Source organism: Anomaloglossus baeobatrachus, chromosome 1 (assembly GCF_048569485.1).
Source record: "Anomaloglossus baeobatrachus isolate aAnoBae1 chromosome 1, aAnoBae1.hap1, whole genome shotgun sequence".
Lineage (NCBI taxonomy): Eukaryota > Metazoa > Chordata > Amphibia > Anura > Aromobatidae > Anomaloglossus > Anomaloglossus baeobatrachus.
Genome location: NC_134353.1, coordinates 224,498,805 through 224,620,700, shown reverse-complemented (window position 1 = coordinate 224,620,700; position 121,896 = coordinate 224,498,805). Strand labels below are relative to the sequence as shown.

At 45.4% G+C, this 121,896-nt stretch overlaps 1 protein-coding gene across 2 annotated transcripts; it reads right to left on the bottom strand.

Annotated features, from left to right (window-relative positions):
- Positions 1–13,052: 13,052 nt before the first annotated feature.
- Positions 13,053–111,573, bottom strand: TBC1D9 (TBC1 domain family member 9). 2 transcript variants are annotated; one of them, XM_075348352.1, is made up of 21 exons: positions 111,070–111,573; positions 97,000–97,110; positions 82,398–82,516; positions 80,140–80,368; positions 78,323–78,584; positions 76,539–76,746; positions 72,631–72,837; positions 70,585–70,755; positions 68,582–68,732; positions 68,285–68,499; positions 58,454–58,571; positions 55,975–56,260; positions 52,379–52,508; positions 52,106–52,204; positions 40,252–40,320; positions 28,572–28,812; positions 25,753–25,818; positions 25,470–25,553; positions 18,614–18,688; positions 18,395–18,492; positions 13,053–14,698 (listed from the first exon to the last, which is right to left on the bottom strand). In XM_075348352.1, exons 1-21 carry the CDS (start codon positions 111,188–111,190, stop codon positions 13,994–13,996), a joined length of 3,765 nt encoding a protein of 1,254 aa, XP_075204467.1. In that variant the 5' UTR covers positions 111,191–111,573; the 3' UTR covers positions 13,053–13,993. The 2 variants fall into 2 exon arrangements, with proteins under 2 accessions (XP_075204467.1, XP_075204475.1); XM_075348360.1 differs by lacking the exon at positions 18,614–18,688 and having other exon boundaries at positions 111,070–111,571.
- Positions 111,574–121,896: the final 10,323 nt, after the last annotated feature.

Here is a 121,896-nt window from a genome sequence, read left to right as displayed (position 1 = left end):
TGCCATCCATCCCTACCCCATCACCGGGCCCCAGGACTACCAACCCCCCCTACCCACGGAGGGGAGAACTAACATCCAGGCTGCTCCCTGTCATCGCTCCCGGGATCCTCGTTCAGAGCAGCGGTGGTATCACCAAACTCACCACAACCGTGGGTGGCGTCACGGACAATAACCAAATCCCCACAATCAATCCCCAGCCTTTTCACTCACGGGCGAGGAGCGCCGCTCAAGTCCCCGGGATCCGGCCCACTGCTCGAGCCACCACCGAGCAGCAGCAGCCGCAGCAGCGGGACCCGAGCAGTGGGAGAGCGCAGCGTCCCCTCCTCCGCCCGCGACACATGTATAATGCAAGCCCCCCCCATGCTCCATGTATAATTCTGGCAGCCCCCCATGCCTTTATGTATAATGCAGCCAGCCCCCCATGCCTTTATGTATAATGCTGGCAGCTCCCCCATGCTCCCTGTATACTGCTGGCAGCTCCCCCATGCTCCCTGGATACTGCTGGCAGCTCCCCCATGCTCCCTGGATACTGATGGCAGCTCCCCCATGCTCCCTGTATACTGCTGGCAGCTCTCCCATGCTCCCTGTATACTGCTGGCAGCTCCCCCATGCTCTCCCGGCCCCCCAAGTATGCACTGATTTAAAAACAAAAAAACAAACACATTTTTACCGCTCTCCTCGTTCCTCCGCTGCTGTCCTCACGTGTCCTCGTGAGTTTGGTATTGTCCGTGACACCACCCACCGTTGTGGTGAGATTGGTGACACCACCGCTGCTCTGGACGGGGGATCCTGGGAGCGATGACAGGTAGCAGCCTGGATGTTAGTTATTCCCTCTGTGGGTAGGGGGTTGGTTGTCCCGGGGCCCGGTGATGGGGTAGGGATGGATGGCAGGCGGGTTACGGGGCCTGGTGAGGTGCAGGGTCGCGCTGTGCCATACGGCACTCAGCCAATGATGTACACAGAGTCTCCGGTAAAACAAACGGCTGGATGGACGGGTCCCACAGACGGCTGCGGTGTTTCTCCTCCCGGCAGGTTGATGGTGACTGCCTTTCCCTGCACCTGTGTAACGTGTACGGTTCCAATGGGTTCCCACCGGTAACCCGCTCCCCAGCTTGGATGGGTGCTGAAGGAGCCCCTTTTGCCCGCAGGCTCTGCTCCTGGGAACTTTAGCCTTGGCGGTGACTGTGTTTCCCTCTCTCGGTTGGACTGTTGCCTTCTGTCGGGACTTGGCTGCTGGGAAACCCAGGAGGTTCCCTTCGCTAACGGATTTGGCAAATTCACGGCGACTCCTAGCTTTGACGGGGTCCGTAAGCCCCTGCCGGATGGTGCTGGCTTCTCTTTGCGTACCGGTCCGGTACCGCTGGGCCACCGCCCTTCCACGGTCCTTACGGCAAGCTCCAATAGGCCACTCCTGCAGACGGTCACCACCGTCTGCCAACCTTGCTGATCCGTCCGGGCCAGACACCCGGACCAACTTCTGTCTGCTCAACTGCTACTTCCCTCCTTCCACTTTCACTTCCAAAACTCAACTCCTTCTTTTCCCACCTCCAGGACTGTGAACTCCTCGGTGGGTGGGGCCAACCACCTGGCCCACCCCCTGGTGTGGACATCAGCCCCTGGAGGAAGGCAACAAGGGTTTTTGTCTGACTTAGGTGTGCCTGACCGGGAGTGTGGGGTGTGTTAGTGTTGTTCTGTGACGACCTGGCTTGTCCAGGGCGCCACACATGGAGCGTGGGGGGGCTTGCATTATATATGGAGCATGGGCGGCTGGCTGCATTATACATGGAACATGGGGGGCTGGCTGCATCATACATGGAGGCCTGCGGTGAATTATAATATATGGAGGACTATGGGGCGCAGTATAATATATGGAGTACTATGGGGTGAATTATAATACATGGAGAACTATGGGAAATGCATTAATACATAGAGGACTGTGGTGCATTATAATACATGGAGGACTGTGGTGCAGTATAATATATGGAGGATTATGGGGTGAATTGTAGATGTACATGTAGAACTATGGGTAATGCATTATAATATATGGTGGACTATGGAGCTGGATTCTAATATATGAAGGGTTATGTGGGATCCTTTATACTATATGGAAGGTTATGTGGGGGCCATTATAGTATTTGGAGACCTTTATACAACAGGGGACAAAGATACAAGCATGGGATGGGAACGTTTTGTGCTGAGGGAAAAGGGCTCTTTCCCTCAGCATCCAGCTTTCCCATGCTCTGATGTGCATATAGCAGAGCATGGTGAAGCTGGGTGCCGATGACACGATGTATATCAGAACATAGGGAAGCTGGGTGCTGATGGAAAGAGCCAAGTGTCAGCATCATTATCCCATACTCCAAGTGTCGGTGTACGTAGAAGGGGGGGGCAGGTCCGATCTTTGCACCGGGGCCTATCAAACTCTAGTTACGCCACTGCATATAGGTCTTTTAGAAATCACTGCCAGACAACATTACCATCTATGTACTGTTTGCTGTGGATTATTAACATTGTAACTAAAGGGAGAAGTTTTGGAACTTATTTTTCATACAAGAAAATTGATAATTAAATATTGATGGTGAAATCTGCAAAACTAGCCAAACACTTGTGAAATTCTGATCAAAAATACTGAAGAACATCAGACCATGTTTTTAGTCTAGCAGAAAAATCACTGTCTGAACGAGGCCTTGTACAAAGGGGGCAGTTGAGGGAAAGGACGGACAACCTGCAGTGAAGTCTTCAGTGATAGCAGGTCCTTTGGTGCAGCTGAAGAGTTCACATTTGCAATACTATTCTATCATTGGGCGTAGGGAATATACAGATGACAAACAAGGAGCAAAGTCTGCAGAATCTGGATTGAACCAGCTCTTACGCTGGATAAAATCAGTATAATCATCAACTTGCTGCTATATGGCTTGTAATATAGGAAGAGCAGATTACATCATAGTAACAGTCACAAAACATATTTTCTTTATTGGGGAGATCTGTTCCAACTTGTGCCATTCTTGCTGCATAAATCGTGGGTGAAATAAGAATTGAATTTGCCACCAATTGTCTAAGTAAATCTAATATATAAATATATAAAGATGTGTGTGTGTGTATGTATGTATGTGCGTGTGTGTGTAGTTATGTATGTGCGTGTGTGCGTATGTGCGTGTATGTATGTATGTATGTATGTATGTATGTATGTATGTGCGTGCGTGCGTGTGTCTCTAAGGGATTGGCATCTGCATCGTCGCAGCTACAGCCACAAAATTTTGCACACTCACACGTCTGGAAACCCGAGAGTGTCATAGGCTATGTTGTGAAGCGAAATTTTAACCCCGTGCATTCCAATTTATCAATTACCCCTATCTACATAATGGGGAAAAAGTGAAACGAAAAGTGTATCCGCACCGTCGCATTTACAATCACAAAATTTTGCACAGACACCTCATGTGACCCAGGGAACATCGTAGACTATGTTTTGACAGGAAAATTTAACCCCGCGCTTTTCAGTTACTCTCCAAAAAACATGCCTTCATTAAAGTAAATGGAGCCTGGAACTACAGGTTATTAGTAGGAGCTGTGAGTGGTTGCTATAGGAACAAAAGACATTCATAGTATAAGAAGCTTATAGGAGCTGGGAAAGAGGCAGACGGGGAAAGAGGCAGACGAGGAAAGACAGATCTGGAAAGAGACAGAGCACATTACTTGGCCAATTTAGTTAAATCTGTGTGGAATATCTGTGGTGATGAAATATATGTTGTGAAATGCTTCTATTAGCTTAGTTTTTGCCTTTTAATAATTACATTTCTATTTGTTTTGTGTTTTTTGTGTGCAGAATACAATTTTGTTAATACATTCTATTTTGTTAACAGCAGTTATAAACCCGGGCGAAGACGGGTAGTACAGCTAGTATATTTCTAACGATGGTCTCATACTGACTTATAATAAATTGGCCCCATGCTCACCCAGAAAAGTTGGATGAGTGAAATCCGTTTGATATCCCTAATGTCATGCGAGTGTGCGATTTTTTCTCTTTTAGCATCTGTAGGTAATGCGTTTTTTTCTCAGCAGTTATTCTACAATCATTTACAGAACCATTTACAGTGTGCAGAAGGTAATGTATCTGTAGAAAATGGACGTCACATGGACATCCCTGTGGCATCCATTTTTTTTTCCCCGCACACATTGACAAGTCGTGCCCAGACTTGTGCCCAGATCGTCAGTTCGATCTGAGTGGAAGAAAAACCCACAGATCTGCTCTGCCTCATTGACCCGAGATCAATTAGGCGGGCTTTGCACGCTGCGACATCGGTAACAATGTGTTACCGATGCTGCAGCGATAGTCCCGCCCCCGTCGCACGTTCGATATATAGTGAAAGCTGCCGTAGCGATTATTATCGCTACGGCAGCTTTACACGCACATACCTGCCGTGCGACGTCCATCTGGCCGGCGTCCCGCCTCCTTCCTTAGGGGGCGGGTCGTGTGGCGTCACAGTGACGTCACACGGCAGGCGGCCAATTGAAGTGGAGGGGCGGAGATGAGCAGGATGTAAACATCCCGCCCACCTCCGTCCTTCTCATTGCAGCCGGGAGGCAGGTAAGGTGAAGTTCCTCGCTCCTGCGGCTTCACACACAGCGATGTGTGCGGCCGCAGGAACGAGGAACTACATCGTACCTGTCGCTCCCCCGGCATTATGGAAATGTCGGAGGCTGCAGCGATGATACGATGACGACGATTTTGCGCTCGTTCATCGTATCATCTAGGATTTACACACTACGACATCGCAAGTGACGCCGGATGTGCGTCACTTTCGATTTGACCCCACCGACATCGCACCTGCGATGTCGTAGTGTGCAAAGCCCGCCTTAGAGTGTTTCTCTTACATTGCACTTGTCCATTTTATACACCAGTATGACAGAACCCTAAAAGGTGCTAGTGACATGAATTTCTCACCAGATGTCAGTAACAACCAATCCAGACCACACGGGCAAAGTAAATCAAACCCCAGATGGCCATAAATTTACTGATGTGTAATAATGAGAAATGACACAGGGAAAAAGTTTTGAACACACTTACTGATATGTATTTAATACTTTGTAGAAAAGCCTTTGTTGGTGATCACAGCTTCAAGACATCTCCTGTATGGAGAAACTATTCACACGCATTGCTCAGGGGTAGAGGTGAGCGAACCAGAGGTTCGGTGTTCTAACGAAACACAGACTTTAGACAAAAAAAAGTTCAAGTACTTGTATGAACACAACTTGCGTGAACATCACTGTGCTTGGGTATGTCCGGTGCTCAGCCCAGTGCGAGCCCCTTGCAGTGGCTGAATGGCTCTCACTGGGGGTAACAACAGCGTGATCGGATGTAATGTGCACAAAAAAAATCCCACGCGCCTCCGGAAGTGATCTGTTCTTGGCTGGCTGCATGCAGGCAGAGGTCTGAATTGCCCAATTAAGACTTCCATTGGGGTTCAGATCACGTACGGGTCCCAAACGAACTTTATGTAAAGTCCGGCTGACCCACCAAACCAAACTTCCACAGGTCTGCTCATCTCTACTCAGGTGTGATTTTGGCCCATTCTTCCACTTCAAATCTTAAAGGTCCTGTGGACTCCTATAAATTATGAATTTTAGTTTCTTCCACACATTTTCTATTGGATGGGCCAATCTAGCATCTTTATTTTCTTTCTATGAACAAAAACACACACTGCTTAAAATATAAGGGCCCCTTTGCACATCACATTATAATCCCAAATCAATTAAAATTAGGAAGCAGAAGCAATTGTGAATCAATTTTACCTGCATTGATGCGAATGAAAGTCAGGACAGGTGCACTGGAGAGGCAATAGAAAGGCAACCAACAAATAGAAAATGGTTTTGCAGCTAGTGAAAATAATGTCTCTCCTTATCTTTCCCGACTGATTGTTCTCTAGTTTTGTCTTTTGCTGGTTTCTTTATCTCTACTGGTAGCAACATGAGGCACAATCAGGTCGCACAGGTCTTCCATCTAAATGTTTCATCACAAGAAGATTTTCTGTGTCTCTTTGCACAATCTAATGAGCACAAATCAAATCAAAACACATGGGACATTACACGAGAAAAAACAGAGGGCATCAGGAGATCAGCAGGGCCAGCATCATGCAAATGGACTAGCATTTGCCAGAGAACACGGATTTTCAAGTTCACCATTGGTGTCCTGTTATTTTCACAGATGAGAGCAGGATCACACTGAGCACATGTAACAGACATGGAATAGTCTAGAGATGCCATGGAGAAAGTGCCTACAACGTCATCAAGGGTGAGTGATGGTTTCAGCAGTAATATATTTGGAGGATCACACAAACTTGTATGTGATAGCCAACATTAACCTGTCCGTAAATCTTCAGAGACATTATTAAGCCTTATGCAGGTGGCACTGGTTTCCTTCTTGTGCTGCACATTACCTGACCTCATGTGGCCAGAGTGTATAGTCAGTTCCAGGATGATGGAGACATTGATGCCATTGACAGGCCATCACAATCCCTATGCTTAAAACCAATTGAGAACCTTTGGGACATTATGAATCAGTGCGGCCATCAAGTAGCACCACAGCCTGTCCAGAAACGCACTGGTGCCCTGAACTAGGTCTACAAGAAGATTCCCCAAGGCAGCATCTACCGCCTTAACAAAAGCATTCCTAGCAATTTTCGTGATTACATACAGACACGTGGAAGCCATATTTACATATGTAAACAAATTGGATCCTCATATGATTTAAATTTTATTTTGATTCTCAGGGTGATTTGGATCTAGTCCTTAGTTGGTAAATGATTTTGGTTTCCGATGACACCTTATTCTCAAATGATATAAATTGTATCAGTAATGATTTTCAACTCAAGTCTTTTGTTCACTATTCGGTCAGAGCAGAAATCTGCTCAACAAAGAAAACTTGAAGGCTGCAGCCGATCAGCAGCTGCTGATTACCTGCAGCAGTCACGTGATTGCCGGGGGACGCAGCAATGGCATCGGAAGAATAGCAGTTTAGGAGAACGCCAAGCATTTTTTTATTTTATGATTAATCTTAGTGTGATTCTAAAGAGTTGTGTTACTCATGTTTCGATGTAATCTTCCTTTTTTTTAAAAAAAAACCAATATTTATAACGTGCAAGAGGCCTTGTAAACGAGATTATTAAATGTATTATTGGATCTTTCCAAGACCTTTCAATAGGTCAATATCCTTAAAATAAAACTTTTCAAGTATCCTAGTAGATAGAAAAAAGTTGTTTGATAAAGTTTGAATACAGTAGATTGTGACACCCCGGCGTTGGCCTCACACATCTATATTTTACGTTTCTTGATGGGTTGCGATTTCCAGACTGACCACTGCTGACTTGACGTACCCTCCTCACAGGCATGTAAGAAGTGGCTTGTTTGGGTTAGCGCACACCTTTGAGTTCGGTAATTGTGGTCTGTACATGAAGTGTGAAATGCGGCCATGTGAAGCCAGACAAACACATTATTGCTTACCACTGTAGATCTATGAAATGAGGATGAAACATATTATATGGTTTTAATCTCATTGTGAGGGCCCACGTAGCTCTGCATGGTTGTCAAACTGATTGTGTCCATCATTTTTGGCCACATTATGGCATCTCTATTGGATCTCAACTTTACTTGGTTGTTCAAAATTTGCACATGACAAACATACCCTATTGGCATACAGTGGGTTCAGCTATAGAGTTCACTATTATTCATGCCCAAAATAATTGAATCTGTGAAAAATTCTTCACAGTCTCCAACACCTGTAAAAACTTCCATTACCATAACCCTTAATGAATTACCCTCCCTTCCTATGCACATGGCAGCATTAGAGATCAATTTTATTCCTGTTATTAGGCTCCTATAGAAACATATTGGGACCCTTTACTGTACCAATTTTAGGTCTACACCACTTACGTAGTAAAAGTTAGAGGTCGAGATAGACAAACATTTCCTATGCAATTCAAATAGCTGCCATAATGCTTGCATCATTTCACCTTAAGCGAAGTCCGATGAACTCTGATAATGAGTACAGAGACCACGATTTACGTAAAAGCATTCCTATAGAAACTTTTATTCAGTGATACAAAAATAAATTTAGGTGTTCAAGAATTTAATGTATTAGTTCGGCAGTTACAGTTTTGCTTCAGATTTTTGTACTCTAAGACTAAAAATTCTATTAAAATTCCATACATTAAATTTAGTTTTGTGTGTCAAACATTTTAGAATGTATAATATTTATTATTGATCCTGTGCAGGGAAGAAAATTGCAGCATAATTTCAATGGAAGAAATTGGTTTGGGAAAACTATGGCCGAAGACCGTAGAAAAACAAATTCTCTATCATTTTTCCAAAGCCTATCAACTGTAAGACTAGGACTATATCTATAAACCATGATCTTAAAAATCGGACCAATTTACGTCTAAATGGAGTGATGATCAAGCATGTGCACTAACATGCTACTATAGGACGGCAAAAAAACAGTAGTGCCTGGGATTTGTGGGAGCCACAGATTGAGTCCCCAATCATCAGCAAGTTATCACCTAGATTATGGTTACATAATAACTATCTATATTGGTACAAATAGTTTAAGAAGAACCTGTCAGGTTCACTGAACACTAATACAGCAGTATGGGTGCAGATTTATTGTAATAAAGGTGATTTATGTTCTTATTAATGCCATAGTGTTTGAAGTGTATTTTTGCGGAGTCACATGTGTTAATGAAGCAGGCTGTACAAACCAAAGATCGTTGTCCTGCTGCTACATCACTGCGTAATACAATTGAATGAGTTACCCCCTAGGGTACCACAACAAAAACTCAGCAAAAATCTGAGAGTCCAACTTAACGTGTCTTGGTCACTTATGGGTTGTGGCAATGTGACACTAATCACCTGCATTAATGCTCCGATGCAGCAGTGTCACGTAGCAATCTTTGGCCGTATGTTCTATGACGTGGTATAAGCCAAGTGCCTCATCCAGTTTAACTATGTAACATTTCTACAGTAAATCATTCAATGTTCATCACAAAAGATTAACACTTGTAAATTTTAACTCTAATATAGAGGCAACATTTCCACTTCAGTCCATCTGTATGTGGTTACTGCAACAAGGTCATATTTATTCAGTGAAATTTAACTTTTTATTTCTAAATCTATCAATTGTGCAAGTAGGTTATGTGGTCTTAATCTCCGCTTAAGAGACAAAAGTTCACAGTTGTCAAACTGATTATTGCCATGCAATACCTGACACAGCCTACGGGCAAAAGTAGCACTGTTTCTGGAAGAAAAAAAAAAAAGCCAATTTTTCTACTACCATATATCTTTTTTGTGCTGAAGTATATGCAGATGCATAGTATGGAAATCAGTTATGCTAATCAAAATCCACCATGTTTCCCTGAAAAAAAGACCTACTGCAGGATTTTTGCAGTAGGCTTGAAATATAACCCATATATAAAATTTGCGCTGAACCACAACAATGTATTGAGGAATAGTATTTTATTTTGTTTTATTCTCCACTCACACAAAAAAAAAATATATATAATATTATTATTATAATATAATATTATATATATAATATAATTTATAATTTATAATTTAATTTATTATATTATAATATAATTTAAACTCTACTAAAACATCACATACCATTTAAGCATATGAAGCCTCGGCCGACGGCTATCATATGCTGATGGTCAAAAAGGACAAAAATACAAGTACTTGATTATAATTTTAAACTTGCTTAGCATGACTGAATATAAATCTCAAGAAAGGGTTTTATAAACACACAATCCGGCTGTTCCGCCGTAAGAAGAAAATAGGTGCAATGAGCTTGATCCGACGCGCGTTTCAGGGGTGTAAGGGTATGTGCGCACGTTGCTTTTTACCTGCTTTTTTGCTGCTTTTTCTTCTGCGCTGTTTAATGCCAAAATGGATGTGTTCTTCTATTCAAGCAAAGTCTATGGGAATTTGGGTTTCTTGTTCACACTATGTTGTTCAAAATGCTGCCTTTTTGTGGCAGAACTTTGGTCAAAAACTCAGCTTTTCAAAGAAGCAACATGTCAATTGTTTTTGCCATTTGGGTTTTGCAATGCAAAGCTGAGTTTTTGACCAAAGTTCTGCCACAAAAAGGCAGCATTTTGAACAACATAGTGTGAACAAGAAACCCAAATTCCCATAGACTTTGCTTGAATAGAAGAACACATCCATTTTGGCATTAAAACAGCGCAGAAGAAAAAGCAGGTAAAAAGCAGGTAAAAAGCAGGTAAAAAGCAACATGCGCACATACCCTTACCGGTCCCCTTCCTCAAGGATCCGCTAGATGTGTTAATATTTAACCCTATAAAGACAACTGCAGCTTATGTGGAGTACTTGACTTAAAGTGACATTTGAGGTCTCTGTGGTATAGTAACACAAAAAATTATTCATCTATAATTCGGGGTTTTTGTGCACTTTGTAAAGATTTTTATAAAACCCTTTCTTGAGATTTATAATTAGTCATTCTAAGCAAGTTTAAAATTATAATCAAGTACTTGTATTTTTGTCCTTTTGACCATCAGCATATGATAGCCGTCGGCTGAGGCTTCATATGCTTAAATATGTGATGTTTTACCGTGTTTTTCCAAAAATAAGACACTTATATTTTTTTTGAACCCCAAAAAAGCGCTAGGGCTTATTTTTGGAGGAGGTGTTATTCTTGGAGAAACACGGTTGGGGGTAAGTTTACCCCCAAAAAAGCAGACCCCCCCCCCCACTTCCCAGGAGACTCATACTCACCAGACCAGGACGTCTGCGTGGTTCCCAGGTCCTCCTGTGATCTCCGGTCGGTGCTGCACGCCGTCCTACCCTGCTGCTAGCTGACACACACAGAAGATCCCAGACACACACAGCAGATCGCTCACACAGCAGATCACTCACACAGCAGATCACTCACACAGCAGATCACACACACACACACACACACACACACACACGAGATCACAGATATACACCGCAGATCACACACAGCCGATCACAGGCACACACAGCCGATCACAGGCACACACAGCCGATCACAGGCACACACAGCCGATCACAGGCGCACACAGCCGATCACAGGCGCACACAGCCGATCACAGGCGCACACAGCCGATCACAGGCGCACACAGCCGATCACAGGCACACACAGCCGATCACAGGCACACACATCAGATCGCAGACACACACACAGCCGATTGCAGACACACACAGCAGATCACTCACATCACATCACATCACATCCAGCACTTACGGCAGCAGGGAATGAGAGCAAGTCACGTGTCCAGCCGCAGGTCCTGTTCGTCGCGCTGCACCGCACTGCCTCTCAGGATTCTCCCGGCGAGAAGAGATGGGTGTCAATGGATGAGTTCAGTGTGTATGCGATCCGATGTGTGTGCGATCCGATGTTTGTGTGTGTGTGTGTGTGTGTGTGTGTGTGAGATTTGATGTTTGCGTGTGATCCGATGTTTGTGTGCGCGATCTGACTGTGTGTGATCCGATGTTTGTGTGTGAGATCTGGTGACTGTGTGTGTGTGTGTGTGTGTGAGCTGATGTGTGCGATCACTGCAGGTCCTGCTGCTCGGCGTCTGGTGAGTGCGATTGCCGGGTGCCGCTGTGTATAATGAAGTGTCCTGCAGTATCTAACTTTTTTAGCTGCACGGACACTTTATTATTGATCCAGGACTAGGGCTTATTTTCGGGGGAGGGCTTATATTTAAGCCTTTCTCCGAAAATGCTGAAAATCCCTGCTAGTGCTTATTTTTGGGGGAGGTCTTATTTTTGGAAAAACACGGTAGTAGAGTTTATATTATATATATTTTTTTGGTGTGAGTGGAGAATAAAACAAAATAAAATACTATTCCTCAATACATTGTTGTGGTTCAGCGCAAATTTTATATATAGGTATCTCTATATATTGTACATATGAATTTATTTGATCTTAGGCATTAAAGGGTTTTTTGCCTAGAAAAATTAGCTGCAGAACCATTGAAACATTGGGTTTAGCGCTAACCCTTATTTTATTGTTATTGAAATATAACCCTAGTCAAAAAATAAGCCCTAGTTACAGTCAGGGTCAGCGTTGGGGGGGGGGCGTGTGGAGTCAAACTGCACAAATTCTCAGGGCCCCTTAGGTACTCCAGCAGTTGTATTGCAAGGTTAAGATTGTTTAAGGACCTTTGATGACTTCACACAGTCATGTGACATGATGTAATCAAAGGTCGCCTAATTGCGGGAGTCTAAAAGAACTGAACAGGAGAGAGGCTGGTTTGCAGGACTGGTGTTAGGAGGGAGTGAGGTCAAACTTGGCAATTTCACAGGGCCCCCCATTTATATCCCTATGATAAAACAGATTTAGGACCTTTGTGACATCACATGTGACAAGGTTGTCACCAAAAGGTCTCCTAATTGCAGGAATCTAAAGCTGGAGAGGAGACAGGCTGGGGCGTATTATGTGCAGTGTGTGTGTGTGAGTATTATATATATATATATTATTTATATATACTTTTATTATATTATATATATTTATTATATTATATATTATATATATTTATTATAATATATATATATATACATATATATATATATATATATATACACATATATGTATAATATATATATACACATATATGTATAATATATATATATATATATATATATATATATATATATATATATATATATATATATATATATATATATATATATATATATATATATATATATATATATATATATATATATATATATATATATATACACACATATACATATACATACATATACATACACACACACATACATACATCCACACACACACATATACATATATATATTACACACAGTGGATTGAAATAAGCCCTAGTCCACCTTTTGGAGCAAGTAATAATGCAAGACCCTGTCTTATTTTCATGGAAACCGGGTAGTAAATGAGCAGAAGTCTCCTTTATCAGTAGTTCAGATTAATAAAACAACAGGAATTTTGTGAATGACAAATGATTCCACAAGGTGCATGAATGAAAAGAACGCAGTTTCTCAATGAACCCTTTTATTTCTTGTAAACAGCAGAACAAAACAGCAGCATTGGTTTATCGTTACATTTTCTTAACATCTATGGGGTTCAATATATATATATATATTACAATAATTACCTGAAATTAAAAATAGCTTTAAAAAAATAAGACTTTCCAAATTAAAAAAAAATATATATACACACATAAAATGCATTGATACACGTTACAAAATGAGGTCATAAGTGGAAAACCTTGTGCACTCCACATCCTTCTACAATGAAACAACCTAGAGTCCAACACAGATTTGCAGATTTTTATTTATATATAGTCATATCACCAAATGCACTTGTTCCTGGAGACGTACTATGTTGTTACTAGGAGAGCAAAAAATAATTAAAAATTGCTGTATGAAAGACGTATTGATGAACAGGCAATTCATTGTATGAAGAAGCAGGAATTCAAAGTGCAGGTGCTCAAAAGACAGCAAAAACTAGCATAAAAGGGATGGGATACCGTATAATAAAGTGTCAATGCATTCCAACTGACTAAATATCTCCAAGATCACATAACTTATTTACAGGATTCTTAAAAGACACGGGATGTAATATTCACCCAAAGAGGATATTGTGGAGTTTTACCATGTATCGTCTTATCTACAGTACAATATAGTCTTGTTCTATTGGGACAAAACATAAAATCCTATTTTCAGGTTAGGTTTATATGTAATTATGTAGTCTAAAAACCTTAATTTGTTATTTAAAATTGTATGTACACATGCCTATGTAACGGATGCATCCCAAGGGAAACGCTAGGTTAAAATCCATAAATCTTCAGATGGTCATTTTAAAATTGTGCATTTTTGGACTAAAATATTAAAACAGATGTTGCTCTTGTAATAGGATTGATGGGATCCAGACTTCACTATGGTAAAATAGTATTTACAACTACCCTAGTGTTCTTCAACCAGAGATGGTAGCAATCTCATAGTCACTTGTAGAAGGGAAAGCTTTCCCCATCAGTCTGACATTTTTAGCATTAGTTATCCTCGCCATCATGGACACTGGTTTGTCAAAGTATCTAACAATAGCTGGCTCTGTCAAGAGAGAAGCAAGGAACTGCTCAAATGTAACAGCCCAGTCTTGGTCCAGACTAGTACTCACTGGCAAAGAAGCTGGGTGACGACTTCGTACAAGGATGGTATCATCACCAATATCTTCACACTGCAGTTTATCATCTTCATGTGACCCAGCACTCAGCACAGAGTAAGAGGACATGGAACTATCGTCTTTTGTCTCATCATCTGATATGAGCATAGATGAGCAGGCCCCGGTGTCTCTCGGAGAAGAGTCCTCAAGCTTCACCTCCTCCATTTGATCAGAGTGGATTTCTTCTGTATTATCATTGGAAACCAGGCTGCTGGAGAAGGCTCCTGATTGCACATACTGATAGGTTTGGATTGGCTTTTTTCCGAGAACTTTACTTGGCGTTTCTGTGCTGCAGTGACTTGGAGTTTCTTCTGCAGATTGCAAGGACAAGAGTTTGCCCACCTCACCAATCTCAAGCAGTAAGCTGGTGACCGCTGCCGTTGCATGGTAGAGTTCCTGCTCACTTGGATCCTCGCTAAACATATTGTACATGGTCTTACACAATTCAATAAACTGTCCCTAGAAGTAAACAATCAAGAGGAGACAAAATGAAGAACTGCTTAGTGTGATAGAATTTACTCAAACATGGATTGCAGAAGATAAACTTTGTTTATATCTAATATTTCTCCCATTTGTGTTAAACTGTGATCTGCATTAAACGACACAAAAAGGCTACTAGCGGATTTCCATTTTTCCCACTTGGGGTCTTTCTTGTATGGGCAGATGTACTCTGGATTGCTTATACATCTAGATCCACAGTTCACTTTGACAGTGATCATAAGTACCTGCTCTTACTCCCTGGAACGCTCAATTCACGATAATCTTGCAGTCTAAACCGTCGGCCAATCACCAGACAAACAAGCCAATGCTGACTTGTAGGGTGAAATGATCTTTTGGTTTGCACAAATGCTCATAACTCTTGGCAGTGCATGGTCTTGTGTAAACAGGACTTGTGCTGCCAAGAACAATGACAGTCTGTGCACTAATTGATTTATTACAGATTGCTCAGTGAATATCTAAAAAGAGAACTGCCTGTAAACGGGAAATGAAACAATCGCTGACCAATAAAGCATTTTGGTGGTCATCATTTAACACACAGTGTACATAAGCCTTTAGGCTGGACACTTACATCAGATAGCTGTTTGGCCAACATCCCATCTCTCCGAAGAGATGGGAGGCGCACTAGGCTTATCTGCATTATTAGTAATAAAGGGGTAGAAAAATGGAAGAACAGACATTAATGGGGGCATAGCCATAAACAAATAAAACTCCTTTCTGGTCAGGGTGGCGAAAATTGGCCCCATTATGGAGGGTCATTTTGTATCTATGGGTCCTCAGTATGTACTTCTCTGATTCCCAGTTAATATGCATTTCACTTTATCTTTTCAGTTAATGAGTTAAAAATTCTTTTAATTTTTACTTATATCTGTTTCTGACAAAGGTGTCCATTGAACTAAAGCTTGACCGACATCCCTTTCAACCAACTTCCAACACCCAGTGGAACGCTTGGCCGAGCACTAAGGTGTTCACTATGAGAGACCCGACGCCAAAACTCGTCTGATTTTGGCTTCTGTGAATGATCAAAAGGACTGGCTGTTGAAATTCAACAGACTATTCTCCCCCTCCCCCGACAACATGTGTTGAGGAGAGTCGGGAGGACCCCATGCTCATTAGATCGGTGGCTGATTTACCTGATGTGTATGGAGGCCTTTCGCTACAAGCAATATAAATATTGCTGTGAGTAATAATACGAGCAATATAACTACCGCTAGAAGCCTCACAAGGATTACAAAGCATGATTGAAGAGAAAAAAAAAAAAAAGACATATGTCTATTGAATATCTGTTTTCCTAAATCTATATAGCAAGGCAGTGTGTGCAACTAAGATAGTTATCAATAAGTAACCAAATATTTTTTACATTTAGGCTCAAAAGAAAGCGGATTGTAATAACCTGTCACAAAAAGAAAATAAAAAAACCCAAGGATATAACAAGGTGTTGGCCACTTTATCTTTAGCTGATGTGTTGGGGACATTTGTTTAGTGGCATGAACTGATGTATCAGTATTACAGGTTCTCTGTGTATCCAAACAAGAAGCCTCATGGTTAAACCTTATGGTCTCTAGAGGGTCATACTGGTAAAGGGTATAATTTAACGCACCAGAATGTCCCAGAGACTGCACACTCCAAAGAACTATTGAAGAAACAAGAAAAACGGAGTATTTGCGTGCAAATATATTAGTTTTAGTTCCCTCTGACTGGTCCCCCTGAACCACCTATATACTGGTAAGCTCTTCTGCTGGCCTTGTTTATTTTGGTCCTTATGGAGCTGATTTTTTTTACTATAAAACTTCACCTCTTTGCACATTATTCCATATGTGACCATGCACTTATCTAGGACCCTTTGGGTAGGTGTAGATCCATTTACTAAAAATAGGTGGCTATTATAATACATTGTACATTACATTTCTTTATATAGCCTCCCTATCCTCTGTGGACTAGGCCACACTATTTATAGCCGCAGTTAGCTGCCATATCACCTGTATACTGGAATTTCTCTCCTGATCATGTTCATTTTTGATATGTTTGGAGGTTCTCTGTGTAGTCTGAGGAAAGTGGTACCAAAAAGTGCAGAAGAAGAAATGCAAGACTGTGTGACCACGTAGAGTATTTTTAATGCTGTGTATTTTCGCGGTTTCAAAAATGCAGCGTCTTACAGTTCCAACAAAGTATGCCGCGAATAGAAAGCACAGATAGATTGTCATATCTTACCAGATAAGACCCTAACAGGTAAATGTACTCACTTAAAGGAGTTGTGCCAGCCAAATGAAATGGCGTCTGCTGCATCCCCTGAAAAACGTATTGCAGATATAGGAGGAAGAAACCGGGATATGCCGCGCTGACACCAAACGTCAAGTGGTTGATTATATTTTCTTTTATTCAGTCAGGTCTACGCGTTTCAGAGGACGCAGTCTCCTTCCTCAAGACAATTTTACAGAAAAAAAAAAAATCAGTTTGTTGATTTTTTTCTGTAAAATTGTCCTGAGGAAGGAGGCTGCGTCCTCAAACGCGTAGACCTGATTGAATAAAAGAAAATATAATCAACCACTTGACGTTTGGCGTCAGCGCCGCATATCTTTGTTTCTTCCTCCTACATCTATAGTTCCAACAGAGTGGATGGGAGTTTAAGAAATCTCCTGCTCACTGTGCTTTTTATTCAGTGTAAACTGACCTGCGGTGTGGGTTTCAAATCCCAAAGTTAATTTCTCTTGTGGGTATGCTGAGTTTTATGTGCAGCTTTTTCCCCTTGTATTAAATGCCATAAATTTTCAAGTAGAAAACACATGTATTTTGAGTACGAATCCGTTGCGGAAAAACATCAAAAACATAGGCAAATACCATGAAGTTTCAAACAGGCTTGAAGCACCTTTGTTTAAAAAATAACATACTGAAAAACGCATGTAAAAAAATATGTAACCTAATTTTACACACTAGGTGCAGAAATATCAAAAACTCACCAAAAGCTTATCGTGAGAACATAGCCTAAAAGGTGCGTGCCCATGATCAGTTTTCACAGTGTTTTGGACGCAGCATGCGTCAGCTGCGTCCAAAATGCTGCGATATACAGTATAAGCATAGTGGATGGGATTTCTAGAAATCTCGTGCCCACTGTGCTTGTTTTTTCCGCAGCAAACACTGACCTGTGGTGTGACTTTCCAGACCGCAGCATGTCAATTGTTTGCTGCGGAGTCGCAAGCGTCCTCCGTAGGGAGAAGAAAAGAGAGAGACCGCAACAGCCCGAGCGTGTATCGTGGGCACGAGCAGCTGTGGTCTTCTCCATTCTCTGGTGGAGGAAACTCATGGCCCCGCAGGTCAGGATGCACCGGGTCCTGATCGTGGGCACATACCCGAATAATTATATTTTACTAAGCGCCATAAAATAGTGACCCCAAAATATCTGTTAAAATAAAGATAAAATGGCCAATCCCTTTACATAAACTTAATTGTGAGTTGTAGCTTGGCTAGCTTCTTCACTAAAATTGCCTTATGCCAGGTACTGGGATACAGAAATAGCGCAGCAAAGCGGGCATCTCACCTGGCACCCAGAACATGCCCTGCCAACAGGTCTCTAGATATTCACCCGGCTTGTAATGAATTATATTGAGCTGCTGACAAGTAGCATAAGACTAGCACACAAATGTGACATCAAGCAAATACCTGGTTTAACTTGGGTAATTCTGCAACTTTTTGCTTAGATCGATTTTCTTGTGCCCAAATCCGAAGATAATTTCGGTTTTCGTGTCTTGTTTTCCTGACTAATAAATGCATAAAGAATTGTTTATATACTCAGGAACATGAAAGTACAATTCACAATAATCACAATGTTACTGTCTCTACTACAAGCACATCACAGACATTGTGACCACTAAGTGTTACCTTTAGCCGTTTTAAGACTCACTGCAACAAAGCCTTCTTCAGTCCTTTTCTTGCTTCTCAACTCAATTGCAGCCACTTAATGATAACACAGGAAATGAAGAAACATCTCTTAGATGTTTTTCTGCAGCAAATCGCAAATGATCGCTCACTACCATCGCAAATACCCAGCAACTGTACTGAAACTGCAAGCGGTGTCCGTGTAGATACATGTGTAATACAGTTATGTATGAATCAGTGGCATACGTATCACAGGGGCAGATCACACAACTGCTAGTGAGCCCATAACAGGAGGCCTAGCAGCGGACAGCATAAAACTGCCATGATACTGAGCTGCAGCCACCACAGAAGAGCTAGGGCATACACCCCAACTTTTAAGAGGCACATGGAGCAGCAAGTACAGTGTGCAAAAGCAATTCTAATTTATGCCAAGTCACTTCCCTAATCTCAATCAGTAACTGTCCCTCATAAAATAAATGCCCCCAAGCATGATGCTCCCATACAGTAGGATGCCCCAACACAGCATGTCCCAACAACCCCCCCACACACACAGTACGGAGCCACCACACAGTTCCCCTACACACAGTATGAAGCGCCCACAGCCACGCACACAGTATGATGCTCCCACAGCTCTCAACACATAGAATGATGGCCCTACAGTGCATTTCCCTACAACGCCCTCACACAAACGGAGCCACCACACAGTCCCCAACACACAGTATGACACCCCCACAGCCACGCACACAGTATGATGCCCACACAGCCATCCACATGGCAGGATGCCTCTGACAATACTTTTCCCCCACAGAGTATGATCCCATTACAGAGTATGGTGCCCCCAAACCACCACATACAAGTAGAATTACCCGGCACAATATGGTGCCCAACTTACAGTCCTCCTCACACATAGTGCGATACCCACAATGTCTTCCATGCATGATATGATGCCCCCATAGCTTCCCACAGTTTGACATTCCCAAAGTGTCTCCACACCCAACCATACACCGTACAATATCTGCACTTGTGTGTCATGCCCCCTGCTGCGAATAAGAGGTCCTTCAGTCTCTACACAGACTGAAATATGGAGCAGGGATCTGATCATTAACTAGTCCACCATTGCGTTCAACTATATCGGAGTAGGGACATTCTCCCGACCTATCAGGGCAGCTCCCCAAATTCTGGACTGTGTTGCTGTCCAGGATGGTTGGGAGGCATGGCTCAGGGCATTATGCTGTGTACAGCTCACACTGCATGTAATACTAGCTGTACTCGTATAAAACTTAGATATAACTCTGTTGAACTAAAAACTAGGATTTACCAATATGTAGGATTTTACAGTGGTTGGTTTTCTACAATAGAGCCATGCACATTCCATTTGTCATCATTTTTTATATCCTGAAAGAAGTATTTTTTTTATTTGGGGGAGATTTTAGAAAAAAATCAGCAATTATGCTAATGTGTTTTAATTTGGGATTTTATCTTACAGTGTTTACTGTGTGGTAAAAGTGACCTTTATTCAATGGGTCAGTGCAACTCCAAGATTATTTATGGCTACTTTTTTGCAATAAAATACATACAAATTTGCTTTTGTGTTGCCATAATCTGATCGCTACAACTTCTTTTTCCATTGACAGGGCCATAGGAGAATGTTTTCATGGATACTGTTTTGAGATTTGTGGAGCACTTTTTACTCCGTTATTTTGGGAGGCGAATGAATGAAAAACATTTTTTCACCTAAACACTGGATGACGTGGAAATAAAGTAGGCCAGAATTAATATGCCATTTTTAAATCTGGAGTGGTTACGAACATGCAGATACCAATTGTTTTTTTTTTTTTTTTTTTTGTTAACTACTTCCAGTCCGCCGATTGACTTCTGGGTGGTCCACGTTCTATTCCGCAGTGATGTTCTTAATCATAACTGCCTAGTATAGCAACTACACGAGATCATGCAGATGAGGGGATTCAACTGTTAGACATAGCCAAACTACCTATAGAGAAAGAAGGCAGAGAGGGTCTTTGCCTTAATGTCTTTGCCTTCCTGGCCACTGTATAGAGAATATGTGTGGCACCCCAGGGTTCAAATGTGGCACCCCAGGGTTCAGTTGCCACAAATATACCTGTTTCTGGGCAGGGAAGGATCTCCACATCAGTTAATCCCACATACATTTCCACTCCAAGCCTGGAGGGGGAGCTCTACAAGTCGAGTTCAGGTGAGGTCCCCTTTAAATCCAGGTTTGGAGGCGGAGTCAGAGAGACAGTTGACAGTTGGAGAAAAGGAGACTGTGCGAGCAGAGAGTGAGGGAAGACATCAAAATGGAGAGGGCAGTGCTTAGCCCGCACAAGTAACTGTGTGACCGCCTGAGGGATCAGAAGTGAGGCAAAAGAGGAGTGACCGGGGAGGTGGAGCCAGACCGGTTCATCCCCAAGGAACAGCGCTGATTATCGGACACCGGCATCCGAGATTGTGAGGGATCTAATCTGCCCAGCAATAAAGACCGGGGGCCAGGGAGACTGCAGATCTCCTGGCCGCAGCAGCACCTGAAGGCAAAGCCACTACACAGAGCTTAGGGACCGCAATGAGTACAGCAGTGCCCCTTAGAGAAGCTCCCGCCGCCTGTCATACAGGTGAAGACAGTGAGAGAGGGACAAGGTATAGCTACAGGCAGCCTAGTACCAAGGAGAAACATAGCGCAGCAGGGAGGCCACACAACTGACCTGTTGCAGAGATCCTGAACTGTTCCCAGATTACCCAAAAACTGTAACATCAGAAACTGAACCCCATTTTAACACCTGCAAGTAAAACCTGGTCAGATTTAATGAATTGGTGTGACGCACTTTATTTCTTCATCTGAGGAGCCATAGGCTGCTGCACTGAAGTGACAGTTGAAAAGGCTGTGAAGAAAAACCGCCATATCTGTGTACTACTAAAACTGCCCTGGGGATCCTGCTTCACCTACGGGAAGCGTAAACAACTGGCTGCCTAACCATCACCCCAGAGGTCTGACCTGCAGCCCCAGTAACCATACTGGAACCATAGGTGGCATCACGAAATACATTTATTTATTATTTTTTTTTCTTTATTATTTTTTAATTTTATTTTTATTTTTTTTATTATTTATTGACTTTTAGCGACCACCAGGGCCACGGAACTGGGCACAGGCCCCCGTGACAAAATCCCATTAACCAACACCCGGAACCGAGTACCCCACGGCCCTGGGGCGGGTCAGCTTTTGGCGTCACGAACAGGATCAACCAGGTATTACAGTCTGTCCATTGATTTCTTCTGGAGTTAAGGAAAGGGACGCCACCTCTGAGGGAGAGGTGATGGCTTGCCGCGGTTGAGGTGCGGGGTCTGTAGTCACAGGGACTCGCAGTGCTCTAATGGCCCGGTTCTTCAGAGTTACAAAGTCTAGACTCGGATGCTCCATGACCCATAGACGCAGCTGTGTTTGATGAATTGGTAAATGTAACCCCTCAAGAAACTGTTCAATTAACATTTTATCTTCCTCTCGTGCACTTTCAGGGTCTACCTGCTTTACAGCCTGCAGCGCCTCCTGAAGGTTCAATGCATAATCCCGTATGCTATCCTGCGGTCTTTGTTTGCACTTGTAAAACCTCATTCTTAGCTCAGCTACAGTACGAGTTTCAAAAGCAGCTTTTAAATTAGCAAATATCTGGGTTATTGTCCTTTTATCTGTATTCAGCCAGGATTTAACCTCTCGCTCTGCTGCACTCGTCAGTTGCCCCAGCAAAACAGACACTTTTTGCTTGTCAGTCATAGAGTATATATCCAGGAAATTGCACATCTTTTCTCTAAATTCAGCTAGGGTATTGGGCTCCCCAGCATATTGCGGTAACCATGCCGCCCCTGGGACATACGGCAGAGCAAGCGGCATGATCGGGGCTACAGCTTCAGGTGCTGCAGCTGCTCCAGCGGCATCAGCATCGCCTTGCATCTCCATCCTCACTGTGGCGCAGTTAGTTTTTGAAATGCTCAAAATGGCGGCAAAGTTCAGTTATTATTAAACAGTTTTCAAGGCACACGTTACCCAGGGTTACTGGGCCTTGTCCAGATCCTGTTCGTGACGCCAAAAGCTGACCCGCCCCAGGGCCGTGGGGTACTCGGTTCCGGGTGTTGGTTAATGGGATTATGTCACGGGGGCCTGTGCCCATTCCCATGGCCCTGGTGGTCGCTGAAAGTCAATAAATAATAAAAATTTTAAAAAAATAAAAAAAAAATAATAATAAAGAAAAAAAAAAAATAAATAAAAGTATTTTGTGACGCCACCTACGGTTCCAGTATGGTTACTGGGGCTGCAGGTCAGACCTCTGGGGTGATGGTTAGGCAGCCAGTTGTTTATGCTTCCCGTAGGTGAAGCAGGATCCCCAGGGCAGTTTTAGTAGTACACAGATATGGCGGTTTTTCTTCACAGCCTTTTCAACTGTCACTTTAGTGCAGCAGCCTATGGCTCCTCAGATGAAGAAATAAAGTGCGTCACACCAATTCATTAACTCTGACCAGGTTTTACTTGCAGGTGTTAAAAATGGGTTCAGTTTCTGATGTTACAGTTTTTGGGTAATCTGGGAACAGTTCAGGATCTCTGCAACAGGTCAGTTGTGTGGCCTCCCTGCTGCGCTATGTTTCTCCTTGGTACTAGGCTGCCTGTAGCTATACCTTGTCCCTCTCTCACTGTCTTCACCTGTATGACAGGTGGCGGGAGCTTCTCTAAGGGGCACTGCTGTACTCATTGCGGTCTCTAAGCTCTGTGTAACGGCTTTGCCTTCAGGTGCTGCTGCGGCCAGGAGATCTGCAGTCTCCCTGGCCCCCGGTCTTTATTGCTGGGCAGATTAGATCCCTCACAATCTCGGATGCCGTTGTCCGGTAATCAGCGCTGTTCCTTGGGGATGAACCGGTCGGGCTCCACCTCCCCGGTCACTCCTCTTTTGCCTCACTTCTGATCCCTCAGGCGGTCACACAGTTACTTGTGCAGGCTAAGCACTGCCCTCTCCATTTTGATGTCTTCCCTCACTCTCTGCTCGCACAGTCTCCTTTTCTCCAACTGTCAACTGTCTCTCTGACTCCGCCTCCAAACCTGGCTTTAAAGGGGACTTCACCTGAACTCGACTTGTAGAGCTCCCCCTCCAGGCTTGGAGTGGAAATCTTGTATGTGGGATTACCTAATGTGGAGATCCTTCCCTGCCCAGGTACAGGTATATTTGTGGCAACTGAACCCTGGGGTGCCACATAGGCAGCATTGACAGTGCTTCCTCCTCTGGACCCAGTGATCATGTGAATTCTAGGTGTAGGGAGGGAGCAGGAGCTGCTCAATATTAACAGGCCCAGATTGGCTCTGCTAGGCTGCAGGAGGCTGAATTTGCCCTGTAACTGGGGCTAATATACCAGCACTAGTTACATAGAAAATTAGATTAAAAAAAATAAATAAAAAATTAGGAGTACTATGATGACAGTCATGGGGCTCATTGATGGGGACCCCCAGTACCATGATAACATGGCCAACCCCACCTTTGGAGACAATGTGCTGACAGTGGGAGCCCCTTCCCTTTGTCCAAACACTTTGATGTGGTTGTTGCTATTGACAGTTATATCTAGGGGGTTAAATGGCAGCTATGGTGTCCACACTAATGGCAGAAGTTTCAGTAGGAGCCTGCCTATGTATGTCAAAGCCTTAGGGCCCAATTGATCAGTGTTTTTTTGCCAGAATTCTGATGTAAAATACCTAAAAATGGTCACAACATTTTTTGTACAACTTGAAATTGGGCAAATATATTGTAACTTTTGATGGTTACAGCACTCCAGGCCAGCGCCAACACATTTCAGAGACGTGGGAAGAGCTGTGGCAGGACAAGGTCCTCCTGACTAATTCATGATAATTTACGCCACAAAGATGGAATAGAAATGTACACCCTGACTGGCGTAACATCCCCAGCTGTAGCGCACATCAGTTAAAAGATGAGCCAAACTCAATAAGCGCCACACACCTGATGATGAATTTGCTGAATTGTACTGCAGCGCACAGCTCATCAAGGCTGGTGCACAAAACGGAAGTCTAGAAGCCTCAGGGGCGAAATGTTTATTGCAAACGAAGTACAAACTAAGTATTCTCAAGTGTAAAACTAACCAGACAATCATGGCCAAACGTTTGTAGACTGAAGCTCTAAACTTTGTGAAAGTCAAAATTTATGCCAGTGTTTATAGATCTTTGAGTCAGATATCGGAATGGTTACTGAAGTACAATTATCAGCATTTCATATTGTGTTAAATTTTATTGACAAATACACCAAATTTATGCAACTTTTGTCATAACTATAAATACTAGCGAAACGAGCATCGATACTCCTCAGGATTGTACCACTTTACCTTAAAGGGGTTGTCCACTACTTGGACCACCACTTCTGAATTTCAACGTTTCTACACAGTAAACCATCAAACAGCACCTATACTCATCTCCAAAGTGGGGACAGTGAGAGCGCTTGGTGAGAAGCTGCAGATCTCACTTCCTCCTATGTCTAATTTGTCCAAAGGAGGAGAGCTATGCCAACACTGGTTGGCCACAGAGATCACATGACAGAACAATGTCATGCGATCCCCGGGAGAACCAGTGTTGAGGGATTGGTTGTGTTTCTCCATTTAACAACACGCGTGAGGGACTAGGACAACCAACAAGCAAATCAATGATTAAGGTTTAGCATAGAGCAGTTACAAAGTTAGTAAATATAAACTGACATATTTGCAATTGTTAAAAGGTTACAAATTAGCTAATACAGCCTAGTGGCTTGGTCATCGTCAACCTCAGGTTGTAATAGCAGCAAACCTGCTTTCATAGATGTTGGCATACCTTGGCTACACTCAGGTGCGATGTCTTCAAAGTACTGTGCGGCCTCAAAAGCCGAATCTGGTTCTTCTTGGTCTGGAGACAGGTCTGAAAGGGTCAATAATGTATCATCACTATATAGGTTAACGGTCTGTGGACTGAACATTTGAAACAGGTTAACAATCCCTATACAGAAAGAATTAATGTACGTAAGTTGTAAACCTTGATCTTATCGGCAGTAATTTCTATCCACGTATACCAGAAGTGCGAGGACTGATGTAATGCTCAGCAGCTCCGAAGAACTCACCAGGCACGATGTGCATTCTGTACAACAGCTTCAGTTTTTCTGTAAGGTCACCATGGCAGGCTGCACCTGAGGACACAAATACCCTATTACCACAATAAGCCGGGATGTTATGACTAAATCTGGTATCGGATCAGAGTTGCCCAAATCTCTACTGTCCCTTCCTACTAGTTCCGTATACGAGTAGCTGTAGCAGCGTGGACAGGCCACTAGACACTGTGGGCATCACAATAACTCTGCATTTCACAATGTATGCTTGTTGAATGCTACTAATTAACATATCACATATACTAATAGGCTCGTATTCAGCTGACTTAGGGATAAAGAGCTTCCACTTAGCCTTACTCGGGCCAGTAAACATTGGTTTACTTATTTGGTGTAAGGAATTGCAGTCTGCTGTGCGACTGGATGCCATAAAAAAGTAAAATTAAAAAATACAAGATAACGATAAAGTGTCTTAGGCATACCTGACCAGCACTTTCTACCTATAGCATCCCTCCCCATTTCCTTATAGATTGTAAGCAGGGGCCTTTCTCCTCCTGTAACAGTTGAATTACGTTACTTCGTAATATCTTTATTTTTTGTACAAGTCCCCGCACAATTGTAAAGTGTTGAGGAATATGTTGGCGCTATAGAAATAAAATTATTATTATTAGTAAAAGGTTATAGCGCACAGTATGTTTTTGCCATGTGCAGTACCTATGGGCATAGATAATATATAAACAGCGGGTAAAATAAGTATTACTCAGGTCACCAATTTAAGGAAATATTTTTCTAAAGGTGCTATTGACATGAATTTCTCAACAGATGTCGGCAACAACCCATCCAATCTACACAGGCAAAGAAATCAAACTATAAATGACCATACAATTTAGTGAGTGGTGTATATAATTAGAAATGACACACAGAAAAAGTATTAAACACGAAGAAAGAGGTGAGAAACCCATGGAAAGTCAGGACATCAGCCGAAATTTTTCAGTAATAGGAAAGCAAACCTACAACTTACTGAAAAATAATATCAGCTAGTTCATCTGATGGCCTATAAAAAGGTGTTTCATTACCAAGGTGCCACACAAGAAACATCTCATGATGGGTAAAACAAGTGCAACCTTATTACAAAACATACTGATGGCATTGATTACAGAAGAATTCCTAAACTACTGAAGCTTCCAGTGAGCACTGTTTGGGCCATAATCCGGAAGTGGAAATGACAATTTCACCATAAACTGGCCACGACCAGGTGCTCCCCGCAAGATTTCAGACAGACAGAGGAGTTAAAAAATTATCAAAAGAGTTGTCCAAGAGCCAAGGATCACCTGTAGAGAGCTACAAAAAGACTTGGAATCAGCAGGTGCAATTGGTTCAAAGAAAACAATAATACACGCAACCTCCATGGCCTGTATGTACACTCACCGCACAAAGCTTCATTGCTGAACAAAATGCATGTCCAAGAGCGTTTAAAGTTTGCTCAACAAAATTTAGACAAACCTGTGAATACTAGGAGAATATAGTCTGCTCAGATGAGACCAAAATTGAACTCTTTGGATGTCATAGTACACGTTTGAAAGCCAAAAGGCACTGCATATCAAAATACCATACCAACAGTGGAGCTGTTTTTTAGCATACGGCACAGGCAAATGTCTTATAATTGAAGGATGAATGCACATATGTACTGAGACATTTTTGAGAAAAATCAACTGCCATCTACCAGGATTTTTAATATGAGATGAGGGTGGACATTTCAGCAAGACAATGATCCCAAACACACAGCCAAGGACAAGCTCAACTGATTTAAGAGAAAGAAAATAAAGCTGCTAGAATGGCCCAGGGAATCACCTGACCTGAATCCAATAGAAAATTTATGAAAGGAGGTAAAGTTCAGAGTTCATAGAAGGAGCCCACAGAACATTGAGGATTTGAAGAGTGTTTGTGTAGAAGAATGGCCCAAATTCAACCCTGAGCAATGCATGCGGCTAGTTTCTCCATACAGGAGGCATCTTGAAGCGGTCAGCACCAACAAAGGCTTTTTGTATGAAGCATTAAATAAATTTCAGTAATCGTGTTTAATACTTTTTTCCTGGGTCACTTCTCATTATTACACATCACTTAATTTATGAATATCTATGGTTTGTTTTCTTTGCCTGTGTAGATTGGATGGGTTGTTACCGACATCTGTTGAAAATTTTTGTCAACAGAACCTTTACAAATAGATTTACTTAGAACATTGCTAATGTGTTCAACACTTATTTCGCCTGATGTATATACCCACACCCACATATACTATACACACTCAGCTATTTTGGATGTATTACACCAAAAACTGCCACCTCCCAATGTTGGGCTGGAAAGTAGAGGAGCAGTATGTGACGCTTGAATGGTAAAGTGATGGTGGCCTCATCTGGTTTTTGTTCATTTGTCCTGCAGTGATGATACAGTGTAGGTATTGTGTACACTGGTCTCAGTGGCCACGTATGTCAGCAGTGCTAAAGGCAGTAATTGGCTGCAATGGTCACTTAGATGTACAGCAAGGACACCAAACACCAAAACCAGTAGGGACTGGCAGAGCACTGGTGCTGGAGCAGCACTGAGGTTGACGTGTGAGTTATGGTTCGTTTGTTATTTTATAACATTTCCTGCATGTATTTTCATTGTCTATATTGTCAGACAGTAGACAGCCCATTTCAGTTGAACTGGGATAGGAAATTCTTACTTTAGCCACTAGGTGTCACCATTCTTTTACCTTTGTATTGCATAGACTGATTAATTTTTGTGTAAACGACACATTGATGTATAATAAAATCCAACAAAAAAAACAAACTCACTTAGCCCCGAAACAAACTCTCGAAAGTTGATTAAACCATCGCCATTTCCATCCAGAAGCTTAAAGATGCGAAAAGCCATGATATCCATGTGTGTACCACACGCCCAAGGAAAGAGTAAGACAAACAAGCTCTTGAACTGTTGGAAGTCTATTCGGTATTGCTCAAGATAGGGCAAGGATGGGTCATGGCGCTCTATGGAACTGCTGGTACCTCCCCAGTAGCAGCTCGTCAGGTGCTCTGCCTGAAACAATAAGAATTGAAGGGGTCATAAATAAGTCATTACATATAATACTAACTAGACTTATTGATTAAGGAAGCATGCACCAGAGCTATTCAGGTATATGTCACAAACCACCGGGGGGGTCACTCAGAAATCCCCCGCGCTGGCTACCAGTACGTCACAATCGGGGGGTAACAAGTGGGGGTCACCCCTACTTTATACCTCCCGACCGACAGACAGAGCACGTGACGCGCTCTCTAGCGCCCCTCTTATAGTCAGGCCAATTATGGAATTGCCCGACAATAAGCAAGGAGGCCGCTATACTACTTATGCCGATTATTGAAGGGTCCCCGGTGAGAGTAAGGTATATATTCCTCCGACCTCCGCGGGCGGAATATATAATATCTTCCCGAATCTCACTGGCCTCCCCACAATAATCCTTGGCACAACTCGCTGCCACCAACCGCTTCACGGTAACTATTAGCCGAACACACAGACGTGGGATTCAAGATCGAGATAACAGAACAGCCCAAGATTAATTATATAATTTAATCGCCTAAAGCACACTAGAAACTACAATATATACAATAGGGAATCTACAGAATATACAGTTATGTCAGAGTACAGTTACAATCAAAGCATGGGTTACAAACAGGCATACACAGTTCCAGCAGTTACCTTGTTGCGTCTGGCCACAGGGGGGCGCTGTAGACCAGGTTTCCAGGAACTCCCACAGATGTTTCCTACACGTGCCCCCAGCGAGAAGAACCCTGGAAAATGGCCGAAGTAGGGTTATCAACCTGGCCAAATCCAGGTCCCCTCCTACCTTCGTGACCTCACAGGGAGCACTGCTCCACCCCTGGCTTGAGTTATGGACAATATCCCAACATGGAATATGGGCCATAACTTTGCCTGGGAGCGTCGTAGGTGGACGCCAATGCTCTCATTGTGACAGTTATGAATTTAGCTACAGAACGAGGGGACTCATGACCTGTCTGCCAGTTCCCCATTGGCTGATATCACGCCTGGGGCATTTCCCAATGTCCTGCTCCCCTAAAAAGGGTGTGCCGGCATCGTCCGCATGCAGAGACACCATTTTTATGGTTGCCATATTTATCGGAAATATGGCTTGCGAGATATGAACCATTTTTTACTGGAGTCGTTCTGTCTGGCTATTTCCATAGCCTTGCTAATGAGATACAGCTCTTGTTACAGGGTGACGGCAGGGAGTCATCCTGTGTCCTTTGTCCTAAAGCCACCTAATTTCCATATCACAGGACATGGCCATGGAGTTTGTTGCTAAACCAGTTGTGTGAAGGAAAGGGGGGGGGGTGACACCAGGAGAGGGCTTCCTGACATACTTGAATATCATGATTTATCGTCATCTCTCCGGATTTACCTCACACCTCCCCCCTTTTGAGGGCGCTAGGGGGCAGCACACTCCGGTGTTCCCCCGTGCGCCCGTCCGCGACCTCTCCTTGTCGGGACAGCCCGTCTGCGTTACCGTGGTCACGGCCCCTTTTGTGGCGAATGGTGAAGTTGTATTGCTGGAGCGCAAGGCTCCATCGCAACAATCGCCCATTCGTCCCAGAGACGGTGTGCAACCAGCTGAGGGGATTGTGGTCCGTCTCCACGATGAAGTGGCGCCCGTATAGATAGGGTTGCAGACGCTGCAGGGCCCACACTATGGCCAGGCACTCCTTCTCCATCGTGGAATAGGCAACTTCCCTTGGTAACAGCTTCCTGCTCAGGTACAAGACTGGGTGCTCTTGGCTCGCAGAGTCCACCTGGCTGAGCACCGCACCGAGGCCGAAGTCACTGGCGTCGGTCTGTACTACAAACGGCCGCGTGAAGTCGGCTGCCTGTAGCACGGGCGGGCTGGACAGGGCGTCCTTTAGGGCCCGGAAGGCTGTCTCGCAGTCCATTGTCCAATCGACTGCAGAGGGCAGCTTCTTCTTGGTGAGGTCCGTCAGGGGCTTTGCCAGGCTACTATAGCATGGAACAAACCTCCTATAGTACCCAGCGGTCCCCAAGAAGGACATCACCTGCTTCTTGGTCCTGGGGGTGGGCCAGGATGCGATGGCTTCCACTTTCTCAGGCTCGGGCTTCAGTGTTCTCCCACCTACCCGGTGACCGAGGTACTGGACCTCGCTCATGGCCAGCTGACACTTTCCCGGCTTGATGGTCAAACCTGCCCGGTGGATCCGCCTGAGCACCTGTGCTAGATGCTCTAGGTGGTCCTCCCAGGTGGGACTGAAGACGGCAGTGTCATCTAGGTACGCGGCCGCGTACCCTTCAAGTCCCTTGAGCAGGGTGTTGACCATCCGCTGGAAAGTGGCAGGGGCATTCCTCATCCCGAATGGCATCACCGTGGACTCGTATAGTCCAAATGGGGTAATAAAGGCAGAGCGTTCCCTGGCCTTGCGAGTCAGGGGGATCTGCCAATATCCCCGGCTCAGATCCATGATGGTCAGGTACTGAGCCCCGGCCAACTGATCGAGCAGGTCATCGATGCGTGGCATTGGGTACGCATCGGCGACCGTGACAGCATTGAGCCCCCTGTAGTCCACGCAGAACCGAGTGGTTCGGTCCTTCTTAGGGACGAGGACTACAGGCGAGGCCCAAGCGCTGTTGGATGCCTGGATCACCCCCAGCTTCAGCATCTCGTCAATCTCCTGGCGCATGTGTTGCTGCACCTCCAGGGAGACCCGATATGCTGAACGCCGGATCGGGGGATGATCCCCAGTGTCCACGTGATGGACAGCCAAGTCAGTCCTTCCGGGCTGGTTGGTAAACAACCCCCGGAAGGGGAGGAGGGTGGCCCACAGCTGGGACCGTTGGTCTTCCAAGAGCTGGTGGCCAACCTCCACATCCTCAATGGATCCGCCTGCCCTAACCTGGGCTAGCATATCCAAGAGGGTTTCCGCTTCTCCCTCCTCGGGCAGGTTGCACACGGGGAGCGCACATGCCTCCCGCTCATGATGTGCCTTCATCATGTTCACATGGAAGGGCTTCCGCCTTCCACGGGCAGGGTCCAGGGTGACCAGGTACGTCACAGGGTTGAGCTGCTGGTACACGAGGTATGGGCCTTCCCAGGCTGCCTGAAGCTTGTCCTGTGGTACGGGGACCAGTACCCACACCTCTTGACCCACTTGGTAGGTCCTCTCACAAGCGTTCTGGTCGTACCAACGCTTCTGATCGGCCTGGGCTTGAGCCATATTGTCGTGTACCAGTTGCGTCAAGGCCTGCATTTTGTCCCGGAAGCGCATGACATACTCGATAACCGACACTCCAGGGGTGGCCAAATCCCCTTCCCAAGCCTCTTTCACCAGAGCCAGGGGGCCCCGCACACGTCGCCCGTACAGGAGCTCAAACGGTGAGAATCCTGTTGAGGCCTGTGGAACCTCCCGGTAAGCAAATAACAGGTGTGGGAGATACCGCTCCCAGTCACGCCCATGGGAGTCGACCAACATCTTAAGCATCTGCTTTAAGGTGCCATTGAACCGCTCGCACAGGCCATTAGTCTGTGGATGGTACGGGCTGGCCACCAGATGTCGCACCTGGACTTGCTTACAGAGGGCCTCCATCAGCTGGGACATGAATTGGGTCCCCCGGTCAGTGAGCATTTCCTGGGGAAAACCCACTCGGGAGAAAATCTCCAGCAATGCGGTGGCCACCTTGTCAGCCCGAATGGACGACAAGGCCACTGCTTCTGGGTACCGGGTGGCATAGTCCACTACCGTCAGTAGGAAGCGTTTCCCGGAGCTGCTGGGGATGGCCAGCGGGCCGACCAGATCCACAGCCACCCTCCTGAAAGGCTCATCGATGATTGGCAGAGATACTAGTGGGGCTTTGGGGTGTGGCCCCGCCTTCCCCACTCTCTGACAGGTTTCACACGAACGGCAGTAGGCAGCCACATCGGCCCCCATTTTTGGCCAGTAGAAATGCTGGTTTAACCTGGCCTTGGTCTTAGCGATCCCTAGGTGTCCGGCCATCGGAATCTCATGTGCGATCCGCAACAACTCCGTCCGGAACGGATAGGGTACCACTAACTGTCGGTCCCTGGGCCACGCCTCCGGTGAACCCTGCTGGACCGTGGCCCGGTACAGCCGTCCTTGGTCCCAGACCACTCGCTTCGGGTCCGAGTCCGAGGGAGGCTGTGCCGCCTGCTCCTTTAGAGCTTTCAGGCTGTCGTCAGCTTCTAACGCTGCCTGAAACTCCTGACTAGATGTGGCCAGAATCGACGAGACTGTCACATCTTCAGTCAGTACCCCGGGACCTGTGTCCTGGCCTCCACCTGACTCGGCTGCCACTTGGTCAGAAGGGGAAGAGCTATCGGACCTCCGGGAGGCCCCTTGGCTTCCAGCACTCCCACTGCGGGTGACAGCGGCCACAGCCGCTGCGACCGTGGGTCGTGCCTGCTCCTCCTCCGTTCCTGACCAAGTCGCCGGTTCAGGCAGACCTACCTGGCTTCCTGACACCCCGGTTGTGGGGGAACCATGCACCGAGATCTTACCTGGGAGCACTTCCGCTCCTGGACCGGCCCCAATCTCACCTGCCTGTTCCCCTCCTGCAGCAACAGAACCCCGGTGTGAAATCTCTGGGGACCCCACATTTGCTGTGGTAGCCCCCACCCCACACACTGGTCCTCCCCCTGCAGCACCCTGCTCTCTGCTTATCCCTGCAGAGGGCAACAGATCCCAGCTCACAGGCTGGTTACTTGTAGAGGCATTGTCACACCTTTCTCTGACCCCCTCCCCTGTCACAGCTGCAGCTGTGTGTGTGTCTATGGTGTCTGTGCAAGCAGAAATATCAGAGTTCACTCCCTCCTCCCTTACATCATTCATAGATAACACATTAACATTGTCAGGAGTCATGTCAGCACTGGCTGAAGGTTCAGCCTTTGGGGCGGGGCCAAACTGGGAGGTTATTTGCCCCAAATCTGTCCCAAGTAGCACGTTTGCAGGGATCCGATCAGTTACCCCCACCTCCCTCACCCCTCGCCCTGCGCCCCAGTCCACATAAATGTCAGCAACAGGCAGCGCCGGGTCAATGCCTCCAATCCCGGAGACAGCGAGGGTTTTTCCAGGGATCAAGTCTTGGGGGGACACCATCTCAGGCCGCACCAGAGTCACCTCCGAGGCGCTGTCTCGCAGTCCTATGGTCACAGACTGGCCGACGGTGACAGGTTGGAAGCTGTCCAGGGACCTACCACCACCCCCACCCACACAATACACCTTGGGCGGCCCTTGGGACGGGGACGGAGCCGGGGCCTTGGGACGCTGAGGGCACATGGCCTTGAAGTGTCCAGGTAGGTTGCACTGGTGGCACCGTCTTGGTTCTGCCACGGGCCTGGAGAGGGGAGTTGAGGGGGACACCCCCTGCAGTCTAGGGGCAGGTGGGGCAGTCGCAGAGTTCATCTTACCCCCTCTCCAGGTGCTGCTGGTGGCTGCTCTCCTGGCTTCAGGAGCCCGATTGTTGGTGTAGTCATCTGCCAGGGCAGCTGTAGCCGTGGATCCCTTTGGCTTCTGGTCTCGGATGAACTGGCGGAGATCCTCAGGGCAGTTCCACAAGAGTTGCTCCGTGATGAACAAGTCCAGGATCTCCGGTCCGGTGGAAAGCTGCAGGCCTTGGGTCCAGTGGTCGGCAGCTCGGGCAAGTGCCCGCCGGTGGTCAGCCCAGGAGTCCTTTGGTCCCTTCTGCAGCGTCCGGAACTTCTTGCGGTAGGACTCCGGGGTGAGGTTGTACTGTTGGATCAGGGCCCGCTTGATGGTGTCGTAGCCCTGATCCGCCTCAGCAGGCAAGTCCCCAAGGATATCCAGGGCCTTACCCCTTAAACGGGGGGTCAGGTATTTGGCCCACTGGTCCTTGTTCAGATGATGCTGCAAGCAAGTCCGTTCAAAAGCAGTCAAGAAAGAGTCCAAGTCTCCATCCTTCTCCAGCACTGGGAAGTCCTCAACACGGACCTTTGGAAGTTTGGTGTCTGGAAGGTCACGGGTGGCTGATGAGGGCCGGAGCTGAGCTAGCTGCAGCTGGTAGTTACGCTCTGCCTGGCGCTCTTCACGCGCTGCTTGCCGCTCACGCTCGGCCATGAGTTCCTTGTAGCCCTCCCGGTCTCCAGCCTGGCGTAGGGCCATAGCCATTTGAAGAAGGCTATCCGAGCCTCCCAGGCTCGGTGGGATGGCACGTGGTGATCTGCGGCCCGCTGCGGAGCCTGGTGATTCACTGTCCATGGCAGAGCGGAGGGCTGGCATCTGGCTCGTTGAGGACCCTTGGGCGAGCTGCTCCTCATCTTGTCCAGCAGTGCCCGGTTGTGCAATGTCCTCTGCAGAGCTGTTTTCTGGCGTCGAGCTCCTGGAGGGCTCGTGGACAACCTCCTCATCGTCTCTGGCCTGAGCATCGGCCATTCCTTTGGCTTTGCTCCTGGTGCTATCAGCCATTGTTGCAGACTTTGGTCACTGACACAGAACTGACACCTGATGCCTCCACACACCTTACAGTATCTGCACTCTGACACTCTAGTGTTGAGCTAGTCTGAAGACCCCAGCAGCCACAGCTGCTGCAGGCAGTCTTTAGTGTCTGGGAGTATGGGTCTCACACTCACACACACTATTATCTCGATCCCACCGCTTGCCACCAATATGTCACAAACCACCGGGGGGGTCACTCAGAAATCCCCCGCGCTGGCTACCAGTACGTCACAATCGGGGGGTAACAAGTGGGGGTCACCCCTACTTTATACCTCCCGACCGACAGACAGAGCACGTGACGCGCTCTCTAGCGCCCCTCTTATAGTCAGGCCAATTATGGAATTGCCCGACAATAAGCAAGGAGGCCGCTATACTACTTATGCCGATTATTGAAGGGTCCCCGGTGAGAGTAAGGTATATATTCCCCCGACCTCCGCGGGCGGAATATATAATATCTTCCCGAATCTCACTGGCCTCCCCACAATAATCCTTGGCACAACTCGCTGCCACCAACCGCTTCACGGTAACTATTAGCCGAACACACAGACGTGGGATTCAAGATCGAGATAACAGAACAGCCCAAGATTAATTATATAATTTAATCGCCTAAAGCACACTAGAAACTACAATATATACAATAGGGAATCTACAGAATATACAGTTATGTCAGAGTACAGTTACAATCAAAGCATGGGTTACAAACAGGCATACACAGTTCCAGCAGTTACCTTGTTGCGTCTGGCCACAGGGGGGCGCTGTAGACCAGGTTTCCAGGAACTCCCACAGATGTTTCCTACACGTGCCCCCAGCGAGAAGAACCCTGGAAAATGGCCGAAGTAGGGTTATCAACCTGGCCAAATCCAGGTCCCCTCCTACCTTCGTGACCTCACAGGGAGCACTGCTCCACCCCTGGCTTGAGTTATGGACAATATCCCAACATGGAATATGGGCCATAACTTTGCCTGGGAGCGTCGTAGGTGGACGCCAATGCTCTCATTGTGACAGTTATGAATTTAGCTACAGAACGAGGGGACTCATGACCTGTCTGCCAGTTCCCCATTGGCTGATATCACGCCTGGGGCATTTCCCAATGTCCTGCTCCCCTAAAAAGGGTGTGCCGGCATCGTCCGCATGCAGAGACACCATTTTTATGGTTGCCATATTTATCGGAAATATGGCTTGCGAGATATGAACCATTTTTTACTGGAGTCGTTCTGTCTGGCTATTTCCATAGCCTTGCTAATGAGATACAGCTCTTGTTACAGGGTGACGGCAGGGAGTCATCCTGTGTCCTTTGTCCTAAAGCCACCTAATTTCCATATCACAGGACATGGCCATGGAGTTTGTTGCTAAACCAGTTGTGTGAAGGAAAGGGGGGGGGGGTGACACCAGGAGAGGGCTTCCTGACATACTTGAATATCATGATTTATCGTCATCTCTCCGGATTTACCTCACAGTATACAATAAAGGGAATAGGTCACACACTATTTGTGCAATTGCACAGAGACCCAAAAAGGTAAGGGGGGTCCCCTTCTGCCTCCAAAACACAAGCAACTTCTGTCACAAACACAAAGATGTGCATTATAATAAACTACAGGATTTCAAAGTGCCCAAATACTTCAAAGTGCCTCCTGACGAAGCTGCGGGCGAAACGCGTGTCAAAGCACTGGGCAGTGTGGTCCTTAATTTGGCACATTAACAATGGCACAACCTGGTTGCTATTTTGGACTGACTGCACTTTGGCACTTTATCTGGGTAATCCAGCAGTAGGCGTAGGTCCTTTTTCTAGGGCCTGGGACACACGGTTTACTAGGATTTTTCTATGGTATATACCTTCAAATAGTTTATTGGGATTTTTTTTCACTTCTTTTCATGTCTAGAGTCCCTGGTGTTGTCTATGTTCCAATATCCTTCTACTTATACGAATCATGTATTTACTGTTATAAGAATTTTTAAGAGTTACTTTATTTAGGCCATCAGTCTTTGTTTTATGGTTTTATGGGGTGTTTTTAGGTTTGCTTCCACAATTTCTAATTAAATAATTTAATAAAGATTTGAATTTTCTTCCCTTTTTGCAATTTTACTAATTTAATAATGGATTTTCTGGTAGTCTAAAAACCCTTTGGTACCCCAAATACTGTTGCTGCATAGGAGCCCTTCTCTGTCCGCTTCGGCACAAAGTAGTGGTACACAACCAAGCGCAGATGCTCAGTGCACTCAGGACGTGGCCAAACAGCTCAGCCCATTCTTCCACCTATATCTCATAGAATCCCAAGGAAGACTATGGGGGGTGCATTATACTATATGGCAGACTATTGTGTGCATTACATTATATGGAGGACTATGGGGGTGCATTTATGAAGGATTATGGGGTATATTATACTATAAAGGGAGGACTATGGGGTGCATTATATATGGAGGACTATAAAGGGTGCATTATATTATATGGAGGACTATGGGGTGCATTATACTATATTGGAGGAGTATGGGGTGTATTGTATATAGAGGACTATGGGGTGCATCGTGTATGGATACTATGGGATGCATTGTGGATAGAGGACTATGGAGGGTGCATTATATTATACGGAGGACTATGGGATGCATTATACTACATGGAGGTCTATGCGGGGTGCATTATACTAAATGGAGAACTATAGGGGGGGTACATTATTTTATGGAGGACTATGGAATGCATTATACTAAATGGAGAAACTTTATGGGGCCCATTATACCATATGGAGGACTATGTGGGGTACATTATATTATACTATATAGAAGGTAATGTGGGGCCATTATACTATATGGAAGGCTATGTCGGGGCCATTATAATTTTTGGAAGACTATGTGGAAGCCATTTTAATATTTGGAGGGTTATGTTGGGGCCATTATGATATTTGCAGTGATGTGAAGGAGCCTTTATACTTTAAGGAGGGCCATTTGATGGCCATTATACTGTGTGCAAACAATTATACCGTATGAAGGGCTGTGTCAAGGTCATTATACTGTTTGTATTAAGGCTTTCACTAGCCCTCCAGTGTGTAGAGTTATGTGGGGGCCATTATACTGTATGTAAGCCCATTAAACTTCCGGACTTTGTGTGGGTCACAGATTGGGATTATACTGTGTTCAGTGCATCATGGTAGGGTGATCATACTGTGTGTGTGGAGGAATTTACTGTGGGGGCATTATACTGTGTTTGCGGTTTACTCTTGTTGGCACTATACTTTATGGGTGCAATGAGAGTGGAATCCAGGGTCTTCAAAAGCAGGAAAATTACTCTGAAAGAGCTAAAAACTTGTGACATATGGTATGTGACTTGGACAAATATTTTTTTTTTTTCTGAGGGAGGGGGGAATCACCGCGATCAGTGATTTGCGGTCACAGCTGGACGTTCTCTTTTTTGATCGCAAATCACCCGAGTGACATCACCGCTGATTGAGGCTCAGTCTCCATTTGCGGTCACAGCAGGCAGTCATGCTCTATGGCCGCTCGCTGTGACTTACATGTAGCAGAGCTGAATCGTCGTGTTACCTAGTGTGTATTATGCCTGACCTGAATGTGTGTTTTAGGGTTAATAAACAAGTGTAAGAGGGTGTTTTTTGTATTTTATTCCAAATAAAGGATTTTTATGGTGTTTGTGTTTATTTACTTTCACCTACAGATTAGTGATGGGGGGGGGTGTCTCATAGATGCCTCCCATTACTAATCTAGGGCTTAGTGGCTGCTGTGGACTGTCATTTACTCCCTCATTACCCCGAAAGCCACCGCACCAGGACAATCGGGGAGAGTCGGGTAAACCGCCGGGCTTGCCGCATCTAATAGATGCAGTCCAATTCGCAAGGACCTCCCCAGTCTGAGAAGAACAGCCCCCAGCTGTCGGGCTTTATCTTGGCTGGGTATCAAAATTAGGGAGGACCGCACATATTTTTTTTTTAAAATGATTTATTTAAAAGATTTAAGAAAAGAAAAAAAAAAAAAGCCGCATGTGGTTCCTCTTATATTGATACACAGCCAAGGCTGGAGGCTGCAGCCTGTAGCCATAGGCTTGGTCTGTGCTGGGTATCATAATTCGGGGGGACCCTATGCTAATTGTTTTATTTATTTATTTGTATACCACGATACTGACCCACAGACAGCGCTTGTGACTGGTTGCAGTCAGACGGTGTCACAAAGGCTGGCAGCGCATTTTACTGCAACCAATCACAGACGCCAGTGGGGGAAAAAAGTGATGCATATGCGATGAGACTAGTGTGCGGCACTGGAAGTGAATGCTTGAACTGGAGCAGTGTGCCGCCATGACAGAGCCTCCTTAAGTACGATGCATGCGCTCCTATCCCTTCTAGCAACATTTTTAATCTCCGGATTCTGGTCCCCATAGACTTATATATGGACTGGAACCAGGCTTAAAATTAAAGATATAAAAAAAAAAAACAAAAAAAAAAATAACAGGAACCTGCCGCTCCTGATTATCTGTGAGTACACTCATCTCTAATAAGAAACTTTATAGTACCACAAGGGAACATGATTGCATTGATAATACACTGTATAACTTCTCTATCCTGCCAGTGTGGATTTTTTTTCTACTTTTCTAATGAGGTATACAGGTCACTTATTTAACTTTTCTATTTTATCATTGTTTCTTGTTCTCTACTTTTTAAGTTACTGTATTTGACTTTGAGAAACAATTTTAGTATAGCCACATGTATAACCTCTATATCAGACAAACTCCTGAGCAATTTTCAGGCACATCGTGTATTATTTTTCCATTTATACTTGAATGAGACAGATTTTTTTTTATAGAGCACATAGAATACACTGCAATATAAATGATCAGTTACATACAATAATAAAAAAAATAAATTATATTCCTTAGGCATCAATCACTTCTACTGTTCGGATGTTCCTATAATAGAAATAATTGGCCGATTCTCACTACGTATATAGTTAGGATTTACATGGTTGGCTCTGAAGTTAAGATTATACTACATACCTTAAAGAGCGCAAACAGCTCTTCCAGCTCATCAACAGTAAATGCTGTGTCAGTCACAATAGTGCGGACCTAATAAGCAGACATAGAAAGCCATTAGCAAGCATTCTCCCACAGCATAGCCATACTTTATAATGGCACATTACTTGTGCATTCAAAGCAATTTGTAACGATACCCATGACACAGCTAATATGTAAACCATTATTCAGCCTATCTACCCATACTTCCCTACTTATTTAATATAAAGTGCTCACATTTCCAAATTTCCTGCAATAATGCAGCAAATTCAGATATACCCAGAATGTGGGAGCACATTACAGCTTTATAGGCACGTGTACAGCCGATGACAATACACAGCTCTGGCAAAAATTAAGAGAGACCACTTGCAAATTGTCAGTTTTTCTGATTTTTCTCTTTATGGGTATATTTTTGAGTAAAATGTAAATTGTTCTTTTATTCTATAAACTACTGACAACATGTCTCCGAATTTCCAAGCAAAAAATTTTGTATTTATTTTCTGAAAATGAGAAATGGTCAAAATAATGCAAAGAAAACAAGTTCATAATCATTTAGAAACAACAATACTAATGTTTTATCTCAGGAAGAGTTCAGAAATCAATATTTTGTGGAATAACCATGATTTTTAATCACAGCTTTCATGCGTCTTGGCATGCTTTCCACCAGTCTTTCACACTGCTTTTAGGTGACCTTATGCCATTCCTGGTGCAAAAATGTAAGCAGTTTTTCTTTGTTTGATGGCTTGTGACTATCCATCTTTCTCTTGATTACATTCGAGAGGTTTTCTATGGGGGTCAGGTCTGGAGATTGGGCTGGCCATGACAGGGTTTTGATGTAGTGGTCCTTCATCCACACATTGATTGACCTAGCTGTGTGGCATGGTGCATTGTCCTGCGGGAAAAAACAGTCCTCAGAGTTGGGGAACCTTGCCTGAGCAGAAGGAAGCAACTGTTTTTCCAGGATAACCTTGTATGTGGCTTGATTCATACGTCCTTCAAAAAGATGTTTGTTGAATTTTACCTAATTTTTAGTTTTGGCCAACACCTGGTCATCTAATGGTTAGATGGAGACCTGGAGAGGCGTACAAGCCACAGTGTTTTGCACCCACTGTGAAATTTGGTGGCGGATCAGTGAGGATCTGGGGATGCTTCAGCAAGGCTGGAATTGGGTAGGTTAATCTTTGCGAAAGATGTATGGATCAAGCCACATACAAAGTTATCCTGAAAAACCAGTTGCTTCCTTCTTCTCAAGTAATGTTCACCAAATCTGAGGACCGTTTTTTTTCCAGCAGGATAAGGCGCCATGCCACACAGCTAGGTCAATGTGTGAATGAAGGACCGCTACATCAAAACCCTTTCATGGAAAGCCCAATCTCCAGACCTGAACCCCATTGAAAAGCTTGGAATGTAATCAAGAGAAAGATGGATAGTCACAAGCCATCAAATAAAGAAGAACTGCTTGCATTTTTGCGCCAGGAGTGGCATAAGGTCACCCAAAAGCAGTGTGAAAGACTGGTGGAACGCATGCCAAGATGCATGAAATCTGTGATAAAAATTCATGGTTATTCCACAAAATATTGATTTCTGAACTCTTCCTGAGTTAAAACATTAGTATTGTTGTTTCTAAATGATTATGAACTTGTTTTCTTTGCATTATTTGAGTTCTGAAAGCAATGCATTGTTTTGTTATTTTGACCATTTCTCATTTTCAGAAAATAAATACAAAACATATTGCTTGGAAATTCGGAGACATTATGTTCGTAGTTTATAGATTAAATGCGCAATTTATTTTTCTTTATAGGTATATTCGTGAGTAAAATATACCGTATTTTTCGCTTTAAAAGACGCACTTTTGTTCCCCCAAATTTTGGGGGAAAGTAGGGGGTGCTTCTTATAATCCGAATATACGGATTATATACTGCAGGGTCCAGGGGAGGTGGGGTTCGCTCTGGAGCTGTGCTGGAGGCTGAGGGAGGCTGGTAGAGGCAGGTGAAAGCTGCGGGCGGCAGCGTTAGATCTCCTGCTCCCGCTCATATAATATGCACAGCTGCTGTCTATCACCGTGGTGCTGAAACCGCACCGTGGTGACGGGCTGGGGGAGCAGCGCATATTATATCTGCCTGTGCTCCCTTTGATCGCACATGCACCCCTGTGTTAGCTATGGCCCCCATGCTGCTGCCCATAGTAAAATAAAAAAACCTCTCTCCTTACCTTCTCCTGCGTGTCTCCCCGGTCTCCCTGCTGCTGCTGTGATCAGGCACGCAGACATATCTCTCTGCTGTGCCGATCACATGACCGCACCGAGAACCAGGAAGTAGGAAGTGCAGGAGACAGGAGGAGCTCAACCCCACAGAGGGAGACACGAGGCAGGACAGTGCTGGAGAAGGTAAGGAAAGAGTTTATTTTACTAAAAGCAGCAGCATGGGGCGATATCTAACACAGGGTGATGTGTGCCAGCCACAGGGGGCCGTGTGCCAGCCACAGGGGGCCGTGTGCCAGCCACAGGGGGCCGTGTGCCAGCCACAGGGGGCCGTGTGCCAGCCACAGGGGGCCGTGTGCCAGCCATGCCATAGGGGCCGTGTGCCAGCCATAGGGGACATGTGGCATCACTGGGGGCTGTGCGCCAGCCACAGGGGGCCGTGTGTTAGCCATAGGGGCCGTGTGCCAGCCATAGAGGACATGTGGCATCACTGGGGGATGTGTACCAGCATAAGGGTGCTATATTCAATATAAGGTGGCCATATCCAGATTAAGCGGGCTAATTTTAGGATGGGGGGGCTGAGGGACATATACCCTATATGATTTGTTAGACGGACACTGGCATTATAAGACGTACCCCACTTAAAAAAATTCTCTATTCTTTCACCAAATTTGGGGGTGCGTCTTATAATCAGGTGCGTCTTATAAAGCGAAAAATACGGTAATCAGAAAAACTGAAAATTTGAAAGTGGTATCTTAAATTTTGCCAGAGCTGTATATGTAGCACTGAAGGTCTGAAATAAAATGAACCTTAAGGGCTCATGCACACAACTGCGTAATTGCATGCATTTACGCTGCGTATAGCACTGCAGTGTAAATGCATGTGTCCTGCGTCCCCTGCACAATCTATGTAGATTGTGCATGACACGTGCGCACAATGCTTTTATGAACGCAGTGATTTCGGTGCTAAAATTTTGACCCAAATCCATGCATTCATAAAGAAGGGAATTTTGTTTACTTACCGTAAATTCCTTTTCTTCTAGCTCCAATTGGGAGACCCAGACAGTGGGTGTATAGCTACTGCCTCTGGAGGCCGCACAAAGAACTACACTTAAAAGTGTAAGGCCCCTCCCCTTCTGGCTATACACCCTCCCGTAGGAGTACGGATTCCTCAGTTTTAGTACCAAAGCAAGAAGGAGGAAAGCCAATAACAGTTTCAAAAACAAATTCAATCCGATAACAAGATCGGAGAACTTAAGAAACAACATGAACAACATGTGCACCCGAAAAACGAAACCCTAAGAACAAATAGGGCGGGTGCTGGGTCTCCCAATTGGAGCTAGAAGAAAAGGAATTTACGGTAAGTAAACAAAATTCCCTTCTTCTTTTTCGCTCCTAATTGGGAGACCCAGACAGTGGGACGTCCAAAAGCAGTCCCTGGGTGGGTAAAAAGATACCACATGAACGGGCTGTCAGACAGCCCTTTCCTACAGGTGGGCCACCGCCGCCTGAAGGACCTGTCTACCTAGGCTGGCATCTGCCGAAGCGTAGGTATGCACTTGATAGTGTTTGGTAAACGTGTGCAGACTCGACCAGGTAGCCGCCTGGCACACCTGCTGAGCCGTAGCCTGATGCCGCAATGCCCAGGACGCACCCACGGCTCTGGTAGAATGGGCCTTCAGTCCAGATGGAATCGGAAGCCCAGCAGAACGGTATGTGTGAAGAATTGGTTCCTTGATCCACCGCGCCAGGGTGGATTTGGAAGCTTGCGATCCCTTATGCTGACCAGCGACTAGGACAAAGAGCGCATCAGAACGGCGTAGAGACGCCGTGCGAGAAATGTAAATCCTGAGTGCTCTCACCAGGTCCAACAGATGTAAACCTTTTTCAAATTGGTGAACTGGATGCGGACACAAAGATGGCAAAGTGATATCCTGATTGAGATGAAAGGAAGAAACCACCTTGGGAGAAAACTCTGGAATTGGACGCAGTACTACCTTGTCTTGGTGAAACACCAGGAAGGGAGATTTGCAAGATAACGCCGCTAGCTCGGACACTCTTCGAAGAGACGTGACCGCCACAAGAAAAACTACTTTTTGTGAAAGCCGAGAAAGGGAAACCTCTTTCAAAGGCTCGAAAGGCGGCTTCTGGAGAGCAATGAGAACCTTGTTTAGATCCCAGGGTTCCAATGGCCGTCTGTAAGGAGGAACGATATGACAAACTCCTTGGAGAAACGTGCGTACTTTAGAAAGCCGTGCCAAGCGCTTCTGAAAGAATACGGATAGCGCGGAGACTTGACCCTTAAGAGAGCTAAGCGACAAACCTTTTTCCAACCCAGACTGCAGGAAGGAAAGAAAAATTGGCAATGCAAATGGCCAGGGAGAAAACCCTTGAGCCAAGCACCAAGCTAAGAATATCTTCCACGTCCTGTGATAGATCTTAGCTGAGGATGGTTTTCTAGCCTGTCTCATTGTGGCAACAACTTCATGAGATAAACCTGAGGCCGCTAGGATCCAGGACTCAATGGCCACACAGTCAGGTTCAGGGCCGCAGAATTCAGATGGAAAAACGGCCCTTGAGACAGCAAATCTGGACGGTCTGGTAGTGCCCACGGTTGGCCTACCGTGAGATGCCACAGATCCGGGTACCACGACCTTCTTGGCCAGTCTGGAGCGACGAGAATGGCTCGATGGCAGTCGGACCTGATTTTCCGGAGAACTCTGGGTAACAATGCTAGAGGTGGGAACACATAGGGGAGTCGGAATTGCGACCAATCCTGAACCAAGGCGTCTGCCGCCAGCGCTCGGTGATCGTGAGACCGTGCCATGAAAACTGGGACCTTGTTGTTGTGCCGTGACGCCATCAGATCGACGTCCGGCGTCCCCCAGCGGCAACAGATCTGCTGAAACACGTCCGGGTGAAGGGACCATTCTCCTGCGTCCATGCCCTGGCGACTGAGAAAGTCTGCTTCCCAGTTTTCCACGCCTGGGATGTGAACTGCGGATATGGTGGACGCTTTGCTTTCCACCCACGTCAAAATCCGCCGGACTTCCTGAAAGGCTTGGCGACTGCGTGTTCCCCCTTGGTGGTTGATGTACGCCACCGCCGTGGAATTGTCCGACTGAATCCGAATCTGCTTGCCTTCCAGCCATTGTTGGAAGGCTCGCAGAGCAAGATAGATTGCTCTGATTTCCAGAACATTGATCTGCAGGGTGGACTCTTCCTGAGTCCACGTCCCCTGAGCCCTGTGGTGGAGAAACACCGCTCCCCACCCTGATAGGCTCGCATCCGTCGTGACCACTGCCCAGGACGGGGGAAGGAACGACTTTCCCTGTGACAATGAGGTGGGGAGAAGCCACCAACGCAGAGAGTCCTTGGCAGTCTGAGAGAGGGAGACAGTCCTGTCGAGGGACGTCGATTTCCCATCCCATTGGCGTAGAATGTCCCATTGTAGAGGGCGCAGATGAAACTGCGCGAACGGGACCGCCTCCATTGCTGCTACCATCTTTCCTAGGAAATGCATGAGGCGCCTCAGTGAGTGCGACTGGCTCTGAAGGAGAGATTGCACTCCTGTCCGTAGCGAACACTGCTTGTCCAGTGGAAGCTTCACTATCGCTGAGAGAGTATGAAACTCCATGCCAAGATAAGTCAGAGATTGGGTCGGGGTTAGATGAGACTTTGGAAAGTTGATAATCCACCCGAAACTCTGGAGAGTGTCTAGTGCCACCTTCAGACTGTGTTGGCATGCCTCTTGAGAGGGTGCCTTTATAAGCAGGTCGTCTAGATACGGGATGACCGAGTGACCTTGCGAGTGCAGAACAGCTACTACTGCTGCCATGACCTTGGTGAAGACCCGGGGGGCTGTTGCCAGACCGAAAGGTAACGCTACGAACTGCAGGTGTTCGTCGTGTATGACGAAGCGTAGGAAACGCTGATGCTCTGGCGCAATCGGCACGTGGAGATACGCATCTTTGATATCTATTGATGCTAGAAAATCTCCTTGAGACATTGAGGCTATGACGGAGCGTAGGGATTCCATCCGGAACCTCCTGACTTTTACGTGTCTGTTGAGCAACTTTAGATCCAGGACGGGTCGATACGATCCGTCCTTTTTTGGGACCACAAACAGATTGGAGTAAAAACCGTGACCTTGTTCCTGAAGAGGGACGGAGGTCACCACTCCTTCCGCCTTTAGAGCGGCCACCGCCTGCAACAGAGCATCGGCTCGGTCTGGTGGTGGAGAAGTTCTGAAGAAACGAGTTGGCGGACGAGAACTGAACTCTATCCTGTACCCGTGAGACAGAATATCCCTCACCCAACGGTCTCTGACGCGTGACAGCCAAATGTCGCCAAAGTGGGAAAGCCTCCCACCGACCGAGGGTGTGGGAATCGGAGACTGCAAGTCAGGAGGACGCCGTCTTGGCAACGGTTCCTCCGGCTGTCCTTTTTGGGCGTGACTGAGACCTCCAAGAATCTGAGCGTCTCTGGTCTTTTTGAGTCTTTTTTGACGAGGCGAATTGGGACCTGCCCGGTCCTCGAAAGGACCGATAACCAGACTGACCCTTCCTCTGTTGGGGTTTGTTTTGTCTGTGTTGCGGTAAGGATGAGTCCTTACCCTTGGAGTGTTTGATGATTTCATCCAAACGCTCTCCAAACAATCGGTCACGAGAAAAAGGCAAATTGGTTAAGCACTTCTTGGAATGAGAATCTGCCTTCCAATGTCTCAACCACAGGGCCCTACGCAAAACAACGGAGTTGGCTGACGCCACTGCCGTGCGGCTTGTAGCGTCAAGAACAGCATTAATTGCGTACGACGCGAATGCCGCCATTTGCGAGGTCAATGGTGCTACCTGCGGGGCAAATGCACGTGTGACTGAGTCGACTTGCACAAGCCCGGCTGAGATAGCTTGGAGTGCCCATACGGCAGCAAAAGATGGCGCTAACGACGCTCCAATCGCTTCATAGATGGATTTCAGCCAGAGCTCCATCTGCCTGTCAGTGGCATCTTTAAGTGCCGCTCCATCTTCAACTGCAACCAAGGATCTAGCTGCAAGCCTGGAAATTGGAGGATCCACTTTTGGACACTGGGTCCAACCCTTGACCACCTCAGGGGGAAAAGGATAGCGTGTATCTTTAAGCCGTTTAGAAAAACGCCTTTCCGGATAAGCGTGGGGTTTCTGGATTGCGTCTCTAAAGTCAGCGTGGTCCAGAAAAGTGCTTAATGTACGCTTAGGATATCTGAAATGGATTCTCTCGTGCTGCGAAGCTGACTCCTCTACAAGAGGAGCTGGTGGGGAAATATTTAACATCTTATTGATGGACGCTATAAGATCATTAACTATGGCGTCACCATCTGGTGTATCTAGATTGAGAGCGGTCCCAGGATCAGAATCCTGATCAGTTACGTCCGCCTCATCACCCATAGATTCATCTCGCTGGGATCCTGACCATTGAGATGAATGTGAAGGCCCCTCATAGCGAGCCCGCTTAGGTTGCCTGGGGCCATCGTCCGAGTCAGAGTCTTCACCCTGAGGTGTATGTGCCCGTCCCGGAGCTTGGAGGTAATTCAGCTGAGGGGGACCAGGGGGCAATGATTGCACAGTGTCCGTGGCCTGAAGTACAGGCCTAGCTCGCAATGTGTCAAGAATTTGTGACATAGTGAGAGACATTCTGTCAGCAAAAGCTGTAAACTCAGTTCCTGTCACCTGGACAGCATTCACAGGTGGTACACCCTGGGTCACGTCGAGCAGAGGTCCCGACTGTGCAAGTGCCGCAGGGGCCGAGCACTGCACACAATGGGGGTCAGTGGAGCCTGCCGGTAGAAAAGTCCCACATGCGGTACAGGAAGCATATAATGTCTGTGCCTTGGCACCCTTGCGTTTTGTGGACGACATGCTGTTGGCTCTCTGCAATGTGAGAGAGTCTATAGCCAAAGGGCGACCAGCGCTATGCAGTACAAAGTATTTGCAGGAACAAAATACTAAGATTACTACTGGCACAAGAGGGGGTGAGCCCTGAGGGCTGCTTACCGCCCGCTGAATAGCGGGTAAGAGGCGCAGAATTCCTTGTCTGGGTCTCCCCGGCTCCCCTCTGCAGCTCAGCGTGTCAGCAGGAATGGCTGCCGGCGTCTGTGGAGAGGGGCGGTCCGTGGGAGTTCCCAAACAAAAGTGCGGGAAACAGTGTCCCCTCTGTGCCTATTGTGAGGGCTGGAGTATGTAAAAACGACTCCAGCCCTCAGCGCTGATGCACTGACCAGCGTCCCGCCCCTCTCCTGACTGGCAGGTCTGGGGGCGGGAACGAACGGAACTAGGCCGCAAAAGCCGGGGACTCGAGTTATCAGCGCGGCCGCCGTAAAAGCGCGGCCCGCGCTGAAGTCCCCGGCGCACCACAAGTGCCAGCCGCGCCGCAGTCCCAGCGGCCGGCGCGACCGTTTCCCAAAAGTGTGCCTGCTTCAGCGAAGCTGAATGAGGCCATGGCACAAGCGCCGCAGCGCTGATGTCCCCGGCGCACTACAACACCCAGCATGCTGCGGTGTGAGCGCCAAATGCACGGGGACACAGAGTACCTTGAGGAAGCAGGGCCATGTCCCTGATGTACTCCGCTCCATCCAGCATCTTCTCCAGGGGCTGTAGATGGAGCACGGTCTCAGTGCCTGGAGACCAGTAAATCCCACTTCACCCAGAGCCCTGTAAAAAGGGATGGGGAAGGAATCAGCATGTGGGCTCCAGCCGCCGTACCCGCAATGGGTACCTCAACCTTACAAACACCTCCGACATACAGTGGGGTGAGAAGGGAGCATGCTGGGAGCCCTGTATGGGCCCTCTTTTCTTCCATCCGACATAGTCAGCAGCTGCTGCTGACTAAAAACAATGGAGCTATGCGTGCGTGTCTGACCTCCTTCGCACAAAGCTAAAACTGAGGAATCCGTACTCCTACGGGAGGGTGTATAGCCAGAAGGGGAGGGGCCTTACACTTTTAAGTGTAGTTCTTTGTGCGGCCTCCAGAGGCAGTAGCTATACACCCACTGTCTGGGTCTCCCAATTAGGAGCGAAAAAGAAATGAGCATGTCAATTATTCCGTGCGCTATGGAAGCAGCTCCCACTCTGTCTATGGTGAGGGCAGCAGCCATAGCGCATGAAATCGGCATTTTTTGTACAGAAAAACTGCATCTATTATGCTGTGTTTCTGCAGCGATTTGACGCGCACATGTGCTGAATATTCTGCAGCGATTTGACGGCACGTTACGTGCGCATGAGCCCTAATTTTATATGTGCACACTGCAGTCTTTTCTGCACCCTAACTGCAACCAAAACTGCAACTAAAACTGCACCTTGCCACAGAAAGCCTAGAAATGTAAAAAAAAAACAAAAAAACCCCTTCTAAATGATGGCTTTTGTTACTTTTTTGTCCTGTTTTTGTCAATTCTGACTTCATGTGTTTTTCAGTATAGAAAGTGTGACAAAATCGTGACAAAAAAAGCTAGTAGAATAAACATGCTGCATTTTTTTCCCCAGACGTTTGTGACAAAAGCTGCAGACAAAAAAAAAATGCAACATGTGCATGGTAAATCTGATTTCTCATAGACTTTGCTGGGAAGTCAAAAGTCAGAACTTGCTGACAATAAAACAGCACCAAAAAAACCCAAAACCTACAAAAAAGCAACAAAAACTGCAGCATGCACATATAACCTGAAGGTGGTCCATCTCATAAGACTTGGGGCATACTGACGTCTGTATGTGATGCATTTACAACTGTACAAATCATGTGCATTTATCGCCGACCACATTATAATCAATACTGCTGTGGATATCCACAACAAAAATCGTCATGCTGCTAATGTAAAATTCACAGAGGTGTCACCCTACCACCTGCAAGATGTAAGCTAAGCAGCACTCAATGTCAGGCAGCAGCCGCAAAAGCAAACAAGATCTTACGGTGTATAAAAAGATTAGATCCCGTGATCCCAACGTATTGTTACCCCTCTATAAATCACTTGTAAGGCCACATATGGGATCCACACAACATTGTCGGTCACAAAATATATAATTGGTGGATGAATAGATTGACCTAGGTCTTTTTTTCAACCTATGTAACTAAAGAACAGGTCGGGTGAATTTTATATTGCTGCATGGTGGGGCTGAAGAATGTTTGTCTGTCTCAGGTGGACCAATTACATGGATAGTCATTAATCCGAATGGTCGCCATGTTATTCTATATATTTGTCTGGCTAAGAGTTCCCCATTCAATAACTGCTAATCACTTCAGGTTTATTAAGCTAAACATACGGCGAGATATTATATATATATATATATATATATATATATATATATATATATATATATATATATATATATATATATATATATATATATATATATATATATATATATATATATATATATATATATATATATATATATATATATAGAGAGAGAGAGAGAGAGAGAGAGAGAGAGAGAGAGAGAGAGAGAGAGAGAGAGAGATAGACAGATATATACGCACAAATACATACACATATACATATATAGACACACCATATTATTCGGACTATAAGATGCACTTATTTTCCCCCAAATGCTGTGGGAAAGTGGGGGGTGCGTCTTATAGTCTGAATGTAGGGCTGGGGGGGGAATGAGGGTGCTACGGTGAAGCGGGTCATCGACGGCACAAGCAGGCTGTAGCAGCACCTGCCGTGACCACGTGGACCCGCTCATTTCATATGCACGCCCATGCTCCCGCCCATTATCTTTCAGCGCTGAAGCCGTGCAGACAGCTGGGCCAGGTGATGGGCGGGGGGTGCACGCATAGTAAACAGCCGGCCCGCATGATCACCCGTGGCAACTACAGCCTGGAGTGATCATGTGCGGCTTTATTCACTGCCCCCCGCACATCATCATCAGCGCGGGGGGCAGTGAATAAGTACGGTATACTCACCGTTCCCCTGCAGCACTGCAATATCCTCCCGTCTGCCGGCCAGCTTATGTGTGTAGAGAGTGGTGAGCACAGCGATGACGTCGTCGCTGTGCGCACTGCTAGTCTCCACACACATCAGCAAACCGACAGACAGGAGGACATCGCGATGCTACAGGGGAATGGCTCCACACAGGTCAGCAGCGTTGTTACCAGCACAGACAGGAGGACGAGCGATGCTGCTGGAGTGAGGAAAGGTGAGTATAAAACATTTATTTTTTCTGTGCCATAGGATACAGGCCATATAGCAGGATGGGGTATATAGCAGGATGGGGTATATACCAAGATGGGGGTATATTATGAGCAGGATGGGGGTATATTATGAGCAGGATGGGGGTATATAGCAGGATGGGGGTATATTATGAGCAGGATGGGGGTATATAGCAGGATGGGGGCTATACCAGGATGAGGGTCATATATACAAGGATGGGGATTATATACGAGGCAGGAAAATCATTACCAGGATGGAGTACCTTAGTAGAGCATTTGGGGACATTACCCCCATAATAGTGTCAGCAGCAGATCCTCTCCCCATAACAGTGTGTCATGACCACATTTTTTGCTTAAAATTTTATTTTCCTATTTTCCTCCTAAAACCAGGGTGCGTCTTATGGTCCGGTGCGTCTTATAGTCGGAAAAATACAGTATCTGCAAGAAGGCATCAGCTTACCACATTTCTCTTCGTAGTGTCCTCAAGGGTCTGTATCACCTTTAGCCTTTGCTTAAACCTCATTTGTTCTATTAGATCTGCCCGAATAGAGCCAAATTTCTACAAAAGGGACACAAAATGTAGACATTTTATGAGTTTGCTAAATCCAGGAACATGTTACATGTATGGAACAGCAAGACAAAAGTGCCATCTGGTGGGCAATCAAGAAATTGGCAGCTATTTTTTTTGTGTCAGTCTGATCTATAAAGTAATTGGTACAGAGCACATACAAACCTGATAAGAGGAGGCAATGAGGGTGAAAATGTCCACCTCGGGGTATGGCTCCACATCATCAGTGACCAGAGAATGCAGGTGAGGAATAGGGGGTAATGTGCTGTCTTTATTACTCACACTATCCAGATACCTAAGAAAAACAAAAAAAAACCAAAATACAGATCTCAAAATAGAAAAAGAGTCCTAATCACCGCAATTAGTCCACTGTCAACACTGTCCCATACTGGTGAAGCCATAAGGCCCCTTTAGACAATGCAATATCGCTAGCGATATCGCTGTAACTTCACCGGTTTTGTGACGTAATAGCGACCTCCCCAGCGACATTGCAGTGTGTGACACGCATCAGCGACCTGGCCCCCGCTGTGAGGTCGCTGATCGCTACAAATCTTTCAGGACCATTTTTTGGGCCTTTGTTTCCCGCTGCCCAGCATGCATCGGTGTGTTTGACACCGTTACAACAACATCGTTCGCGACTTAGAACCCAGCCCATAGGTGTGCTACAGCATTCTTTTTCCCGCCCCCTTACCTCCAATTGGTGGTCGCTGTTGCGTTCTGATTGGGGGTCGCCAATAAGAACGCACTAGCGATCACCAATTGGAGCTGATGGGGGCGTGTAAAAAGGACACTTAGGTGGCTTCAGCGCCAAACACCACGACCCTAACATAGGTGTGTGTCGTCAAATAGCTGCTGTGTGACACGTCCCCAACGACCAGCGAGGTCGATCTGCAGGTCTGGATCGCTGCTGCGGCCTGTTTTGACAGCTCACCAGAGACTGTTTAGAGACTTTGTAGCGATCCCGGCCAGGTCGGGATCGCTGGTGGGATCACTAGAAAGTCTCAGTGTGTAAAGGGGCCTATACTGCCCCATGGTGAAGCCTGCAAGTGATTAAAACAAATGAAAACAGAGCAATCAATTGTTAAATTGTAGATTAGGAAGAGGATTTTAAGTGGATTAATGGAGACCACATTAAAATGGTTATTTGCTTTGATGTTCCTTTCTCTTTTATATATAAAAAGACAACCTTGGATAGGGAGCTGAAAAGGAGCAGTGAGGTGGGCTTACACACACACACACACACACACACACACACACACACTATATATCAATATCTATATAATCAGCAAATAAAGGATCATACACACAGATTGTGGAGCAGTCAGCAGTTTCTGCCGCCTTCTGGTTTCCTCTTTGGTTCACTTTCCTATGAATTAGTTGAAAGCAGCAGTATCGTGCTGCAAACAATGAAGTCAATGACCCACTTCTTTTAAAAAGCCTTTTTTTATCAAATGCATGGTACAATATATCACAAAATTGAGTACACCCCTCACATTTTTGTAAATATTTTATCATATATTTTCATGGGACAACTCTGAGGATAGGACACTTTGCTACAATGTATACAGTGGTGACAATACAGCTTATATAACAGTGTAAATTTGGTGCCCTCTAAATAACTCAACACACAGCCATAAATCTCAAAACTGCTGACAACAAAAAGGGAGTACACCCTTAAATGAAAATGGCCAAATTGTGCCCAAAGTGTCAATATTTTGTGTGGCCACCATTATTTTCAAGCACTGTCTTAACTCTCGTAGGCATGGAGTTCACTACAGCTTTACAGGAGCTGCGGGAATGCCCTTCCAACTCCACCACAATGACATAATGGAGCTAGTGGATGTTAGAGACCATGCGCTTCTCCACCTTCCGTTTGAGGATGCCTCATAAATGCTCCATATGGTTTAGGTCTGGAGACATGCTTGGCCTGTCCAGCACCTTTACCCTTTGTTTTTTTTTAGCAAGGCAGTGGCCATTTTGGAGGTATGTTTGGGATCATTTTGTTACAATACTGCACTGCGGCCCAATTTCTGAAGGGAGGGGATTATGCTCTGCTTCCCTATGTCACATTACATGTTGGCATTCCTGGTTCTCTCGAACTGTAGCTCCCCACAGCCAGCAGCACTCATGTAGGCCCAAACCATGACACTCCCACCACCATGCTTGACTGCAGGCAAGACACTGCTCATCTGGTCAACACCACCTGAACCAAATAAATTTACCTTGGACTCATCAGACCATAGGACTTGGTTCCTGTAATCCATGTCCTTAGTTTGCTTGTCTTTGGCAAGCTGTTTGTGGGCTTTTTTGTGCATCATCTTTAGGAGAGGTTTTCTTCTGGGACAACAGCTACACAGACCAATTTGAAGCAGTGTGTTGCGTGTGGTCTGAGCTGACTGATCCCCCACCCTTTATCCTCCGCAGCAATGCTGGCAGAACTCATACATCTATTTTGAAAAGGCAACCTCTGGATATAATGCTGTGCATGTGCATTCAACTTCTTTGGTCAACCATGGTGAGGCCTGTTCTGAGTGGGACCTGTTTGGTTATATGGTCTTAGCCACCGTGCTGCAGCTCAGTTTCAGGAGTGCTGGCAATCTTCTTCTAGACCAACAATTCTTTTTTTGATATCCTCAGAGATTTCTTCGCCATGAGGTGCCATGTTGAACTTCCAGTAACCAATAAGTGTGTGAGCGATAACAAATATAACACACCTGCTCCCCAATTACACCTCAGACCTTGAACCACTAATGAGTCACATGACACCAGGGAGGGAAAATGGCTAATTGACACAATTTTCCCATTTCAGGGGTGCACTCACTTTTGCTATCAGCGGTTTAGACAGTGATGGCTGTTTTGATTTATTTAGGGGGGCACACCAAACTTACACTGACTACTTTACATTGTATCAAAAGTGCAAACCTTCAGTGTTGTCCCATGGAAGTTTTATTATATTATACATACACACACACATATACATTATATATACGGTATATATACACACATATACACACACACACACACACACACACACACACACACACATACATACATACATACACACATACATATACATTACATACATACAGTATCGTAAATCTCCTCATCCCAACCATGCTGTTACCCTCCAGAGCTTACTTGTTCCCCTCTGGTCTCTACTGCCCACTATCAGTTCAGGGACATATGACTGTTGCAGCCAATGCTAAACTCAGTAGCCCCCATTGGTTCTTGCTTCCTGCTACAGCAGGGTTCCCCAACTCCAGTCCTCGAGGGCCGCCAACAGTGCATGTTTTCAGGATTTCCTTAGCATTGCATGGGTGTTGGAATCATCAACTGTGCAGGTGATTAAATTATCACCTGTGCAATACTAAGGAAATCCTGAAAACATGCACTGTTTGCGGCCCTTGAGGACTGGAATTGGGGACTCATGTGCTACAGCCATGATCATGTTGCAGTGGCCGCTGCAGCCACTGTCTGCATGGTTTCCAGCAAGTAACTGCAGCTGTCACATGTCTATGTCAGGTTGTCATCACTGCAGCAGCAAGTAGCATGGCAGTGAACTGGGCAGCTTTTGAATAAGAGAGGTGGTTGATTGGGAATTCTTGATTCTCTAACCTTTTCAAGCCATCATGAGCATTTGGTAACAAAATAAAAAACAAAAAACAAAACAAAAATTTGCAACAAAAGCGCTTAGTTTTTTTTATATACTGGCTAAATGCTTGAAGATACATAAAAAAGGCAATTAAAAGAATGCATCATACTTTCCAAGCACAGTCATGGCTTCTCCATCATCTTTACAGTTGAGGAGCTTCTCGACATTGGCCTCCAATACAGCAAGTGCGAGCTGAAATATAACCTTGATGCCTTCATAGAAGAAACAATCCACCACCACCACGGCACTTTCAAAGGGCATCACACTAAGGAAAATTGTGAGAAACCAAGAAAGCGAAATGGTGGAAATCACCCCCAAGTCTTGCATACAGTCGTAAAGCTGAGGCACATAATCGTGAGCCAACTCTTCAAACACTCCTTGATCCACAAGAGCTCCTGGGGGAGAAATAAGAAACATTACATGGAATACATATGAATCCAGGTCATGGATGACAATATTTACTGCACAACTACAATTAGAACTGGGCCTACATTGTGAGTGAAAACATCATACAAAAAAAGCATGTCAAAAATGACAATTTTGTAAAAAGTTTATAGATTTTACCAATGGTAGTTGAGAGTAAGATCATAAAGAAACAAAGGCTCTTTTTTTAAATTCTTTAACAAAGGAATCATACATATATAAGGTACAACTTGCTCGGACCTAAAGATCCATATGCACCCATCAAAAAAGCAATTCAAGACAGACATTGCTAAGAAGCGTATAAACTAAAAGCGGGCTTTACACGCTACGATATCGTTAATGAATTATCGTCGGGGTCACGGTGTTTGTGACACACATCCGGCGTCATTAACGATATCGCAGTGTGTGACACTTATGAGCGACCTTAAACGATCGCAAAAGCGGTCAAAATAGTTTGCCGCGGAGAGGTCGTCCTGAAACAAAAAATCGTTTTCTGCTTATTAGCGATGTTGTTCCTCATTCCTGCGGCAGCACACATCGCTATGTGTGACACCGCAGGAGCGACGAACATCTCCTTACCTGCCTCCACCAGCAATGCGGAAGGAAGGAGGTGGGTGGGAAGTTACGTCCAGCTCATCTCCGCCCCTCTGCTTCTATTGGACGCCTGCTGTGTGACATCGCTGTGACGCCGCACGAACCGCTCCCTTAGAAAGAAGGTGGTTCGCCGGCTAGAGCGACGTTGCAGGGCAGGTAAGTCCGTGTGACGGGGTTAAGCGAGGTTGTGCGGCATGGGCAGCGATTTGCCTGTGTCGCACAACCGACGGGGGCGGGTACGATCGCTTGCGATCTCGCTAGCGAGATCGCAGCGTGTAAAGCCAGCTTTAAAATATATATATAAAGTTACCAACTGTCTAAATACAATAAAAATACTAAGAATTTCACAAGAATTTTTCCATTTAAAGCAAGAAAACCCCCCCACTAAAGGTAAAGATAAGAAAAGAAGATATATGAGTAGGGTCAAAGATACTAATATCTGTGAAGCCTTAAGATAGGGCAAAGTATGTAGTGTTGAATGAGAGAGAGGGAGAAAGAAGAAGAAAAAAAAAAATCAGGTAAGAAGGGGGGAGGGGGGGGACAAATGCTCCTCCATATGAATATATGAGTGGGTAAAATTACACACAGATACACTCAAAGTCTTGTAGAAAGCCTTCCCAGAGGAGTGGATGCTACTATGGAAAAGGAAGGACCAACACATATAAAAGTCCATAAAACCCTGCTGACTAGTAACCAACATCCAAGTCTCCTTTGGCATTAGGGTGAGCACAAAAACTGTGCCGGGATCTTCATGATGAGTTTCTATAGCCTAGCAGCTGCATGTAAGTGTTATATCATCAATCACAATTCAAAGCATCAGAAATGGAGTGGTGTGAAGCACGCCACCAGTGGAAATGTGTTCTGTCGACTGACGAGGCACACTTCTCTGTCTAGCAGTCTGATAGATGAGCGAGTTTGGCGAATATCAAAAGAATGGTATCTGCCTGACTGCATACTGCCAACTGTAAAGTTTAGTGGAGTGGATACTATTAGGCTCTATCTCAGCCTAAGGGATTGCACAAGGCTCTTAGTTTCACTGATGGCAAATCATCTTGCATGAGCATATCTAGATTTTTGGAAGAACATGACTGGCCATACAAAGCTCAGCCCTGACCTCAAGCCCATTGAAAACCTTTGGGTTGAACTAGCACAGAGGCTACGAGTCATGTCCTTTCATCCAAAATCAGTGTCTAACCATACAAATGGTCTCCTAGATGAATGAGTAAAATTACATACAGCTACATGCCCAAATTTAGTAGAAAGTGTTCTCAGGAGAGTGGAAGCTGCTATAGAAGAAAAAGGAAGAACAATTCCATATTAATGTTCATGGATGTAGAATGGGATGTCATAACAGCTCCTTCATGTGTAATGTGCAGGTGTCCCAATACTTGTACCCATATATTGTACCCAACTATAAGAAAGTCCTGCTCCTTTCTGGTAACATTTTTATGCAGTAATAATGAGGCAGGCACACCTGGGGGCACAAAGAACTGAGCATACCAGCCAGTTACATAATGAACATTATAAATGATACAGATAGAAATAAAGAACAATGTAATCTTAGTACCCACCAACAACCCGGGTATTGTAGTAATCAGGAAGCATGCGCTCACAGAGAGCCACCAGCAGCCAGAAGGCTTCCTCTTCCTTGGCATACAGAAGTAGCACTGAGGTGACAATATTCATTGCCTGCATGGAAGAAAACACATAAAAGGTCAATCTGCAACTAAACATTTCTATATGAACATGCATTGATGTTTAACGCCAAATTAGCAGTGGTGGGACGTCAATGGGCTTAAAGCGAAACTCCAGCAATTTGTTGTGTAAACAGAATAGAGGCTCTTGTGCATGCCTATTTTAGTTGGTGTGTCATGTCTGGGTTGTTTGCCTCCCCCCCTTCCCCGATATAGCTCCCCTATTGCAGACCACATTCCTCAGGAGGCCAGTATCTCAGCACATTGCTCTTAGCTTTATCTAGTGACAGCAGTGATGGATCATTTTTCAAGAGCAGAATACAGATTTTTTAGGCAGGTTGAGAAAGCTTAACCCAGATCTTTATCTGCAAAGTAGGGCGTTCAGAAGGATAGGGAGTGTAGAGCTGGGTGACGAGACATCTGCCTGCAGGGAGTAAGACCACAGGATCAGGATAGGCGAGTACTTCTAGATCGGTGCTGGTCCAAATGCAGAGATTCCGACTGCCAAAAGGTGGCACTTTTCTCTCCCATCTGAATTGAGCACCAGTTCACATGCTTCACTGCGGCTTGCATTCATTTACTGCTCTGTGTGCCTTAAGGAATGAAAGGAGTGGAGGTTGAGCAAGAGCATTGCTGCCCCATTATGGTGGCAAAAAGTGCCCCATTTTGGTGATTGATGCGACCTCAATAATCAGCCCCCACCACTGTAGAATTTATTCACTATTATGTGGATAATTGACAACTTCTTATAACCAGAATATCCCTTGTTTGTACTATGTCCTGTCTTCCGGAGCGCATCATCCTAATTGACAGTTTGATCCGGTAGCACCGTTGCATTGCTGGCCCGAGTTGTGTGCTCTCCAATGCTGCTATATGAGACAGTTTGCATCACACCATTTGTGGCATGCAGGACCTTATTCAGTGATTCCACCAACTTCAGAGCAACCTTTGCAATCTTTATAGCAAGAAACTTGAAAACCCTACTCCTTATTTCATAGACAATCCACTGCTGTTACATTGCCAAGAACAGTGGCGGCACAGGAGCCCGAATAGGTCAGAAGGCCCATTTCTACCTCCAAAGCAGGTGGAATTGTTATGAAGAGATATTGGACTGTAAAGGGCCTATACACTGTTCCTGCACACAGGCCCTCTTCTGTCTGTGTCCACCAGCAGCTTAGACAGCCGATAGCCTAAGCCATGAGAAGAAAACAGAGAATGGAAAATCCTTTTTAATAAAAGATAAATTGAGATATTGGTTGTTTTTCAAAGCACTTTGCAATTTTTTCAATTTCTGAAGACAATATGAAACATAGTTTGAGATCATGTGACGGACGTTAGGCATTACATGTCTGTTTTTATATTACAAACCTACAAGTTCTACATTATTCCATAAATACATGGAAAATCACTTATGAAATTTCTGGCCCAATATTTCTCCTGTAGTGGCGGTACAGTATTACCGTATTTTTCGGACTATAAGATGCACCGGACTAAGACGCACCCTGGTTTTAGAGGAGGAAAATAAAACTTTAAGCAAAAAAATGTGGTTATGACACACTGTTATGGGGCGAGGATCTGCTGCTAACACTGTTATGGGGAAAAAAAGGAGCCATCACGATCTGAAATTGGCATGCATCATATAAAAAGTGAAAATTCAGAGATTTATTCCAACTGTACTATAATAAAAAAAAAAAAAAAAATAAAATGAGATTTTTAGCAAATAATTGATCAATTTTTTGAGCCACCCCTGCCAACGTCACGGCAAATCTCAATAGGGGGGTGCTACTCTATATTCTGTATTTCATGTGCCATGCGGCCTCCTAGATAAAGTTAAAAGCAGAACCATAATGGAGCACACATACCTGTAACCTGTATATAGCCGCTTCCATGTTGCAAAAAAGGCAATTGTGGATAGAGACCAGCCCAGGTCCCAGCATGTGGAGCAAGCTCTACACATACCAGGACTATATCAGAACTGACCCTGTTGTGGGCGTAATGTCCCCAAATTCTCTACTAAGGTACCCCGTCCTGGTAATGATCCTCCTGCCTTGTATATGATCCTGCTATAAACCCCCATCCTGCTCATATACCCCTATCCTGCTCATATTCCAGCATCCATCCTGTTCATATACCCCCATCCTATTGATATACCCTCCATCCTGCTCATATTCCCCCATCCATCCTGCTCATATACCCCCATCCTGTTCATATACCCCTATCCTGCTCATATTCCCCCATCCATCCTGTTTATATACCCCCATCCTGTTTATATACCCCCATCCTGTTCATATACCCCCATCCATCCTGCTCATATACCCCCATCCTGCTCATATTGCCCCATCCATCCTGTTCATATACCCCCATCCTGTTCATATACCCCCATCCATCCTGTTCATATACCCCCATCCATCCTGTTCATATACCCCCATCCATCCTGTTCATATACCCCCATCCATCCTGTTCATATACCCCCATCCATCCTGTTCATATACCCCCATCCATCCTGTTCATATACCCCCATCCATCCTGTTCATATACCCCCATCTATCCTGTTCATATACCTCCATCCATCCTGTTCATATACCTCCATCCATCCTGTTCATATACCTCCATCCATCCTGTTCATATACCTCCATCCATCCTGTTCATATACCTCCATCCATCCTGTTCATATACCTCCATCCATCCTGTTCATATACCTCCATCCATCCTGTTCATATACCTCCCTCCATCAGGTTCATATACCTCCCTCCATCCTGTTCATATACCCCCATCCATCCTGTTCATAATCCCCCATCCATCCTGTTCATATACCCCCCATCCATCCTGCTCATATACCACCCATCCTGCTATATGCCCCCATCGTGTTCATATACCATCCTATAGCACAGAGAAAAAAAAATAAACGTTTATACTCACCTGTTCCTCACTCCCTGCAGCACCGATCATCTTCCTCTCTGGCATGCTGACCTGTGTGTGTGGAGCAGTCCCCCTGCAGCACGCGATGTCTTCCTGTCTGTGACTATCAGCTGATCAGCACAGATCAGCTGACCGGCACAGACAGGAAGACATCGCGTGCTGCCGGGGGACGGGTGAGTACTCCGATTCACTGCACCCCACGCTGATGATGATGCGCGGGGAGCAGTGAATACAGCCGCACATGATCACTCCAGGCTGTAGTTGCCAGGGGTGATCATGCAGACCGGCTCTTTACTATGCGCGTGTCCCCGCTCGTCCTCCCGCCCACCTGTAGCGCCGGCTTCTGCTCTGAGAAATGGGCGGGAGGATGGGCGTGCATATGTAATGAGCGGGCCCACGTGGTCACAGCAGGCTGCTACAGCCTGCTCGTGCCCCCGATGACCCGCTCCACCGCAGCACCCTCATTCCCGGGCACAGCCCTATAGTCAGACCATAAGACGCAACCCCAACTTTCCCCCAACATTTGGGGGGAAAAAAGTGTGTCTTATGGTCCGAAAAATACGGTATATAGTTTTACATGGCATTTAAGAAAATGAAATGCACCCAGGGTATTATATTTAACTAAGAGGGTAGCCCTCTGCTCTGGCTCCTAGAATGAGGTCTTTGGCATAGGATTTACCCCCTTCTCCAAGATATCCATTCCCCCTTATAGGGTAAATGGACAATGGTTTATTTTAAATGACACATTTCTGTTTATGGGAGCGGTTTTCCTAAACATATGCTTTTATTCCGTATATTTTAGGTAAAATTTAGAGCCATGAAAAAAAAAAAAAAACAAAACTCAAAAATGTAACCTGCCTGAAATATAAAATATCACAAAAGTGAGTACAACAATCATATTTTTGAAAATATTTTATTATATCTTTTCATGGCACAACACTGAAGATCTGATGATTTGATACAATGTAAAGTATCCTGTGTACAGCTTGTATTAGGCCAGAGTCACACTTGTGAGAGACTCGTGCAAGTCTTGCATCACATCACCCGACATGGCCTGCAGCTCTCCTGACAGGAGCATCTCAGCTGCATTGAAATACATGCAGCTGACCAGCTCCTGTCAGGAGAGTGTGTGGCCATGCCAGGTGATACGATGTGAGACTCGTGAGAGTCTCTCGCAAGTGTGACTCCAGCCTAAGGCTATGTGCGCACTAGAAATGTGAAGTTTCTCAAGAAAATTTCTTGAGAAACTTCTGCCAGTGAAAGATTTCCGGACCTGCGGAAAAAATCCGCACCAAATCCGCATGCGTTTTTGCCGCGGATTTGCCGCGAATTTGCCGCGAATTTGCCGCGAATTTGCCGCGGATTTACCGCAGGTTTGTCCCTGCAATAAATAATAAAGATAATCGATAGACAGATAATGGATAGAGGGAAAGATGGATAGATGAATAGATAGATAGATAGATAGAGGGATAGATAGATGAATAGATAGATAGATAGATAGATGAGAAAAACCTATATAATGTTCCACCTCCCTGCATTTTCTAAGCTGGCACCCTTTAGTGACTTTCATGTGGCACTTAGGCTACTTTCACACCTCCGGTTTTTGCTATGCGGCACAATCCGGCACTTTGCATGAAAATCGCAACCGGTTTTTTTTGCTGCCGGTTGCGATTTTCCTGCATAGACTTTAATTAGTGCCGCATTGTGCCGCATGGCCTTGCGTTCCGTCCGTTTTTTGCCGCATGCGGCAGATGTAGCCGATGCGGCGGCCGGATGGAACGTTGCCTGGCACGTTTTTTCGTGCGGCAAAAAAAACCGCATCGCGCCGCATTCGGCCGATGCGGCACATTTTTCAATACATGCCTATGGCGGCCGGATGCGGCACGATGCGGCAATAACCGCATCCGGCCGCCGCATGCGGTTTTTGCCACTGCGCATGCTCAGTAGCATGCCGCAAGCGGCAAAAACCGGACTGGCCGCAAAGGAAAAACCTATGCAAAGGATGCGGTGTTTTCACCGCATCCGTTGCATAGCTTGCACAGCCGGATTGAGCCGCAGAGCTCAAGCCGGATGTGTGAAAGTAGCCTAAAGGGTGCTTAGCCTTGTATTTAGCCATAAAATAAATAAATAATTAAAAAAAAATGATGTGAGGTCCCCCATTTTTTGTAGCCAGCTAGGGTAAAGCAGACGGCTGCAGCCTGCAGACCACCGCTGGCAGCTTCACCTTGGCTGATAATCCAAAACAGTGGGCACCCCACGCTGTTATTTTAAATTATATAAATAATTTAAAACAAAAAACGTGGGGTCCCCCCCATATTGTATCACCAGCCAAGGTAAAGCGGACAGCTGGGGTCTGATATTCTCAGACTAGGGAGGTCCACTGTTATTGGACACTCCCCAGCCTAAAAATAGCAGGCCGCAGCCGCCCCAGAAGTGGCGCATCCATTAGACGTGCCAATCCTGGCGCTTTGCCCCAGCTCATCCCGCGCCCTGGTGCGTTGGCAAACGGGGTAATATATGGGGTTGATGCCAGATGTGTAATGTCACCTGGCATCAAGCCCTGGGGTTGGTGAGGTCAGGCGTCTATCAGATACCCGACATCACCAACCCAGTCAGTAATAATTAAAAAATAGACAACAAAAAAAGTTTTATTTGAAAAAACACTCCCCAAAACATTCCCTCTTTAACCAATTTATTGAAAAGAGCACAATCAATTCCACGTCCGGCGTAATCCAATAAGGGGGGGGGGGGCACGGCGATCCATACCATAGTCGCTGTCCCAGTCAATGAAGAACAGAATGTTCCCCATTGGCTGGGAGAGCAATGCAGTGACCTGAGCTAACATCAATAGGTCAGCTCAGGTCACTGCAGGGGATGCCGAGCGCTGCCATCAGGAGCATAGATGAGATCATTACCTTCTGTGATCATCTCCTGTACTGCTGACGTCAGCGCTGTCACTGACTTATCGCGAGAGCCCGTGACGTCACCGCTAGTGACAGTCTCGGGCCGCTCGCTAGTCGGCCCTAGACAGCAGTGACAGCGCTGACGTCAGGAGGCAGGAGATCGTCACAGCAGGTAATGATCTCACCTCCTGACAGCAGCGATCGTCATCCCCGCGGCTCCCAGCACTGCAGGATGTCAGTGTCTGCCTGCGCTGCAGCGTGACAGGCTGCTGACACTGCGGGCAGACACTGACACCCTGCAGTGCAGGCAGCCGCGAGGCCGGAGCAGGACACACACTGCACAGACACCTGGAGGTCGCACGGAAGTGCTTCTGTGCGGCGTCCAGGGAGTGCGACGTGTGTTTCCTCTGCTCCTCTTCCTGGCATAATGACATCGCTTCCTGCAAAACCGCAGGCAGCGATGGGCATTACCGCAGGTAAATCGCGGCTATTCCGGTGGTATACCGCACATCATTGCTACCTGCGGAATACCCCCGGAATACCGCAGGTACCTGCGGAAATTAATGGACATGCACATTTTCTCAAGAAAGTTTCTCGAGAAAATTTTCTCAAGAAATTTTCTTGAGAAAAATCCGCACAGTGCGCACAGCTATTTTTTTTTCTCATTGAATTTCATGGGAAATGTCTGCACAAAGATTGCAGACATTTCTCAAGAAATTTCCGGGGCAAATCCGCGGGTAAATCCGCGGGAAAAACGGTCTACTGCGCACATAGCCTAACAGTGTAAATTTGGTGTCCGCTAAATAACTCAACATACAGCCATGAATGTCTAAACCACTGGCAACAAGAGTGAGTACATCTCTAATGAAAATTGGCAAATTATGCCCAATTAACCATTTTCCCTCCCCAGTGTCATTAGTTTTACAAGGTCTCAGGCGTGAATGGGGAGCAGATGTGTTACATTTGGTGTTATCACTTATACTGGTCACTGGAAGTTCAACATGGCACCTGATGGTAAGGAATTCTCTGAGGATCTAAAAATAAAGAATTGTTGCTTCACATAAAGATGGCCTAGGCAACAATCAGACTGCCAATACTCTGAAAATGAGCTGGAGCACAGTGGACAAGACCATACAGAGGTTTAACAAGACAGGTCTCACTCAGAACAGAGTTTAGTGCACATGCACAGAGTCACATCCAGAGGTTGTGTTTTCAAAATAAACATAATAGTGCTGCCAGCATAGCTGCAGAGGGTAAAGGGAAAGGAGGTCAGCCTATCAGGGCTCAGACCATACATTGCATACTGCATCAAATTGGTCTGCATGCCTTTTATTCCAGAAGGAAGCCTCTTCTAAAGATTATGCACAAGAAAGCCTGCCGTTTACTGAAGAGAAGCAGACTACAGACATCGATTACTGGAACCATGTGAACCTGTGGTCCGATGAGAACAAGATAAACTTATTTTGTTCAGATATGGTCAATTGAGTGTGGCGGCAACCAAGTGAGGAGTGCAAAGACAAGTGTATCTTGCCTACAGTTAAGCATGGTGGTTTGGGGATACATGAGTGCTGCCGGCTGTGGGGAGCCACAGTTCATCAAGGGAACCATGAATGCCAATATGTACTGTTATGTTAGCCATTAAAAAGGTATCAACCACTGAGGACTTCAGTTCTTTTAAACAATTTTGGCTAACACGGTACAAAGATATATTTTACCTGTATCAATATGTACTGTGAAAGGCAAAGCAGAGCATGATCCCCTACCTTCAGAAATAGGTCCACAGCACAGTATTCCACATGACAACGACTCCAAACATACCTCCAAGATGGCCACTACCTTGCTAAAGAAACAGAGGTACTGGACTGGCCAAGCATATCTTTAGACCTACACTCGATGGAGCATCTGTGGGGCATCCTCAAACGGAAGGTGGAGGAGCACAAGGTCTCCAACATTCCCCAATTCAGTGATGTTGTCATGGGGGAGGGAAGAGGATTCCAGCGGCTCCTGTGAAGCTCTAGTGAACTCCATGCCCAAGAGTTAAAAGCAGTGCTCGAAAATAATGGTGGCCACACAAAATATTGACACATCGGGCAAAATGTACCATTTTCACTTAGGAGTGTGCTCACTTTTGTTGCCAGCGGTTTTGACATTAATGGCTGTGTGTTGAGTTATTTAGAGGGCTCCAAATTTACCCTGTTATACAAGCTGTACACTGACTACTTTACATTGTATCAAAGTGTCCTATCTTCAGTGTTGTCCCATGAAAACGTAATAAAATATTTACAAAAATGTGAGGGGTGTACTCACTTTTGTGATATATTGTTCCATGCATTAGAAAAAAAAAATTCTTTGTAGAAGAAGTGGGTCATCGACTTGATTGCTTGCAGTACAATTCTGCTGCTTTCATCCAATTCATAGGAAAGTGAACCATAGAGGAAACCAGAAGGCGGCAGAAACTGCTGACTGCTCCACAATGACACCCACAGAAGACTCTTTGGACAAGACTTTACATTTTGCATACAATTCTGACAAGTGCGTGGAAACAATTACCTCCGTATTGCAATGGGGGACAAAATGTATTCAAATTACATGAAACATCACTTTACATAAGCTCATCTGTTTTTAGCTGCCAGTTTTAGGTTAATATCACAGTAACCATCTCTGTTTACCAAGAACTAATGAATATTAGTACATTTGGAGGTTTTTACTCTCTTTCATATATGAATCTGTATTGCTTTTTTATATTAACATACAAGTTAAAGCGGTACTCCAGCCCTATATTTTTTATTTTTAAAAAATAAATACATCCTATGGCATTCGCACAGATATGTGCCCACAACGGTGTGACGCTATTACTATAGCCTGGAGTTGGCTGCAGGGGTCACATGCCGAGATGGGCGAGCACTGAAATCCTCGGGACTCGAGTCGAGCAGGTCAGACATTCTGAAAGGCCTCAACTAGAGTAATGAGTATAATGGAAGTCACTGATTGGGCAGTTCAGCTCTCCACCCACATACCGCCACCTATAAACAGCACATTTCCAGCAGAGGGAGGTGGTGTGTTTTTTCTTAGTTTTTTTCCCCTTTTGATATACTAATCCGTAAAGTTGTTTCAACCCCAGTGACAGCCAGAGACTGTAAATGGCTCTCCCTTCTGAAGCAAGCCTGTGTCTTGTGGTTGTTTCCAAGCTCCCACGATACTCCGCCAAGCACCATGAGTATCCGAGCACCTCAATCGAGTACCAAACAGTGGAGCTCAACAGTATTGACTACCCATCTGACCAGAAAAAGATGCATGGGGACCACAAGTATGCTGGCGACCCTAGAAGAGCTGTGGTGATGGACTGGCTGGAGATAGTGATGAGCAAGCACTACCATGCTTGGGTGCGCGTTAAGAACAGTTGGATGCTCGGATGGGAGTGCTGAGCGTACCTGAGTATAATGGAGGTCAATGTGGAACGCGAGCATTTTTCCGGAAAATTTCCCTATTGACTTCCATTATACTCTGGAACTCGAGTCACACCCATCCAATCATCCAGCTGCTCTTAACGAGTACCGAACAACAGAGCATGGTACTTCTCACTCATCACTAGTTGGAGAGTATAAAAAGTTGCCTGTGAAATCTCAAATTTTAGGCATCAGGACTTGCATATAAACATTTGAAATCTGTTGCTTCTTTACGACATGAACAAAAAAGGATTGTGATGAATTGGACATATTACAATGTGTTGTATGGTGTAAATGATGTCCAAATTTCCCGAAGCAGCATGATTCTCACCACAGAATTAGGCTGTATGTGGCCAAGATTAAAGAGAACTGGCTATGGAAGCTTTCAGTCTATGGAAGCTTTCAGTCTATGTGATAATGGGGAATGTATAAGAACTTACTTGACAATATCCGATGTTTGGATTTCTAAATGCATAAGCAGTGAGAACTCTCCTCAAAGCAGAAATGCCAATTTCATTCTGGAATGCTGGATGCTCCGGGAGGGAACGGTGCAAGTCTCTCTCAATCTCCTCTGTGGCAAGGTTGTACTGACCCATAGACTTCTCCACCAGCTCCTCATAATAACCGGGGTGTGTGGCCATTTCATTAATAGCTCCTGATAACAAAGAATAAATGGTCATAAAAAAAGTAAGTAATATTAGGTCATCTGACATGCCCACACAATGTTCATCACTTACCAGAGAAGAGCAGCCACAGATCTCCTCGCATGCTTTCTGGGATGCCTTTCAGTACCAGGTCTCTTGTTTTCTGAGTGCGGTACATACAAATACCCTGGCCATATTCTGCAAAGTGAACCTTCCAAGCTTGCTCCTTAAGAAACTCTTTGGCCTTTGAAGACAGAATAAAGGCCTCACTATTAACTTTAAAGTACTTGTAAAGAGTGACACTGTATAAAGAGGTCTACCTAAAATCATAAGTTTCACAAATCCTTATAGAAAGCCATGTTGATCTACTGATAAGTAATAAAGACTTTTTTTTAATGTGGGGTCCATTATTCTGTATGGAGGACTATGTGGGTCCCATTCTGTATAGAGGAACATGTGAGACACATTCTGTATGGAGGGCTATGTGGGGGCCATTATACTGAATGGAGGGCTATGCAGGGCCCATTATTCCGTATGGCGGATTATGTGAGGACCATTATACTATATGGATGACTATGTGGGACCCATTATACTGTATGGGAGTGCTGTGTGGGGAATCGCAGTTGGGGCATCATACTCTGTTGGGGTCAGCCTACTTTGCCGGGGGGATACAGTAGGGTCCTCATACCGTGCATGTGGAGGGTACTGTGGAGGAATTCTCTATGAGGGCATCATACTGTGTTTAGGGGGCACTTTTGTTGGCATCAACTTTATGGGGGCAATGAAAGAACAAGCTATGGGTTTCAAGATTTGGAAAATGTCTTTGTAAGGGCTGCCAAGTTGTGAGATATGCTCTTCTGTTACCCTATTGAATATTAAAGGGTTTTTTAGGGGTGGGTGGGCCCCCAACTAAAGCTTCAGATATGGGGCTCCATGATTCCATTGCTAGCCTCTGCTCGCAAGAAAATACCCAATCCTCATGTCACGTGATCTAACTCTTAAGATCTAGTAATTAAAATAAACTGTGTTCAGGGGTCAAACCCCTTTAAGTTTGTTTCCATATGAAAAGGGTCATCGTTATATTTGCTAAGGAATTGTAGACTTTTTTTTTTTTTTAATAAATATCAAAGTTGGCCTGAGACTTTGTCAAAGTTGTTAATTTTGGCCCACTGTGTATTTGAGTGTGACATCCCTGCTTTAAGACATCGTTACAAAAATTGAAAAATGGGATCCCCAAATCACCCAGGAGACTGCACCCAGCACCCCCAGCTAACAGTGGATTCTGTCAGGGAAAGTCATAGTACTACATGGATGACCGCGACTCGGCTTTGCCAGAGCAGGAGCCACATGTATCGAGTCGCTCTGCATTAGGGATCTCGAGTATGTGCGCCCATCTATGAGGTCTACATGCTTTAAACTGTTATGTAGATTGTGATGGGCTTTATGAGACACCCTCTTTAATAGTGCAATGACAATTTTTACATGGATGTGGATTAAACATGAACTTTCTATATAAGAACTTTTGTATTATTCTGGGCTCTTCTGTGTAAAGTTATGTAAAACAATGGCTATTAAGATGCAAGCAAGTTTATTAACAGTTTTTAAACGTATGGACATTTAGCTACGGCTGGTGTCTACCTTTCAATACAACAAAAGACTTACAGAAAACGTGAGGATACTAAAATTAGGGTCGCTCAATCTCAATATTCAGATTTGCACGTTTGCCACAGACATCAGATCATAGCCTAAGTGGCCACGTTCCATTCTCACCTTAGTATAACCGTATAATTTTGGGACAATTGTGCCAATTACTAAGTACTAATAAAAGTAGCAGATTTACAGTATGGAATAGATTACTTTCAGTTTATGAAAATGCCAAAAATCATATGCCTAATTTGTATACACAATTATGATATATATTCTGTCACCATCACCGCAGGAAACAAACAAGTGACTAATTCCTCAGACATCAGAGGCCTGTTTGGGAATGTAAACCTCATTAAAATAAGTTATCTAACCAGTATGACAACACTAGTGATGAGAGCTGTCAGGTCTCTGCAGTATTTATACTGAGTCAGTGCTGTGTCGCCACTTACCAATTTAGGATTGAATTCCTCGGGTGACCTCCTCCGATACATTGTCATTAACGTTTGCGTGGCAGTTGGAGCGCTGTTTCCATTAAGGTTTACATGACGGTCCCCATCAGCTTCAACACGTAGTCTCTGATGAGGACTGCAGGAAACAAAACCAGTGGCCCTGGAGTCAGACTGGAGAAAAACAAATAGGCACATATATTACTAAATATACACACACAAGTAATACATACAGACACATCACAGGGGCCATTAACTGTAATGTGAATTAATAGGGAATATAGCTGTAGAATAGGATAGATACCAGTATAATAAGATTGCGTTGTCTTTAAATAGTCATTGTATCCAGATTCTCTTCATTGTCTTTCTAAGAATTGTAATTAAAGGGATTTTCCACTACTAGGGCAACCCCTTTTGATTCCACGTTTCTCCCTGGTTAAATAATAATACTTACTCACCTACTATACCGGCGCTGTTCCACCAGTGCCGCAGGTCATACGAATTGTGATGTCATGTGAGCCCCTCATAAATTCAGCGCAGACTTCCTTCTCCCCACCTTCGACAGGAAGTGAGTGCAGCCACTGTGCTCACTTCCTGTTGATTAACTTGTTTGGTCTGAAGGCGGGGGGGAAGGAAGTCAGCGCTGAATGGACACGGGGCTCGAGTGACATTGCAAGCCACATAAGGCCAGGCACCGCGAGCCGCAACACCGCTGGAAAGGCAACAGTACAGGAGGAGAGTGTAGGCTTTATTATTTTACCAAGAGGAAACGTGGCATCAAACAGTGTTCTCCTAGTAGTGGACAACCCCTTTAAAGTGCACCAATCACCAGGTTTTCGTAGATAAGTTAAAGCCGTTTGTATAATGCTTATGCTAATTCTAACAGGTGGGGATAACTTAAGCTGGTGTCACACTAAACGACAGCGACAACGACGTCGCTGTTACGTCACCATTTTCGGTGACGTAACAGCGACCTTGTAAGTCGCTGTTATGATCGCTGCTTAGCTGTCAAACACAGCAGAAGCAGCGATCATAAGGTCGCTGTGCTACATGTTCAGAGAGCAGGGAGCCGCGCTTAGCGCTGGCTCCTTGCTCTCCTGCAGCACACATCGGGTTAATTAACCCGATGTGTGCTGCAGCTACATGTCACAGTGCAGAGAGCAGGGAGCCGCGCGCACTGCTTAGCGCTGGCTCCTTGCTCTCCTGCAGCACACATCGGGTTAATTAACCCGATGTGTGCTGCAGCTACATGTCACAGTGCAGAGAGCAGGGAGCCGCGCGCACTGCTTAGCGCTGGCTCCTTGCTCTCCTTGCTACAGTATACATCGGGTTAATTACCCGATGCGTACTGCAGCCACATGTCACAGTGCAGGAGCCGGCACTGGCAGCAAGAGCGGAGGCTGGTAACCAGCGTAAACATCGGGTAACCAGGGAAAGGTCTTCCCTTGGTTACCCGATGTTTACGCTGGTTACAGCTTACCGCAGCTGCCAGTGCCGGCTCCTGATCGCTTCATTTCGTCGCTCTCTCGCTGTCACACACAGCGATGTGTGTGTCACAGCGGGAGAGTGACGACCAAAAAATGAAGCTGGACATTCAGCAACGACCGGCGACCTCACAGCAGGGGCCAGGTCGTTGCTGGATGTCACACACAGCGACAGCGACGGGACGTCGCTGCAACGTCACAGAAAATGGTGACGTAGCAGCGACGTCGTTGTCGTCGTCGTTATGTGTGACACCAGCTTATGACTATATTATCTGATCCTCAGCTGCTGTCACTCAACAAGCAGCTAATTTTATTAACTTTACTTTTTTGGATTTCAAAACCTAAACATCCGAGCTGACCACTACAGGAATGTATAGACTCAGCCTGATCATGCCAGTATAGCACTGGCTTTAGCTGATATATGAAAATCCTGGTGATTGGTTCCCTTTAATAAGGTATCGCCATCATCACGCTGTATATTGTATTGTTAAAATCATCATCATTGGAAAATAGAAGTAGCAATTCAAGTAGATCAGTATCTATAGAGGTCATTCACATACTGTACCTCCTCTTCTATGCTGCTGTTGCTTCTAGAAATATCCTTGTCAAAGTACATTTTCTGGGTAGTTTGCTGCAGGAAATCAGATATTCGCTGCACAAGAAAGTCTCTGTCCTTTAAATTGGCAAAGAGGAACGTCATTCTGTTCTTGGTGCTGATGGACAGCGGGCTGGGCAGGACACTGGAGCTGTCGGCCTTCTCTACAATGGTTACCTACACAATGGCAAGACATTCATATATAACACAAATATGGCAGCAACGGATACCCCAGGGCTAGAAATGACAAACACTGCTCTCAATGGAAATAGCCTGAAGAACAAAATACAATTCATGTTAAATAAATAATGGAAAATATCGCTCACTGAGGCTGGGCTTATATAGAGTTTGGCTCTACGTTCAGTGGCTCTGTAGGGGCTTAAGTCCGAACCCCCACAAAACAAGATTCAGGAGTTTATGCCCGATGGGGCCATTGATTGTAATGATGCAGAATGAGTCACAGTGCGCTCTGTTGTGCATGGGTTTCAGCTGTATACGCTTATTGGAGGTGAACAGCATGATGTAGTTGGCCAAGTCTTGCTGCCCGCCTGAACTAAGGGGTATATGGACGAAGACAATGCATGACAGAGCACATGCGACTCCATCTGCATTATTATAGTCAACAGCCTGACACTGCATACGTCCGATTACAGTATTGTGGGGATTAAGCCCCGATGGAGCCCCTGAATGTAGAGCTAAATGCTATGTGAACCCAGCCAAAAGGCAGAGGTCACATGAGAGTATCAAAGATCGTTGACGTTTCATCCAGAAATCTTGAGACGATTTTCATTTATATTGTTATCTACGTGACATCAAGGTGGCATCAGATTTTATACATCAATAGTTTAAAATGTATATTATAGATTAATAGTGGCAATGTATCTATACAAATCGGATGACGTATGGGATAGGATTTTCTTTTGTGCACCCATAGATTTGAATGGGTGAATCTCATCTGATATACAAAAGAGACTACAGTAACTAGTGCATGCTGCGATTTTTTTCACACTTGGTTCGTGTGAAAAATCTGTCTCAAAAGTCCCATTTAATTACATTGGTCACACGTATCCGTAGAACACGTCTGAGCAAACCTTAGCTTATAAGCAGTATATTAAAATGTATTCCCTTAAAAGCCAATCTCAGGGTTCACGTCAGGATGCGGTTATCCAAATTTCCAGTGTCAAGTACATGTTAGGTTATAGGTTGAATGCAAAGTTATGTCTACTTTCAATCCAAACTATGAAACAACATCTATGGAAATTAGAACTATCTTTTCTGCAATTTGTTTGCAGCAGTTCACATAATGAGTTAAAAGCGTTGGGTTTTCCCATCTTATTCTGCTTATAATGTGATTAAATAACAACCTTGTGGTTCTAAAAATTGCTAACTTAAAGGTGTATTACCATCTCCAAGATCATATCCCAATATGTAGTAGGTGAAATAATAAAAATATTAGCAAATACGTCCTATTAGAAATGTAGTATAGTTCTCCTGATCATCTATAATCGCTTACCTCATGTGCAGGGTATTGCAGTAGCTTATGTAACCATGGATACCTAGGCTGTAATGCCCTGCACATGAGGTAAGTGACATCACTAATCAGGAGAACTATATTGCATTTTTAATTTGACATATTTGATAATATTGTTATTATTACACCTATTACATACTGGGATAGGATCTTGCAGATGGGAATAACCCTTTTAGCTAGCAGCCATTTTAATCACAGTCCCCAAGACTTCATAAAAGTACATAAGTATTATAATAAAGTACCGGGTAGACCTTTCCATAATTCCATTTTATAACTGAAGAATGGCCAATACCCTTGAAATCTCTAACGAAAGAATATTTCTATATAAAACAGTAAATCAATACTATTTACCATACAAGCACATTGAGACATAGCATGCATCCAGGATTGGCTTTGTTTTGGTACGTCCCTTTCCTATTTTGCTATATTAATTACCTAAACCACAGAAAAAAACTTGGGATGGTGCATATCCTCAATAAAATGCTTTTATTTTATTAATTTCCAAATATAAAAAATCATTTTCAAACTGCACATATGTATACAACTGGGTCCAATCCCTAATCACACTGGACTAGCTCCAATACCGCTCTTATGGGTTACAGCAGCTGCATAAACTATTCATGGCTTATAGTAAGCCTCCACCATAATCCTGATATTTTTACTTTCTATCTGGTAAATGTCTCCCTTGTAACGGGCTCCCTACCAGTGCATCACCTAGAGCCTCCAACGGCACTGTGCATCTAGAGATTCCAGGCAAGGTCTGGTCACTCTGATTAGTAATAAACGTGGAGCGCCGCTGTAACTAACCTTTACGGAGTCAATTGCGGTTGTGCCGTCCTTGGTCCCGACGCGCGTTTCCCTAGTTCATCAGGGGACGTGTGCTTAGTGTGTCATGAACTGAGCCATTTTATGCGGGCGCTGTGAGTTTATTGATTATTATTACCGATCGCAAGTAGAATGGTGAGTTTCCTTGCTTGCGTGACCGCTCCTGCTGGTCGGGGTGCCGATTCTGACAGTACGGCAAGCTTGGCGCGCATGCGCGTGTTCGGTCTCCATGGTAGTGATACCGTGGTGACTGACACGCAGCGTGCGCTCCAAATGCCGGAAATCCGGATCGGCACGTAGCCCCGGAAGTAGGTGTGGCTACGCGTCACAAAGGGAAACCCCATGGACGTCACTATACAGGTGACGATAATGATTTACTCACAGCGCCCGCATAAAATGGCTCAGTTCATGACACACTAAGCACACGTCCCCTGATGAACTAGGGAAACGCATGTCGGGACCAAGGACGGCACAACCGCAATTGACTCCGTAAAGGTTAGTTACAGCGGCGCTCCACGTTTATTACTAATCAGAGTGACCAGACCTTGCCTGGAATCTCTAGATGCACAGTGCCGTTGGAGGCTCTAGGTGATGCACTGGTAGGGAGCCCGTTACAAGGGAGACATTTACCAGATAGAAAGTAAAAATATCAGGATTATGGTGGAGGCTTACTATAAGCCATGAATAGTTTATGCAGCTGCTGTAACCCATAAGAGCGGTATTGGAGCTAGTCCAGTGTGATTAGGGATTGGACCCAGTTGTATACATATGTGCAGTTTGAAAATGATTTTTTATATTTGGAAATTAATAAAATAAAAGAATTTTATTGAGGATATGCACCATCCCAAGTTTTTTTCTGAAGTTTTTTTCTGTGGTTTCTGTAATTATCAGGTGTTATTCCTGCGGAATGTAGGTTCAAGAATTGGACAAATGATGCAATATATTAATTACCTGCACAGTGCATTCATAACAAGCTGTAACTAATTTCTTATGATGTATGATCCTAGATCTATATTAACGGGTGCCTAGAAGAAATGTTCATGTGACATATATATGACTCCTGCAAGACTTTTCAAGATGGAACTGAGGAGGAATACATTTCTCATATCGCGGTAATAATTCCAAGTTGTAGAAATAAAAGTATCAGAAAAATGAGAAATGTCATATGTGCGTTATTTAGCGAAGATATACATATATTTCTTCATCTGACTATCCATTTTATTACACAGCAGAAGGAGCCCAGTGAATCTGCTTACAGCTCAATGCACCTTCTATAGATGAGTGATAAGGAGGCTTTGGGATGCTGGGGTTTCTTCATGGCTGCACTTCTTATATAAATAAAATTAGATCCATCAGATCGTGTAATAGATCATAAATTACTAAATGGTAACTGGACTAAATGGTCTGGAAAACGCTGCCGCCACATTACTAATTTCTGAGTTAAATGCAGACCATTCCTTGAGGCTGGTCCTCCTTAGAGCATATAAGCATATAGACTGTAAGACAAGGTGGGTCCACAAACCTCTCGCAGTGGGATGATCAGACTGCACAGATTCTCTTCTTTACTAGTGAAGCAGATGTAATTTGTTGAAACGAACATTTGCCCCACTATGTGCCTCTTACTGAAGGGTGTCCACAATGTGCAGTTTGTATGGCCATCTAACTTTTCATCCTTCGGGAGACGGAAGAGAGTGCGATACCGCTCACTCTTGGCTCGAGCATCTAAATCTCTGTAATGTAAAATGATCTTAATATTAGCAACATCCTTTCTATAAACAGTTTACTGAGAAAATTTCAATTTCCCCAAAAATCTATAATACTTAATATTGTAAAAATAGCTGATGCCCTCATTTTCAAGCAACCCCCTGAACCTTTATCAGACCAGTGGTCCAGAATAAAGTAAGACCAAAAGAGAACCCTTAAATAGCCCGTGTCAAATATACGTCTAAAGCTGGCTATACACATACAACGGACAGTCAATCAATCGTTTAGCCTCCAGCTATCTCTCCTTACTTCCCCATACACATGGAAATTCGGCTTCGCAAAACAAAATGGTTTGTCCACTACTAGGACAACACCTTATAAATTTACATTTTCCCCAGTTAAAGACTATACTCACTTCCAGCACCGGCGCACTTCCAGGTGTCCGGGCTTGCGGAGCTGACGTGGGGTTATGGCGTCACACGAGTCCCACGTCCAATCAACTGCTTTCTTCTCTCCACCTTCGGACCGAACAAATGAATCAACAGAAAGTGAGTGCTGCGGCTGCGCTCATGTCCTGTTGATTGCTTGTTTGGTGCAAAGACGAAGAGGAGAAAGCCAGCGTTGAATGGATGCAGGGCTCGCATGACATCATAACACAACATGAGCCCAGACACCTGGAAGGGCAACCGTACCGGGAAGGGAGTATGGTTTATAATCTTAACTGGTGAAAAAATGTGAAATCATAAGGGGTTATCCTTGTAGTGGATAACCCATTTAAGTTTTCAGAGCAGAAAAAAAGTCACTGCCAGGTTTAAAAAGGAGGTCCACTACAAAGCATATAGGCCACAGTGGTATAAAGCTGAAACAGAAGGCTTTTTCTAAATACCTGCTGTTGTCAATTCTGCCTGAGTGGCGCTATTGCTGTCCGCTCATCCCCACCACATTACCTGGGATGTAGTGACCTTTGATCTCCAGTGCTGTCAAGTCAACTTCCGGAATTAGAAGTTGACCCGTCATCACAGAGTTGGGGCCCACTGTCCGTGAGTGAGCGGTCTGTGGGAGGAGTTTCACCGCACATCACAGCCCAGCATCGCTCGTGCTTGCGTTTCTCTGTGGTGAAAAAGAGAATGGGCAACATGATGGGCTGTGTTGTGCGATGAAACTCCGCTCACATCCCAGTCACTCACGGACACTGGGTCCCGCCAAGGTAATGTCGGGTCAACTTCCAATTCCAGAAGTTGACGTGACATCACTGGACATCAGAGGTCACTACAGCCCGGGTCACGTGATGGGGAATGAGCGAAGAGAGAGAACCACTCACAGGCAGAATTGACAACAGAAGGTATTTAGAAAAAGCCTTCTCTCATAGCTATATACCGATGTGGTATGTGTATGCTTTGTAGTGGACCACCTTTTTTAATCACCTATATAGAAAAAGGGCCAAATGTTAAAATTCAAGGTACCTGACCTTCATCTCCAGCAATGTCATGTTGGTGGTGAGGACAATGCGAGGCAAGTTTGCGCAACATAAGACTAATGGCATGACACTTTCACTCTATGAAGTTATTTCCTGCACAATCAGTTTTTTGAACTTCCACTCACCTCTTTAAGGCGGATACTTTTTTGGGTGATTTCTTTTTTAATTTAGGAAGTGAGCAATCCTGCTCAAACCCTTCGTTATCCAGGAGCTGTCTCATTGCGATGTTGGCAAGCTGCTCCATTAATTTAAAAGTCTCAGAGATGTTAAGAAAAACAGAGAAGAAATGTTCACTGGAGCGAGTGCTGACTTTAATCATGTCTGGGAGGAGCAAGGTAGCCGTCTTTTCCAGTTGGGTTATGTCAACCCACCGGATCACTAGCTTGGCTGAAAAAGATAGATGACAGTTTAATCAGCAGCACAACATTGCTCGGTCATTGCCAGAGGTCTTCTGCACAGACAGGAACGCCTTTATTTATAGTGGCCTGACAGCCTGCATCTGCAGTTCTATTTCTGTACAGCAAACCCTGCACCTCAGAAACATCTCCATCTTCAGTAGGATATGATGGATAAAGGTCTGATAGTTTGTCCTTCCTCCTGATCACAACCGAGCCAAGGTGTGGTTAAGCCGAATTGTAATGCAACAGAACGGCATTTCATCTTTCATTTATGCTTGTTCATACATTTTTCCAGGAAATTAACAACAGTTAAAAGGGAATCTGTAACCACTTTGACCTCTTTAAACTATTAATATGGGCCTACAGGTTATAGAATGCTGACAATAGTCTTACCTTGTCTCATGTCAGAAGCCTTGTTGTGAAAAAAATCATCTTTTATCACTTTATGAAAATGAGCTGTTCCAGGCTATGGGCAACATTGTTGCAATGAATCAGAGCTCAGGGAGCTGCAAAAAAATGTGTTTCAAAGAAGGCAAATTTCATTTCTCCTGTTCTGTGTCAGTAAGGCTGCTTTCACACCTCCGGTTTCTGCAATGCGGTACAATCCGGCACTTTGCAGGAAAATCGTAACCGTTTTTTTTGCTGCCGGTTGCGTTTTTTCTGCATAGACTTTAATTAGTGCCGCATTGTGCCGCATGGGCTCGCGTTCGGTCCAGTTTTTGCCGCATGCGGCAGATTTAGCCGATGCGGCGGCAAAATGGAACGTTGCCTGGCACGTTTTTTCGTGCGGCAAAAAAAACCCGCATCGCGCCGCATTCGGCCGATGCGGCGCATTTTTCAATGCATGCCAATGGCGGCCGGATGCGGCGCGATGCAGCAAAAACCGCATCCGGCTGCCGCATGCGGTTTTTGCCACTGCGCATGCTCAGTAGCATGCCGCAAGCGGCAAAAACCGGACGGGCCGCATGGGAAAAACTTATGCAAAGGATGCGGTGTTTTCACCGCATCTGTTGCATAGCTTGCACAGCCGGATTGAGCCGCACTGCTCAAGCCGGATGTGTGAAAGCAGCCTTAATTGTCTCACACTGGTGACGCTCCTTTTATTTATAATAGTCTCTGGAGGTGGAGTTATCATCCAGGCAGCATCCGCCCCATAGCCTGGAAGAGCTCATTTACATAAAGTGATAAAAGATGATTTTTCCAAACAAGTCTTCTGATATGAGGCATAAAAGGTAAGACTACAGTCAGCATTCTATAACCTGTATGCCCATATTAACAGTGTAAAAACGTCAAAGTGGTGACAGATGCAATAATATTGATACCTATAGTATTGGTAATGTTCTTAAATAATGTTCTAATAAAATTTGCGTTACCCATTTAAAAAAAAAAAAAAAAAGTCTCAACCAGTCTTGATGAATTCCTCCCATTATGTTACACTGGACCAATTAGAAGTCATGGGCTAATTGTTGGACCTTGTGATTCCTGATATAATAGGCTGAATACATTTCTCTCCATTGTAAGATAATATATAGCTCTTACACTACCTTCTTTCCCCAATAGGAAGGAGTAGAAACAGAGGTGGTTGATGCTTAGGTACATCCATCCTTGTCGGGGTACTCTGCCCTTCCAATAACTACATGAATAGTAGTTCACCAACTTCTCCTCTTCTGGCATGCCAAATAGCTTGTGGAACTTCACGATCGCCTCCTTAAACTTATCGGTGTCATCATCTTCTTTAATGCCATTGATTTTATTATATTCTGCAATGACTCCCTGGAGAAAGTAATGGGATATTCTAGTTATCAATGAACAGTGATGAGCATGGAACATTTATAGATTGGAAATATTTTACATTTTTTTGTACCCTCTACATGATACTCGGCTATCTTTAAACATTTACATTAAGTTTAAACGTACATAATGAAATAATTAAATCATTTTCTTTGATAATTTCTAGAATTTTTCTATGCCCCACAGCAAAGCTCAAGATACCCAGTCTTCACCTATGATGGTGCTGGGCACTGGAGTAACTAGAAGCTTGTGGGCTCCAACGCAGAATGTCCAACAAGGCCCCCAACTAATACTTAAATAGTAATCGTGTTTTCATATGGATAAAAAGGGACATTTTGGGCCCCCGCTGGTCACTTGGGCCCAGGTGCAATTGCAACACCTATCATCGTTACTCCCCTGGTTCTAGGTTTTGCCACCAACAAAGGCATTTTCTAGCATTGTCCCACCTTCTCCTCAATCTAATTACATTTGCAACACGCAACTATTTAGAAAAGGGAAATCCTGCATACAGCTGTACCCCTTCATTAACATTAGAAGTCCCAGAGAGGGGTAATTTAACATTTCTACCTTTGGAACCCAGAGACTGGTCGAATGACCTGAAGGATTTTAGCTAACTTCCTATAATCACCGTCTTTTGTTCTGTAATTAAGGCCATTACTGTCGTACCACAGGAGGTTGTTGTTTTCCATTGAGTTTAGCCATTTAGTTTCTAGTTAGTTCTATTTAGTTTAGACTAAGGGTCATTTGACCCTCTTTCGGGACTTCAGGGGGGAGCTCGAAATTTCTGGGAATTCTAGTGTCAAAAGGGGACACAGGCTTGTCTCCTTCTATTCTGTTGTCTAGAAATTCTGAAAAATGCTGACCAAGTGTGCCTCTCCTCCATTCTCTTTCTTCCTAGATATATTGGATTGTATCTGCCAAACTACTATGGATTTGGAATCAGAGATCATAGAAAACAAAAAGGATCAGGCCCCAGATATGGGACCTACATATATCAAAAAATGAAAATCTTGTAGCTATGCCATACTTGTCTGGGATGCAAATAACCCTTAAAGGGAATCTGTCAGCAGGTTTTTGTTGCCTCATTTGAGAGCAGCATGATGTAGTCAAAGTGATTCTGAATCCAATGATGCATTACTTAGATTACTGGCTGCAGCTGTTCTGAAACAATCTGAATTTTTACCTAAAGTCAAGTAGCTGAGGCCAGGGTGCTGCCCTGCCCACACCAGGCTCTCTATAGAGATTGTACATTGATGGTGGGGTGTCAGTCAAAGGGTTAGGGGGGTGTTAGACAGCCAGGAGTGCCAGTTTCTAGTCCTGTATTGATAAGGGTCCTGCTGCTTAAAACAAACGTGGCAAATAAACAAAAGATTGGACTATGACAAAACAGACATGCCTGAACTTTAGGTGTTAACATACAGCATGGCTTCAGCTTACATAGCAAAAACATGCTGACAGATCCCTTTGAGGGATATAACCACAGCACTCTCATAGATGTAGTGAGAACTAGAATGTCATTAGTATGTCAGAAAGTAAAGGTTCCTAAAAATGGTTTTATTCACATATATGAACTAGTGGTTGACATCCTGGTCTACCCGGACTCTACAGGTTAGAATAGTGTAAGCTGGACAACAAGCATCGCAGGAATTAGTAGCCCACACAACTGTAGGCCATGACTAAGGACCGGGAAGACCAAAACGTCCCCCACTAATCCTTATGTGTGGCCAACACATTTCTGGGAACATTACATACTGACATACCAATAACATTATCACCTCTACTGAACGTAAGAAAGTGCCAATGTTATCTCCACTATTACCCGGGATAATATCCTACAATTAAACATCACCATAGGTTCACAGTGCCCACAAGAATCCTTATTACCAAGTAAAGTAAAAGCAGAAGACTTCTTTAAAGAAGATAAAACAAATAGTCGATTTTATATTTTAAAGAACTAGTAAACTTCATATGTTTTTTTTGTCAAACAGCACTAATATACAGGTTTCATTACCTGGATTTTTCCTTTGACAAATGTAGTAATGTCATTTTCATTTTCAAAAATAGCAAGTTTCTGAAGCAGGTTAATTTCCAGCCATTCCCAGTGTTCAGTCACCTCCCTGCGAGAGCCTCCTGGAAACATGAGACGCACAATGTCACCTCTACCGATAGGACAAAGCAAAACATAAATCACCGATGCAAACATTACAACCCCTGTATCGTCCTCTGGTCACTGACAGCGTAAATCCTGCAACGCAATTTACACCAGAAGGATGCGTCACACAGTGATAAGCGAGCACTACCTTGATTAGGTGGTCAGTACTCGTAACGAGCAGGCGGATGCTCAGACGGGCGTGACTTGTGTACCAAGTATAATGGAATTAAGTAAGATCCGGCACTCAAACTTGTAGAATTTGCAAAAAGAAAATCTTTTTATTATTATTTTTTATTATTTTTTTGACAGGCGTAGTATTCTGTGTGACAATCAATATTCAAAATAACGTTTCGGTCATATATGACCTTCTTCACATTATTTCACACAGGCTGCCTGTGTCAGGGGTCTCTCCACTGATAAGCGTGCTATTCTGATCTGCTGCCACTCAGGTCCTCTTTGGTATGCGTAAGTATAATGGAAGTCAACAGGAACTCTAACATTTTTTTCCTAAAGATCTTCTCAAAAAATGCAGTGAGCGGATCTCCAATCCTCCTGTGGCTCTTAAGAGACACATGACGGCTGATTAAGTAAGTAGTCATGTGTAGGGAAAGAGGTGGGCTCGGTATGAGAGTCCGCATTAAAGGCAGGGACACAACCTTTGAAGTACCAGTACGTCAAAGGTTGTGAAGGGGTTAAACGATCACTGTTGCTCCAACAAACTTTGTATAAATTAATAGTAAAAAACGAATATAAGAAACGTAACATATCTTGTTAGAGAATCCCAATTCTTTCCCCACTTATGAGCCACTTTCTCTTCCACTTTTCAGTCATAGAGTTGTGCCAATGTGTCTTTAGTCACCACTCAATACGCAATGAGCAGTGGTTCTGAGCATGCCTCACCAATGACTGACAGCCGGCTCTACATTGATGCACTGCACCAGGATGTGCTCACAGCCGGCGACATTGTGTTTCAATATTTTTTATTACATAACAGTCTTAGAATTTCAAACACTCTTATGTAAATATATCCAAAAGTAGATAAGTAATCATAAAGATGTTTAACCATTGAAATTTAAGGGGCAGGAGGATATTGGAAGGGAGGGAGGAAAAATAAGGAAAGGCTTTTATTGGGGGAATTTTCGAAATATATAGGGAAAACCACAGGGGGAGGGAAATGGGAGAACATATAGTATTAAACTATTTACAAATATCGTATGAGACTAGTGAATATTGTAGACTTGCAGATGTTGACACCCATAACATTGCGGCATTGTGTATTGACTGGTGACTGAAGACGCGCTTCATGACTGAATGCCAGAGGTTGCTGGGAGAAATAAGGTTTTTTCCTCTTTGTAGCTCAGTTTTCAGTGCGGAAATCGGGCTTTCAGTGCAGCAACCAAGCAGCTTTAGGCCCTGTGCGCACGGGAAAACGGAATTTTCTTAAGAAAATTCCGCAGGGTCTGAAAGATTAGAGCACCCGCGGTAAAAATTATTGTATTGTTCACAGTATTGCCGCGTGCGGGTTGGCACATGTGCTTTAATGCATTCCATGCAGTAAAGCACATTGAAAAAAGAAAAGAAAAAAAAAAGGTCATTTCCATCTGAGATAGAGAGTAGATAGATAAATAGACAGATAGAGGAATAGTTAGACAGATAGAAGGATAGATAGATAGAGTCCCTGTGAGCACATGCTGCATTTCTCCCGAGCGGTAATGTGAGTTCACATTACCAGCCGTGGGAAATGCCCTGTGGTTACCTCTGCTGTCTCGCTGCGAGGCTGCATTCAGCCTGTGTCTGTGTCACTCGCTTCTGGATGCAAGCAGCGCAAGACGTGGATTACGCCGGAGCTGTGTGTTTCGGGGGGGGGGGGGGGGGTTAATAAACGGGTGAAAGAGGCGGCATTTTTGTGTTTTATTTAAAATAAAGGATTTTTCGGTGTGTGTTTATTCACTTTACTTACGGGTTGATCATGTCAGCTGTCTCAGACGCTGCCATGATCAAGCCTGGAGTTAGTGGCGGCGATCCGCTGCCATTAACTCGTTATTACCTGGATAGCCACCGCATCATGGCATCTGGAAGAGCCGGGGACACTCCGGGACTGTCGCATAATTCATGCGACAATCTCGGGGCAGCTGCGGCTGATATTCTCGGATGCAGGAGGAGGGGGGACATTAACCCTGCCCCCCTCCTCCCCAGCCTGAGAATACCGGGCCGCCGCTGTGTGCTTACCTCGACTGGAAGGTAAAAATACGGGTGGATAAAAATCAGGGTTTTTTTAAAAAAAAAATCAAAAAAAAAAATAAAATCAGATTTTCTTGATTTAAAATCGGATTTTTTTCAATAAACTGCTTTTTGAGGAAAATATTTTACCATCCAAAAGGTTCTTCCATCATGAGATAAAGCTGAGTTGTTTAACTCAGTAGAATAAAGGCTGTATGTATGTAACATTCACAATGCCATGCTCTTCCAGAGGTTTCTGTAGGATTAGTGGGCAGTTTCTCTCCTATATTATCACAGACGCTCGCTTTACTTACGCAGTTCTCAAAACTGAATTTGACTCCGCAGAGGTCCCAGCCTCTTCTTCACGGCAAAAATATTACAACATGAACAGAGTTGAGAAAAAGACCTTAATCCTATTGTTCTACAAACCTATGAATACAGAATCAACCCCTTCAGTGTCAAGTCCAAGAAGTTAGACAATATGTTTCTGATTGTTTGGAGTGGAATAGATCTGCACAACACAAGAAGAATGTGAATCTAAGTGTGAGGAGGAGGAAGGGCAAGCAGACAAGAAAATTAAAGTGAAACTTTGAGCACAATACTGCAGCATAGCCACAGACAGACAAGTCTGGATCTGTTTGTGTGTACGATCTGAGGTTTATTACATTCTTTCCTTATAATGGCAGCAGGCCGTAAAAGAGACCCAGTTTGGGAATATTTTAAAATGAAGCTCCTTCGCCTATCGGTAAGGCAGGCATGCGTGCAAAATGCAAACGATGCAACAAAGATGCAAGGCCTGGTGGCGCGAATGAGGCAGCATCATGAGAAGTGCGGTGATGAAGATGACCAAAGAAACTTCTGAACAGGCAGGATCTTCAGGTTGTAAACATTTTTATTGAATCCTATTTCTAAAGGCTGAACTGTCATGTGTGAGAAAAATTATATTTCTTATTATTACTGCATGTTACTGTCATTTGTTACAGTTATGAAGAAAAACAAATATTCCTTTTGGGGCAGGGGCAGTGATGTGTTGTGTACAATAAGCAGAAATTGTATAATAAACAATAAAATAACAGAATTGACTTTTTTTGTTTAGGGGAATTCATGGATTCTGGAAACTATCCACCTCCAAGATCACCATCATCCTGTTCTACAGTTTCCAGGATAGGCTTCATTAGCAGCAGCATCATCATCAGACACCCACAGCAACATATCACCATCACCCAAAAGGAAGAAAAAACCTTTACCTCCTGGAACCACCATAGATAGGTTTGTGATAAGAACTAGCAGATTAGAAAAAGAGTTGATTGATGAAAAAATTGCCCAGTTTATTTATGCAACGAACTCCTCTTTCCGTCTGACTGAGAACCCACATTTCATTAATATGGTTCAGTCACTGAGACCAGGATACAGTCCACCCAGCAGAGCTGATGTTGCAGGGAAACTGCTGGATCAAGTGTATGACAGAGAAATGGAGCAATGTGCAACAGCTCTGGAGGGTAAAATTGTTAACCTAAGTATTGATGGGTGGAGTAATGTCCACAATGATCCTATTGTATGTGCTTGTATAACAACAGAAGAAGGTAAAGTCTTCCTTGCACAAACAACTGATACGTCAGGAAATGCACACACAGCAGAATACTTACAAGAAGTGGCAGTAAAAGCTATAACGACATGTGAACAAAAATTCAAATGTCTAGTACGCAGTTTGGTCACTGACAATGCTGCAAACGTATCCAAGATGAGAAGAGATTTAGAAGAGCAGGGAGGGAATACAAAGCTGCTAATAACATATGGTTGCAGTGCTCATTTGCTGCACCTCTTAAGGGGGCTTTACACGCTGCGACATCGCTAATGCGGAGTCGTTGGGGTCACGTAATTTGTGACGCACATCCGGCCGCATTAGCGATGTTGCTGCGTGTGACACAGATGAGCGATTTTGCATCGTTGCAAAAACGTGCAAAATCGCTCATCGGTGACATGGGGGTCCATTCTCGATTATCGTTACTGCAGCAGTAACGATGTAGTTTGTCGCTCCTGCGGCAGCACACATCGCTATGTGTGACGCCGCAGGAACGAGGAACCTCTCCTTACCTGCCTCCCGGCCGCTATGCGGTAGGGAGGAGGTGGGCGGGATGTTACGTCCCGCTCAGCTTCGCCCCTCCGCTGCTATTGGGCGGCCACTCAGTGACGTCGCTGTGACGACGCATGGACCGCCCCCTTAGAAAGGAGATGGTTCGCCGGTCACAGCGACGTCGCCGGGCAGGTAAGTATGTGTGACGGGTCTGGGCGATGTTGTGCGGCACGGGCAGCGATTTGCCCGTGTCGCGCAACAGATGGGGGCGGGTACCCACGCTAGCGATATCGGGACCGATATCGCAGCGTGTAAAGTAGCCTTTAGCCAAAGACTTAAGTGTTCCAGAAATAAAGGCTAATGTTGTTGAAATTGCTAAATACTTTCGTAATAATCATTTTGCTGCAGCAGCTCTGAAAAGGATGGGTGGAACCAAGCTAACGCTCCCACAAGATGTTAGATGGAACTCTGTGGTGGACTGTTTTGAGCAGTATATCAAAAACTGGCCTATTCTGATGACACTTTGTGAAGAAAATCGAGATAAAATAGATGGCACTGTCACGGCCAAAATCCTCAACATTGGGCTTAAGAGAAATGTTGAACATATGCTGAGCTTCCTGAAACCCATCTCTCAAGCTTTAAACAAAACACAGAAAAATAGCTGTTTTATTGCGGATGCTGTTGAAATTTGGAAGGAACTGAGTGAACACTTAAAAACAGAACTACACATGGACAGAATTAAATTACAAGCAGTAAACAAACGAATGGGACAAGCACTGACTCCAGCTAATTTTTTGGCAAATATTGTCAATATCCAATATCAGGGTCAAAACCTAAGTGCTGAGGAAGAGGAGTTCGCTATGACATGGGTATCCAGCAATCATCCATCTTTAATGCCAACTATAATAAACTTCAGAGCTAAGGGGGAACCATTCAAGAAATATAGGTTTGCTGAAGATATTTTAAGGAAGGTCACACCAGTAAACTGGTGGAAGTCACTTAAATGCTTGGATTTAGAGACTGTTCAAGTAATGATTTCACTTTTAAACAGCAGTAGCTTCTTCTGCAGGCGTTGAAAGAATATTCTCTTCCTTTGGACTCATTCATTCTAAATTGAGAAATCGGTTGGGACCCAATAAAGCAGGAAAGCTTGTTTTTCTTTTCCAGATTATGAATAGGAACAAAGAAGAAGATGATGATGATGATGAAGATGACGACAAGTGAGCTACAGAGGACAGCAGGGACAGTAGTATTTAAGTTTTTCATGTGTCGGCTGGGCTGACAGTCTAAGTTTCTTAAAAATATATATATTTTGTTTAGCCAAATTAGTTAACAAACATGGATGTTTGTTTAAGCAAATAACTTATGCTGTAATGTTGTTATTGTTTCAGTTGAATAAATCTATTTAAAAATTGTTATTAAGGTCAGGATTATTTTTCTCCTTCCTAAGTACAACAGAACAGTGGTGTCCAAATATGAATGATTAACCCATTAAACTGGGGAGAAAAAAGTAATGTAAAAAGTGATTCTAAAAATCTTCATCTACTTGCATGTTAAAGTAGCAAGAACTAGTTTAGGTAGAAACTTTGATTTAAATCACTGATTTAAATCAAGCTTTACTGACTAGTGATTTAAATCGTGATTTAAATCAGTTAGATTTAAATCAAATCCACCCTGGATGTAGGTGTAGTCTATATGTCTGTGTGTGAGTGATGTATGTGTAGTCTACGGTATATGTCTGTGTGAGAGATGTATGTGTGTTCTAGGTCTGTGTTCTAGGTCTGTGTTCTAGGTCTGTGTCTGTGATGTGTGTGTGTCTGTTCCGCTTCCTCTTCCTGTAATGACATCACTTCCCTGTGGGAATTCACGATTACATTGCAGTCAATGGAGTGAAATCCCGCAGGGACCTGCCGAAAAGAAGTGACATGCAATTGTTTTTGCTGCGGGAATCCCGCAGCAAAACATTCAGCTGTCAAATTACGCATAGTGCGCACAGAATTTTTTTTTCCCCATAGGTTTTGCTGGTGAATCACTGCAGAGATGTTATGAACATAACATGCAGCGAAACATGCAGCAAAACCGCGGGAAAAAACGGTGAGTGCGCACAGGGCCTTAGAACGTTAATCACCTGCAGATTAATAGCATTTGGGAACGTAACCAGTTCTCTTTAAGATAGTGACAGTGTGGCACTATACAGTGGGTTAATAAACGTGGACAGTGTGACAGCTATGAACTTTAACCACCGGTGTCTTCCCTTAGTACCTATAAGAGCAGACATTATGGAGGCAATATTTTATAGGTGAAGACAGTCTGGAGGCTGCGTACTATAAGAAGGACAGTGTGGGGCTCAAATTTTGCGTGTGGGGGGGGTGAATGAGGGGCAATTTTTCAGTCTTAAGCGGGCTTTACACGCTACAATATATCTATTGAGATGTCGGCGGGGTCACGTCGTAAGTGACGCACATCCGGCATCGTTAGTGATATCGTAGCGTGTGACAGCTATGAACGAGCAGAAATACTCACCTTCTCGTTCATTTTTGACACGTCGCTCATTTTCTAAAAATAAAAAAAAAAAAATAAATCGAACGTCCTGTTGTTAATTGTACCTGAGGCAGCACACATCGCTCCGTGTGACACCCCGGGACCGATGAACTGCAGCTTACCTGCGTCCCTCCAGCAATGCTTAAGGAAGGAGGTGGGCGGGATTTTTACGTCCCGCTCATCTCCGCCCCTCCGCTTCTATTGGCCGGCCGCTGTGTGACGTCGCTGTGACGCCGAACGTCCTTCCCCCTTCAGGAAGAGGATGTTCGCCGCCCAGAGCGAGGTCGTTTGGAAGGTAAGTACGTGTGACGGGGGGGTTACAACATGTGCGACACTGGCAACAAATTGCCCGTGCCGCACAAACGATGGGGGCGGGTGTGATCGCAAATGCGATCTAACGATTAATTGAAACGTGTAAAGCAAGCTTTACAGTATAAGGCAGATATTTTTATTATAATGCATTAAAATGACTTTTTTTAAGCGCATTATTTCGGGGTATGCTGCAGAAAACTAAGAACAAAGAAGTCTGCAGAGATGAGCCATGGACATGAAAAGTCATCATGGACTATGGACATGATGGAAAAAACAAAACAAAACAAACAACAATTTTAGCCAGAGAAGGTCACTTATGAGGAGATGTAAACGTTTATTTGTTCTACTGGCTAAAAGACTCAAAAAGTACTGTGGTTATAGTCCGCAGTCTGATGAGGAACGATACCACCTATAATTGCCTTACCATGTTAAGGACATGCTGGGAGTTGTAAGATCATATGATATAATTTTATATGGGGATGACATTGCAATTGATCACTGTACTAAGCTTGACCATGTAGTCATGTACAGATGGTGGTTCTAGCGATAGTCATGTACTGATGGTGATTTTGGTAATACAATCATGTACTGATGGTGGTTGTGATTTTGTATTTCTTTACAATTGGTGGTTCTGGTAATGGTTTCTCAGGAAAGCCTGAAGATCCTGCCAGGACCTTACTGACAACCAACAAGTGTGTAGTAGGCATGCAGAAGGTGGTGCTGGGGCATATTATTGACATCCAATGTGTGTGCAGTGGGTGGGCAGAGGACGGGGATGGACACTGAGGCCGGGCATGCCAGCTCTAGCTGTGAGGTTAGGCAAAAAAAAAGCACAGGGAGCAGCCAAGTTTGGTAGTGCCGCAGGTAAAGTGACTGCAAGTGTGCTGCCCCTGTGCCAGCAGCCGGGCCACTGCTCGGATTCGGATCCGCAGTGGCTGGAGGGGTCTCTGGACCCGGGGGCGGCGCGGCCACTCGAGTGAAAGGGGGGGGGGGCTATGTACAGGGGGTTTGAAAAGTTCGTGACGCCACCCACGGTGCGTGGTAATGTGAGGGACCACTGCTGTGGTTGGGGAGCCCGGTAACGATGGTGTGGCAATCTGATGTTTAATCCCTCCGTGGGTAGGGGGGTTGTGTCCCGGGGCCCGTCGGATGGTTAGTGAATGGGTGCCGCTGGGGAAGGAACAGGGATATTTCAGTGTACTCACTCAGTCCAGGAATAACAACACCGACCGCTTTTAAACCAGAATTCTGAGCACCACTGCAGCTTGTAGGGAGCACGCTTGGGTCTGTGCCCTTGGTGTCGCTGTTAGCCTGTGGCCCTGTCCTTGGCACCTCTGCCTCTGTTGGACCCATGGGTATAAAACTCTTCTGGTCCCGCTCAACTGTATGGCTAATTGAGTGAGCTTGCTCTCAGGGTTCACGCGTAGGATTTCTTTGGACTGTATTGGGAAAGTCCTATCCCATAGGTGCGCTAGTACCTCGATTTTGGAGCAGGTTTGGGATGACACTTGAAGTCTTCACCCCCGTCAAGTAAATTACCGGAACGCGTGAAGCTACTTTCCGGCCTAGGGTCCATGTACCCAGTCGTGCCCTGGCCCCTGCTTGGTGATAGCTCAAGGCTGCCGGCCACCCTCCTCGGCAGTCTGTGCCCCTTGACACTGTCCCCTGTGACCGAGTTCCAGCTCCTACTAGGCCCAGACCAACGTCTGCCACCTAGTACACAGGAGCTTTCCTCTGTGGCCTCTCCTCACGAGAGCCACCACTCCACCTCCTCTCCTTTCAACTTCTCAAGCTCAACTCTCCGGCTCAACTGTCACTTTCCCTCACCAACCCCCCATGTGGGCGGCCCTATTCCCTTCAAGCCTCCCAATGGTGTGTCTGGTAGGTTAAAGTGGGAAGTGTTCCTAGGATTTTGATTGGCAAGCTGTAGCAACACCAAAAGGACCAGGATCCGTAACCAAGGAGGGGGGATACTGTGCAGAAGGGCAGATTGCACAATACCCTGTGACGACCTGATAGGCCAGGGCGTCACACAAGCAATGAAGTGAAATTCAGTAGTACCGAAAAGGTAGAAAGAAAAAACTAAATTCATAAGGGCGTTATATATTATTGAATGGATTGGTTTAAAAAAAAAATATAAAAAAAAAATAAATAAAAAAAAATATATGATTGACTTTTGGGTCAGACAACCTCTTTAAGCTCTGTATATGTGGGGGCAACAAACTATTTTTGCCCTGGGTGCTAGAGTCGCCCCTGTACTACTGTGTTTTCAAGACTCATCCCAAGCTCTTACTCTACAATTGACTACAAGTCATTACATTTTGTGTAGGCCTCAATTGTTAGGAGGCATCTACATCTATTTCAGCCATGGCTAAAGCTACATTTTTATAATAAAATTATTGTTATTTATCTGAAAATAGATCTGCTTTGGTGGCTTTAATGGGAACCTGCTAAGTTATAACATGAATCCCTAACACGCTTCTGTAAAAGGCTAAATGCCCCAGTATGTAAGCAAAAAATATACTTTAAATCTTTGGTCACCCTCTAAATGTAAATTCCTGGCTTCCAGTCATGTGGAGAGAGCTGGATACTCCAGTCAGGCTCCTCCGCCCAGAAGTGATGTCACCAAAGTTCAATTGATGAGCTGGACTGCCCCTGAGGTCACTCTCCACTCCGAGGAAACCCTGTGCCTGCGCTCTGACAGTCACATCCCCAAGCATTGAACCTGTGTCTAGGTTTCCAGTTTCATTACTGATTAGCACATGCTCCAGGGAGCGGATTATGTGCTGGATTTCCCCAGATAACAGCATGATTACGGAACTGCCCAGGTCATCACACTGCAGTGGCTGTGACTAGTAGCAGGAGGATTGGGACTAAGCCGATATCCAGCACCACCCACATGACTGGGATTTACATAGTAGGTGGCTAAAGATTAAACTTTTTTTTTACTTATATACTAGGGCACTTAGCTTCACATAAACATGTTAAAGGGAATGCACATTAGATGACCTACATTGCTGTCTTCTGTCATTTCCAGTACTGATCCAGGTCATCTATTTCCTCATGTGACCACAATTGTGGCCGATTGTCTCACACCTTATTCTATGTGAACTGGAGGTCACTTTCTCAAGGCAAGTCTATGAGAACGATGCTTCCATAGACTTTCATTAAAAAAGGAACTATCGAACCACTGTGTGAGCCAGCAAGTGAGAGCTGTGGTTATATATGATGCAGGAGGAGGACCAGGGCAGAGCTGGAAATGGCAGAAGACCACGACGGGCAACATTTTTTAGGTACATGCACATTACAGATTACTAATAGGGGGTAGTAAAAAATAAAAACACAAATGTCCAGTTAGAGATCCTGTCAGTAGTTTTGCTACGTAAAGTACTGTGCATACCATACATTGTCATATTAATTATGTAATACAGATTAAAATGATACGTCTGGTGAATAATCAGTTTTTTATTTTTGTGTAATCCGGGTTTGAAGTTTTCTTGTAATAATCTTGTTGGAAGGGTCTTATCTTAATGCTCTGGTCCCTCCATCTGCCTCCTATTTTTGAAGGACAGGTCACAGATCCATCAGTGACCTACCTCCTAGTTTTATTTTAAATATTGTGCCAGCACCTACATTAGGCATAAGGTCTACAATGTCAGCAGCACATGTGCAGATGTGACGCCCTGGACCCCAGGGGTCACAGGTAACAACACCTACCCCACAACACACACACCCCCATCCCATGTCAAATCTAATTAATCGAGTTACAAATTCCAACATCAAATTATCGCCCCAAATGGCGCTTCTTTCTATGGATATGGAAAAACTAGACCAAATGCAGATCCCAATTGTGATTCACATTTTTTTGATCACCAAACAACTTTTATTGGCCACATGGAAAAGTGATACTGTTCCAAATATTTCTGAAGTAATCAAGATGTTATCCATGCACCACGAATTTGAAAATAAACACGCGAAATACAATAACCTGTTCCAACCCTATCAAAAGAGATGGGGTACCTGGCTATCCTACATCGAGCAATCCAAACCATAAGCTTATATAGTAGAAATTTTGAAGCTAAAAACACAAATAGTCCTCTGACAAATATCCCAATCAATTTTCTTCTTTCCTTTCTCCCTCTTTCTCTTCTTTCCTTTTCCTCTTTTTTTCTTTCTTGTACATATTTCTTAAAAGTAATGATTCTCAATATTTGCAAAGAAGATATAACTAAACTAAGCTATATATATGTTGCACAGAAGTCTTTGCAAATGATTATTATGCATGATAGTTCTCCTAACCATTTTCCGAATGCCATTTCACCTTTCTTTTCCCGGTTTCCCCAATAAAGATCTCTCCTTCCACCTTCCCTCCCCGGCTTACCTCCCCTCAAACAAAAAAACGCAAATGTTTGAACTGTTTACAAAGAAATTGTCTAATGTTTCTACTTTGTTCCACTAAACTAATGTAATATATAAATGTTCTAATATGTAATAATAAAAATATTGTAACCCCACCCCCATCCCTTGTGAGGACACATCAGTCACCCGAAGGGGAGACCTGATGCCTTCCTCAGGGCCAGTAGGGCACACCAGGTGGGTGGAGTCAGGCGGAAAGGCACGCCCACCGAGGAGACTACTGTCCTGAGGCAGGAAATACAAACAGTTAAGTTCTAGTCAGAGAGTTGACAGGAGGTGTAGAGGAGCAGAGCTGTCAGGGACCCGGGTTGGAGCCTGGGATCCCCGTAACGTCAGGCAGTTAGACAGTGGTGGCCGCCTGCAGGAGTACTGGTACAGCAACCGGCGGAACCGTAGGGACCGGATCAGGGTTGGAGCCCGCCGGCCCTGAACCGGTGAGTCAACAGTTTACCGGAGCACCAGAAACCGGGTACTCAGACCCCGTCCTAGCTTAGAAGCCACTGAGTATAGGCAAATTAACTGATTGCACTCTGGACCTCACGGGTTCATCATCACCCAAAGTCCCGAAAGAAGGCAAAAGCCCACCGATACCGGGTGAGAGCCACCGCCAAGGGCCAAACATCCGACGGGCCAGCGCCTGCGGGCAACTGAGGGCTCCTCCGGCAGCTCAACGCCGGGGAGCCGGCTACCACTGTCCAGGCAGGGGAGCCAACAGTCAAACAAGAGGTGCAAGGGAAAGGGGCCACCATCAGCCTCACAAGGGACACAAGCAGCCAGCTGCGGGACCCGACCAGACCCGAACTTTGGTTTACCAGTGACTCTGAGTGTGATTAATCGTGAGTACACCAGTGCAATCCGGGCACAACACTGCACCGCCGCACGGCACCCTGCACCCCGACAACAACACCGTCGCCAGTCCCTCCCGACCGGGCCCCGGGACACACCGCCCCTACCCACGGAGGGGCTAACATCTAGGCTTCGGCCGCAACACCGATCCCGGGGATACCCTCCACTCCAGCCGCAGCGGTGGTGCATCCCGTCACCACGACCCGTGGGTGGCGTCACGACCCATTCGACGACAACGCGGCCCCCGGCTGCGGACCTCGGTCCACACCACCACCACCCCCCCCCACTGCCTCACCTTAACAGAGCGACGTGGCCCCCAGGCCGGAGGCCCTCGTGCCACCGACAACCCGAGCCCGGACCTTGAGCGGCTCGGCCCGAGCAGCGGAGAAGCGGCCGGGCCCCTCTCAGGGAACAGTGGGAACAGATTGATCTACTAGTGATTGTCTGTGCCCATCATTCTTTGTGAACCTGTGTAAAGAGGCCGGGAAACAAGTGCTGAAAAACTGAAATATTGTTGATGGCGCTCATCTAATGATCTGATCTCAGCGCATGTAAATGCAACAAATGATTGATTGTGATGGTGTTATAAGATAGCGTTTTACATTTCTACTAAGGCCCTCAATTTGTCTAAAGCAGACCCCGGCTAGATATAAACACATTGAATTGGTGCACTGTTCAGCTCCATTCAATGTGTAGTGGTCGCTGCAGGGTACGGCAGAATAGATCAGATTTTTTTTGTTCAATGTTTACAATTGTTCACCGCAAAAGATTAAACCTGTTGATTGGTGGGATGGGCAGGTATCGACCCCAAACAATGCGATCAATGACCTATTCTTAGGCTTAAGGTAGCGTCACACATAACGAGATCGCTAGCGAGATCGCTGCTGAGTCACGGTTTCTGTGACGCAGTAGCGATCCAGTTAGCGATCTTGTTATGTGTGACACCTTTCAGTGATCAGGCCCCTGCTGTGAGATCTCTAGTCGTTGCCGAATGGTCCAGGCCATTTTCTTCAGAGGCGATGTCCGGCTGGGCAGGACACATCGCTGTGTTTGACACTGTGTGACAGGGTCACAGTGACTGCGGAGATCGTTATACAGGTCGCTATTGCGACCTGTATCATTCCTGCATCATTGGTAAGGTCTGACTGTGTGACATCTCACCAGCGACTTACCAGCGATCCCTATCAGGTCGCATCGGAATCGCTGGTAAGTCGTTGTGTGTGACTGGGCCTTAAGTCATCTAACATCATCAATATATCTTATTACCATAACTCTATTAGTGGAATTGTGGAAGCTACGTCAATAGCTAATGAAGAATTATTGCTAGGCCAGATTACAGCAAGTATGGAAGTTCTGTCCACTTTTGCAGTTTGTTAATAACCGATTCACATAATGTCGACTTCTCACATGGTTAAGTTCACACGAGCGTATAAAAAAAATAAAAAAAAATAAAAAGCTAACTTTCATTCAGAAAAACGTTAGATTTTCATCAGTAGTGCCATCCGTATGCAATCTGGTCCTATATAAAATCAGCAGATATCAACATTACAAGACCAAATACAATTTCCTATGTTAGAGAATTGCAAAGTACCCGTAAAAATCGGAGTCTATGTGCTTGATCCTTATGGGATCAGATTTTATTTGCCCAGCCATAGACTTCAATAGGGGAGTGTTCTGCTATATCTGGAAGAGACTAGTGCATGCTGCAAATTTTTTCATGCAGATTACGATGGATAAAAAACAAAACAAAAAACAAAAAAAAAACACAGACCTATTGAAAAATAAAATAACATTGATCAAAGCCTTCTTACTAGTGATCAGCGAATAGTAACTATTCGTAACCAATCCCAATGTACTATTCCAGTATTCATCACAAATAATGAACCTATGCAAGTCAACGGGGAACCAGAGCATTTTTCTTGCCGTGACGAATACTGGAGTAGTACTAGGTGTTCGATAAGCATTATCTGGACATGAATAGGTACTATTCGCCCATCTCTACTTTTAACCACTAAAGATCATTCTTCCATATAAACATGCTAAGATTCTTACCACAAGCAATGGTCCAGTAAGCAACAGAGTCCGGAGACTGATAAAGGATGCGGTAAGGGGCTACCCTGGCACTGGAGTCCAATACAACATCCAGGGTCCCAACCAGCAAACCTGCAAAATAAACCAGGAGGTTTTACATATATAAATCACACAAGTGATAATCACGTGTCTGTGTGTACGAAGGAGACAATAGTTTGATCCACATTCTTTCTTTTGCATTACAGATACATGATCAAGTCGTGGTTTTAACTCAATGTCAGGAAAAACTTTAAACAGAAAACCGGAGTAAGGACAAAAAAGTCTGGATGTGCAATCACAAGCCTATAGATGTGGGGAATAGGGTAAGCTTCAACACGTTCAATGTAATGACCTTTGATCCAAGCAAGCACACCCTCCTCATTTAAAGTCCAGATGCATCACCCTCTAATTGCCATAGATCTCACTATGCATTAAGAATTTATGCTTTTTTTAAAAAAAGAACCTGGCATGTAAAAAAAACAAAAAACGGCATTAGGCTATGTTTACACACTGTCCCTTTTCTTAACCCCAAAGATGCAGTGTTTTTTGGCCTTGAAAAATGCACCTGCGGCAAAAACGGATCAAAAAACGCATGCGTTTGACACGTTTGTACAGCATTCTGTCCAATCTGATTTTCAAGTCAAATCTATTGACTGGAAGGGCTCAAAAACACTGGAAAAATGCAACAAGAGTTGACATGCTGTATCTTCAAAAATGCAGCTGAGATGCAGCCAAAAAAAGATGCCCAGTGTAGATAGCGAAATATAAATCTCAGACTTTGCTGGGGGAAGGAAATGGATGCAATTAGGTGCACCTTTGTGACCTCAAAAACGCACCAAAAACACTGTAAAAGATGCATTGTGTGAACATAGCCTTAAAGGGGTTATCCGGCTTCTTTTGACTTTTTTTTGCAGGTAAGTAGACAGTGAGCACTTACCTGCTCCGCTGTCATCCCCTCTCCCCCGGCTCAGAGTGGTCATATGACCGCTCCTGCCGCGATTTTGCTGCTTCCGGTCATTTCATGTCAACATGGGCTGGGACAATAATGTGCAAGAATCAGTGATGAAGTTCAAGTTACGCAGGGGATGGATATTTCAGCAAGAGAATGATCCAAAACACCGCTCCAAATCTACTCAGGCATTCATGCAGAGGAACAATTACAATGTTCTGGAATGGCCATCCCAGTCTACAGACCTGAATATCATTGAAAATCTGTGGATGATTTGAAGCGTGCTGTCCATGCTCGGCGACCATCAAACTTAACTGAACTGGAATGGTTTTGTAAACAGAATGGTCAAATATACCTTCATCCAGGAACTCATTAAAAGCTACAGGAAGCGACTAGAGGCTGTTATTTTTTCAAAAGGAGGATCTACAAAATATTAATGTCACTTTTATGTTGAGGTGCCCATACTTTTGTACCGGTCAGATTTTGTTTAAATGCGGATTGCACATTTTCTGCTAGTACAATAAACCTCATTTCAATCCAGAAATATTACTGAGTCCATCAGTTATTAGATATATGAAACTGAAATAGCTGTTGCAAAAACCCAAATTGTTATAAAGAAAAAAGGTTAACATTAATAGGGGTGCCCAAACTTTTTCATATGACTGTATAACTGATGGAAAAATCAGGAATTTCTGATTGCAATATTGAAAACAGGCAACAAATTAGTAGTAAGAATATTGCATGCAGTGGGATTGGTTGTAAATTGATCTACAACCTCCTCCTGCAAATTTATACATATATACTGTATATTTTGGGGGCTAATATATTAGCAGTGAAATATATACCAGTGCCCTAGTACTAGTATTCTAAAATTACCCTTTTGACTTTGGGAATCACATTCAGCTCTGACAGAGGGACACGAGCCACATCCAGCTCTTGCCACCCCCTCATAGTAGTGTCACCCAAAGCCACCAGTATATAGCTTTGGACACCCAAACCTTGCCCACAGACATCACACAGAAGCAGTATACCAAGATCCAGGGGTCCTTTCCTTTTCACTATCGTGAGCTCACCCACCTCTCACAGTAGTGACAACCAGAAACCCCATTATTTAGCTTTGGACAGCCAAACATCGCCCACAGACATCACACCAAGGCAGTATACCAAAATCCAGGGGTTCCTACCTTGCCCCCAATCCAGATCTGCTCTTCTGTGTGGGGCTACTGAAAAAAAGTCAACATCTGGAGAACTGCATTTCATAGCCATTTGCCAGACCCGGTGCTTATGCACCAAGCTGGTAGACAGCGCCGAGCCACACATGATGGACTCGCAAGCCACAGGCTGGGGAACCTTGGCTTAGACACATGATATTAAGAGAAAGCCGTGGGAGCACATAGACACGAAAAGGTTAAACATCATGCTCCTATAGATACAAATAATTTGGAGACTAATTGGATAGAAAGTATTATTATAGATAGATATTTAAAAAATAAAAATCAGGAATACTTGTTCACAATGGTGTGTGTAGTTACAAATTATTTTATACAAAAAAATTTGATTTTACATATACTGTACCCATGTCTAAGTTTATACAGTCACATTTTATACATACACATGATTTTACACACACACACACACACACACACACACACACACACACACACACACACACGGAAAACGGGCAAGTGTAATGACCTATGAGACTTGTAAAATAGTCAAAATGGAATGACGAGATCACTGGGTCAGGGTAAACGATTTATCACACGTGGGTCAAGCAATGACGACAAGGGAACAAGCAACAGGCTTAATCTTTTCTTCATTTTTTTGATTGTAACATTTTTATTTGCAATTAACGTAATCCATCAAATCTCAGTAATTATCAAAAATGAAAAGTTTACATGAAAAGAAAGATAGTGGGGCCGGGCTGCAATACTAGACTGAACCGATGGACAAGATTTAGGTCGTTTCTGGAAGAAAGCAGCTATGTTTCTAGTTTCATGAAATCGCTGAGAACCTCCTTGCTGATCTCTTCTCCTTCCTCTATGTAGAGACATGCGTGACCAAATTTATCACTTCACCAAACATTTGTGTAAAGGAAGAAAAGTGGAGTATTTTGAACCATTCCTGATCCCTGAATGTGGTTTTAGTTTAAGATACAAGACATTTTTGCAATGTACCGTAGCTTAATAACGGACATCAAAGACATAGGCAAGGTTGGATTGGCCTTTCGAGAACCAGAGAACCTACTGGTGGGTCCTAGTACTAACAAAAAAATGGACCTTGTTACAACAAGGTCCAGGAAGGCAACTCAATTAGAGGTGATGTTTAACAGATAGCACTAAAGCTGGTTTCACACATAGCGACAGCGACATCGCTATTACGTCACCATTTTCTGTGACGTAGCAGCGACCTTGTAAGTCGCGGTTATGATCGCTGCTTAGCTGTCAAACACAGCAGAAGCAGCAGCGATCAAAACGACGCTGTGCTACATGTGCAGAGAGCAGGGAGCCGTGCTTAGCGCTGGCTCCCTGCTTTCCTGGCTACAGTATACATCGGGTTAATTACCCGATGTGTACTGCAGCTACATGTGCAGAGAGCAGGGAGCTGCGCACACTGCTTAGCGCTGGCTCCCTGCTCTCCTAGCTACAGTACACATCGGGTTAATTACCCAATGTGTACTGCAGCTACATGTGCACAGAGCAGGAGCCGGCACTGGCAGCGAGAGCGTCGGACGCTGGTAACGAAGGTAAATATCGGGTAACCAGGGAAAGGTCTTCCCTTGGTTACCCGATGTTTACCTTGGTTACAGCTTACCGCAGCTGCCAGACGCCGGCTCCTGCTCCCTTCATTTCGTCGCTCTCTCGCTGTCACACACAGCGAGGTGTGCGTCACAGCGGGAGAGCGATGACCAAAAAATGAAGCTGGACATTCAGCAACGACCGGCGACCTCACAACAGGGGCCAGGTCGTTGCTGGATGTCACACACAGCGACAGCGACGGGACGTCGCTGCAACGTCACAGAAAATGGTGACGTAGGAGCGACGTCGTTGTCGTTGTCGCGGTGTGTGACACCACCTTAAATCATTGAGCTAACAATAAACATCTGCAATCAATATATGTGTAAGCATCTACAACAATGGTTTCCTTATCTGACGTCTACAAACCAACTATTACCACCAGTTTCCTCAGACACACTCCAGCAGATAAGATCATTGAATCCGGCGTATGGAAGTATACTGAAACGTGTAGAGTACTGTTCTGGCATCGGGCCAACGAGACTCATTCAGTGCAAAGCAACAAGGAAGATCAGGATTTCTTCATTAGGAAATCTCGCCTAATCATAAAAGCAAAGTCTTCAAGGTCAGTAAAGCACATGGTCTGTGGTTAAGTGGTGGAGTATTAATGTAGAAATTGGATTTTTTTTTTCCTTTCTCAAGGCAATCAATACCGGAATCTTATATTAACAGCTCTTGCCTACCAAGTCACAAATTCAGCAAGGGTAGGGATAAAAAGGTATATGCACACCTAAGAGAACCATATTGGATTTCATTTTAACAAATGTCAAATCACAAATACAAAATAGTGGCAGAATATCCACACAAATCCTGTGGTGGTGAAACACGCCAACTCATGGTTCCCATCTGGCAATATAGGTCACTGTTGACCCAGTTTTAGTGGAGACACCACCAACCTACATACCCAAGGTTTGCCATTATACTGCTAGCGCCACATCAGGCTTATTAACTACCATTATTATACGTCATGTAATATTATGCTATGCATGTAGCTTACAACCAGCAAGAGATTATCGATAGCATGCATTATGCCTTTACAGGTAGGTATGTTATGGGATGTTTAAAAAGGTAACCGGTCATCTGATTCATTCTGGCCGAACTACAGACAATAAACCAAAGCTGCTCCTCCATTCTAGACATTTATATTTGAGGCATTCAGAGAACCACAGTTTACAGTATAGCAGCAGACAGAATGTCTAGTCAAAGAGGCAGGTCCCCACTAATGTCTCCCAACTACCCAAGCGAGACTGGCATCTCACTCACTTTATGTATAGTGAAGACCAGTCAGACTGCCTACCTGGGGAAATGGGAGAAGGTGGCTAGTCCAAAGGCTAATGTCTTCTCCCTGCCCACTAACCTAGATTGATTGGTCTTCTGTATACAGAAGTATGGAAAAACCTATCAGTCAAGACGTGTAGAAGCATCAGCATCCAACAGAAAAACAAAGCTCACATGTTCTATCAGAAGTAGAGATGAGCTAACCTGTGGAGGGTTTGGTTCGGTGGGTTCAGCCAGGCTTTAGAACAAGCCAGACTTGACCTGAACCCCAATGGAAGTCACCAATTGGGCAGTTCGGGTCTTCGCCTACATGCAGCCATCACTTTGGGTGGGGTTTTTCCTTTTTTTTTTGTTGCACACTACATCCGATTATGCTGTTGTTACTGAGCAAGTGGTTTACATACATAAAGAACCCGAACTCCGATGAACCCAAACTGTTTTGGGGTTTTTTGTGTTTTTTTTCCCTAAGAAAAGTCTGTTCAGTACAAACACTGAACCCCAGGTTCGCTCATCCCTAATCAGAAGTAATAAATGGAGTAACATGAAAAAATGGACACATTCTACGACGGGCTGCTGCTAAGTCTTTGGTTTTGTGATCATTTTTTGTTTCTATGGTAACGAATGTTACATCACATGAAATCCTTATGTGTCTAATATATGTTTTCAAAATTTTGTGTTTTGTTGCTTATGGCAACAGTGTCCTATGCGCGCGAGAAAACAAAATAGCGGAGTTTAAAGCAATATTCACAGCAACTGAGAGCAGAGGAGGGATAAAGTTCTTGTTTCTGCAAGGAAAGTCCACAAAGGATATTCATGGTGATATGTCGCAGACATTGGGGGGTCAATGCTCTTCATATTCCACAGTTAAGAACTGGGTTGACAAATTTAAAACGGGTCAATTCAGCACCAATGGTGAGGAACGTCCTGGACGACAGAGAGTGGTTGTTGTTCTGGAGATCATCGAAGCTGCGCACAACCTCATACTGGAGAATTGACGGACTCCAGCTAAAGCAATAGCAGACATCATGGGGATTTCCCGTGAATGAGGAATCTATCTGCAAAATGGGTCCCCAAATGTTTGACAACAGATCAGAGAAGTATGCGAATGAAAACTTCCGGATTCATTTGTCAGCGTTTCCGGACTGATAAGAACTTCCTGGATATACTGGTCATTAAGGATGAGACCTGGATTTATTTGTATGACCCTGAAAACAAGGAGCAGTCAAAAGAGTGGAGGCACAGTGGTTCTCCTCGTCCAAAGAAGTTTAGGGTGCAAAAATCAGCCACTAAGGTGATGGCGTTTGTTGTCTGGGATAAGGAGGGTGTGCTACTAGTGGACTACCTTCAAAAGGTAGTTTTGCACCCTAATTGCACCATCAATGCAAGGTATTACATTGAACTTTTGGACCAATTGAAGGCTGCTCTAAAGCCCAAATGGCACGGCACTGTATCCAAAAGGAATCTTGTTCCTGCAAGACAACGCCTCCGTTCACACTGCACAAGCGACCACGGCAAAACTGGCAGCGCTGGGCTTCCAGCTGGTTGACCACCCACCTTAGCCACCAGATCTAGCTCCCTCAGACGATCATGTGTTTCCAAACCTGAAGAAACAACTCAAGAGTACCAAATTTCACACCATTTCTGATGACATGGCTGCTATGGATGCCTGGTTTGAGGCACAACCAAAATCCTTCTTTTTGCTAGGCTTACAGAACTTGGAATACCTATGTAAGAAGTGTCAGTATCCATCAAAAATTCCAGAAATGTCATTAATAAAATGGTTTATGCGCAAATTACTCCTTGTTCTTTCTGTAAGCTATGTAAGTAGTGTGTTGACATCAGTGGAGAATATGTGGAATAAATATAAAGTCCTATCTCGTTTCTTTCTGAGTAAAGCTAAAGACTTATCAGCAGCCCCTCGTGTATATAGAGGGGAAACAACAGCAAAAAGTATCATATGTTTCTCCATACTACAGATTGTACTGCCTATGCCATGTGCACATGTCCAAAACTTGCATGTATGAGACAACCCATCTAATCATGTGCCCACACCATCCCCAGCACTGAAAAATAAGAGTTGAAACATTACAGCTGGAATACTGATTAATGTTAGAATTAAATTCTTGGAAAAATAAGCAGAAATTGTGGTTTATCGGCATGGAAAATCACAGTCATTTCTCCAGTAGATGTGACAGGCAATCTAAATTTGGAGGTAAAGTGTAGATTCATCTCTGAGGCAGTTTTCTAAAGATATTAGGCAAAAAGTCCTCTAATAGAGGAGTAATAATACAGGGCTGCCAGGGAATATGTTGGTTTACAGCAGCCAGAAGTTTGTGAACAGGATCAGGACTTCGCACTTTGAGTAGTCAGTATTGTGCTGGTGGTAGCAATGGTGGAGCTGGACCTCGGCTGATAGCTCTTTGCAGCAGACGAATCACTCCCTGATGCCTTGGCATAAGATTCACCCATGACTTGTAATTTCTAATGATAAATGTTCAGCTCTCCATGTAATACACTGCTCAAAAAATTAAAGGGAACACTCAAATAACACATCCTAGATCTGAATGAATGAAATATTCTCATTGAATACTTTGTTCTGTACAAAGTTGAATGTGCTGACAACAAAATCACACAAAGATCATCAATGAAATCAAATGAGGCTCAGTAACGTGTGTGGCCTCCCTACAACGCCTGGGCATGCTCCTGATGAAGTTGTGAATGGTCTCCTCAGGGATCTCCTCCCAGACCTTGACTAAGGCATCCACCAACTCCTGGACAGTCTGTGGTGCAATGTGACGTTTGTGGATGGAGCGAGACATGATGTCCCAGATGTGCTCAATCGGATTCAGGTTTGGGTAACGGGCAGGCCAGTCCATAGCTTAAATGCCTTCATCTTGCAGGAACTGCTGACAAACTACAGCCACAAGGGGTCTGAGGATCTCATCTCGGTACCTCATCTCGGTACCTAATTTCAGTCAGGCTACCTCTGGCGAGCACATGGAGGGCTGAGCGGCCCTCCAAAGAAATGCCACCCCACACCATTACTGACCCACTGCCAAACCGGTCATGCTGAAGGATGGCAGCAGATCGCTCTCAACAGTGTCTCCAGACTCTGATATGTGATCAGTGTGAACCTGCTTTCATTTGTGAAGAGCACAGGGCACCAGTGGCAAATTTGCCAATCCTGGTGTTCTGTGGCAAATGCTAAGCATCCTGAACCATGTTGGTCAGGGAGCACAAACCCCATCTGTGGACGTCGGGCCCTCATGCCATCCTCATGAAGTGGGTTTCTAACAGTTTGTGCAGACACATGCACATTTGTGGCCTGCGGGAGGTAATTTTGCAAGGCTCTGGTAGTGTTCCTCCTGTTCCTCCTTGTACACAGGGAGCGGTCCTGCTGCTGGGTTGTTGCCCTCCTACAATCCCCTCCATGTCTCCTGGTGTACTGGCCTGTCTCTTGGTAGCGCCTCTATCCTCTGGATACTTCGCTGACAGACACAGCTAACCTTCTTGCCACAGCTTGTATGGATGTGCCATCCTGGAGGAGCTGTACTACCTGTGCCACTTGTGTGGGTTGTAGAGTCCGCTCATGCTACCACGAGTGTGAGTGCACAACCAACATCCAAAATTGACCAAAACATCAGCCAGAAAGCATTGTACAGAGATGTGGTCTGTGGTCCCCACCTGAAGACACTCCTTTATTGAGTGTGTCCTGATAATTGCCAATAATTTCCATCTGATGTCTATCCACTTACACAACAGCGTGTGAAATAGACTGTCAATCAGTGTGGCTTCCTAAGTGGACAGTTTGATTTCACAGAAGTCTGATTAACTTGGAGATATATTCGGGTTGGTTAAGTGTTCCCTTTAATTTTTTGAGCAGTGTACTTCATTCAAGACAATAAACATCTCACAGACAAAACTGCAGTAATTAGTAAGGAAAAGTTACAGACACAAAGCCTAGATGATAGAATTATCATTCCTTGCAGATCAGTGTTGTGACGTGATAATTGCTTCTAAGTGTGACGCCGCTGTTATACATGACATGGTGGTAAATCACACAGGCCGGAGTCATCAGATGACATGACCAGAGCACCAAGACAACCAACTCAATCACTCAAGAACAAAAAGGAGCAGAACAAGGTGCTCCCACCTCCAGGTAGGATTTAATCATCCTTGAGATCGACTACAAAACATGACATTTAGGGGTCCTTTGCACTCTGCGACATCGCTACTGCGATATCGTCTGGGTCAAATCAAAAGTAATGCACATCCGGCGCCGGTAACGACGTCGCAACGTGTAAAGCCTAGATGCGTCGATAAAAAAAAAAAAACAAAAAAAAAACAAAACGCAAAAGCGTAGAAAATCGGTGATCTGTGTAGTGTCGGTCATTTCCATAAGGTCGCACCAATAGGAGATACGATGTTGTTCCTCGTTCCTGCGGCAGCACACATCGCTGTGTGTGAAGCCGCAGGAGCGAGGAATATCTCCTTACCTGCTTCAACCGACTATGCGGAAATAAGGAGGTGGGCGGGATGTTTACGTCCCGCTCACCTCCGCCCCTCCGCTTCTATTGGCCGCCTGCCGTGTGATGTCGCTGTGACGCCGCACGACCCGCCCCCTTAGGAAGGAGGTGGGTCGCCGGCCAGAGCGACGTTGCAGGGCAGGCAAGTGCGTGCGAAGCTGCCGTTGCGATAATGTTCGCTACGGCAGCTATCACAAGATATCGCATGTGCGACGGGTGCAGGTGCTATCGCGCTCGGCATCGCTAACCGATGCTAGCGATGTCGCAACGTGCAAAGTACCCCTTAGATCAGTGATGGCGAACCTATGGCACGCGTGCCACCAGGGGCACGCTGAGCCCATTCTGGTGGCACGTGTGCTGTCGCCCGACCCTGCAGTTTTGATCTGCTAGTGCAGTCGCGCCGGCAGATCAAACCTGTGTTGGAGCGGAGGAGACATTTCTCCTCCGCTCTGACACTCCTCCTCCCCTAGGCTGCAGTGGGTTGCCTAGGAGACGGAGGAGCGTCAGAGAGCAGCGACGGCGCCGTCTGCTGGCCGCGTGGGAACTGAGGACCCAGCAGCGGGGGAGCGTGTGCAGGTAAGTTGTGTGTTGCTTTTTTTTTTATAACTCGTGTGCGGCAGCAGCAGCATGGGGTGGGAGAGGGGGAACGCACATGGCAGCGTGGGGTGGGGGTGGGGGAACGCACATGGCAGCAGGGGGTGGGGGAATGCACATGGCAGTGTGGGGGTGGGGGAACGCACATGGCAGCGTGGGGTGGGAGAGGGGGAACGCACATGGCAGCGTGGGGTGGGGGTGGGGGAACGCACATGGCAGCAGGGGGTGGGGGAACGCACATGGCAGTGTGGGGCTGGGGGAACGCACATGGCAGCGTGGGGTGGGAGAGGGGGAACGCACATGGCAGCGTGGGGTGGGGGTGGGGGAACGCACATGGCAGCAGGGGGTGGGGGAACGCACATGGCAGCGTGGGGTTGGAGAGGGGGAACGCACATGGCAGCGTGGGGTGGGAGAGGGGGAACGCACATGGCAGCGTGGGGTGGGAGAGGGGGAACGCACATGGCAGCGTGGGGTGGGAACATACATGGAGAAAACATGCGTGCCAGGATGGGGGAAACATGCGTGCCAGGATGGGGGAAACATGCCTGCCAGGATAGAGGAAACATGCATGCCAGGATGGAGGAAACATGCATGCCAGGATGGAGGAAACATGCATGCCAGGATGGAGGAAACATGCATGTCAGGATGGAGGAAACATGCATGCCAGGATGGAGGAAACATGCATGTCAGGATGGAGGAAACATGCATGCCAGGATGGAGGAAACATGCATGCCAGGATGGAGGAAACATGCATGCCAGGATGGAGGAAACATGCATGCCAGGATGGAAGAAACATGCATGCCAGGATGGAGGAAACATGCATGCCAGGATGGAGGAAACATGCATGCCAGGATGGGGGAAACATGCATGCCAGGATGGGGGAAACATGCATGCCAGGATGGGGGAAACATACATGCCAGGATGGAGGAAACATGCATGCCAGGATGGAGGAAACATGCATGCCAGGATGGAGGAAACATGCATGCCAGGATGGAGGAAACATGCATGCCAGGATGGAGGAAACATGCATGCCAGGATGGGGGAAACATACATGCCAGGATGGAGGAAACATGCATGGCAGGATGGAGGAAACATGCATGCCAGGATGGAGGAAACATGCATGCCAGGATGGAGGAAAACTTGCATGCCAGGATGGAGGAAAACATGCATGCCAGGCTGGAGGAAACATGCCACGATAGGGAACATTTACCAGGAAGGGGTACATTTACCTGGATGGGGTAAATTAACCAGGATTGGGAACATTTACCAGGAATGGGGTACATGCCGGGATGGGGGAACATTTACAAGGATGGGCAATATGTCAGGATGAGGTACATTTACCAGCATGGGGGAACATGCAAGAATGGGTAACATTTACCAGGATGGAGGACATTTACCAGGATGGGGCCATGATGGGGACAAATATACCAGAATGTAGGAAATCTATATCAGGATGGGAGACATATTTACCAGGAAGTGGCCAGGAAGGGGGACAGAACTACACAATGAAAGGGGAGGGGAGCAACTCGTACGTCTTTATGGGATTTCGAGATGTTCAGACTTTGAAATGTAGATGTGGATTACAGGTGACATCTGAATCCATTCCAGGCTAAAATCTCTGTCTAATATGCTGCAATTTATTTCCAGAAAGATCAATCCAACTGCTGTGTCTGGAAAGGGCAGGGGCTCAGCGTCCATGTGTGGTAAGCATGAGCGTGATGCCCCCTTGCTGAAGAGAAGACGGCAAAGGTAAGATTACAATCAATTCTTTATATAATAGGATTAGTTGGCACTTCGGAAAAAAAATTGGGTTTAGGGCTACAGTTTGGGCACTCGGCCTGTAAAAGGTTCGCCATGACTGCCTTAGATTGAATTCAGTCTTTAAAAAAAGTCTGATTTTCATCCAGAAAAGTTGTCGGATTTTTTCCTCACTTATCAGTTTGCTGTCCTACATTAATTTATTATATTTATATATTTATATTATTATTCTACAATAATTTACAGTGTCCTGTGCTACAGAAGGTAATGTATCCGTAATAAACGGACACCACTAGGATGGTCCGTGTGGCATACCATTTTTTTCTTACACCCATAGACTTGAATTGGTGAGTCTCTTCTGATTCACGAGGCCACTCGCACCATGCTGCCATTTTTCCTCAGGCCCAATGCAGTGGAGAAAAAAAATAAAAATACGCGGATCTGCTCTACCTCATTGAATAAATAACGTGGGTCCGAAAGCTGTCCTAGTGTGAAAGAGCCTGGAGGACGAATTGAAGAAAATGGCCTCTTCTTCAATTCCACAATAGTTGAACCAAGTCTCCATGTTGGTCCTGGCAGAGGTTTGTCCGGTTCCTGGTCCTAGAATGGAGGAGCTCACCAGCTTTTTGTGTCCAGTGTGAAGTAAAAGGTGAAACATTTCACAAATCTGATCCCAGACGTTTAGAGCCAGAAAACAGAGTGGCCAGCAATGAGCGTTCAGGGACGCGCCATAATCTGTGGGAACAGGCCATCTTCTCTACACGTGTTCCTCAGGCCTGCCATGTCTTACATGTGACCAATCAGGGTGGCCATTGGCCTACATGGCTATTACCTTGTATTTAATCAGTTTAAACAGGATTTTATCCCAAAGACAAATAAAAATACTGGATCCCAGACCCCAGGTGTATCTGTGGACACAGCAGATGTGAGGCAGACTTTGGTGAGGAAGCTTCTGCTACGCTCACGTTCTGCATAAACTGATATAGATCTTACACTCTTCCCACAGAAGTGATAACAGCAATATTATCCAAGAAACTAGTCTTAATATTGGATTATTATTATATGCACTGCATGGCGGTATAAAGCGGAATAGGAAAAATAGTCCTATAGTCCTGTGAGAATAAACTCATCCCTCCTGCATTCCATAGGAGAAACATCCCCCCATCCCACCACATCCCCCATCCCAGGAAGGGACATGTGCAACTGGGAAAACAAAGGGAGAAGGTCTGTGTATTCACACCTCAGAGGACAGGGCATCCCCTGCTCCGGCCATTGTCCACACTAAATGGCCACATCGAGGGAATGCCAGCCACTGCCATTACATTAGGGCCATTCATGATGGTCAGAAATACAGGCAGAAGTGATGTAATCAGCAGATGTATACACAGACATACAGACACTATGGGGGGCTATGGGGACATACAGACACTATGGGGGGCTATGGGGACATACAGACACTATGCGGGGCTATGGGGACATACAGACACTATGCGGGGCTATGGGGACATACAGACACTATGCGGGGCTATGGGGACATACAGACACTATGGGGACATACAGACACTATGCGGGGCTATGGGGACATACAGACACTATGCGGGGCTATGGGGACATACAGACACTATGCGGGGCTATGGGGACATACAGACACTATGCGGGGCTATGGGGACATACAGACACTATGCGGGGCTATGGGGACATACAGACACTATGGGGGGCTATGGGGACATACAGACACTATGCGGGGCTATGGGGACATACAGACACTATGGGGGGCTATGGGGACATACAGACACTATGCGGGGCTATGGGGACATACAGACACTATGCGGGGCTATGGGGACATACAGACACTATGGGGGGCTATGGGGACATACAGACACTATGCGGGGCTATGGGGACATACAGACACTATGGGGACATACAGACACTATGGGGACATACAGACACTATGGGGACATACAGACACTATGGGGGGCTATGGGGACATACAGACACTATGGGGGGCTATGGGGACATACAGACACTATGGGGGGCTATGGGGACATACAGACACTATGGGGGGCTATTGGGACATACAGACACTATGGGGGGCTATGGGGACATACAGACACTATGGGGGGCTATGGCTCTATGAGGGACACGTTCTTACCCGCCAGCCCCCCTCCTCGGGTCCCGTGCCCCTTCCTCCTCTGCAGTATGAAGTATGGATTGGCCCTCTCCGTGATCCACAGGGCGTTCGCCAGCAGCACTTCCTCGGGATTAATCCACATGGTCCGGGGCACAGAGGGCAGCGGTAATGACCTGTGATCCTCACAAAGCCTCCATGATGAGCTCCGGAGGCCGAGCACCGCACAATGTCCTCCAGCCGTCCGCGGCTCCTGGAGGAGGGAAGGAGACGGGGAGCCGTCAGCAGATGTCCGCACGGAGCCCGGGGCACTGAGCGCTCATCCTTCCAGGGAGGCGTCATATATAAGCCTGGCCCCGTCACATCCTGGCAGCACAGCGCGTCCAGGTGAGGGCACTGCAGGAGGGGCTCTGTCCATGGTGCTGCAGGAGCCCCACAGCTGGAATCATGGAGGGGAGGAGAATGGGGACGTCAGCAGATTTCTGGGGGCCGAGCCAAGGGCAATGACATCAGAGCCACCGGCACAAGACAGCAGTGTTCTGTCTGTATACACCCTCCTCCTCTCTGTATACACCCTCCTCCTCTCTGTGTACATCCCCAGCCTCTCTGTATACACCTCCCACCCCGTATACATCCCCACAGCCATCCTGTGTAGACCTCTCCTCCCCTCTGTGTACATCCCCCATCTCCCCTGTGTAGACCCCTCCTCTTACCTGTATAGACCCCTTGTCTTAACTGTGTACGCCCACCATCTCCCGTGTAGACCCCTCCTCTTGGGATGCTTTCACACATCCGATTTGCGTCTGTTGCCGCCGTATCCGTTTTTTTCGTCATAGACTTGTATTGGCGCCGGATCGTGCCGCATGGCATCGCGTTTTACCCGGAGTGCACCGGATCCGGCGAAATTTCTGTTTCCGGCTCCTGGAAAGGATGCACAAGGGAACATTTTCTGTCACCAGCAAAAAAACGCACTGCGCCGGATCCGGCGCAGTGTTGTAAAATGAAAGCCTATGGGCGTCGGATCTGTCTTTTTTTTTTTTTTTTAACTGAGCATGTGTGACGCCCCTGGACTATTCAGGTCGTCATAGGGTTCTGCACGCTCTGTCGCTACAGTGCAGAATTCAACCCCCCATGGTTCTGGGTCTCCATCCTGCAGTACTCCCTCCACCAGCTTTCACAAATCCTAGATACAATTTGCACCACACCCTGTCAGGCACACCAGTGGGCTGCTTAAGCAGGAATAGGGCCGCCCACCTAGGGGTCAGGCAGGGAGGTGGGAGGTGTCAAGTCAGTTCAGTGCTAGCCCTCGAGCTGTGAGGAGCTCTGAGGAAGCTTGGAGTTGTAGCTTCCAGGGAAGAAGCAGACCAGACTAGGTCGCAGACAGTGGTCTGGTCCTAGAGGAGTCAGACCCCCGGTTGCAGGGGATTGAGGCTAGGTGTCTGGGACCTGTCTTGGAGGACGGTCAGCAGCCTGGGCCTAATCACCGGTCTGGGACCGAAGGCATGACGGGGTACATGGACCCTAGGTCAGGGAGAAGCTTCAGGCGACCCGGCAATTAACCTGTGGAGGACAGGGCCTTTATGGACTGTTCCCACGAAGCTCAGAGATCGGGGGCACTAGCGCAACAAGGGGGTTAGGGCTTTCCAAACAAGCGGCCCACAGAAATCCCAAGTGTGAGCCCCTGAGGGCAGGCTCTTTCACTTAGCCATAGTGGGGAGCGGGGCCCGGAAAGCTCCAAGCTAATGGGCCACAAAGTACACTCTATATTTATGCCAGGAGGCAGGTCACAGACCACGAGGCAGTGCTGCAGGGGACGGGACCCCGACGAGCTCCCCTCAGGAGACAGCGGTAGTCAGAGACTTTGTTTACCCTGTTGTCAGCGTCTGCTTCATTGATGAGTACCTAGTTGTCGCGGGCGGGGAGGAGGGTGTCAGCACACCGCGCTCACCCCTTCTGCTCGGGTCCGGCAGCTGCTCCTGGTGGCTCGAGCTGTGGGCCGGATCCCGGGGTTTCTCGAGCGACACTCCTCGCCCGTGAGTGAAAGGGGGTTTGTTGGGTGTGGGGATTGTTATAGTTCGTGACGCCACCCACGGTTGTGGTGATTGCACCACCGCTGCTCAGTGTGGGGGTCCCGGGGATGGTGATGCGGAGCAGCCAGGTGTTGTGTTGCCCCTCCGTGGGTAGGGGTTGGTGATCCCGGGGCCCGGTGATGAGATGTAAAGTGTAGGGCCCGGTGGGCGCAGGGACGCGGGGGCAGCGCTGTGCCTTGCGGCACTATGGTACTCACTCAGCCTGACACACGGACACAGTTTGCACGGTAAACCAAACGGCTGGTAGGACGGTCCCACAGACGGCTGCACCTGCACTCCCGGTAGGCGACGGTGATGTCCCTCTTCCTTGCACCTTTGTTTGACTGGTGGTATCGGTGGATTCCCTCCGGTTACCCGCTCCCCGGCTGCAATCTGGGCCGGAGGAGCTCTACACTTTGCCCGCAGGCGCTGGCCCCGAGAAACTGGTGCCTTGGCGGTGGCGGTGTCTCTCTGCTTCAGGTTGGGCTGTTACCTTCAATCGGGACTTGGTTGTTGGGGGGATCTGCGTCCCAGTCACTGACGGATTCGGCAAATTTGGCGACTCCTAGCCTTGCCGGGGTCCGAGAGGCCCCTGCCCTGGTGCTGACTGTCCTTCGGAACACTGCTCCAGACCACCGGGCACACAGCCAATGGGGTCCTTCCAGGAACTTCCAAACGGTCCCCCTCCAGACAGTCACCGCCGTCGCTGACCTTGCTGTTCTGGCCCTACACAAAGCTGGACCCTTCAGGCTGTCTTTCTCTTCTGTCACTTCACTTGCTTTCCTCCTTTACTACTTTCACTTCCACTTTCTTAACTCCTCCACTTAACTCAGCTTCACTCTTGCCCTGCCTGGGCTAAACTCTGCTGTTACTCCTTCCACTTCCTCCTCCTGGACTCAACTGCCTGGTTTCTCCCGCCTCCAGAGTTGTGAGCTCCTTTGTGGGCGGAGCCAACCGCCTGGCCCACCCCCTGGTGTGCATCATCAGACTCCTGGAGGAAGGCAACAAGGATTTCTGGTTAGCATTGGTGTGCCTACCTGGAGTGTGGGGTGTGGTGGTGTTGTGACCCGTGTCCCCTGGCTTGCCCAGGGCGACACATAATTAACCCCTGCATCCCAGAGCACCATCCAGAGTCCCAGGGCCTTCCCCTAGCCGTGGAGGGTAGCGTCATCTTGCTGCCCCACTCGATCACCCCGGGTACTCCCAATGGCAGCAGCGGTACTCCCAATTACCATACACCACGGGTGGCGTCACAAACTATACCAATCCCTTGTAAATAATCCCCCTTCATTTGAGTGTGGCCCCTAGCCCCTGGGTCCGGAGACCCTTGAGCCACGAGTAATCACCACCCCTGGATCCGAGCGGTTCGATCCGCTGTAGGGGCGGCACACATGCTCGGGTGTGTAAATTCCTTTCTGGTTAGAAAATAGCTCTCTCTCTGTCTGTTTCATCTCTCTCTGTCGATGTTGGTCTCTCTCTCTGTCGGTCGGTCTCTCCCTCTCTTTCATACTCACCGATCACCGGCGCGGCATAGTGCTGCACTGCTGTCACAAAGCTCCCGCGGCTTCTCCTGCTTTGAAAATGCCTGCCGCTCATTATTCCATCTCGTATTCACTGTTTCCCGCGCCTATGATTGGTTGCAATGAGACAGCTGTCACTCAGCGTGGGGGCTCGTCTGACTGCAACCAATCACAGCCGCTGGTGGATCTAAATCTTGCAGTAAAATAAATCGTTTAAAAAAAAAATAAGGCATGCGGTGCCCCCAATTTTAGTACCAGCCACGGTAAAGTCACACGGCTGAGGTCTGGTATTCTCAGGATGGGGAGCCCCACGTTTTGGGGAGCCTCCCAGCCTAAAAATATTAGCCAGCAGCCGCCCGGAAATGCTGCATCCATTAGATGCGACAGTCCCGGGACTCTACCCGGCTCATCCCGAATTGCCCTGGTGCGGTGGCAATCGGGGTAATAAGGAGTTAATGGCAGCCCATAGCTTCCACCAAGTTCTAGCTTAGTGATGGCAGTGTCTATCAGACAACCCCCCCCATCACTAAACTGAAGCGAAAGTAAATAAACACAAACACCGAAAAATCCTTTATTTGAAATAAAAGGCAAAAAAACACCCTCTTTCACCACTTTATTAATCCACAAATACCCCTCCAGGTCCGGCGTAAACCATACGAGGTCCCACAACGCTTTCAGCTCTGCTACATTGGAAGCTGACAGGAGCAGCCGTAGAACACCGCTGCTCACTGTGAGCTCCACAGAGCAACTGAAGTGAGTCGCGGTGACGTCACTCAGGTTACCCGCGGCCACAGCTGGATTCTCGGTACAAACTACAACGGATCTGGGTTGTTGTTTTTTTACTGGATCCGTCGCATCACTTTTACTACAATCTGCAACTGATCCGTTGCATCAGGCACACACCGGATTTTGCCTGACGGCAAAAACCGGATGTGTGAAAGCAGCCTTACCCGTGTATGCGCTACTCAACACCCCAGTGTACACCCCCGATTTTCTCTCTGTATACGTAATCTCTATCCATCTCATCATATGGGCAGCACTGGCACAGCTTATCTTCTCCATATACTATTATATAAATAAATGGCGTTATAGTAATAAATAATAATATACATATTATATATGAGCAGCACCAGGCACCCCTGATCTCCATACACATGCACAACTCACAAAAAGTTAGGGATATTTGGCTTTCGGGAAAAATGTAAAAAGTTCACGTTACAGTGAGATTTTATAATGACAGTAGGACATTTCAGTAGAAGCATGCAATGGGGATTTCATCATCTCAAACTATTTATTGAAACAAAAGCCAACAACAATAGTGGGTACCGTATAACCCCCCCCAAAAAATATCAATGTCTCAATAACTTGTCATGTGGCCTTGAGCATCAATTACAGCTTAACAACAACATCTCCTGCTGTTCACAATTCAAGTTATTGTCTTCTGAGGCATGGCATCCCACTCTTCTTGAACGGCGGCCATGAGGTCATTGAGGTTCAAAAGTACACAGTTACGAGTATCTACACAGCAGCTGAGCTGATCTCATAGGATTTCTATGGGATTCAGGTCTGGAGTAAGGGCAGGTTACTCCATTTGAGGTACCCCAATATCCAGCAGCTGTTCCCTAATTATGTGACCTCAATGAGCTGGCGCATTGTCTGCTATGAAGATGAAATTAGGCCTGTGTTGTTCATGCTGAGGTACAATGACCAGCTGAATGAAGTTATTCAAGTAGTAGGGGCTTGTCACTGCACTATTCACAGAGTATAGGGCAGTTCTGTATTGACAAGACATACCTGCCCCCAGTAAAACCACTACCACCAACAGATTGTCTGGTGACAACAGAGGCTAAAGAATTTAGCTCTCCTTGATGTCTCCAGCATCGTAGGCGGCCATTATTTCTGCTCAGTGTGAATCGACTCATCATTGAACAGCACTGAAGCACAGAGGCCCTTCGTCCAGCATAGATGCTCCCTATGCCTGGTGCTGTGGTCAGGTACCCTTACAGGTTGTCTAGCATGCACAACACACTGATGTAAATGGTTTAGAGTGGTCTGATGTAAAACTTGGGTGCCTCTCACCACCCTTAAAATGTGCCTGAAGTTGTGTGGCATTCATCATCTGATTCCAAAGGGCATTGTTCACAATGAAGTGGTCATCTGTGTGGGATATGGCCAAAAGACATCCACTTCTATGCCCTCTTGTGACTCTTCCAGTCTCTCTGTAGCTCTGTTACAATCTCCTGATGACACTAAGCTCAGTGACCACTTCTGTCTGAGAACATCCTCCTTGAAGCCTCGCATTGGCGAATTACTGCTGATCAATTGTTAGGTGCCGTCTTGGTCTCATGATAAAATATGAACAGGATGCTGAGGATTGATTAAATACTAAAACCCGAAATTTATAGGGCGATTCATTGATCAAACACCTGTTGTGAATTTTGCCATTAAAGATACTTATTTGAGAACAGCAAGTTGTGCAAAAAGTACTGAAACATTGAACAGTAGGACATGTGTAGTCAAAAGTTTAGATAAGATCACATTAACCTCTTTACGACCAAGGACGTACCATAGTCGCATCGCGGTAATCACTACCGGCTGCTGCGGTGAGCCGGCGGTGATCCTTGCACATGTCTGCTGATTTGAACAGCAGACATGTGGGGCTAACAGGCGTGGGTGGATCCTTGATCCACCCGCACCTACTTGCCACTTAGACGGCCCTGTCAAAATGTGACAGTGCAAATTAAATGGCTGCGGAAGGAATCACACTGTTCCCCATTGCCATCTGATGCCTCATGACGCGATCACGGGGAGCCGATTGTTGTCATGGTAGTGAAGGGTCATGTGATGACCCCTGTTGCCATCATGATGTACTTCCTCTAAGAGCCGACAGAGGGTCGGCTCTTAAAGTGCATTTTTTGCTGATCAGAGTTGTGCAGCTCTGATCAACAGAAATGCACAAGCAATCAGACTGCTGATCCATAAAATCCCCTAAGGGGACTAGTTAAAAAAAAAAAAATATTTATTTTAAGCTTTTAAAAATATGAAAAAATAAAAAAAAAAACAAACTAAAAAGTGCACATCACCCCATCATTTGACCTATTGAATATGTGTTAAAAAAATAAAATATACAGATATTTTGTATCGCCGCGTTCAGAAATGCCCGATGTATCAAAAATCAAAATATCAATTAATCTGATCGTAGCATAGCGAGAAAAAAAAAAAAAAATTACAAAACTCCTAAATTAAGTTTTTTGGTCACCACAATTTTTTTTAAAATGCAACAACAGACTATTAAAATGTAGCTTCCACACAAAAATGGAATAATTAAAAAACATCAACTCAAGACGCAAAAAAATAAGCCATCACTAAGCCCCAGATCCTGAAAAATAAGAACACTACAGGTCTCGGAAAATACTTACAGCAACAAGAGGGCAGCAGTTTTAACCTGCCCAGGTCAAAAGGATTTAATGCACTGACAAGATGCAGCAAAACCCCCCAATAAAGATGGAGGCATCACAGGAGCAAAACACTAAGGGTATGTGCCCACGATCAGGACTCACGGCGTCCTGGATGCAGCAGGTCCTGACCTGCGGGACCGCATGTCTCCTCCACAGGAGAACGCAGGAGACCACAACTGCTTGTGCCCACGATGGGGGTTCAGTGCGCTTCGGTCTCTCGCTTGTGATCTCCTTATGGAGGACACATGCAAATCCGCAGCAAACAATTTACATGCTGCCTTCTCAGGGTACTTCATTAAACTCCGTGACCCCACCTCAGGTGAGGTCACCGACTTTACTGAGGTCACCTGAGGTCACAGGTGGAGGGCCGTGGGAACCTCCAGCTTAGCCTGCACCTGAGGACTTGTAACACTAATGAGTCACATGGCACTGGGGAGAGAAAATGGCTAATTTGACACAATGTGGCCATTTTTACTTAGGCCGGCGTCACACTTGCGATTGACTCGCTCAAATCAGATGCAAAAAAAAATAAAAAATTGCAGCATGCTGCGATTTGTAAAGTTTTTCGTGCAAGACTCTCCAATGAACATCTATGGATGCGAGAGAAAAAAAACGAATGGCACACGGACCATCCTAATGACATCCGTTTTTCTAAATACAATTCTATCATGTAGCAGAGAACACTGTAAATGCTCCTGTACATGACTGTAAATTAGTAACAGCTGCTGAGGAAAAAATACGGATTGCACACTGACAGCACATGGATGAAAAGTGAGAAAAAAAAAAAAAAATCATCCTTCTCTCCGGCATGAGAGTCAGTCCGATTTTTCAATCGCAAGTGTGATGCCAGCCTTAGGGGTATATTCACTTTTGTTACAGCGATTAATGTCAAAACTGCTGCATGTTGAGTCATTTAGAGGTCACACCAAATATACACTGTTATACAAGCTGTACACTGACTACTGTACATTGTATCAAAGTGTCCTATCTTCAGCGCTGTCCAATTAAAAAAATAAAGGTTTTAAAAAAAAAAAATGGGAGGGGTGTGCTCACCTTTGTGATATACCGTACTTCTATATGGGCAGCATTGGGCACCACTGATCTCCTTATACATAAGCAGCACTGGGCACACCTCATCACTTCCATAATCAATACATCCATAGAGGTGCACACACTCGATACATAATGCTAATAAAGGCCAGCGCTTCTCAAGCTGTGGGGCACCACTAGTTATTAGTGACGCACAATTGGGTTTTGGTTTTCTTTGGGGGCCTATTCAGCACTGAATGTGACTCTTTAGCTGGTTCCTTTTTAATTTTTTGTTTAAAAAAATTTGTTTAAAAGAACTGAAGTCCTCAGTGGTGGATACCTTTTAATGGCTAACTGAAAAGATGGTAATAATTGCAAGCTTTCGAGACTACTCCGGTCTCTTCATCAGGCATGGTATAACACAAAATCTGAAGAGTCACATATTTATACACAACAGGACATAGAATGGGGCAGTAAAAAAAAAAACAAAAAAAAAACAACCAAGTTATATAAAACAGAACTATCTCTATGGCAGGGGGCAAACTGTTGTGGCCATAAATATTGCTGCAGTTCAGTGTGAAAGTTTTATTGTCCTCTGATCAGGGTCTGGTCCAGGGCTGTGATGCGCTCGGATGGTCAGAGGAGCACATCTCTTAATTGATGTAAAAAGACATGAATCCATGAGACACATTCATTCCTGCTCTGAATGTGTCAAAGGTCATCATAAGTTTGTACTCCCATAGTCTCCTGTCTCTCTGGGACTTGAAATTCCCTTTCAATACCAGCAATGTCATAATTTCATGTCCCTGATGCTGTGGTCTGAGTTACAAAAATGTTTGGCCACAGGTAGATCCAGAGGTAGATGAACTGCAGCAAACAGGCCACAGGTAGATCCACATCCACAGGTAGATGAACGGCAGCAGTATTTATGGCCACAACAGTTTGCCCCCTGCCATAGTGATAGTTCTGTTTTATATAACTTGGTTGTTTGTTTGTTTTTTTTTACTGTCCCATTCCATGTCCTGTTGTGTATAAATATGTGACTCTTCAGATTTTGTGTTATACCATGCCTGATGAAGAGACCTGAGTAGTCTCGAAAGCGTGCAATTATTACCATCTTTTCAGTTAGCCATTAAAAGGTATCAACCACTGAGGACTTCAGTTCTTTAAAACAAATTTTTTTTATCTCCACTGGCTAACACGGTACAAAGATATATTTTACTTGTATTTTTTGTTTGTATTTTTAAACTGTAAAAAAAAAAAAAAAAAAAAAAAAAAAAATGTGCTGCGTTGGAAGTTCCGCATACATTCTAATGCACAAATACTACAAAATGTATAGTATCTTGTGGTCCAGCATTGACCAGATATTACAAGGTTCATAACAGCCGCAATCTGGGAGGTACATTTTGTTTTTATTTTTGGCCGGTCACAGTCCCTGCCCCATAAACATGTGTCAGACTCCTGTAAAGTATCCCGTTCTGGAATGTGGTGGAGCAACCGTGCTGTGAGTGAACACATGGCTGTGTAATTTTAGGATGACTATGTGCTGCTGAGACACAGTTGTTTTGCGATTTAAAATGCTTGTTAAACACTGTTCTCTACCTGTATTTTTAATGCTGTTTTACAATATAGTTTGTGACATTTTGTATAGATGTGTTTTAATGCAAGTTCCACTAAATCTACGGGGGGAAGCCATATCCATGCTGCGTTAAAAAAAAAAAAAAAAGTGTCAGCAGCATTAAAGTGGTTGTCCACTACATTTACGTTGAAAGTCTGTCCTTAGGATAGGTCATCAATGTCCGATTGACTGGGTCCGACAGCCAGTGCCCCCGCCGATCAGCTGTTGTCTGTGCCGGTGGCAGCAGCAAAAGCGCAGTTTCATTGCTCCACATATTTAAGGCCCTTTTCACACACACCAGTTTTTTGCCATCAGTCATTTTGAGAGAAAAAAACCGATCCGGTGACTGGATCCGTTTTTTTCTCATCGACTTGTATTAGCGACGGATGGCCTTATGTTTCATCAGTCGTTCGACGGATCCATTGAACAAAGTTTGTCCGTCGGACAGAGATGACGGCCAAAGTAACGCTTTTGTGTATGTCGAGAAAACGGACAGCGACGGATCATTCTCCGTCCGTCATTTGGTAGAATGGAAGCCTATGGGCGCAGGATCCATAGTCATCCGTCAAATGACGGAATCCAGTGACTGATTCCGTTTGTTTTAACAGAGCATGCTCCAATTATTATTATTTAGCTCCCAGCTAGTTGGATCCCTCGAAAAACGGATCTGTCGCATCGGTTTAGCTACAATCTGCAACGGATCTTTTGATCCGTCGAGAAAACTGATTGTGACTGATATGTGAAAGGAGCCTTAGCGCTACAGCGTACAATGGTCTCCTTTTTGTTACTATGTTTCATATTCCGTTTGCACCTATTCACATTAGAAAGTTACGATGTGCCATGTCTTTTTCTTAGATTACGGGGTTATGCCCTCTGATTGAGCACTCCTGCTCTTCTGCTTCAGGCGATTTTAATTCTCCATTTGCAGGTTCCTGTCCGCCTATAAATTTTAGGTTTTTTAACCTAAACAGAGGCATTAGAGTAGGCAGGGACCCAATAGAAAAAGTTGCCTTGCCACTGGCTGTTGGGCTCACATAAAACTCGTCAATTTTGTGTGTTAAGTATCTCAATTTTTCCATGTTTTTTCATAGCTGTAATGCATGTCTATATTTTCATATTCATTGTTCCACATATCTTAGCACTACAGAGTGCAGCTG

Bases quoted from the DNA above. Each gene is read 5' to 3' on its own strand.
- TBC1D9 (XM_075348352.1), bottom strand. From the start codon at position 111,190: ATGTGGATTAATCCCGAGGAAGTGCTGCTGGCGAACGCCCTGTGGATC. The intron at 68,500-68,581 runs GTAAGTGATGAA...CTTTGTTATCAG, and splicing joins TCTGTGGCTGCTCTTCTCTG to GAGCTATTAATGAAATGGCC. The intron at 40,321-52,105 runs GTAAGCTGATGC...TCTGCTTATTAG, and splicing joins ACACTACGAAGAGAAATGTG to GTCCGCACTATTGTGACTGA.